The sequence below is a fragment of the Cyprinus carpio genome, chromosome B4 (assembly GCF_018340385.1).
Source record: "Cyprinus carpio isolate SPL01 chromosome B4, ASM1834038v1, whole genome shotgun sequence".
NCBI lineage: Eukaryota > Metazoa > Chordata > Actinopteri > Cypriniformes > Cyprinidae > Cyprinus > Cyprinus carpio.
In genome coordinates this window covers 15,029,349-15,151,244 of record NC_056600.1, presented here as the reverse complement: position 1 = coordinate 15,151,244, position 121,896 = coordinate 15,029,349, and the positions used below count along the sequence as shown (strand labels likewise).

Genomic DNA, 121,896 nt, shown 5'->3' with positions numbered 1-121,896 from the left:
AACGACATTTAAAAATGTTTTAAAATATTGAACTTTTCAATAAATTCTGTTGTTTTGAACTCTCTTTTCATCAAATGGTCCTGGAAAAAAGTCTCCACAAAAATATTAAGCAGCGTAACTTAATATTATTAATAAAAATATTAAGCAGCGTAAACTGTAATAATATCTGACAAAATAGTTTTTACTGTATTTTTGTTTCAATTTATACAAATTAATGCATATGCAAGAGACTTTCAGAAAATTAAAAAAAAAAATCTTACCAACCTCAAACTTTTTAACGGTAGTGTATGCTGACAGATTTTTCTAACCATAAGAGCACAATGGACTTTAGTTAGGTTATTAACTAATAAAATCTATAGCAGTTTCAATAGAGAGGGCAAATCTTTCTAGTTTTGGACAGCATATACATATCAACTAGCCAATGATACTTGCTTATAATATACGGTCTTGTACAATTCTCTTGTTTTTTTCTTTTTTTTTTTTTTTTTTTTTTGCTTTATTGTCAACATTTTGTACACTTATAAGTATAATTGTTTAAATATATTTAATTCCAAGAGTTGTTACCTGACATACAAATGAAAATCATTACCAACAACTGAATAAATCATTGTATTTGACTGGTCAAATGCTGTGGGAACCCTGTTAAGGAGAGATCCTGCAGGCGTACAGTATCTCCAGTTAATAACTGATTGTGTGGATTTATGAGGAAGCGGCTATCATAAGCATTAGCGCTGATGAACTCATAATCAATCTCAAATAAGAGCTTTAATCTAAATGAGCATTGCAGCAGCCGGAGTGTTGCCAGGAGTGCACATGCTACAGTTACAGTGTGTGTGTGTGTGTGTGTGTGTGTGTATGAAAGATGCTATAAGCATACCCTTCATGTTTGACTGTGTGTGCTGGGTTCAGCTGATTTCCATGCTTTATTCCACTCACACACTGTCACATTAGAACCCAATTGTTTGAAGGAAACAAGGGAGGAGCACATGCATGTGTGTTTCCTGTCCAGTTTTTTTGTACTCTGTTTGTCAGTAATTAGAGATCTGGTTTATTGCAGCATTTATGTTGGACATCAGTAGAGTTTAGTTTTGTGACATTTAGATAATGGAGTTCTACGCCATAACTTAATAACACTAATACACAAACATAAAACAATCAAAAATAATGCCTGGTTAAGACACAGTGTTATGTATTTTTAAATAGAAATGCTGAAAATAGCAGGTTTTCTTCTATATGCAGGCTTTTAATAGAAATATGTAAGATTTTTGTCAAGTATTATTACAATTTAAGCGTATTTTAAAATAGTTGCTGCTTATTTATTTTTTATTTTTTTATGAAAACTGATAGATTTTTTTTTTAGGATTCTTTGATCAATTAAAAAGTTCAAAAGAACAGTATTTTATAGAACTCTTTTGTGACACTGCAATTGTCTTTATTGACACTTTTGATCATTTTAAAGCATCCTTGTTGGAAAAAAGTATTAATTTAAATTCATAATTTTATAAATTCCAATTCAATTCTTAAAAAACATTCTCAAAAGAAATATTCTGCAATAAGCTTAAAATCATCCTCTCCTGCAGTATAAAATGTCATCATTCATTGTCACAAGACTGAAATCCTCAGCTCACATTTGCAAGCACACACACACAGTGCATTTGTGTATGTGTCTGGAGGATGGAAGCTGTTATTTACACTAACTGGGCCAGTGGGAAAAATCTAGAGCATGACATCTGGACACTGACACTCACAATCTAGCGTGTATGTGTTTTAGGGAAAAAGAATGTAGACTGTTTTAATAGTGCTTAAAATAAAGCAGGATGATGTAGTTCAGTTATGACAGTTATTAAAATCATACTGCTATTATTACAGTCAAATAAGATTTTACTGGAGTATAGATGATTGTTTTGAAGAAAATTAGTCTATTTTATTTCACAAAAAAAAAAAAAAAGATAGTTTAAAATGGTAAAACAAAAGATAGGGTTTTAAATGGAGACAAAAATATTTGGACACTTTCTACAGTAAATGTCAAACATTAGTGTAATTTCACGATTAATGTGATGAACCACACTTGTGTGAATGCTTGTGCATACACTTAATTTTTTTTTAAACAAAATGCTTTTATTTAGCAAGGATGCATTAGACCGTTCAAAAATGACAGTAAAGATTTATAATATTTCAAAAGATCTTAAGAATCATAAAATTATCAAGCAGCACCACTGTTTTAACATTGATAAATCAGTATAGACTATAGTATTGACTGCTGAAAATCAACTTTGCCATCACTGGAATAAATTAAATTAAAATTTAAAATATATTCAAATATAAAACAGTTATTTTAAATTGTAATAATTTTAAAATATTAGTGTTTTACTAATAAATAAACAAAAAACCTGCCCCCAAACTTTTGGTAGTGTGCATCGCCCAAAAATCAGTCTGGGACCAGTTGTTTAAATGAAATTTAAGATGAGTAAATATTTAGCATCATTTGTGCACAGATTCCATCTTTGCAGTGACATTCATACATTTTAAGTGTGCTTCAGTGTGCAAATAAACTCTGTGTTTGAGAAAGTTGCAAGGTTTAGTTTCCCTCCTCTCGCTCACCCTTTTCTCTTTCACTTTATCTCTCTATTCCAATACATCTGCCCCTCACCCACCCATACATCTTCTATGTCTCTCGCTCTCTGTCTCTCTCCCCCACTGTGGGAGTGAAGTGTAATCCATGTGGATTATCATAGTGGGGAGGGCAAACTATCTGCTTCTGTTTCACTTCCTCCCAGCTGCGTTGAACATAAAATGAGGGTGAGAGAAACAGAAAGACAGGTGGAACTGCAAAAGTTGCCAGCTGACCAGTCAGTCCGCATCAAGACATCATCGGAGGGACTCTTATATATAAACTCTGAGGAGGAAAGAGCATGATGAAGAGAATGAAGAAAAGATGAGAAGCAAGCATCAAGTGGGGATGATCAGGAATGGAGAGAAGAGAGCCAGACGTCATTATTACAGAAGAACATTCTGGGAGGTTTTCTGTGTCACCCAAAAACACTTTTGAAGCTTCCGGAGTGTATTTTGGGATCAATTTGATATCAAGACCAGACTGGGATTACCGCACAAGGTCTGTCTTCAGGATCCGGTGAGCTGGAGATCGTACACGCTGCTGTTTTATGCACGTGGCAGGGGTTGATGGGTAGGATGTGGAGCATCACACTGCTCTGGGTGCTGTTTTCAAGTTGGACCATCCAAACACAAGCTCAGATGAGGATATCACCTGAAACGTGAGTTCAGTTCATCTCTGCATGAGCTCAGCAACCCCATGAATACAAAATCTGTACAATGTAAGAGAGACCTTTATTGCTAAGTTCAACATAAACATTTCAAACTTGCACTCTACCCTCAGACATTTATAGATGAACCACTAATAGCATTCTTTGATTCCTTGCGCAGAACTGCAGTATTTCTCCAAATCTCATCTTAATGCTTGCAGGTCATGACTTGCACACCTCCTGTCACCCCTTGTATAAAGCCAAAAGACTGTAAGCCGAAGCTTAACCTCCACTGGCAACATTCACTCAAAATCCACACACACAGCCTGTTTGAACAGACTTTTTGTTCTCTCTGAGAGCTAATGTAGTTCCTGAAAGTCAAACTACGGAAAACACCAACACAAGCCTTAATAAGCTTAAAATCTTAAGCGGTCAGAAAATTGTGACCCTGTGTTTTGGTTAACAACGGTTTCTCTCCTCATTAATTAATGACGGCAGCCTGAAATCCTCCACTTTGAGAGCCACCACTGATCTTAAAAGAAATTGCATACTGCTGCTGATGTCAAGAATCTCCCTGCCATTACTGACCCTATGGAATTTATTTATTTATTTTTAATTGTGATTTTAGTCCATATTGCTAACATATAGTTACAATATATTGTTTTTGATTATTTTTAAAGAAGTCTGTTTTTCTCATTAAGGCTGTATTTTTTAAATCAAAATCTGGTAAAATTGTAACAGTGAAATATTATTACAATTAAAATAAAATTTCATTTATTCCTGCGATACAAAGATGAATTTTCAGAAGCCATCACTACAGTCTTCAGTGTCACATGATCCTTCAGAAATCACTCTAATATGCTGATTTAGTGCTCAGGAACCATTTATTATTAATGTTGAATACAGCTTTTCAAATGTTTTTTGTGAAAACCATGTTTTCCCAGGATTCTCTGATGAATATTAAGTTCAAAAGAACAGCATCTATTTGAAATAGAAATCTTTTGTAACATTATAAATGTCTTTGCAGTCACAGTTTAATGCATCTCAGCTGAAAAGTATATTAATATCTCATTTCCAATGAATAAATAAATCTTACTAACCCTATATTGATGACTCATGCTGTAGTACAGATTTGTTGTCCAAGAACATTTTCTCTAGAATGAAAATGTCACTCCCCCAGACATTTAATTTCCTAAAATATCAGTTACTTGATTCTTCTTGTTTATAGATCTATCTTAAAAGTAATCTGTTGGCTATGATATTGCTTAAATAAAATGTAAGGAAGATGTAATGCTAATGCTTTTTGTTTGTGTTCTGAACAGGGTTCAACAGTGGGCCGATGCCTTTGGAAAACAGCTTTTGGCCTTGTCAAACAGATACTCAGGCGCTCAACTCTTACAGAAGGTCCGTCTATTGAAAATCTGGCTTTACCCCCTCTTTCAATCCGTACAACAAAGCAATCAGGGATATTTCTGATATTGTCTGATAATCTGCAGCTTTATCCGTAAATCACTATGTTAGCAATGTGTCTAACTGCTGGTAAATGTCAGATGCAGCTGAGTCTAGTTATCTGGCATCTGTTTGAATTTACACAACACTCTAATTAACATTACTTTGTACGGTTAACCAGACCCGGTGCCAGCCTACAAGCAGCCCATCTGCCTACCAGAGAGTCATATAACGACCAGTTTAATTCTGACCTGAATATGTAGGCGTGCTTTCACCTTAAGGGCCTTTATTAGTGCAGCACAACAGCAGGATGTGCCTGAACAGTGAGGCAGGAAGAGGATTAACCTTCCCAGACTGCTGCATCTCATCCTCCCTCTATTCTTTTTCTCTCTTTTTCCCCCCTTTTGTTTTTGTGTCTCTAATCTAAGCTCAGAATAAAGCCTGGTCCTCTTTACAGTGTTGTGTGGAGGTGGATTATCCCTGTCTGACCTCCTGTTTCCTCCTGGCCTATGGGCAAAGAGCAGGACTCATTGCTTTGGACACAGATTGAGGTTCTGCTGTCACTGGCCTTTGATACTGAACAATCATCTAGAGCTCTGCCTTTGCTTTTGCGGCTATCAGAGGGATTTGCTATTATTTTCTGAATTCTGACTTCAACAGTGCATATAAAGCTTTTGTCCTTCATTTAGAATTACACAAATGGAATGCTTTTTTTTCTTTTTTGTTATTGCCTGATGTAAAGTGACCTTAAGTTGATAGAAAGGTGCTTTATATAATAAAATTCATATTATTATTATTATTTAAATCTGCCAAATTTCTGTTTTTTAGGAGTAATTATTATAGACTAACCCTCTAGTATATAATTATTATTAGCTTTATATTAAAAACTAAAAAGACTATGGCATGTTGTCCTTTTATTTAATTAAATGTACGGTATATGTGTCTGTGTGTAGAAATATAAAGATGTGGAGCCCATAGTGAAGATGCAGGAAGTGGATGGTTTAAAGATGGTGAAGGAATTTGCTGAAGAAATGGAGAACATGCTGGGCAGAAAGATGAAATCAGTCAAGGTCAGAGATTTTAGTATTTCGTCACAATGCTCTAGTTATAAAATGATCAAAATCTTACTATCAAAATAGTTATTTGTTATGGAATCACCGCCTGGATTCTTTTTTGTGTGTGTTTTATATAGAGAATGGCAGAGACAGTAGAAGATGCAGATTTTTTTCATGAATATAATGCAACATTAGAGGTGAGCTCTCTATCCATTCTTCCATCCCCTCAATCTTATTTATTTTTCTTTCTATATTTATTTGTGTTTGTTTTTTTTTAGTTCGACTACTACAATTCCATGATGATTAACACATTGGACGAAGATGGGAACAGTGTGGAGCTGGGGGGTGAATTTCCTCTGGAGGAGAATGAACACTTCAATAAACTGCCTGTCAGTACCCAGCAAAGTGTCATACAAGTGCCCACCAATGTCTATAACAAAGGTGAGACGCAGAAATGAAACGTCATTTTCATCCCTTATTAGAAAACGATCAAGCAAATCTCTCTCTGTCTCTCAGATACTGATATTCTGAATGGGGTGTTTATGTCAGAAGCGCTGAATGAAGTATTTACCAGTAACTTTGAGAAAGACCCGACTCTAACCTGGCAGTACTTCGGCAGTTCAACAGGATTTTTCAGACTTTACCCCGGTAATCATCACACAACAGCCTCGCCTCGCTCCTTCAAATGCACCATTGCAGAATACTGCATGAAAGCACAGTGATTATTCTTATTAACATATGAGATAAAAATGACAGTATTTGAACATGCATTTCTGCTCATTCAGACACAGCACAGAGAGTCTGATTGACATTTGAATTACTGGTGTGATTAATAGTGACAGTGACTCGGGCTCTTCTCTCTGCCTCTCTCATTCATCATCATGTCATCACACTATTGACACAGTAACAAAACCAATCAACTCCAGATCTTACACACATACTGTATGAACACAGAAATCCTTCCCTCTCTCATGGAGAGGAGACTGTAATCATATTCATTTACACACTCTTTAGGTATCAAGTGGACACCTGATGAAAATGGAGTTGTCACTTTTGATGCCAGGAATCGCAACTGGTGAGTCTTAGAATCTTTCTATCCAAAAAAATAAGAGCTTAAAAAAGCATCTTAAAAATGTGACGGTCACGGTAGTAGCCTATAAGTTCAGAACAGCGAGAAATGTTGGATTACTGATTGTGATAGAAGTCTTTCACCTCTATTAACTATCGAGAACTCAAGAAGACGTCAAGATTAGTGACTTGGCTGCAGTCCAGGGTCAAGGAGCAGAAGGACTGATCTCAGTGAAAGATTTTAATCTTGATTCCTTTCCGTGACTGACAGTAGCATCTGCCCAGTTTCCTCAAACGCCTTCTGCCAGGACTAACGTTATTACAGCTAATGCACGCAATCTCTTTAGCACTAACGAACGCGGAGTTCAGAGACAAACCTTTTGTCTTGTGTTACGTTCCTATATCTGAACAGCTAGAGTGATCACTGTGGGGTGCTTATGAAATCTGAGTAGTCCTGTTACATCAATAAGTTACATAAACAAAAGTAAGCTAATTAAAAATGTGTATACCAGGCTACTGCTGTTTCAGTCTCTGTGTCACCTTCTTATTGTGATCTCATTACTTCCTTCTCTCAGAACATTACGTAGATGAGATTTCACACGCTGTTATCCGGTTGAGGAATTATTACTGTGAAAGGTCTCGAGTGTTTGTCAGTGGCCATGTGAGCTAGAATTATTTATATACTATTTTAGCATTCATTCAATTTTTGAATTAGCTTTTATTTTTACGTTTAGAGTTTTCATTTTAGTTTTGGTCATTTTGTTATTATTTAAATACCTCTATTTAGCTTTCATTTATTTTTAATTAATTTATTTTTATCTTCTTTATCAGCAGCTTAGGTTTTTCATCTAATATTTATCTTTTAATTCAGTTTATTTCAATAAAATGAAACAATTTTTTAATAGTTGCAGTTAACAAAAGTGATCTGATCTTGTAAGCATTTCAAAAAGCCCTTTAAAAAAGATTTCCATTATTTATTTATTTATTTTTTCTCCTTCTCAGGTACATCCAGGCAGCCACGTCCCCCAAAGATATTATCATTGCTGTGGACATTAGCGGTAGTATGAAGGGTTTGAGGCTCACCATTGCTAAGCACACCATCAACACCATTCTAGACACACTTGGTGAAAACGACTTTGTCAACGTCATTGCGGTAAGAACAGAAATCCTGTACACTGTGTCCTAACCAGACATGTTCAGGTCAAGATCAAGTTTCCTCTATGTAAATCGGGGTTATTATCTTAAATAACACCTAATATTTTCCGTCTTTCTAGTACAGTGATTACGTCCGGTATGTAGAGCCCTGTTTTAAAGGCACACTAGTACAGGCAGACCTGGATAACCGTGAGGTAACATTTTCTTCATGTGCACAGAGCAGTGAATTCAGCTGCCATTTGAGATTTGAATATTTTCTGCATCCTATTTATTTCTAGCACTTCAAACTTTTGGTGGAGGAGTTGCAAGTGAAAGGTGAAGGAAAGGTGAAGAAAGCCATAAAAGAGTCCTTCAAGATTCTCAACGAGGTGTGTTAATGTTTGAGGGAAGGAATGTATATCCATATGAAAATATATATATATATATCAAAAGTTTGTTTGTGTGTGTAGGCAGCAGCAGAAGGCAGGGGGAGTTTATGTAACCAGGCAATCATGCTGATCACTGATGGAGCCATGGAAGATTTCCAGCAGGTGTTTGAAGAGTTCAACTGGCCAGAACGCAAGGTACCAAACGCACTCAAACACACACTATGGATACACACTTTACCTGTGTGCATATAACACAATGATAAGACAATACGCTCTCAAACAGGTGCGCGTGTTCACGTATCTGATTGGACGAGAGTTAACATTTGCTGACAATGTCAAATGGATTGCTTGCAACAATAAAGGTGAGATCTACCTTAATTAAAGCTGAGCATTGTGGGAGACTACCTGAGCTAGTAAGGTCTATTGTTTGTACAGAGAATGTGCACACTTTGTACAGTATTTATAATGCATGACTTTATTTCCAGTGTTTCCTACACAGCTTTTTCTGAGCATCATAGTTTCATTTTCCAGTAATTTTTAGGGATGTTTGTTACAGGATAAGAATTATAAAAAAAAAAATAATAATAATTTTTAAATATTGTCAGTTTTCGTTTTGATTTGACAAGTTTTCTTATTTGCTTGTATTATTTTCTTTTTGGGGGGGGGGGGGGTATAGGTCACTATATTAAAAGTGTAATCGTTTTTATTAAAGTTTAATATATATTTTACTTTATTTCAATTACCTTTCTTTTTTAAATGTATTTTTAGTTAACAATAATCACTAAAGGCGGTTTGACAGACCTGCGCAAAATTATATTGACAATAGAAATATCCATGACTTTTTAGATTTTATTAATTTCCCTGCCTTCTTCAAGCCTGGAAATGACAACGTAACTAAATCCTGATATTTCCATTTCCACAATCTGTTCCAACAGAATTATAATTAAATTTTGTGACAGCTATGCCCTCTGCTGGTAACAGACAGATCAATCAATCACATTTTCTCATTACTGCTGTTTTTGTGTGCTTGTAATTAGGTTACTACACTCATATCTCTACTCTGGCGGATGTACAGGAGAATGTGATGGAATATCTTCATGTGCTGAGCAGGCCAATGGTCATCAACCATGAGCATGACATCATTTGGACAGAGGCTTACATGGACAGCGTGGTGAGCTGCTCACCTTTTCAATCTCGTTCAGTCTTTCCTTTATGAACATGTTAGTACTGTACACAAAAGGTCATGTTTCATACTGTCCCAAAACTGCATATTGATCATTTTCGCCTTCAGTAATTTTGAACCTCTCATGTTGTGATATCTTTCCTGAGAGTGATCTCATTATGTCTGTCATCCCATTCCAGCTACCCAATACAGCTGAGGTAAACTCTTTCGTTCTGCGCAGTAGATCAAAAACAATCCTAAATGCAGTAGTTCACGTTTTCTTGTAATTTAGTTCCTAAAAGTTCCTTGTTAGATACAATTTAGTCATAATTAGACGTTCTGATGCCTGTGAAGTTTTTAATTTAATCGAATGTCTGGTAGATTTTCAGTCAAAAATAAAAGGAATTCTCACCAATTCCATTTACAGGTCTAGACGTAACGTGCTGTTTAGTAAATCCTTTAAGAATGCATTTTTTTTATGAATTTCTTTCTTTATTTTTTGCTAAAGGCAGTGTATTCTAGGTGATTAAAAAGTATTACATTTAATGTGATTATGCAGGTTTTAGACTAAATTATTTTCACAAAAGTGCTACATATATTTTCATTGATTATGGGGATTTAAATGGAAGTTTCTGTGGAAATCTGGAGACGTTTCTTCGGAATTCCTTGGGTGTAAATTTAGAAGATGACTACACTGCCCTACAAAGGCAAGAGGCAGTAACTACACTACTTGAGAATCGGGTCTGTTACACTGTGATCTGTCTTGTGACAGATTGGTTTGGCTCCACACATTCAGAAAATGTATATTAATTCAATAAGAAACTCTGAAGCCGTTTTCTCAGTGACGGTGTAGTTACTGTATTTTGCCATTTGGAAGAACAATAAGAAACTGATTCCACCCACCAGAGAAGCACCTGCTCTTAATGGAAGTGTTCTATGGGCTTGTTCAGCTCGCGGTCCACTTCACAGGCCTGGCTGGGATTTACCATTGATTCAGTCTGTCGTCTCTCTCTCGTCTTTCAGCTTTTTAACACACAGGCTGAGAGTTTGCTGTTGATGACCTCTGTGGCCATGCCTGTGTTCAGCAAGAAAGAAGAAACAGTGAGTTGCCAAAACAAACAAACAAACAAACAAAAAAATACAATTTTGAAATCTTCAGCTCTCTTGACCTGCTTAATATACTATTAGAGCTAAGTGTGGCTCTTCACACACACTGTGAAGGAGACTTTCCATAGACTTCTATTGTTTTATACTGACCAAACATTATTTTTATCCCCTAACCCAACACCTACCCCTTACAGAAAACCTGTCTGCATTGTTACACTTTCAGATAAACATCATTTATGATTTTTAATGACTTTTTCCCTCGTGGGGCATGTCAAAAAATTTTAGGTGTCCCCACAGTGTGCCATAAACAAGAACACACACACACACAATCTCTTTCATACAGTTTATCATGTAATTCAGTCTCATTCAACAAGGAGGGCAGAATAATTAGTAATGTGTAAAAATGAAATACATAATTAAAATTACATAAGGACTGAACGACTCTTTTTTGCAATTAAAATACTCACAACTTAAGTTTTTACATGCGAACGTGGCGTTCTTCCAGTTAAACTGCATTAGGAGCTCGTGTTATTGGGATCTTGGATAATGTGTACACTATACTGGAAGCTCGTCACATCCCTGTTTTAAAATCATCCCTTATAAAATGTTAAATATACAATGCACAGCACTCTTAACATGTTTGTCAAATATATACCGCTACAATATTAAAGTATAAACTGGCTTTTGAACATAAAAAGTGTGATGTAAATACTTGTAAATAACACGCTAACGTTATTTAACGTAACGCGACGTTTCCTCGGTAACCGCTTTCTCGCGACTGACGAAGAGAGCTCGCGAACGCGCTTACATAACCAGCCGGAAATAATCAATAGCTGATATATGTGTCCTTGGACCACAAAACCAGGTATAAGGGTCAAACTAAGATGTATGTTATCATCTGAAAACTCAATAAATAAGTATTCCATTAATGTAGCCTATGGTTTGTGAGGATTGTACAATATTTGGCCGAGATAGGTACAACTAGCTATTTTAAAATCTCAAAATATTGAGAAAATCGCCTTTAAAGTTGTCTAAATGAAGTCCTTAGCAATGCATATTACTAATCAAAAATTAAGGTGTGATATATTTACGGTAGGATATTTACAAAATATCTTAATGGAACGATCTTTGCTTAATATCCTAATGATAAAAAAAAAAATAAAAAAAAATCATAAAATAAAAAAGTTTGGTTTTGTGGTCCAGGGTCACAGGCTATGTCCTTGACAAGTGTTATTAATATTGAAATATTTTCCGTTTTTAACTTTTTACACATTTAGAACTTTAAAAACAGTCCAACTGAATAGTTTATTTTCAAAATATATTTCAAGTTTTTGAGATTGTGGTGGTCAAATGAAATTAAAATGTAGAGATTTTGTATTGTTCATAACTCTAAATTAGCTCTTTCTTGTCTGTAGTTGTCTCATGGGATCCTCCTTGGTGTGGTTGGCACTGACGTCCCTTTGAAAGAGCTCATGAGACTGGCTCCTCGATACAAGGTGCCTTCATAATGTCTTCAGTCCTCTGTTTACACTGACACTAATCACATCTAATATCTTTTCATCCGTAAGGCAGGATGTATCCATGGAGATGCATACAGAGTAACAACTGCTGATTGTTTAGACTGCTGTCTGAAAAATAAATGTGATTTTACTGAATGATTTGCTGTTTTGACTTATCTTTGCCGTTTTAGCTGGGAGTTCATGGCTATGCATTCTTAAACACTAATAATGGCTATATACTCTCTCATCCTGACCTTCGACCTCTGGTGAGCACCACAATATTCCCTTTAGTGATCTTACACCTTAATCTACACATATTGCCCATACAGTATGTGCAAGAGCTGATCACCTTGTTATTAGTCTGTATCACAGTAAAGTTGATATTTTCTATACGCTGTGGTAGTATAAAGATGGTAAGAAGCTGAAGCCAAAGCCAAACTATAACAGTGTGGATCTGTCAGAGGTGGAGTGGGAAGATACAGAAGATGCAGTAAGTGGAACAACACACACACACACACATATAAATAAACTCTCATCATGCCACTTTTAGATCAATTGCTTCAAGGTGTTTGTGTGTTTTGATCCTCTAGTTGAGAACAGCGATGGTAAAAGGGGAAAGTGGGACAATCTCTCTGGACGTCAGAGCAACAGTAGAGAAAGGAGTGAGTTGATTTTGGCCTTTAATACGCTTCTTATATGTTAACCTTAATTGAATTTGTTCTTTTTTCTCTCGCAATAACTTAGCTGTGACTGTCATACTTACATGCTGATGTGTTCCCTTCTCAGAAGAGAGTTGTTTTCCTGAAAAATGAATATTTTTACACTACCATTAATGAAACTCCATTCAGGTGAGCAGTGATAAAAGCATATATAAATCTTCGCCAAGCGTGAGACTTCTGGACTTATATTGTGCGTCTTTGTTATCAGTCTTGGGATTGTACTTACCAAAGGTCACGGGAAGAATGTTTTCATTGGAAATGTTTCCGTTGAAGAAGGTAAAGATTTTCAGATTAGCACCTGCAAAATACAGATCGTTTGCCTGCCTCTGTTTACTGCTTTTCATCATTTCCTCTCAGCTGTGTTGTTTTTTTTTTCTACCTACAGGCCTACATGACCTGACTGCTTCTGATGTCACTATTGCTAATGAATGGTAGATATTATATAAGGCTAAAAACCATATTAGGCTGTTTCTAACATCTGAAATGCCGTAATACACCCTAATCTGATGGTTTTTGATATTTCAGGACATATTGTGAGACTGACATCGATCCACATCACCGCAAACTGACACAGTTTCAGGCTGTGGTTCAGTACCTAACAGGGAAAGAACCAGACCTGGAATGTGAGTTCTGTCTCTGTCTCTTGGACACTAGACTAGAAGTTTTTATTTGGGTTTTTAGTTTTTTCTTTTTTTTTTTTTTTTTTTTTTTTCTTTATGTTATATGAAAAATAAGAAAAGAATTTAATCATTAAAGGCGATAAAATGAATGAAAATTCTAAATTACGATTCTGTCATCATTAATTCACCCTCGAGTTGTTCCAAACATCATGATTCTCTTTCTTCTGTTGAACACAAAAGAAGATATTTGGTATCCAAACAGTTGATAGAAGACATTGACTTTTATAGATTTTTTTTTTTTTTTTTAACCATACTGTGGAAGTCAATGGCTACCAGCAAATGTTCGGTTATCTTTTTTTTTTTGTGCTCAACATAAGGAATTCATACAGGTTTGGAACAACTTATGGGTGGGTAAATAATGATAGAAATTTGCATGAACTGTGTAAGTAACAAAAACAATATAAATACTCTGTATACAGAGGATAAAATACTTTTATCCTCTGTATACTTCATAACCATTTTGCTATGTAATTAAACACAGTTTGATCTGAATGATGATTGAAGATATCCGCAGTTGAGTTCTGTTCTGTCTGTTCGTCAGGTGATGAAAGACTTCTGCAGCACACTCTGTTTGACGCAGTGGTCACAGCTCCTATGGAAGCCTACTGGACCGCACTGCTGCTCAATGCCTCCGGGTAAAACTTCCCACCCACGCACACAGCGTCACAGACAAGTTTCATTAGTCAAATACATGCTCGGCCGTGACCTTTCTCATTCTTCTACTCGCCTCCGTCGTGTGCAGTATTGATGGGGGTGTGGAGACGGCGTTCCTGGGCACACGCTCCGGCCTCATGAGAATTATCAGATATGTTGGTGCAGAGAAACGTGTGGCGAAGTGAGTACCTTTAATCAAGAGCTCCCGCTGTCTGCGTCACGACTCAACCGCATAGACAGCATCTGCATTGTCATAGGTTTTCTTAAGGCCACCCACTCCCACAGCACTTCATATCACTTTCATCAGTATGCACTCTAAAATACATTCATCACTGGAAATATAAAGAGGAACAGGCAGTAAAACAGAACATGGTATTAAGAGAATAAATGTTAGTTAATGTGGCTTTATATAAATCAATGAACAGATGTTAACTATATTAATATACATAATCAATGTATTGTAAATAAAGCATTGACCAAGTAGTTCCATCTAAATATACAATATACTGTATATATATCATCATACATACACACACTCTGATATGAATCTCTTAATCTCTTTTTCCTCAGAAAATTCTTATCTCCAACGGATAAGGAGAATATTTTTACTCTGGACCATTTCCCTGTTTGGTATCGCCGTGCAGCAGAGAATCCATCTGGACGATTTTTGTACTATGTCCCTATAGAGGACAGCACACAAGGTAGCCTGCACCCTGCAATCCACATCATACAGACTATGAGATTTTACACCCTGTTTAGAATATCCTGCTCAGTATTTTTTTTTCTTTCCCTGCAGTGGATGGCAGGTTTGTGATTGCGGTCACGTCTGTTACAGTCTCTGTGAACAAAAAGACAGCAGTTGCTGGAGGTACGATTTTTCCTGGTTATGCTTATCTCTTTTTTTCTTCTATATTAGTCTGTGCTGATGAAAAACTGGCCATTGAGATATTATTATCTTTGTCCATTTTAAGTGTGTTCGCACATGTGCCCATGTATGGATGTGCAACCATTTAAGGAGTTCACCTCCTCATGAACATTTCATTTTCCCAATATGACCATTGCTTGTGCTATTTCTTCTGTACTCAAAAGCCCCTTTCACACATACAGGCTTTAATTTACCATTTAGAGATCATGTGTGGACAGATCTAAATACCAGTAAATTCATTCTGGCAGTTTACCAGTATGAGAAGTTGTAACATTACCAGTAAATGTTACAACTGTGTTACATGTTACATGCTGTGTGTAAACTGCATGAATGTGAACATGTGACACAGAAATGAAAACATCAACAAAAACACTGACCGCGCATACCATTCCATGTTTAAAAACACAACACTGGGAAGCGCAGCCGTTTGGGTCATTTCTGGTTAATGATGTCACAGAATTTACTGGTAATTTGAAACCGATGTTTGAATGGTGCTTTACTGGTAAAAACATGGGACGTCATTGTCTGTGTGAACAGTGCATTTTATTCATTCACCGGTAAAGTTGTTCTGGTTATTTTACAGCAATTTACTGGTATTACTGTGTGAAAGGGGCTATAAAGACACTCAAAACTGATTACTTGTATTAATGCACTAAGGAAACGATCGGGGGAAAAAAATCAGGAAGTCACTGCATTTGGACTATTTCATGCTTTAAAGTCTTAAAAAAAGGCCAATGGAAAAAATGCATTATACCTCGGTAATGGTGTTCTATTATCTACCAGCAGGAGCTAAAAAGACTATGCTAATCAGCCAACGCTTGACCCGTAGGTTTATCCATCCATTTCAGATTTTGAATCGCGATCTTTCTCCATTTTGTGTAAAAACTAAAGCATCAGCATATTTTATTATTTTACTTTGAGCAAACTGTGTGTGTGTGTGTGAGTGCTTGCTGAATCTTACACTTCAACAATTACGGAAATACATTCTTTATTCATTTTTAACACAGAATATCATCACAGCTCACAAATCATATCTCAAACTGATTTTTATCAAGCGAAAATATAAAGAAGGATCTCATATCAGTCTTAGAAAAAAGGTCAAGTGAAGAAAGGGGTCACATCAATAAGCTAGAAGATATTAAACCAGAACTTCATAAAGATCTTGAAGATGCTTTCAGCTCAGTCAAATGGGCAAATCCTTTACTTTCATCCATCAACTGGGATTTACAAAGCCTTTATTTAGCGAGGGTGCGTAATGAAGTTTGTGTGGTGTCCCTGCTCTTATATGTAAGGCCAGGACAGAGTAAACGCATCCCAGCTGAGTCATTGCTCATTTATAAACCGCCCTTCATATTCACGACATTACATCACGACTGCTCTGTCGTCTTATATTCAGATTAAGCGCATTGCTGACATCGTCAATAAACAAGCATGTGCTCACTTTTGAGAATATTCGCAATAAGTGCAATTTGACAGTAAAGTATTAGTCCACCAGTGGCAAAAGTGCGTTTGTATATATATATATATATATTTTTTTTTTTCATAACAGAGGATACAGGGTATGTGTTTTGTCGCCCCGTGCAGAGTACAGGCCTTTGACACATGCTGTATAAAATAAGAGCTAAATGAACAGAAATGGCAGGAGAGACCGCAACCATTAGACGAAACTCCTCTCATTAATAATTCATGAGCTTTCTCTGAATTCTCTGACAAAGAATTTTTAAGAGTTCCTCTACAAAAGGAGTTTGCACAGAAAACACAGGGAAAGGTATACTCAATTTTTGCAATCAAGTTATTGTTAATAAATAATTTGTAAGACACAGATTAAAATATATATACATATATTCAACATACTTTTGAATAAATGTATATCTGTACTTATATATACTCAGCTTATGGCTGCAAATATCACTGAACACAAAGACAAAGTCCTGGACATTTAACTGCTGGTGTGGGTATTAGCACACAAATTAGTTGTACTTTGATTTACAACTTTTTGCCAGCAACCTTACCAGTAATTTGCATTGGTAATGAATAGAGTGTGGGAAAGATTGTTGCTATAGTTACAGCGGAAGAGCATCTCCTAAATCCTGATGAGGTGGTGTGATATTTGCTCCACACCCTTGAGCCTACTGCACATCCTTCCTATAGATGGCAGCATTGTGCAAGACACCCAATGATGACGTTACTCTTGACGTTACTGGCAACATTATATTCTGACTCTATGTTGGTTCATGTTACCAATGTGCAGCTAGTTTTTGACAGCCTTTCTTTCACTTTTTTCGTCAAGTCACTGAGGTTGATTGCTGCAGAAAAGCTTATATTGATAATATCTGTGGGCTTCTGAAAGCCCAAGTCAAATTTATCTGTCTATTAGACTATTATTTAGTCTAAACAACTTCTGCCCTCAAGGAAAAGCGGATTATGCAAATTGGTCCACAAGCAGAAAATTGATCACACAGGCGCAATCGATTCTCCTCCATCGCCAGCCCAAGAAAAAAGATTAGACTAAATCAGATATGACATCCTAGTCCAGAATTAAACAACAGATCAACAAAGACATTGATTTATATTGCACAGAAAAGTCTATCTTAATAAAGGTAAGATTTATTTCCACTTCAGCTATTGTCTTTCTGGATTTGTTTAGAGGGCAGCAATCCTGTAGGGCCACTGTGCTTCTTTAGCCACCAAGGTGTAATTAACATTTCCAATAGCCACAATCTGCCACCCTCCACTAATATCAGAGTCCTCAGTCTGCGCTACATTAGCACTTCACGATACTTCAAGACACTTCACGATGGACACCAGGGCTGGATTCTTCTAGTCTTACAAAAACACGTCTGACCTCTAGAGATGAACATGGAGGAATAGCAAACAGTAAACGAACAAAACAATGTTATCAACACAAATTATCACACGATACAAAGGACAAACCTCACACTTAAAAACATAAACCTGGGGTCACGTCACATTGTATAGAATATATTATAGCTGATAAATAAGGTGGGAATATTTCAAATATGATATGTGGGGGTTATGATGTTAAGTTCACACTGGGGTAGGGTTAAGGGTTACAAATAAGGTTGGAGGTGAGAGTTAGTATTGGGGGTTTAATGTTTGGGTTGGGAGTAGAGCTGAAGGTTTAGAGTAAGAGTTTGGAATGTTTGGGTTGGGAGTAGAGCTGAAGGTTTAGAGTAAGAGTTTGGAATGGTGAGTTTGGAATGGTGATGGGGTTATGTGAGTTATGGGGTTCATATTAGTGATGGAGGTGTATGGTTTGATGTAGAAGGTTCAGGGTTAAGATTAGTGTTGGAGGCTAAGGGGTTAAAATTGTAGGTTATGATTAGTCATGGACGTTTATGGTAACAGTGTTACAGGGTTAGGATTTGGTGGTTTTGAATAGTGTTGAAGGTTAAGGGGTAGAGTTGGGGGTAAGGATTCATAATGGAGGTTCATTGTAAGGGGTAGGGATTCATGTTGGAGGTACAGGTTTGTGGGTTCAGATTTGTTATGGAGGCTTTTGGTAAGGGTAGGGATTCATGTTGGAGGTTTTGGTTTGGGGGTTAAGATTAGTGTTGGAGGCTTAGGGTAAGGATATGGGTTACTGTCTGAGTTTTAGGGTTGGGGGTTTAGATTAGAAATGGAGGAGGTTTGTGGTAAAATCGGGATTTGTGTTATACATTTAGAGTTAAAGTCTGGGAGTAGAGCTGGATATTTAAGGTTAGGCTTGGAAGTGGAGTCGGAAGTTTATGATTACACCATTTCTACACAGAGCACATCGGTTGACACGAGAGTGAGGCTGTCTACATGGGACACTTTAAAGTCAACATTCCAAATCAATTTGTCATTTTGTCAGAAGTTGGATAAGCCCATGTAGTATGTCAGAAATTGGGGCATCAGTTTACGGTGCAATGCATCAGAATGTATCCATTGTAGACAGCACTGATTATAAAGAATTTTATTGGCTTTTAATGTGTTGTGCCACTTGCATGTGCAACCCGGTGTAGACTGTGTTAGAGGTGATGGTTATGGTAAGGGTTGGGGTTAGTATTGAAGGGATAGGATTAGAGTTGAGGGCTTGGATTAGTTTTGAGAGGTTGGGATAAAGGTCTAGGATTGGGGTTGGGATTAGAGTTAAAGGTCTAGAATTGGGGTTGGAATTAGAGTTATGATTTGGAGGTTCGGGTTGATGATTGGGCTGCTACAGAGGCTAATGCTAATGACAGCACACGATCCTCTAGAAACATCAGGGTTCAGAAATGTGAACAGTTGCATCCACACCTCCTCTGCTGAGATCCTCTCAACACTGGAGGAGGGTGGGGGAGTTCTAAAGTGCTGAGTGGTCCCTCTTGTCCTGGGGCAAATAGGTCAAAGGTCATAGGCCAAAGTTTAGAGACTGAGTAAATTGTAAGTCTGAGAGTCAGAGAGGGTCTCAGGAAGGACAGAGAGACAGGAAACAGGGATGATGAATCCTTCGCTGGTCAGCTAAATGATCATCAAATGTGCAGCTCAACCAGTAAAGGGTTCTTTAGATTTGTGGCTGACCTCTGAACTCTGACCCCTCTCCCCCATTCCCCTATGCAACTGATGAGATATGTTTCTCCTCTTGATCACCATCTGCCTCTCCGTCACCCATCAATGGCTGCCTCTTCTTTAGCTCTCGTTGGTATTTTGCCATTAGAGAGGCATAAATGCAGCCATACGCTGCGGCAGCCACCATCATGATACACACGATTCCACAGACCACCCCAGCGATCACTACTGTACCGATCGCCCTGCGAACACTGACCGGCCGATAACGATGCTTCACACAGTCTGGTAGCTCCGCCTCCGTACGCACCACTGCACCTTCAGACGACGGAGCAGTTGTCCCTCGAAAACAAGGTGGAGATCCACTCTTTGTGCTCCCAGCCCCGCCCCCATTCTCATCTTCCAATTGCAGACAGTAGTTGAACATCTCCACCGGAACGCCCCTGATGTCACGACCCCTCAAGTCCTTCGGAAGTGTACACTCAACGGCATCGACATAACCACCTACGACAAAGCAATAGAGAAAGATAAATCAAAATTTTAGCTCTCTGAGGTAAACAATAGTCACCTCTAATGAATTTAAATGGCTGCTTCAAGCCCTCCAAAATAGCACTGCACAGCTAGTAGGGTCAGCAGCCCTCTTCAATTTGCATGCGTGTGTTTGTATGAAAGGAAGAGTGGTTGCTGGTGTATAATTAATAAGCCTGACATGCATACAGAAGCTCTGTTCCCAAACCTAGTGAGCCGCCACGCTGTCTTCTGCCTACATAGGCAGCTGCCTTCAAAGACAGCATGTTAACTGTCATGGAACCTCATGAGACTGATTTGGAATGCTCTGCATAAGCAGCAACTCCACATGCCACAGAATTATTTTATTTCTTATGTATTGCACAGGATAGATGACTCACACTTGATTTTAATGTATCTATCTTGGATTTTCTTATTTGTTTCATTGTGGTATCTCCATGAAAATAAACATGCCTTAGAATTTGGTCAAAACAGAGGGCAGCACAAGTAAGATACCTTCCTTCATGTCAAGAGAGCAACTATGAGGCCTCAAAATGCTGCCTCCATAGGCAGCTAACTAGGTTTAGGAACAGAGCAAGAGAATAGGAGCCCACCATGACTGGAGTCTCTTTCTCACACGCTAAAAGCTTTGTGACTCAGCCTCTCATGTCTGTTTCAAATCCCCCTCCCTCTCAAAGCTGCTCTGAAATAGAATGAAATGAGTTTCTCTGACTCAGAGTAGAAGGATTGAGACAGATAGAAAAATAGAAAGCAAGAGGTATAGAGAATAAGTAGCAGAGGCTTCTAAGCTCTGCTTCACAATGATTTTTGGGGTTTTGCCACATTTCATTGCCAGTGGTAGACAAAAGATAGACAGAAATTATTAGCGAGACAGTGGGTACATATCCTACAATATGTCTGGTATACATGCACTTACCATTAGCTTACAGTGCCATCTGTTAAAAGTAGGGCTGTAGGATAAATTGCATGCCATTATCATGCGCATCTAGTCAGTAAAGCCGGTTCTTTGATTAGTATTAAATCTCCATCACAAGCTTTCAAACGGAGCGGCATTTAAAACACAGAGAAGCAGATCACTGACAGGCTACGCAATATCGTGTTCATAATCGAAGGTGATTCATCTACAATTATGAACGCAATATTGCATTTATCATGCAGCCCCAGTTAAAAGGCTTAATTAAGCTTTTTTAAAACTGATAATTCTCAAAATACTCATTGGTTGAGCCACGTTCAAAGCTCTTGTAAAATGCCAATTAACTATATTACTTGATGGAAGAGTAGTTTATTCAAATTTTAAATATTAATAGTTTAAATTATTTATTGAACACTGTACTGCTGTTGTTGCCATTTTATAAGCACAATGTGTCACTGAAGACAGCGTTTTTAAGGGTGTTTTAGGCAGTCCACTTTGGGCTGTGCTAAAGAACACATCGCACTTAAATGGATAGTTCACCCAAAAATGAAAATTCTGTCATTAATTACTCACATGTCGTTCTAAACCCATAAGACCTTCAGTCATCTTCGGAAAACCAAATGAAGATATATTTTTTGATAAAATCAGAGTTTTGACCCTGCATGGACAGCAATGCAACTGACATGTTCAAGGCCCAGAAAGGTTGTAAGGACATTTTTAAACAGTCCATGGTTGACTGACACGGAAGAAAATAAATAGTTGAATAAAGTTTTTTTTTTTCTTTGCACACAAAAAGTATTCTCGTAGCTTCATAATACTGTGCTTGACCCATTGATGTCACATGGACTATTTTGACGATATTTATCTTACTACCTTTCTGGGCCTTGAACATGTCAGTTGTGTTGCGGTCTACGAAGGGTCAGAAAGCTCTTGGATTTTATCAAAAATATCTTATTTTGTGTTCAGAAGATGAACGAAGGTCTTACAGGTTTGCAACGAAATAAGGGTGAGTAATTAATGACAGAATTTCCATTTTTGGGTGAACTATCCATTTAAGGTAAAATCCCAGGAACACACAGCATCGTGTGGCTTATTGCTTAAAGGACGTGTTTGTACACCTGCAGAGAACCAAAACAGCATGCAGTCCTCACCTCGATATATTAGCCACTCCATCCAGTGTTTGAAGTCTCTCAGGTTGCAGTCACACTCCCAGGGGTTCATGCCCAGCTCCAGGTGCTGAAGGTTGACGAGAGGCTCAAATGTGGCTCTCTCCAGAGCATGAAGTCTGTTCCCAGCCAAGGAGAGCCAGGTCAGCCCTTGCAGCACATCCAGCAGGCCCAGCGGCACAGTGGCCAAGCCGTTCAGAGACAAATCCAGTCTCCGCAGCAGGGTCAGGCCGCGAAATAACTCGCGATCCAAAACCGTCAGGCTGTTGTTACGCAAACTCAAATCACTCAGGTTACTCAGCTCACGGAACAGTCTGGAAGGCAGGTTGTCCAAATAGTTATTGGACAGGTCGAGTGTCTCCAGGGTGCTCAGGTTGGCGAAAGCAGAGACAGGAAGGGATGAGAGGCGGTTATTGGCCAGAAGGAGGGTATGTGTGCCCCCCGGGAGAGAAGTGAGAGCGGGCACAGATACTAGACTCCGCCCACTGCAGTTAGCTTCCAGTGAGTTACACACACACTCTGAAGGACAGCCAGCACATAACTGCAGTAATGTAGCACACACACTCAGCACACCTAGCAGACCTGTGGAAAAAAAGAAAAAACAAAAAGTGTATATCATCGGAAAGAACTGGCGTGAACCATTTCCTCCTGCTTTGATTGATGTGAAAGATGTGACAGGTGTTGATTTAGTGCCACTGTGAATCACATGTAGAGTATTTAATGAAGGGGACCAGTGCTCGACAGAACTGAACCTGTAGCTGCTGCTCCTACCACACTATTTTAAACCGGAGCTTATTTGATACAAATGTACCTCTAGACAAGACAGCAGTATTTTTGTTGCAGTTGCTGTAAGTAGCTGCTATCTGTTGCAGCACCTTCAGGCTGTTTTTTTTTTTAAACTCACTTATGTTGATTTGTGTATAGAGCGCTCTTAATGGGTTATTTTGCCAAAAATGAAAACCGTGTAATTATTTACTCGCCTTCTTGTCTCTTCAAAACTGTATGACTTTCTTTCCTCCCTAGTACACAAAAGAAGATATACTGCAGAAAGTCCAAAATGCTTTTTATCATATTGGAGGCTGGAGCTGTCAAGCTCCAAAAATGACAAAAAAAAAATGCTGTATTCAAAGTCTTCCAAAACCACATGCGTGCTTTGCAAAGAAAAGACCAAAATGTAACTTTTGCTATTTACTGAAAATCAATAAAGAATTGCACAAAACATTCAACATTTCAATTGAATGTGAGTGCAAATGAGAACTGAGTGCAAATGAGATTTAAGAACTACACTGAACGTGCATTTGTGATTAACTGACAACATTTCAGCTATTTCTTTGTCGCTTCCTGAATGAGATCGTTGAGTTGGCTAAATGGTTCCTTGTTGGCTGATGTAACATAAATTCTTGAGATCAGTATTGGTTTCTGGGTTCTTTAATGTATCAGTAAACAGGTTTCTATGAAGCAACTGCATTAGTTCTCAGTTGGTGTGTGGCACATAAAATTCAGTTACAGGCCTGTTCCGGCCCTGCGTTAGACAAGCATTTTAGATGGATTCATGGAGTTCTGTTCTGATAGGATTGCAGGAAAAACGGTGCATAGGCTAGTGAAATAAATAGGGAGTAGAATTTGTATATATACATATATGTGTGTGTGTGTTTTGCATATTTTTGGGCCTATGCCACTTATGGTAATATTAAGAAATTTCACTGTGATTTTAAGGAAATTTTTGTTTACTTTTATACCTTAAAGAATTCTGATACTTTGCTGGCTCACAATTTGTGAAGCAAAACCATTGGAGAACCACTGAATTAGAGAGTCAAAGGTTATTTGTGGAACCTATAAAGTTCTCCTATGGCAGTTGCTTTTCCATGCTAAACGAACATGAACAGTTTTATGGGAATATAATCTGCCTTAGAGTTAAACAGAGAACGTCCTCTGCTCTGCCATGACAAAACAAACATTTGCCAACTGTTCGTCGCCTCTCTCTTTTATGCAACTGTGGAAGAGGGTAGAGAGCAATGTTTCTCTGTGTGTGTGTGAGAGAGACAATCACATGCTATCAATGGATATGACGGTTTTAAATGATTGCCAGTTGTCTCGCTGCTGAATGTCTGTGTGTGTGAGAGAGTGTTTGGCAGTTTGAGTGCAGACAGATGCAGTTACAGAACTCAGATATCTGATCCTGACTAGCCTCAACACCCTGATCCCTCTGTAATCAGAGACACATACAATCATCACAAACACACACACTCTCTCTCATGCACACTCACACAATTCTGTGTAATCTCAATAATTAATCCATCCTTTTTAACTATGTAGTTGTGAATGATTCTAGAATTGCTGTTTTGGCCAATCAACTTTCAATCTTCAGTATATCTCATCTTTCCAGCACAAGTTCCCTTCTTTCTCTCATCCCTTCTGTTTGGCTGAGGGCAAATGTGTGTCAGCACATCAGGACAGGCATATGACTGCTGTTATTGAAACACAATGTTCTTTCACGGTCATGTGCCCTATGTGTTCAGAACAATCCTGTAGAAAATTACAAAGAAGGCTGTATGTCTGTGGCGAGGATGGAAATCTCCCAGCGACTGGACCTAGTTTAAAATAGGATGAACATCTATTCTGTGCCTTCACTACAATTTTATGAAGTGTCCCTCTTTTCTTAGCTTTTAGGATTGGCTCATTTTAACAGGAGGACTCCAGTTCCCAGAATAAATAAAACAAATTACTAAAGAAATTTGGAAATTTGAAGAGAGTGCTGATGGTTTCATTGAAAATGAATGGGGACTGCAGCTTTTAAGCTACAAAAATGCACTTTATTCATACAACTTACTCTATATTCTACAATCGATAGTCTTTTGACTCATTGAATCATTCAGATGCATTTTATGAACTGGATCAACGTATTAATTGAAACTATCAGACTCAAAGGAAAGATTCCTTCACAGATCTAGTGTGGATGTCAAGATTATCAGTGAATAATCAGCAAACAGGCTTTTCCTCAAACAAAGCTAGCTTATGGCTTCAGAAGTCTTTGAAGAGTGTGCAAGTCTTTTAAGATCATTTTATGGTGTTTTGTCATTTTGGAGCTTGACAACACCAGTTTTCATTTACTTTCATTACATTGGAAGGAATGGCTAGGATATTCTTTCAAAAAGATTTGTGCTCCCCAGAAAAACGAAAGCTGTATGGACTAAGTATTGACTTACAATACAGATTTTAAGTCTGACACTAAACCAGCATAAATATTTTCACTATAAAGCAGTAAGTACATGTGACAATGCAGCAGAGATGTGTGTGTGTGTATGTGTTGCCTCTGTGTTGCTTCATGCGGATCTTTAATCAGACACACATTAACTAAAGCCATCCTAATCCATCTGTTGCTAAGGGCAGCTGGTGATGTTTGCTGCGCTCTATACCACTGTATACACACCCATACGAACACATACGCCAACACACCACCTTTCTTCCCACAAACATATTAGTGAAACTGATCATTTCCTGAAACGCATCAGTTTGCATTCTGGTGATATGTAAATAATTGATTTAGTGCATTGATATTCACAAAAAGCAGTTTAAAACTGTATGAATGGAATCGGTACCTAAGCCCAGCCCCTTCAGAAGCATGAATGTGTGTGTGTGTGTGTGTGTGTTGGGCTCACCTTGGCTGTCCGGATTTCCTCTCCTCCTGCGACCCACTGTAGGTGCAGTGCTGAGCTGCATTTCTGCGCTTCTACAACTGCAGCTGCCTCAGATCTGCTGTGACATCAGCTGGCCCTGATGCCAGCCTCCACAGGCAGCGATATGGGGCCAGTGACGAGACTGCAGAGAGAGTTTGAAGGATAGTCAGTTTTTTTCTGTACTTAATATGACTTTTGAAGGTGAGCGCTTGTTTTCTGCCTGTCTCAGCATAGATGACTTACTGAGTGTGTGAGCTGCATGGTTTGTGTTTTTAGTAGCTGCGGTGAATCTCAAATAAACCTTGACATACTGGTAACAACAGTGTCACTTTCTGTCAAGTTTTATCCCTTCTATATGTATTCTTGTCTAGGCTCAATAGAAAACATCTCAGGAAAGAACAAATTAGCAATTAACTTTCATCACAAACTTTGTAACTTTGTTTCTCATTTCTGTTCAAAATTCTATTGTACCATTGATTAGACCGGGGGCATATATCCTAATATATATGAATATATGTGTATTAGGCTATTATATGGTATTATAGTGGTTTAACGCATTATATTGTGTTTTAGAGTCACAGATTGGATTACTTTTTTTCGGATAAGCAAGAAAAAAAAATTTACGCACAGTGACAATGCCATGAAGTGTTTTTGACATAAGCTAAATTTATGTGTAAATATACGCAACTACGTACAGTATTTCCTCGCTGTCTGAAAAACTTATCTATATGCTTGTACGCGCTTTGATCGTGTGCGAGTACAGCACATGAGTATCGAATTGAGCTCTCTTTTGTTTCTTATTCTTGTGGTTTAAAATTGCTTGTAGTGTAAATTTGCAAATTAATCTGCGAATCACGTGCGTGCCGAACAGGATAGCATCTTGTCCGTACGTATCACGGATCAACTGTGATCCGTTTAACCCCTAATATGTGACAGATAAGAGCAATCTTTGATTTACTTATTTAACATGAAATCATCAAATTGATACTCCATATCAATCACATACAACGAAAATACTGAATAATAAGAACAATCATAAACACGCAATAAACAACAGTAACATATCTGTACACATTTTTCCCAGAACGTTCTTGCGACCCAGTAGCTATTCTTCCACGCCCCGGTAGTGGGTCGCGACCCGGTGGTTGGGGACCTCTGGATTAGACGTCAACATATTCCAGTTAATATGTGAGCTTTTGAATATTTAAAACGATTGTTTTTTTTATTTAAATACCTTATTATTTAATAATACTGTTCGTATTTAATATAAAAGTTTTTCCCAAATTAGATTACTACATCCGATTCTCATATTTTTCCACTGCGAAAAAGACTCCTGTAATCTCATAACGGTTTCAAACAAGATTCAGAAGATTTCTCAACAATGTCTTCAACTGTTCTCCAATTTGTTTAAGATAGCATACTCTGAAAAGCCGAGCTCAAATACTTAATCAAATTCTGTCAGCAATGTCCTCAAATTTATGTGCTGATGAAAAACGAATATTTACATCATAAAAAAAGCAATAAAAAAAGATGAAATATTTTATTTGTTTTACTTTTTGTCACGTAAACAATATCAGAGAATAATAAATATGCTGTTAAATTATGGAAATATTAGATTAAAATATCAGGGTGTACTTCAAGTACCTATTTTCGGTCAAAGGGGTATGTAGTATGTCAACAATTGTATCGTTTGTTTCTATTTGTATTTCTCCTATAGAATTTCAAGAGAAATTTCCAAGACAAACTTGATACTTCAATCAAACATAACTGAAATATCCTGTAGGTCCCCTGAGCTATGAAAGAGCAACATCTGAGAAACAGAACTTTCCTCCTGGTTCAAAGCCATCTGCAATACAGCGGTGCTTACTGTAATACAGCTCTCCACGGTACAAAACTATAGTAGAACTGACACTGCAGAGACGATTTAGTTAATTGCAGTACAGTAATACGACACTGAAACACTTACAGCACATGACAGAGACGGGAATATTTTTATTATAACGACGTACCATTATGTAATACCAGTTGTGTAACGCAATGCTGTGAATGTGTGTGTCTCAGATCATTGAGCACAAGGTTACAAGTTGCTTCTGTTTACGCCAGGCCGGGTTTGCTGTAAAATGGCCGCTGCTGTCTTAGACTCCTTTTCTGTGACACTTAGGCCTTGTCACCTGCCACATCCATCACAGCGTGTGTGTCTGAGTGTGCGTATTTGCGCAACGCAACACCAATTCACCAGGCTGTCATCCGAAACGGCACAGTGGAAAAATGTGCAGACATTTAGAGGTTATATTGCATGTGTGAATGTGTGTGCGCGCAAGTGAGTTTCTGCAAACACCTTTTGGAGCTGCTCAACACGTGAACATTTTCCGCGCATTACATTTCCTAGAACATGCAAGTTTGAGAGTGTGATAATATGCAAGTGTGTGTGTGTGTGAAGAGAGGATAATTAGTTGAGCGATGTGTCATTTGACTCCCAAGCATGCAGCCCGCACACACACACACACACGCACGCACAATGTAATAGTCTCTCACTTTAGCAGCATCTCTCTCCACGTCCAGTTCAGCACATATTTCACACATTCTCACCCCACGCCGTACTAACTTCCTGTGAATGCACAAGGTCAACTATGCATGTGTGCGACAGCATGTATGTTGTTACTGTATCTTGCAACACATAAGTAAATAGAAATGCCCTTTTGATATTCACCCCTGAACCAGTCCTTCTGGTCCCTTTTCTCATGCACACACACACACAAAAGAAGGCCATCAAAGTCAACAGCAGAGCGAAGAAACGTTAGAAACAAAGGCGCGGAGGCCATGGGATGAATTATTAAGAGCAGAATCACAAACAAAGACACACGCTCGCAAAAACACACATGCTCACTCAAGCAACACATACAGGGTATGCACAAAAACATACAAACCTATTACACAAATGTTTGAGTCTTACCGTAAATGTGTGTATATATGCAAGTGTTTATAGGATTGCATATTGTAGATGCAATCTCACTCCTACATGCTTATATACATTCAAAAGCAGCATTCCAGCACAACACCTGCGCTCACATACACATCTCTATATTTCCTTTGTGTCTATATAAAAAAAATAAACTGGACATCACATGCTCTATACCCAAAACAACAGGCGTATGAGTCTGTCTCATAAAAACATCCCTCGGCAAACATCATGCACAGACATGGTTATCATAAACAAGGCAAACTGTAATGTGTACGTGTGTATGTGTGTTATAGGTTAACAGTGTTTCACTCACCGTCTTGAGATGCTGTCCTTCTTGACGTCCCCCCCCCCAAGCTCACACACACTCTCTCTCGCTCACACACACACGCACGCACGCACACACACAGCTGTGGGAGAAATGAGCGAATAGCAGCTCTCGTAACGCTCCAATATGGAAATGAAAATATCCTTCCGCTGCCAAGAGCAACGGCTGCCACAGAAGGAGAGATGGATTGGAGGAAGGAAAAAAAACGATTAAAATAAAGAAGAGGGAGATGAAGGAGGGGAGTTAAATCCTGCGCAATGCCTTGCTGTAATGCTCAGAGAGAGGAGGACACAGAGAGAGAGTGTGAGAAAGGGAGAGTGAGAGAGGGGGGAAGAGGAGGGGGAGGTGTCCTCCAGTCTTTCAATTCTCTGTGGTTTCCAGCAGATCGGCTCGCCTCTGTGTTGGTATATTGAGTCCACAGAATGCACTTGAGTGTGTGTGTGTGTGTGTGTGTCAGGAGGTTGTCTCTCAAGCGCGTGCTGTCCTCAGGCTAGCCTTTGGTGCGCATGTGTGTCTGTGTGAGTATGTGTGTGAGTAAGTGTGTGTGTGTGTTGCTTTCTCCATATGTGCATGTGGTGAGGCGTGCAGTGTAAGCGTGTGCCAGCCTTGTCAAAGATAGTAACATTAGTGAGGGATGAGGGGAGAGAGGAGGGGTCGAGAAAACAGCTGATTCTTTCTCCCTCTTTATAGACAGACAGATAGATAGATAGATAGATAGATAGATAGATAGATAGATAGATAGATAGATAGATAGATAGATAAGATAGTAGCAGCGATGCATTTTGCTTTCTGTGATGTCATAGCACTGACATCGTTCAACTGCTACTTGTATTGACCTTTCTAGTTATCCGTCTACTGTATCTCCATCCATCTATCATGTAGATCTGTCTGACCTATAGTGTATCAATTATGTTTATAGATAAACAGATCATCATTGCTGCTTTTAATGGCTGCATGTGAATCTATCTGAAAAAACATGATTCTTTCTCCCTTTTTATATGCGGATGGATGGATGGATGGATGAATGGATGTATGCATGGTTAGATGAATGGATAGACTGATCCAATCACATGTAGCCAACGCCAGTAGCGATGCATTTTACACTCTGTGATGTCCTCAGAGTGCTGACATCATGCAACAGTGCAGGAACGTAATCATACATTGTTCACATGGACTAACTAGACCAAATTTCATCCACGTATACAAACATTCCTGCTATTGCCTTGTGTTCTGAATAATGCATAGAGGCATGCAGGCCAGCACCTCAGAAAAAAAGGAGAAATGCATCCATTGCAGCTATTTATAAGAGGAAAAGCATTCAGAGACATCAGAAGCATTTACCTCCTGTGTGTTGTGGGCTGTTGCAACACACCGTGTACTTCAGAAGGACCTCAGTGCCGCCCACATGCTTTCACATGCCAGACATTGACAAGAAAAAGCACTACAACTCCATTAAATCCTTACCATGCCAATTCTCTTCTTATCAGAAGCCCGGTATGTTATGAAGTGTGCATGTGAGTGCGTACATTGATGATCCCGTGTGTGCTGCTCACGTTGAGGACAGTGTCATATTTTGGTGGTTAGTCTTCAAGGTGTCGGTAGGGGCTGTGCTGACATCATGTTACCTAAGCAACAGAGGGAAAGAAACAGAGAGAGAGAGAGAGAGAGAGAGAGAGAGAGAGAGATGGGGATTGAGAGGGTGTTTTTTGACTCACTGTTAGCGTATGCTACTTGAGCTCTTCGCAATAATTTGCAATTTAAAAAGACCCTGCTGCTCTGTTTGCCATCGCACACAACCTGCAGTTCAGTCCTCGCATTTTAAAATAGATATTAACTACATTAGCATCATTTAGTATACATGAATATAATTTCGAATTTGAAATGCATATTAAGATATGCTTAAAATCATGAAGTATAGCAGAATCCACTGCACAGATCAGTGAACCAGTTAAAACAATATATTTTAGTATATGTTATTTTTATTTTGATTTTGAAATGAATATTGATGTATGCTGGACATTAAGCTTATTACAACCAGACAAATTTTATTCTTAAATAACAAGGTATTGTTTTACATAATTAAAATAGCACACACTCATGAACAAACACACCTCTCTGTCTCTGATTATACTCTGACGTACATTCCACAAATTTGGTACACCATTATTGTTAGATGCAAGGACTGTTTGTTGTGTTTTCTTCCCCCATGTGCTCTGTTTGACCTAGTTTCTGTCTCCGTCTGAGTGTATCATTTGGTTCAGGTGTGTTTCGTTAATTATCCTCATTTGCCAATTTATTTAGTTCTAGTCTGTTCCTGTATTCCCTTGTCCAGAGTTAAAATTAAAGACTGTTTACGTCCATGCGCTCATTATATACCCTGACAATTATATCTAATGTTTTTTTATTATTATTATTTTGAAAGCATTAGAGGCACAAATCCATGTTTTTTATCGTACAAACTATTAAATGTAAATTATCTTGTAACTTGAGTAACTTATCTTAAAGGAATACTCCACCCCCAAAATGAAAATTTTGTCATTAATCACTTAACCCCATGTTGTTCCTAACCCGTAAAAGCTTTGTTCGTCTTCGGAACACAATTTAAGATATTTTGGATGAAAACCGGGAGGCCTGTGACTGTCCCATAGACTGCCAAGTAAGTAATAGTGTCAAGGTCCAGGAAAGTATGAAAAGCATCGTCAGAATAGTCCATCTGTCATCAATGATTCAACCGTAATGTTATGAAGCGACGAGAATACTTTTTGTACACAAAGAAAACAAAAATAACGACTTTATTCAACAATTCCTCTCCTCTGTGTCTCTCCAAATAGCGCTAATTTGGCTATTCTGAGCAGTACACAGATAGCGTATGCTCTTCTGTGTCAGCCGCACTGCGCCGATACTCTGTTTTCTTTCAAACCAAAGTGTAAATATATGTAGAAAACGTATCCTTGTGGCGCGGCTGACACAGAAGAGTGTACACTGCCTGCGTACTGCTCAGATTCTCCAAAATGGCGCTACGCTGATTTGAACCTTATTTTACCACCCCTTTAATATGCATTTGTAGGAGTTTCCCTTTTAGATGCAAAATTTAACAGAAGAGAAAATTAAAATAAATCACACCATGTGAATTACTAATGTTTGCGCTCATCAAATTACTGGTATTTGCGCCATTATTTAACGGCCAAAAAAGCATGTCTTAAAACCTGCGCTTTTAAGGAATTGCGCTCTAACACTAATTTGCCTTTTTTAGTAAATCTGGCCCCAATTTTCTATTTTCTATTCATCACATTAATTTTAAATAATTTACTCTTAATTATAATTTATAATGACCAAAACCAAATATTTAGCAGGGTCATTTTAAGCACATTCATTTCTGTAGTATTGAATGTAGTATTGAACTGTAGTATTGAATGTATTTTTTCATTGGGAAATAAGCATTTATCAGTAACTAAAAACTAGCAGCTTCATTGAGGCTCATTTATTACATTCTGATAATTGAGATTTACTCTTTATTGTTTGTTGAACAAAATTACATGAATGATTATAAACTTCATTTACATATTAGTAACAGGGCTATAAAAATCTTATATAAAAACCTCTTATTAAACGAATGGAATATATAACAGCTTATACAGTATATTGACCTTTAGTTGACGAATCATTTGCTGAAAGAGGAAATATTTTATATTTGAGAATTTTAATCTGTTTTTGTAGCCTATTCATGGAGGTGCCACATATATTTCACACATCTCTCTCCACGTCCCATTGCGCCCTCATTAAAGGTTCTGTATTTAACCATCAAATGGTGAAATCTGTTCAGTTTAAGTAGGATTGATTGCTCGCCGTGCTGTCGCTCTGAGGATTTGGTTGAGGCTTCATGCTGTATCACATCATTGTATTTGTTTTTGTGTGTGGGATGTTTGTGTGGAAAAGAGAATGACAGAAGCTCAGAAAACTGGGTATTTACGAAATTATCTGCTCTGTTGGAGTCACATGTCTTCCGTCATTCACACTTCTAACTGTGCTGGGATGTGTCTGCGAGCTCGCTCATCACTATTTTTGGGTAATCTTCATTACAGGGTTGTCCAAATCTTTAGGATGCTGGAGGAGACATGGTGACTGTAATCTTCCAGTGCTGTTACAGTATTTCTGCCGGGTCTAGGGCTTTATAATACACATCTATTCATTCAAGAGATTGTCTCCCCTCTGCTAGCCATCTTCCCTGCCCCAAGCAGCTATTACCAACACTGCCTTCCACTCTCTGGCTCCTTATTATATAGCTCTATTAATTAGCTTCAGCATGATACATGGTCCTGCTCTGGTCTCTCTCTCTCTCTCTGAATTATTGAAGTTAAAAGATTTTTACTCAAACGAACAATTTACTGCAGTTTAATCAGACCCATCAGCTCATTGCAAATTCTAACTGTCCTACTAATTACACAGAGTCCTTAAACAACAAAACCATGCTCTGTAAAAAGCAGCAGTTTATGAGGGACACGGATGTACAGATTGAGTTATTAGGTATCGGGTTTGATATATGAGGTACTGGGTTTAAGGTAATAAACGGAAGTATATGAGGTATAGGGTTGAGGAATGAGATATCAGGTTTAATATATGAGCTACCAGGACTGAGACATAAGATATCAGCACATTTTTTATGTTTAAGCTTGTTAGAGTGGGCGGCTACTGATGCATGCTGGGATAATATCCCAGTCAAATGGAACGGGTCTTCAGCAAAAAAAACATGTCTCAGTCAACTATTCACATATACTGTACATGTTTGTGTATTTAATTGGATATGTTATAATACTAAATAAATATGAAAATTATTATCTTTTCTAATGTTTGTGTCTGTGTTTCTTTCCTGCCTAGCCATTGGTGTTCAGATGACTCTTGAGATGTTGGAAAAAAGGTTTTGGTCCATAGCCACGCAGGTACTAAAACAAATATATCAAATTGCAATTACAATTTATTGCTTGCTGTCCGTTTATGCATGTTTATTTTTGTGGCTGCGTTCATGTTTTGCTAACCTTAAAAAAAAGTATTAAAGGGGTCATATGACGTTGCTAAAAATAACATTATTTTGTTTATTTGGTGTAATGCAATATTTAAGGTTAAAAAAACAAATTATTTTCCACATAATGTACATTATTGTTGCTCCTCTATGCCCTGCCTTTCTGAAACGCATTGATTTTTACAAAGCTTATCGTTCTGAAAAGCCAGGTGTGCTCTGATTGGCCAGATATCCAGTGTGTTGTGATTGGCCGAATTCCTCAAGCGTGTGATGGAAATGTTACGCCCTTAACATACTGTGATGCATGTCCCAGCACGACGAGACAAAACCAATAAAACCCATTACAAACGAGGCATTTGTTGCATCCAATGGGGACATAATTAATGATTATAATGACTTATACTGTCTTTTTATGCGTTGCGTATCTCGCCGTGTAAACATAAAACCACATCTGCATTTGTGATCAGAGAAAAGACAAACAACAAGCGCTACTCTACACTGTGCAAAACTTGTGTTTGAATCAGTGGCAAATCCTTTAAATATGAAAACGTACTTACAGGCTGTGAGTCAGACACGCCAGACTGTCCTTGCAAAGTTGCCCCACTTTATAGAAACAGCATTGTAGGCTACTCTCCCAGGAAACAATCCATAGATCTTGGATTTGAGACTTTAGTCTTTGCAACTTTACAGATCTTTTTTATGCACCAAGAGCTTGTAACACTCCAAAGAGAAAGGAAAATTGAAATCACATCATATGACCCATTTAATAAACAGATGTAAAATATATTATATTATATTATATTATATTATATTATATTATATTATAAAACAAATGTCAACAGGATGTCTCCACAAGGATATGTACACAAACGTGTGTGATACAGGCCGGATGCGTCCTATCTGTTTAAACATTGTGCATTCTGTGATGGGAGGTGAAGACAAACACAATAATGTTAGTGGTGACACTCCTGGCACAGGCTTTTGTTTGACATTTATGATACTAACAGAAGATGTTGAGTGTTGAGAGAGGGGTGGGAGAGTCCAGACGGCACTCAAAAAGAATGGGGAGTGGACGCGATATCAATCTCTACATCCTCCTCAGGGAGGATACTCTTCATTTTTTCTCGTTCCCCTGGGATTTTCCATGCCTCCCTGAACGCTCTTCCACCTCAGCTGGCACATTACCACTGTGTCTGTGTTCACTCCTGACTGCAGCAATATTAACTAATGCCTTATTCAGCGAAGTCAAAGATAATGACAACACAACAGTGATTATTTTTACAGTTTTAATGTTTGAAGTTTTAAAATCCAAATCCATTATGTAAATATGTAAGGATCATCAACATGCACGAAGTGAGAGAGAGACTGGCATTAATATCTGTGTAAATTGCACAAGGTTATTCTTAGTCCTAGTTGAGAATAATGAGTGTTTTGCCACTAGAGCACACATGCATCATCTTTAAAACAAGACAAATTTACTTGCTTAGCAAAGTTGTGCAAGATTAACTATTATGATAGTATACATATACATCTTTGAAACTTATTTGCCCTACCCCACTGGCATTTTTAAGCATAATGTAACCTAAAACAAAACAAATTGCCAATGAAAGAATGAAAGAACAAATTTTTAATGTTTTTGGAAGAAGTTTGTAATGTTCTCCGATGTTATTAATAATAGATTAATAATTTAATTTTTTTGTGAGAGGTTTGTAGTGTTCTTTTTGTGTAATAATATTATTATTTAAAATATCTGTTTTTAATTTTTACGTGTAATTTATTTCTGTGATGGCAAAGCTGAATTTTCAGCAATCTTTAGTGTCACATGATCCTTCAGAAATCATTCTGATTTAGTGATCAAAAACATTTCAATGTTGAAAGCTGTTTAATATTTATTTGTGCTGTTTATTAATTTTGTGGAAACCTTGACATTTTTTTTTTCAGAATTATATGATAAATAGAAATTTAAAAAGAACAGCATTTATTTGATTTATTATTTTTTTTTTTTTGTAATAACGTAAGTCTTCACGGTTACATTTTACTGTTAAAATTAAGTTAATGCATAACTGATGAACATTTATTAACAATAATATTCATATATATCTTATACTGACCCCAAACTTTTGAGCAGTTAGAGTACTGTATATAAAAAAAGACATAATGCTTATTAATTTGAGCAAATAAATTTATCTTTAGGTTGTTTCAATATTCTTTACAGGGAAACAGTGGTCCCTCTGAAGGACACACAAATGCTTAAATTAAGATATATAATGTAAGGATCTTTGACAGTAGTTATACTAAATATTTATTCCCTATTCTCATCTGATACATGGCTAGAGTATAAGCACACAGGAGCCTACACAGACCATGTGATAGCTTAAAGGCAGAACAGTGAAGTTATAAGCAGGAGTTGAGTTTAAAGCTATTAGTCCTGAGCCTGTGATTTCATATCAATTAACGCTTTTCTTTTTTTTCCCCACCACTTCTCATATTATCTGGATGGATATCAGGCAAATGACACAGACGTATGTATTCATTACAAATACAAGAATAATCTCGATACCGGTTATCATCATCATCATCATTGGCTCTGTTTCCCTGTCTTCTTCAATGTCTGTCTCTCTCTTTCACAGTGTTCAGGTGTAGAAGGGCTTTGTCCTCTAAGCTGTACCAATAATCCGGTGAGTGTCTTACAGTGTAGTATTTATAGTGCATAAGTGCTGGGCATATAGAGCATTTGTAGACATATCTGCAAAAATATGTATAGCCAGTCCTCCATAAAACTAATTCAATGTGACAAATGCTTTTCCTTTTTTGTGTTTGTGTGCAGGATGTTAACTGCTACGTCATTGACAGTAATGGCTTCATCATCATCTCTAAGGACAGGACTGATGTAAGAGCACTTAAAGTGACAGGTTAAGGTCAACATGAAATGGCATTCACAACCCAAAGAGCACTTAAAGTGACAGGTTAAGGTCAACATGAAATGGCATTCACAACCCAAACATCTATATATATATATATATACCCACACAATGTATATAATAAAGAAATATATATATCTATATATCATATATATATATATAAAATATATATATGTGTGTGTGTGTGTGTGTGTGTGTGTGTATATATATATATATATATATATATATATATATATATATATATATATATATGTGTATATATATATTAATATATATATATATATATATATATATATATATATTCTTAAATTATTTACATAAAGTATATATCATGTATTCTGTTTAGTTTATTGTTTAGAAATTATTATTGATTTATTCATTTACTATTTATTAGAAATTCTTAAGACTTGGAAAAATGGAAAATTCCTCTTTAGTGTTTGTTTGCAGTCATTCAAAGCCCTGGAGATTTAGGTTAAAATGGGGAATGACACGCAGTAAAATTTCATCTAGAGTGCCGTTTAAGTGGTTCAGTTGAAAACAGGTCACGGTCAAAAAAAGAGAGAAAAGTTAATGAAGTCATGAAATAAAACGGGTCCTAAATAAGGACTTCTATGCTGTGAGTAACACAGATTAAAAAAAGCTCTATTTGACGTTGACTCAGCATAAGAAGGTGACTGTGGAAACGAATGAATGAATGAATAAAATGCATGAGGTGTTTTCCATCATTAGTAGCGGTCCTATGAGAGAGCCAGACAGAGAGGAGAACAGTGCATCATCGGGGTAAATATAGAGGAGGGGAGGGATAACAGGGGTTATCTGAATAATTCAGCACACAGGGTGCAGTAAACGCTGACTCTGATGTGGGCCTACAGTCTTACAGAGACCAAATGCTGTTTAAAATTTGATTTCAGTGCTGTATTGAACAGTAAAGTCAGCACGCCTATGGAAAAAAGAACTAATACGGACGCATTCATTCTGAGCTGTCATTGTTCCTGATGAAATATATAACGAATAACTACATGTCTCAAAACCACGTGTCTCTGCATTCTCTGTAGGTTGGCAGGTTTCTGGGGAAAATTGATGGGTCGGTGATGTCACAGCTCTTGAAAATGGGCATGTTCAAAAGGTACGAGAACTTTTTAGTGTGTTACGAAACACTGCAAAATGTGACGTAATGCATTAAGGTGTAAATGCTGTCACTGCATGTTTCCCACAGAGTGTTACTCTATGACTATCAGGCCATGTGTAAGGTGAATCCTCACTACGCTAGCGGCGCTCGACCCCTGCTAAGTGTAAGCACTGTCCTGTCTGTTTTAAATAACGTCTACCAGAACACAAGCATCAGATGCTATCAGTGTTACTTGTAAAGCATTGCATTGCTGTTCTTGCAGTCCACTGTGTATGGGTGGAGGTCACAGGTCACAGCTGATCTGGATAAAGGCTTGGCCTTCACACCATGACCCTTTGTGATGGTGTAAAGAAAAAAAGATGAGATATATTGTTTCCGTCATAAGTTCTTGAATGGAAATTCTCAGTGTAATTGAAACGAAAGGATGCCAGCTTCATTCTTTTCTTCCTTTTTTTCCCTCATTCTGCTTATCTTCCTCCCTCAGCCCTTTTTTAATCTTTTGGCAGCACTGAGATGGTTCCTGTCGAACTTCCTGTTGTAAGTGTGGCTGTTTGTTAGAACATTTTCTGCGCTTCAAAGCATCAGTGACTCAGTTCATCCCATGTAAAATCAGACATTTTTTCTCTGCCAGGTTTTTACTGGACTTCAATATCTACAGTCTGTGGCACTCAGATCCCTTTGCAGAGGGTATGTGTAAAGCAAAAAGCTACCATCACTTCATCATTCATTTGTCCCTCACCTGTTCGTGTGAGTGTTCCTGTGTCTTCCTTCTTCATCACCTTCTCTCTTATATCTTTAATTCTGTAACCCTTCTTCATCTTGACGTGTCACAGCCAAGACCTTATTCCATGCATGTAAGTGCTGTCTCCATCACTGTGTGTGATATTGCTAGTGCTGTGTGTGAAAAAGAGAGCAGAGAAAGACTTGGTCATGCTGTTATTCATGATCAAACGTGACATTTTTTATTGCTAGATTCTAGATTATTCAAAACACACTGTTGTTGAAAGTGTATAATAAAAGTATCCTATACCTTATGGCACTTAAAAATAAAAGGACATAGTTGATTTTGAAAGATAACTGTAGATTTGTTTTGTAGCTAATAAGAAGTCAAAAGGGGACATCCTGCAGCCCTGTGACACTGAGTATCCCAGCTTCGTCTATGAGCCGTCAATCAAAGAAACCAACAGCATGATCAAGTGTGGGAGATGTCAAAAGTAAGCACACACATAGATCATTTGACCACAGATGGATTTGGATGGAAGGGATTATATCTCACAATTAAATATATATTTTTTAATAAGCTCTTGACATGTCAGATTTGCAAAATAAGGTTGTAATTATGAGAACCTTAAGCTGTTCTTGGATTTAAATCCTTGGAATGCACTTCTGCGTCATCTTTCCGAACCAATTAAGGTTTAAGAAAATTAAACCTGCACAAAAAAAAAAAACATGGGAGCAAAGGGAAGTTGTACCCTTTGAAATCCTTCATTCCGAAGGGCCCTTTTAGGTGGCTAGTTTTGAGCACTTCGATTTGGAACAACCCTTCAATATGCCTTCAAAGTGCCCCTTGGAGGCGGATTTTGTTTGGAACACAGCATTTATGTATGAGTTTATCAAGCAATAGAGAATCTATGCTCACATTCAGCTCTACTGTCTTCACATACAGTAGTTTCCTGTCTTTTTGACGCCCTCTAGTGGTGAGGACAAATAATATACTGGAAAATAAAGCTACCGTATAACATAACAGAGCATATGCCAGTAATATTTAGGAAAATAGCTGTTTCAAGCATATTGCTTTATTTTTATAAGATAATGATTATGGTATTATGGTCCTCTTGCACCTCATCCCTTAAATCCTTAAAAGCGCTTAAAAAAAGAATATGGTACAAGCAAATATTTATCAAACTTCTGTAAAATGTATGTATATATTTTCACTTTTTAAACTATAATTTTGAATCTATAAGTAGGCTTATTTTCAGGCACAGTTTGTCTGTCCTTTTGCACTAATTGCACGGCTAGCCAAGCATCAAATATCTTAAAGACATTCAATAATGAAATAATAAATTTGACAGTATTTATGTTTGGTCGATGTACAGTTTCTAGCAGAAAGTGCTCAAGTCTTACAGTATATGTTGCTGTTGTTACCTCCTAGGGGTCATCGTGACTTCATTTCGCGAGCATCTACTCGGCACCACACACTATCCTAAATTGTATCTGCATTACTAAAAACGGTCATTTTGTTCTAAATATCCTTGTTCAAAATAACATTTTGTTCTGTTCTTAATCTCTCTCCTTCATGTCTTCCTTTTATTGCCTGCAGGATGTTTGTAATTAATCAGATTCCTGATAGTAACTTGCTGTTGGTGGTGATTCAGGCAGACTGTGACTGTTCTCGGCAGTACGTACCCATCACCATGGAGCCCAAAGAGGTCAAATATATCCTTAAAACCCCAGCTAAATCAGGCTCCACAGACCACACACTGAGGAGATGAATCACAGCTTTGAATGAGATCAGTTCAGTCACTTAAAGGTGCAACCAGTATATATTTAGGTACTTCATTAGAAATGTTTCACAGAAATTACCGGACACACCTTTTACACATTTTTAAACAAGCGACCAAAATGTAACTTAAATGTGTGTTATGTTTCAAAATCTATATTTGTGAACTGGATCGAGCTATAAAGCTATGGTTTGTTGCTTTATCTTCATTTTTCTTAACCACGGAGCACACAATGCCTCAGTGAAATGTGACCGCATGAGATCTCAGAAGATACGAAGAAGGCCTGAGTCTTGTCATGCTTACCACCCTCAAGTAAACACATGCATACTAGACGGCTTTCAGACATGCATTGCAGCAATGCTTTTTGATTACTATCTGTCTCCATGCAAAATAATATAGTCGCTGGTGCATATTTTGTGTCTCTGGTCTGTTTTAGGAAAATGCTAAGGACTGCGGTGGGGCCGCAGCAATCAGCTTGTCCATCATGCTGTTCCTAGCCTGTTTATCAGTCTCTGCACTCATCCGTCGATGACAGAGGACCTGTTTAACTCCAAGAGAATCACCTATAGTGCACACGCTCAACTCAGCATGTTTTTATTAGCAATAACATGAGTTGACTAGACTAGAACACATTATTTTTCTACAGTGCAAAGTCTTCAACATTAATTATATGTAGCATTACTCATCACATTTTAAAGTTTGTGGATTTTTTTGTCTCTTTGGTCTCTGAACCATCTGCAAAAACATCTTTGAAAAATCAGTGAGGATGGATCGAAAGGATGAACAGCTGAGCTTGACTGAACGGTGACATCACCGAGGAGAATTTATGGCCGGTAGCTGTATGTGACTGTATCTCTAATATAAAGCAGAAGAAAAGTGCACAGTCTATTGGTGTGTGTGTTTGTAAACGAGAGAGTGAAAAACAGAAACAGTTAGCATGGCTTTTTCACACCGGAGGTGATCTATGAACTAAAAAAATGGCCATTATGACATGAAGACAAGGTTGTTAAGACAATTTGAAGATGTCTTGTATTTAAACCTTTGATTTTAGTTGTCTGTCCTGCAACTTGCACAAAAACGATTTTTAAACAATTATTATAACTATGCATTATTAATACAACACATGATTATAAATCTTAAGTCAGAATAAATTACAAACATGTGTCATGTTTACTTTCTTACATTAAATATCTTGTAATTTGTGTTTTCGCTCAGGTAATATTCTGTGGTTATTTTTTCAAATGCTAATGATAATGACACTGTGAATATTGCATTACAGGAATCCCATGTGTCTTACTGTACACCGAAAACTTAATTTTAAAATGCTTTTGAGTTAAAAGGTGAACATCAGTGATCTATGCTGAAATAAAGAAAGAGCCAAGTATTTTCTGGTGGAGTATTTTCTTATGTTAAATCTTGAGGTACTAATTCTCATTGGAATATATATTCTAAATATTAGATATATTAATGGTAATTATATGAATATATAATATAAAACATATGTTTTTGAAATAAGTCTGCATTTATTTGATCAAAAATACAGAAAAGGGAAATATTTTGTTTTTTTATGAATATAGAAATATTTATTATGACTTTTTCTGAATTAAAAATATTTATATATATTTGAATTAAAAATATTTATATATATTTTAATGTAATTTGTTCTTGTGATGGGAAAGCTGAATTTTCAGTAGTATTTTTATATTCTTATTTGTTGGTTTATTGTTATTTTTTATATTTTGTTTTGTATTTTAATTGTTGGTTCTTATTATTATCAGTGTTGAAAACAGTTTTTTTGCTGTAATTGTGATTCCTAAAGGATATTTAAAGAAAATATTAAATACTTTTTACCGTATAATAATGACATTATTTCCTTTTTGAAATATTTTTCATTTTTTCCCTTATTTTAATATATTTTAAAATTGAATTAGACTTTTCAGCAGTCACTACTCCAGTCTTCCGTGTCACATGATCCTTCAGAAATCATTCTAATATTTTGATTTGGTGGTCAATTATTGTATTGGTAGCTCAATTATTATTCTTATTATTAATTTTTGCTGCTTAATATTTTGTGGAAATCATGACTTTTTAGGAATTTTTATGAAAATGTTAAAAAAAAGTTTTTTTAAAGCATGATAATTACATTATCATTATATTATTTATATCTGGGGTAACGATATTTACAAAATGTATAAAACATTTAAATATATAAATAGAAATACACTAAATAGGGGTTAAAATACAAGTTTTGCTTGGTCTGATGGGGTTAATACATGGGCTATTTTGTCCATGTATATTATTCTCATTTATTCTATTGTAGTATTATTCTTTCTGGCCAACTTTTATTTTGGAAAAATGTGACGGGCGGTCAGGGACTCTTGATTTGTAAGAGTGAGCGCGTGCGGGGAGGTGGATCAGATTCAGCGTAGCGCTCAACAAACATCAGCCTCAATAGAGAATAAACATGAGCGCGCACTGAGCCACTCTGATCCGCCTGCTCAACTCACGGCCATTCACTTGGCTTCATTTCATCCGTATTCTGGTCCTCGGCTATCCGGCAAACTGTCTAATCTGGAGGAGGACGGGGAGGTGAGAATTTTTGGATTTGTTTGTTGAGTTTTATGATAGCGGCGCTATTGTAAATCATCAGCTTTATGCAGGCTCACGCTCACAATATACGGTACAGAAGCAGATGTCTGACGACTAAACAAACAATCGCAATATCGGTTTGTTATATATCACCTATCCATCACGATGTTGTGCGTTTCTGATAAGCGTGGCTGATTTCAGTCTTCAGTGAATATGACCGTGTCGCTGTGATCCGTGTGGGGTGTCCAGGTTAATGCATCTGTTTTTATGAACCTGTCAAACTGCATGTCACGTCCTCGGGGTCACGCACGCAGACGCGAGGCCGAGCGCGTTCAAGTCAAGTTTGCGGTTGCCCCATAGACTGTGGGTTTCCCACATCAGTGACCGCAGCACGAGCAGGTGCAGGAGCGGGTAGCCTACATTGTACAACCAAACAATGCTCAGATATTAACGATGCTAATTAAGGAATATGACGTGGACATGGCCGCTATACAGAAAACTGCGCCGCTGCGTTTCGGATTTAAGGCACAAAACTGCAAGTATTTGATATTCAGCACAACAACACTCATGCTTCCGTGATATTGCCTTTAACACACTTTCAAAAACAAGAAATTAATCTCGAGTAACTTACTTTTCTGGCAAAAATCGGTCAATTAGTTGGTATAAATCTTCTCTGCCAACGAAATTGAAATAAAAAAGCCAAACCGTCAAGTTTTGCGTGAAAACAATCAGCAACGATTCTAACAATAAACACTAAACACCGGCCTGGAATAACATATATGAATGGAACGGAGCGACAGATTAGAATTCTTCATCCGACTTAAAGCATTCTGAAATCCCCACTTTCGAACTCTACTCCGGGTTTTTAAATTTTCTTACCAATTAGAGAAACTCACTCCTACCAGTAGTTGATTAACCATTAGGCCTCTTTACGACAGTGTTAAGTATCATTGCATTATATTTTTTTTTTTAGTTTTTTTTTTCTGATCTGTCTATATAGTTTTTTTATTTTTATTATTATTATTATTTTTTATTTTTTTTTATTTTTTTTGTTTTATTTAAAGTGGTGGAAAAATGTTCCCTTGGAAACTATTTGAAATAAAATAAATAATTTTTATTTTATTTTCAGTTAAAGTTTATTTTCACTAACAGTATTTATATGGATTTAGTTCATTTCAACTAATGGTATTTTTATGGTTTTAGTTACCTATAATAACCAACCTTGGTTTAGTAAAAGTTAAATTGATTAAATAAAAAAATAATCTTATTTTTGTGATTTATTTTTTTGATATATTTTTATTGTTGTTGGTTATTTTTGTTTTTTTGTTGTTGATTGTTATTAATAATTATGTTGATGTTATCTAAAAATGATAGAATTTGCAATAAACACTGATCAATCAATTTATTATTGCTGTATTTTTAAAAATGTTCCTATACACATGTAGGTCTACTGCACATATATGGTTTGTTTGGTAGTAAGGCTTTTTGATGGAGTTGCATTCATTTGTATTCGCTTTGCAAATGATTTTCCTGTTCCAGACTAGCATGGCCATGCCGGGAGGCATGGCAGCGCCACTCCCGATGAGCAACCATACACGTGAGAGAGTCACGGTGGCCAAACTCACGCTGGAGCACTTCTACAGCACCCTGCTCACCCAGCACGAGGAGCGGGAGATGAGGTAACCCACGACACCTGTTTTCCCTAACTACATCACTCAACGTATCATTTCAGTCAAATATTATTCGATTAGAATAAAGCTGATTTGTTGTGGCTGGTCATGATGCAGCAGTTCCCTCTGTTTTAGGCAGAAGAAGCTGGAGAAGGTGATGGATGAGGAGGGTTTAATCGATGAAGAGGTGAGAAGATATACTGACCCTAGAGCTTTTTGGAGTTATATTCTAAATGACTGCCTGAGTTAATAATCACAGATGTGTCAACACAAAACCTGTTTTGCTTATCTGCGTAGTGGTTTGAATAGGACTCAGACTGTGTGCTTTGTGCTCAGTACTCTGCTTTGAGTAAGCCAATAATGTACGACCAAAAGAGTGTTGTTGCATTTCATTCAAAATATTTTCCTGAGTAGTTTGCATTTTTGTCGTAGAAGAGTATGAGGCGCTCTCTGCATGCTCGTAAGGAGACCGAGTTTCTGCGGCTCAAGAGGACCCGCCTTGGTCTCGATGACTTTGAGTCCCTTAAAGTGATCGGGAGAGGAGCATTTGGAGAGGTGTGTCTATAGACGTCTGCTGTTTTACCAGATGAAATGAAAGCTCATAAATGAATGATCGTTATGAAATTACACTTCCTCACGGAGACTTGACTCACAACTGATTGCAATAGAGTATGACATTAACAAAACAATACTCTAATAATAAACATAGACCTGTTTTATAGGGATTTGTCAGTATTCTGTAAGCTATAAGTATGTTTATAATCTTTCTCTTAACCTTTCCACCATCTTGGATGCATGTGCAGTGCATTCTAGTATTGTCTTTTCCATTAAATTGTCTAGTTATAAAAAAGCCATTGTGTGTTTGTAACAGTGATATTTTTGTATTATGTACTATATAAAAATAATTATATATATGTTTTAATCATTTTATTTTTTTATTTCTAAATATTTTTCATTTAAATTTTTATACTGATTTTAGTCATTTTAGTACTTCAATATATTTCAGTTAGTTTTCAAGGCAACATTTCAATATTGTTTTAATTTTCCAAGTAATATTTATATTTTATTTCAGCTTTTTCAATTAACTTTTTTTTGTTTAGTTTTAGTCAGCAATAAATACACAGGTTTGTTCTCATCCTCATTGACTTTTCTTTTTTGGAGGAACTGGAAGAATTTTGATGTCACTGTGAAGCAAAATTAACTTACATTTCATTGAAAATCTTAGTCAGTTCTCCAAAAAATCCTAATTTTGTGCTGCATTTAGGTCCGCCTGGTTCAGAAAAAGGACACGGGTCACATTTATGCCATGAAGATCCTCAGAAAATCAGACATGTTAGAGAAAGAACAGGTATGGATTTTATTAAATACAGCCATCTCAGATAATCACCTGTCTGTCATACCGATCCACTGATAATATCTCTCCTCACCTGTATTCCTCCCTGGGGCAGGTGGCTCATATCCGGGCCGAGAGAGATATCCTGGTTGAGGCTGATGGTGCCTGGGTAGTGAAGATGTTCTACAGCTTTCAAGATAAACGCAATCTGTATCTCATCATGGAGTTTCTGCCTGGAGGTGAAGACAGATGTATAAAATGTCACATGTTCTTTACTGATGTAGCAGTTAGGGATCTAGAACTGGGAAAGGCAGCACTATGGAAAGTAATATTTTTAGAGCAGCTGCCCAGATGCCGTAACTCGTGTGTGTGTGTGTGTTCAGGAGATATGATGACTCTGCTGATGAAGAAAGACACGCTGTCGGAAGAAGCTACACAGTTCTATATTGCAGAGACGGTCCTGGCCATTGACTCCATTCACCAGCTGGGCTTCATTCACAGAGACATCAAACCTGACAACCTGCTGCTCGACTCACGGGTGGGAATTCACCTTTATCTCTTATTTACTCGCACACGAACAGTATAACATGCTCACTGTGTTCAACAGAGATGAATAGGTTTGTGGAAGGCTACTCTATGAAACTGAACACATAACATACTGTCTTTGTTTTGTAGGGCCATGTCAAACTGTCTGACTTTGGCCTCTGCACAGGCTTGAAGAAGGCCCATCGGACTGAATTTTACAGGAACCTCACACACAACCCTCCCAGTGACTTTTGTGAGTAACACACACACAAATTACACAGAGATACAATACACATCCAAATTGTTGTAAAATACAAATATTTACAATGAGACAAAAAAATCAAGATAGCTCTCATTTTAATTCTATTTTTGAAGAACCAGGATTTGAGGAAACCTTGTATTAAAGTGAGATTTGTAGTCCTGGGAAACTCATGGAAATGTACAAAATCGTATAACTCCATGTGTATTTTTATAATGAATAGAGATTTTTATAGTTACGTCAATTTTAAAATATTCTATTAGGTAGAAATTGTGTGTAAATATTATTTTTAAAATTAATTTTCCTTAATCTGTATTCAGTAAATCACAAACAACTGGAAAAGTCATACAGAAGTGGTTAAGAACCACTACTGTAACATCCTAGTACAAGTTCAAAAACATCTTGTTCAAAACTTCTGCAGCTGTCTCACATTTATTCAGAACATTTTTCTTCCCAGTCATATTGACGAAAAAGGATAAAAGAATTACCAAAAAGGAAAAAATGTTGCAACGTTCAACAAGTCCTGTGCTGTGTGTAGCACCTACTGCTCTGCATTTCCATATGAAGAATCACGAAAATAGAAGTGATTGGCTGAAGATTAATTTCAGCAGGGTCCCTGATCATTTAAGTCTGACTATAGTGCAAACTACTTCACTGATGCTTAAAGTGGACCAAAATTAAATATATATAACAAAAAAATTACCCTAATTAACCATATTTGCTGTGTTTCAACCTCCTTTAGCCTTCCAAAACATGAATTCAAAACGGAAAGCAGAAACATGGAAGAAGAACCGAAGACAGTTGGTAGGAGAGTGTTTCTTTATGTTACAGGACAGAAATTTCCTGGTAGTAATAGTGATTCCATTCTTTTCATATACAGGCATATTCAACCGTCGGGACGCCAGACTATATCGCCCCTGAGGTATTCATGCAGACGGGCTACAACAAGCTGTGTGACTGGTGGTCTCTTGGAGTGATAATGTACGAGATGCTGATAGGTTCGTAATTTCAGATACTAAACACTAAGTGAATGGGTCATATCAGGCCAGTCCTTTCTTTTCTGAAAAGCCTTTTACTGTAGCCTTTTCCTGTGCTAAAACAGGTGTTTGTTTTGTTTTCCTGTTGCAGGCTACCCACCCTTCTGTTCAGAGACGCCACAGGAAACCTACAGGAAGGTCATGAACTGGCGAGAAACGTTAACTTTCCCCCCTGAAGTCCCCATTTCAGAGAGATCAAAGGACTTGATCCTTAGGTCAGAAATATTTTCATATATGTAACACAAACTGTATAGAAGAACAAAGTCGATTTCCAATTCAAAAACAAAACACCACTTGGCTTTTTATGTTAAAGTGATAGTTTCCCTCAAGTAAAGAGTGCCACCGCTTTCAAAAACTAGCTTTTTATTACTTGAGATCATTTGCAATTTGATCTGACCGAACTGTTTGAATGTGTTCTCAGGTATTGCACAGATGCAGAAAACAGGATTGGATCAGGAAGTGTGGATGAAATCAAATCTCACCAGTTCTTTGAGTCTGTGGACTGGGAGCATATCAGGTACTTCTGCACACACACTTTTCTGTGTTCCTTGCATCATCAGAACTGCAAAATCACTGTCGATAAACAGTACAAATAAAATGTTTATTTTGGCAACGTAAATGTAATCGAGCCTTTTGTGAGCATGATCACAGATTGATAACTGAAACTGCACCGTTTACCTTCTCCCAGAGAGAGACCTGCTGCTATTTCCATTGACATCAAGAGCATCGATGATACGTCCAACTTTGATGACTTTCCAGAATCAGACATTCTACAGCCAGGTAGGTTTTTCATAGTCTATTATGTACGTACTGTACATGAACAAAAACATTCACATAGAAATTATTTCGGATTAGCATCGAATTTGTACATCTCCATGTCTTTTCACACCAATTATGATAAAAATAACAATAACAAAAAACAAAATAACTTTAATATTAGCGTCCACACCGTGGTTATTTAGTTGCATTAAAGTCAGATACATTCTGATTTTATCGTTCATGTGATTATTCCTCTGTGTTGTTATCATTAAAGTTGTGTACTTTGATATTTTCCTAGAAATTAGAAAGATTTTTAAAACCATTATATTACACTATATTTCTGTTAGAGTTTTCATTCTTTGTGTGAATGGGCCTTTAGATTGATTCAGCGTCCCATATGGCCAAGTTTAGTTAATATTAAGTTATTATAATTAAGTTTGCTTTATCCTTTTAAGTTAAGGTTTCTTTCAGAAATTTCCTGTTTTCCAGTTTTTAGAAAAATGGTTTAGGATAGACAAGTAAAATAAGATACAAATAAAGTAATATTTAAATATCTAAATATTATATATTACATGCTTAGTCTTGTTAAATGTACTGATTTATTAGTGTATGATAAGTAGTGAATGACTTATAAAACATTTTATAGACTAAAATGTGTCCATACCTTTAGTGCTCAGGGATCAAGCATCTTTAATCTGTTCTCTTGATGTATGAAGTCTACCTGAGAAGAGACCCATTATCTGTTGTCTATGACCTTTAGTCTCAGTACAGACCATGCTCAGTGGATAGAACACTTCTTTTACATACTCGTATATGAACAGATGCAACCCATAAATAACTATATATATTTCATGTCATTATTTGTTGTACTGACTCCCCTCCTCACCTCTCATTTCAGTGACAAATGTAACAGAACCAGACTTCAAGTCCAAGGACTGGGTTTTCCTTAACTACACCTACAAACGCTTTGAGGGATTGACACAGCGTGGCACCATCCCCACTTACATGAAGGCGGGCAAGGCGTGAAACTGGCACTGATGGTCTGGAAGAGAAGGATTAGAATGTAAATGACAATTCAAATGCAGATGGAAAGCTTATGCACTGCCGCTTTGAGCTACACGGTAGACCTGTTCTCAGAGGAGTTCCTGGTGACGATAAAAAAGGAAAATGGGGAAAAAAAAGCATAATAATTACATGGCCAAACATATGGAAAGACTCTCTTGTCCTGCTGCTTAGCTAAAAGGAGACACAATGTTGTCCAAATGCTCTTCAACACTGGATCAAACAGGGTCACAGAGAAAAAAGGGAAGCAGATACATCACTGAAGCCTTACGTTCAGAAAACAGAGGATGTTTTAACCTCTTAGGTGACTAAACTGCAATAAAGTTCATTTCTCTGTCATTTTTAAGCTTGTTTCTCCCAGGAAAAGATGAGAATCTGTATAAACCCAAATGAAACCTGTACACTGTTAGACACACTGTATGATATAGTTAACTACCTGATGCTGAATATTTCCCACAAGTGTATTTTGTGTTTTTGTGTAGTTGTTTTAATGTATGATTGCAACCTACCTAGAAAAAAAAACTTGAAGAGGAGCAGTTTTGTTTTTTTCTTTATGTTTTTGTTTATGTCAGCAGCCAGCCCTCCTCTACCTGTTCCTGTGCATTTCATCCACACAGTGATATAACTGAATAATTTTTGTTTGGTTGTGAGCGTCGTTGACCTATGCAACCATTTTTATAGTTGTTGTAACACATGCAAGATGTAGCTTCAGTCCGTGGTTTCAAAGGAAAGATAAATCATGCTAAAAACTCGCCCTCCTTTATGTAATAGAGTTTTGGAAATCTACAGGGTTTAAAAGGATGAAAATAATCAGCTGAATTACAAGAACATTGTAACATATTATCTGCAAAATTAACTTAAGATGATCAAAGCTTTAACCACATAACAAATACATGATGGAGAACACAAATTGGTAAGTGAACTTCCAGTGTATGGCTGTTAAAGTTTTGGCATTATTGTATATGGAGTATGAGACATCACAGCCAGTAATGTTAATTATTTCTTGGTTGTTAGTTGAAGATATTAAGTGACTGGACACCTGCTGTTGTGCATGACTACAAGTACTGGCCAGATAGAAAGGCTGGAAAGAGAGCAAATGCTGTAGCTTATGTGTAAAAGATTGGTGCTGGGTTTTTCTTTAACTTAATATGTTCACTTTTGTTGCTTTGTTAAATGTTTACTGGGTGTAAAAAAATGCAAAAGCAAGCAATAAATGTTAAAAATATGGAAAGTTTTCACAGCTGCAATTGGCTGAGGATGGACCCAGTTTATTGAAATCAATTTGAAGTCAAGCACCCTCTCTAGGGGTGGGTTTTATAACTACAATTTAACAAGTACTGATCAGCACATTCAGTTTAGGAGTTTGAGAAAATTGACTTCCTCAGTAGTTTACTCAATGCCACTTTTAAAACAAAAACGTCATGCTCTTTGAAAACGTTTAACTAAGTGATTTATTTTAATATATGTTATACTTAATCATGTAAATATGTATATATAGATCGATTTATTTTTCAAAATGATGAATATACAATTATAATATATAATAAATGCAATTTAAAAATTATATAAACAATTCCGCATACATTTACACTTCATTCAGTAGACCAAAAGAGTGTGATTCTGATTGGCTCAGCTGTGTTTTGGATCCGCCTTCGTGCTCATGTGGCAGATCTTTTGTAAACACCGCAAGTGATGTCGGGATCGGCAGATTGACGGACTTTCGTTTCATTTCGAGTCGATTGTCCTCGATCGTGATGTTTTTTAGGGCACAGGATCAGTCACCGAGATCATTTCTTGCTCGTGGTGTTCGATGCAGATCGACCGATTCTTTTTAAAGAACCGGTTCAGACGAACGATTCGTTCTAGTAGTAACTTACTAGATTTCTGAAGATGTTCAGCGAACTAGGTTCAGCACGTCGATAAACTGGAGCGACTTGTAAGATTTAATGTGCAATATCTCCAAATCTAGTGTGTTTAGCTAGAAAGTGCGTGCCATTAAATGATTCTGCTGAGACGTGAAATCAGGTCATTTCCTCAATCTCAGGTCTAGTGGACTTGGTTTCTGCTAAATCTGTGCAGGACAAATAACACACATGTTGAGATTAAACCCCATTTTCGATACTCAGAAAGATGTTGTGTCAAGCATTTTGGCAAAGGAGGAAAGAGCGAATATAGGTAAGCAGACTTAATGCACTTGCTAAATATATTATAATTACATTATTATTATTAGTAGTAGTAGTTTTGCTTTTATTATTTATATAAATGTATACACATTCACACAAGTTAATGTACTTGTTTAAAATGTGTGCAGGTGTTCTCGAGCCTCGCATTCTGAGTGTGGAGAGAGATGGAGGGGTCGTGTACTCTTGGAGAGTGAGTTTGGCTTTGGTTTCATGTGTCACTTTATTTGAAAAGTCATGCGCGCGACGTTCCATTCATAGCAGTGCAAATGACGCGCGCGGGGACAATCTGTCGCCTGTCAAACGAGCGCTACGTGCCATACTCTACATACAATAGACACTATAGTAAATGACTTACATGCAAACTGAATGGATGTCACTGTGTTCACTTCCTGTTATCCTTTTTTGCTCTTTATAATTATTATTATTATTATTTTTACTTACTGATTTCCTTATCCATATGTTTAGGGAGCAACAGGAACTACAAGAATTGGGAAGTACGATCCTCACAGCACAGAAAATAAGGTACAAAATGGGATGAACATTGTGCCTGTGGATATGTAATTCCAGTCGTATATGCATTATTATAAAATGAATATAAATATACAGTAAAACATGACAACTTGGATTGTTTTTTATAAAATAAATGAGAATTATGCATCACTTCCAGTCTTAATGGAAGTTAAGTCACATGCCTCTTGTGTTCACAGCTGCTCTACACTTTTGAAAAGCAAGAGTGTGTCAGCAGCTGCTCTTTAAATAAAGAAGAAACACTCCTAGGTGAGACTGCTGGCCGGTATAGTAGTTTATTTTAAGCATGAAGGCATTATTGTATTGCTAGTGCTTAATTCAGTTCATTATTATCACCTTTTGGGTTTGAGAAGGTGATTACTAATGTGAGCTTTTTCTGTGCTAGCGGTCAGTCTATCTCAGTCCACACAGGGAGAAGGCCGCTTTAAACCAGGTACAGGACATAATTCATAACAATATATTACTTAGTGCTTTAATTGTTATTCACTGCAAAGCTCAACAATGCAAGCGTTTCGCTAGCATTGACTAAAAATAGATGTGTGCGAACTAGAATGTATTTAGACGTTGAGAAATGTTGGAGAAATGGACAGTTGAATAAATTTGACTTAACTCCACTATATCAGTTGTTATCATTTTCAGTTTTAAGTTACAGTTTAACAGTTTTATTTGCCTTTATGGCATGATTGTCACAAGTTCCTGTTTCTGAAATATTTTTATGGTTAGACCATTTGAGGAGGAAGAAGCTTTTTTGCAGTTTTATACCAATATGCTTTCACTTCTCTTATGGGGTGCTGTGGTAACATCAAAATAGAGTTGATCAAATAAATAATAAAATAAAAATGTAATGCACATTTCTCCTTTGTGTCTTAATTCTTTCACCAAATACATGTACAAAAAGTTTAACTGTAAGCCTAACGATTGTTTGATTAGTTTCTGTTTTAAATTCAAGAGGCGTGAAATGTATACTAGTTTGCTCGCATCATAATAAAACTGGAAATAAAAGTGCATTCACAAAACAGAGAATCTAAATGTATATAAAAGAGCTTAGCAGAGGTTTGCAGTCACGCTGTTCAGGTTATTTTTTAACTCCTGACATAATTCTGTTTTCTTTCTGCTTTAGTGTCAAAATGTTTAACTCTTCTCATTGAGATACACCCAATCAACAACACAAAGGTCCTGAAGGCGGTGGACTGCAAAGTCAAAGTGCAGGTAGTAAACAGCAGTTACTGTATGTGAAGCTGGTGATGAAAAACACATTGAAATCACGTTGAAATGGTCTTTTATTTCCCATGACCCCCTTTCTAGTTTCTTTATCCTAAGACATGTCGGCCCACCGTACTGGAGAGTCATTTGCTGTTGGCGGCAGAGGATGGCTGTATGTTTTGTGGAAATGTTTCAGAAACTATCAAATATGTTTTTTTTGCATTGCACTTTACCATATTTTGTAAAAGCTACTACTATTTTGAATATATTTATTGTAATTTATCATGAATGGTTATTTTGTTGCTACAGATGTTGACCAGTACCACATTACTCTGACGAGGCAGGAGGGCTACAGAGTGGTAAGGGCTGCTCTTGATATTTTTTATGATTTATACAAATCTAATGATGCTCATACGAATGGTAAAAACACACGTTCTTGTTCAAACAGGTGATGCAGAATCCTGAGCGTCTGAGCAGAGAGAGAGTTGCAGAGGACTTCAGCTGGGTCCAGTGGGACTCGGATACTCAGAGACTCTTCTACATCACTGCACGGGTCAGAATCTCTTTCAATTGACTTTCACTGTTCAAACAAAGTCCAATAGTAGAGAGTGTGTCTTGGGGGCCTGGTGCTGTAAGGTCAAGGTGCTCTTTGGTCTAGGGTTTATCACAATCCATCAAAAACTACTTCAGAATGAGCATGGCACTCTTGTGAATTAAAAAGCCTTTATTATCAAATGGCTACATCCAAGAAATAAAAAAAAAAGGTAGATTTCTTAGATGGAGCCATTTGATAATACAGGCTTTTTAATCATTCTAAAGTATTTTTTGATTGCCTTTCACTGTTTGTTTTTTTCTTCTATGAGTTTTGAAGATGCATGTACATATTTCCAGTATGGTTATTTTTTCTGTCCTATAGGAGAAACATGCACTGAAGTGTGTGCAGTTTTACCCCGATCGCAACTTTGAGACTGTGGTAAACATCTTTGTGTCGCATCTAAACCGCCTTATTATAATAATATTTAGAGGAACTGATGAATTCAAAACGAATGCTTTTATGTGCAACAGTTTGAGCTTCCACTGGAGATGCCCATTGTTTCTTCTGTCACTTCTTCTGTGAGGTCAGTGACTTAATTCATTCGACGTTTTGCAGTTAAAGACATGCAAAGCAGTTCATATAATCATGATTGTAAAAAGCCTGTGTAAAAAGAATAAAGCGGTGTCTGGGGTTTTACAGGTTTGTTAATTTTGGATACGATCACTATCAGAACATGAAGGACGAGGGTCTCAGGTTAGAGGTGTTCACCAGCCCAACAGGTAAGTTATTTAGCATGTGGTCTTCAGCATGAAATCATACTGTGAAATACTGAAACATCTGCTCACATTTACCTGTGTTTTTTCACTTTTCTAACTTATCATGGGATAGAGAGTAAGTTTTTATTTTCTCATGCTTTTTCGTATGTTTTGACTTAATCAGAATCAACATGCTTCACATGTTGATCGTTTAAAAGCTGGCTTATAATCGCAAAAAAAATATATATTGCCAAATTGCCAAAAGGTACTATATGCTGTAAATCGCCTATATGATTTCTGCTGATCTGCATTTCAGCTAATTTGGCTTTGATTTTGTGTTTGTATGTAATTCATTTGAGTTGAACTGATGTAAGCTGCTGTTCTGAATCTCTGGGTGTCATGAACAGGAACCATGTGTGTGTGCTACAGCCATCCAGTTCACTGGCATAAGGACGCCACCTACACTATTGCATTTGTGCACAGAGGTACAAAACATTATGCAGCAGTGATATAAACATTTTCACAAAGATCATTACATAGAGGATTAAATAGACTCTCTCTGATAGGTTGCAGTAAGACGTTCACTGTGTCTCTAGAGAAAGGCTCTGCACCTGCTAATTTGCCAACCGTCCATCCTGTCTTCATTCATATGGGTTAGTACAGCCAACATCTCTCACTCAGCCCACAGAAATTCATCTAACCCTGTCTTTAATCCTCTCTCATACAGTACATGGAAAGCCATTCATCTGAAATAGTGTCATAGGTTATCTTGTTATATGTTTTATTCATTTCAGATTATTATATAGTGGTGTACCTGGCTGATCATTTCCTGCACCTCATCAACTGCAGACAACAAGACCTGCTCTGCTACAGTCTTTTCCTGTCAGGTACAGCCTAATATTTTATTTATATATTATTATTATTATTTTATATTTTTTTGTCTCTCTCTTCAGAAGCTTGGGTGAGTTTTTCCTGTTTTTTTTTATTTTATTTCATTTTGTGTGTTTGTATGTTTCATTTATTTGATATTTATTATTGTCTGATATTTTTATTATTTTGTGTTATGAATGTTAGACTTTGCATATATTTTAACTAGCACTGTCAAAGATTAATCGAGATTAATCGCATCTAAAATAAAAGTTTTGTTTACATAATATATGTGTGTGTACTGTGTATATTTATTGTGTATATATAAATACACGCACATTTTTTAAATATTTACATGTATATTTATATTATTTATATTACAGATAAATATATTTAATATATAAACATAACATATTTTTCTTAAATATATACATGTATGCATGTATTATGTAAATATATACATTCATGCATATATTATGTAAACAAAAACTTTTATTTTGGATGCGATTAATCGCGATTAATCATTGACAGCATTTATTTTAACATATATTTAGGATGATTTGAACTGTAATTTGAAATGTTCTTTAAACAATTACTTAAACCAATTCTGCAGTGCCGATCCATTGTGTGTTTATGAGTTTTCTGTGTGTATTACCTTCTCACAGGGGCAGATGGTCACATTGAAGACCTGGGTTCAGGCAGAGAAGTTGTGAGTGTGTCTGGAAGCAGGCTGCTTGATGTCCATGCCGGCAGGATGTACACCATGGAGCTCAATCCGGACTTCCTGCTTGAGCTTCTCAGTTCAGACAGGCCAGAGGCCCAGCGGCTTGCTGCTCTGCACTGCATGCTGGTCTACCTTCAGCCAAATCCTGTGATAGAGCTCAAGGTGAGCGAGAGAGAGAGAGATTTGTTTTGTGTGCTGAATATCCACTCTAATGTGTAGCTAATTCTTATTTCTCTCTTGTTCCAGATTATAAACTGGATCAGTGAGAATGTCATGAGCTTTGATGCTTTTGATCAGATTCAGGAATTTATTCTAGGTGTGTGCTTCTATTCATGTGACCTATGTCAGTTTTGCATGCAAGATGAGTATTAAAAACAAGTGCATAACTCTCATTTCAGCGACCCTGTACAGAATAAGCTACCAGCAGTCTGTGAGCCTAGATAAGTTGTTGCCGTACTCCTGTGTTTTCGAGAAAAAGGTACACTGAGTACTATTTCTCTACATGACTTATGTTTCTTTTTTATATGAGCTTGAATGAAAGTCTTGTGTCTTTTTTTTAGGAGCTTCCTGTGGCTCTGACAGCAATCCCTGGGGTGAAATGCACTCCTGAACTGCTCTGTCAGCCAATAATTAAAGGGAAGGTAAGACAGATCCAAATTCTATATGCATTATTGTATTATATGAAATAATCTTTCCATGATAAACAGCAGGACATTTTTTTAGAGAGTTTAAGAGTATTTCAAACAGATGTTTATGCATTTAATTAAGCTGTTAAGATTATGATCACTATTTCAAGTCGACTTTGAAACAAAAATTGATCCGATTTACTTTCTTAATACATGTTACTGAGCATATTGTACACAATTCATGTTCTGTACGTCACGTCACAGACATTAAATGGGCTGACAAATGAGCAAAAAGCAGTGCACTTTCTAAACACTAGGAGGCAGAAGAAACAGTGGCAGATCAGAGTACATAGACTGATTCATTAAAAATGCTTGGGAGAGGTGTTAGGTGTTGTTTATAATTGTTTTTTTTTTATTTTGTGATTGATTGTATTACTTTGGTTTTTTTGTTTAAAAGCCTGAAGGGTTGTAGGGTTATTGGGAGGAGCTCCAGCATGTCTTGGACAGGATGAGGTATTTTGAGGCAGTACCGAGTCCACGCTTCAGGTCCAGTCTGCTTAAAGAGGACTGGGACAGATTTCAGGCTGCTATGGTGAGCGCTAGGACCACACATTACTCACCAGGACTGAAGTGACCCAGAATCTGTATTAAAAGTTAATCAAATTTGTTAAAATGTTTATTTAATTTGGTCAAAAAGTTGTGGGATTTGTAGAAACTGATTGGAGCCTAAGCTCAAGTGTCCATTTCACACACACATTCACAAAAGTCCCTAGAGGAGCACACATTTCTCAGTAAAGAGACAAAGACATTCTTTACGGACAATTTATTTCTTAAGCAAACCCAGATGTGATGTTTAACAAAAGTCATTTGCATTCTTTTTTTTATGGTGAAATTAAATCATCGGGTAAGCTCAAAAAATATAGTAATTCATAGAAAATGTGAACACCAGCTGAAGACTGCAGGCTTGCGGGAATAACATCTTTATGGCCATATTGGGAAAGATGTTTTTTATTGAATAACAGCACATTTGTATGATTTTTTAAGAAATATAAAATTCAAACATATTGCAGAACTCAATAATTACACATTATTTAGACTTTTTTTTTTCTTAAAAAGGAACTGGCTTCACATGTAACAACAAAATTTTTGTATTATTTTTTTAAAATAATTTAAAAATATATATTTTATGTTGTAATAAAAAATTATATTTTATTTTATTGACAGCCTTAGTTATAAGGGTTATAAATATATATTTATACATTTTATAAATGTATACTATATGCGGTATATGTTATATATTTATATTGTTATAAATATAAATTATTGATAATTACACCTACAGTAGGATCATGCTACAACTTTCTGTTTAAAAAGATCAATTTTTGCTGTTATTGCTGCAGAACTCAGAGAAGAAGAAATCTCCCCGCTATCATCGCCAAATTGAGGAGAACACAAAAAAGTGGGTGGAGTTTGGCATGTGCCAAGCATGGAGACTTGAGTGTGCAAGAAAGAGTTGTTACAAAACAAAACAGAGTGCTGTTTCATGCAAAAGCAAACTAACTCTTATATAAATAAGTTGAACCTCTTTCAAACAAGAACATATTTACTTTTGCTGTTTTGCAATGCAGCTTGATGTAATTCAAATGTCTCTTTTCCTGTTTGTTTCTTACATGCAGAGTTCTGTCCATGGTGGATACTTGGCGTTTGGGTAAGAGAAACTGTTTAAATGGCCAGTCCTGTCAACGAAAGCACACTTGTGAGATTATTTATCCCTGATCAAATCCTGGAAATATTTCAAACTTTCATGGAAAGTCCCTGCGACTGGAGTTTAAGTTTCAGGGTCACATTCTCTGGCTTGGATGTAATCAGTCTCTAGGTTTATGTGTAGTTAATCAAGCACCCCTTTAGATAAGAGGGAAATGGGCGGAGGAATTCCATACTGTTATATAAGAGTGATTACAGTACATCCTTCCCACTCACAAAGCACGCGCACACACACACACACACACACACACACACACACACACACACACATATATAAGACAAAACGTGTTATCCTGTGTTAGTCAGAATAACATTCAGTGCTGGACACATTTTTTTTTTTTTTCATTTGTAGCTTGTCGTTCACCAAAAAGTTGTTGTTTTTTTCAGTTCCTACAAAGGATATAGAAATTTGTAAAATTATTAAGGTTATTACGTTTTTTTACTGACAGGACTGGATTGGTATAGTTAAGCCAAAATGAAAACTCTGCCATCATTTACTCATGTTGCTCATGTTGTATGGCTTTCTTCTGTAAAGCACAAAAGAAGCTATTTTGCAGAATGCTAATGCTGCTCTTTTCCATGCAACAGATTCACATAGTGACCAAACAAAAGTCAGAATGTACTCTAGTCAGAATAAAATTCGAGAGCTATGGATGAGGGCAGGGCTTTTGGGTTCCATGGGTTTGTAACATCATTGGGTGTGTAATTGATGACAGGTTTGTGTAAACAACCTTAAACACTCACTTTCTTTCTTACGTTCTCTCTGTCCTTCCAGATAAGCGTGTAGTTCCACTGTTTCAAGAGGAAGACCAACAGCAGAGGGTGCTGGTGGGCCTGGTGAGTAGTGGACCGTTCAGTTGTCCATCATCCAGCAGTGGTCAGCAGTAACTCTCCAAACAAAATAAAGCAGACATGCCATCAAAGCAGCTGATATCCGAGTGAATAGGGGACAAGTGGAGACAATTCTAGACCATTATACAAACCTTGACAATGACAGCAAGGATAAAGGTCTTAATAACAAACAGAAGACTTGCCTTAAAATGTTCTTGTGACTGCAGTAGTCCTTAAGATTTATTATTCTTATACGGACCACCCACTATAAATCTAAAAAGGATCAAATGTGAGACCAAATAAAAAGTGAGTCATTGTTGAAATCATCCATTTGGATGAATCCATTAAGGATTTAATGTCATTTAATTATAAAATTATATATTTATAATTTATTGTACAGCTCTCTGGAATTGTTCCGCAGGCAAATTTCCTTGTATGACTGCTAAACTGAGCATAATCCAAGCAACCAGTTTCCTTGATAGTTGTATTTATATTCATGTCTTTTGGATCGCTTGGTGGTTTTTTGTATTTCAAATATATATGTGACCCTGGACCACAAAACCAGTCTTAAGTCGCTGGGGTATATTTGTAGCAATAGCCAAAATTTTTCTTTTATGCCAAAAATCATTAGGATATTAAGTAAAGATCATGTTCCATGAAGATATTTTGTAAATTTCCTACCATAAATATATCAAAACTTAATTTTTGATTAGTAATATGCATTGTTAAGAATTCATTTGGACAACTTCAAAGGCGATTTTCTCAGTATTTTGATTTTTTTTGCACCATCAGATTACAGATTTTCAAATAGTTGTATCTCGGTCAAATATTGTCCAATCCAAATAAACCATACATCAATGGAAAGCTTATTTATTCAGCTTTCAGATGATGTATAAAACTGGGTCCAGGGTCATAGAGGTACATAGCATACTGTATATGTATACACTTTTAGCATATATATATACTACCATTTGTTTTATATATTTATGTATATATATATATATATATATATATATATATATATATTATTTACATATAGAATTAAAACAGTAGTGTACAGTCTACCAATTTTTTTATTTTTTTTTAAAATGACCTACAGACTGTACATTACCATTTTAAAAGCATCCTTATGTGTGAAGTGCATATATACATACATATGTTTTTCTTTTTCAGATGGTGGACAAACTCAGAGAGCACTTAAACAGACATTTATCGCGACTTGGGAAGAAAAAGATTGATTTGTTGGTGGTGAATTATGCTGCGAAGCTGGTATGTGTTTGTGCTTTTGCATCATTATGAAATCAGTTGCAGCACACGTGTTAGCAATTGGCAGCTGTGGGACAAATCTCCTCTGTCGACACAAAACAAAGCTGCACCTTAATCAGAGCTGCACCCTTTTTTGATAATTTTACGTGTTTTAAGTCTGCCACTAGATCAGCTGATAAAACTATTTAGTGATTAGGTTATAAATCATGGACCAAAATGAGTCTTTAAATATCCACAGGGCGACGACCTTCTATCTTGTGGTGTGCGCTTGGTCCAAGAGTGATATACTCTTGACTTTATGCCAAAACACAGTTATCTCCCTCCTGCTTGGAAGATTGGAACAAACCTCATAATGTTCTACTCTCCTATTGCGTAAAGGAAAAAAGTTCAAGATATGCACTAAATATGTTTTCACCGAATCAAATCCCATTTGGGAGACCAAAGGGGAAGCAGACGTTTACTGGTTTGTCCTGTTTTCAGGGTGAGCATGAGGATGTGAGAACCCATGCATTATCTGCCAGGTGTTGCTTGCTGAAGTGAAACTAAAGTGAGCAGGGGTGGTGCGCGTGCATTTGTGCACTCATTAAAAACAGGAAGGGAGAGTGAGTCAGACAGTCCAGTACACTCTCTGATAGTTTTCAGTTGAGGACAGTGAGTTTATTTCCACTGAACATCTTGACAGATTCATAGTAGTTTCTAGTAGTTGAATCTGCTATATGTATTTTTGTAACATACGACTGTGTTCTCTGTTCAGCTGGAACTGGTCTGGCACGTGTTGGAGTTGATGTGGCAGAAGCTGAAGTTGGGCCCCTGGGTGCTTTGCATGTATGTGCACCTGTCCATATTTTAGTTCCTCTTTGGGGGTGCTTGATTTCTTGAATTGAAAGTCTTTAATTTTCTGTTTTAGTACGCAGCAGGGTAGTTCAGAAGAGTGGGCGATGTTTCATGTGATGTTTCGCATTCTGGAAGCAACTAAAGGGCTCTGTCTCCCCCTCCCTCCAGGTAAGAAGACGCCTGACTGAGACAATCTGAGAACACTTAGAAAACAGTTCCAAATCCTAGTGAGCTGCCTGTTTGTCAACTACATGCCTATTAAGTGACTGTTTGGAATGCCCCACATGGACAGCAACTTGCACTGATATTTCTCCTTGCATGAAAAGACTCAACTCAACATACTATACTTTAGTAAAACAGTTCTTGTTGGGAGCATGTTTCTACTATCTAGGGAGGCAGTTCGCTAGAGCTTAGAGTTAATGTTCTTGATATAATAAAAAAAAGGGAGCTGCTGTATTTTTAGAGTTTGATTAATGTTGCCAAAGGGAAAAACTGAATCTTTATTTCTCCCATGGCTGACCAAATACATTTGAACCCTCAAAAGATTAATCAAATGAGCATCTCTCCAAACTCCGAATGAATCCCATGTTATTTAGTGATTGGGTGTGTCCGATTTTCTATAACTCAGTGAGAGAAAAAAGCTGTTTCTGAAATCTGAAGTGTGCCAGATCTATCTGGGTGGATCCACCCTTTGACACAAATGCTTTGGCCTGGGCTCAGGTCTGCCTGGAAGACGATTAGCGGTGGAGTCATTTGAACCAGTGCTTCAGTTCTGTCCACTCTATCCATCACAAAACAGGTTAAATCGCTTAAGTGGTTTATTATGTGTACACTTGTAGGTTATTCCACACTGTTAAGTGTGCTTGGAGTCCGATGTCTCCCACAGCACACTTTTCTCCAGTATGTGGACCATGGCCTTCTTCAGCTCACAGAACCATTTGTTTCACGACTTATGACAGGTACTAATTTAAACACATTTTAATATACCCTGTTCTGAAAACTGTCCATTTACATACATAAAGTACTTAGACTTTACCGGTCAACTTTGAACTCCTGTGCTGTCCTACAGCATATTCTTGGTCACTGCATTAAGGTCTCCAATAGACAAAAAAGGTATCCCTGACCTGCATAAAATGAATTAGATTTTAATCAAACAGTGTCTTTGTATAAATACCAGACCACATTAATTATCCACATTATTAAAGAAACATGGCCATTTAGGAGTTAGTGTTTCATTTAAGAACAATGTTTTGTCCTCTCAATCTTTCTATGTATCTCATGACAGATTTAGATAACAGTGATGCCAATGAGCAGTTGAAGTTCAGTATTCTGAAAAGGCTTCCTGAGGTAAGTTTCCTACTTATCTCTTCTCTTGAAAATCTGTCTTATGAGGTCCGACCCCTGCCCCACTTCTTGCTCAAGCTTGAAGCTGCTTTTGTAGATGTCAGAATTAATCCTGTGTAAAAGAAAAGGAATGTGAGCATGTTTGTGGTCGTGGGTTGGCTCACGGCATGTGCTTGGGCTTCAGTCTTTATTTTCTAGTCTCAAGGCAGCCAACTGAGGAAGTGCGGCAGGTGTAATAGAAAAATGCAAGCCAATTACTCCCTTGCTCATTAGTCCCGCTGTTTCCCATGGTAGTGCACTCATCCATTATTGATTACTCACCTCTTCCTCGTTTTGGAAACATTTTGGATCCTAGTGTTATTGTAAATTTGAAAGTTATTCCAAAAAATCTAAATTTGTCTTCCGAATCTATCATTAAAGTAGATGTTATTCAATTAACCAGTAGCCAAACAGTTGTAGTTTATTATAGTAATGCAGCTTTCCTAAAACTGACAATATTTAACTCAGTATTTTAATGGTGGATAATATTAATATTAATCCAATCAGTGTTAATCCAATCAACTCCCTGTGTCCCACCCAACATTTTTGCTTAAAGAATATTGTATTTGAATCATAAATGTCACATTGCGAACCGATAAATGTCACATTACGGATTGTGAATTCCATTTCATGTTGACATGATGTTTTTGTAATTAGCATATGGAGCAGAAAGTTAGCCAGCAGTGGGATCACCCCATAACTTCTGCATGCATCTCCAGAGAATACGTCAGGACTCTGCTGGAAATAAACTTAGAAAACACGGTGAGTACGGCAGGGGGCAGACCCGGTTCCAGAACCAGAACCAAATTGTGAAAGGATTATAGCTTATTATAGCCTACAGACTAGAAAGCTTGCCAGGAGATGATGCACAAGAGTGCAGAACTCAGTCAGCACTGAACAAAAACGTTTTGAGCAGAGAGTGGATTCTGACTAACTTAAACACCTCTGATTAGTCGTTGCATTTAAGAAATCAACTGATTTGCCTATGATTGGCTACTTTGTTCAACACCTACAAAACACGTTGTAAATAGAAACCTTTGATGCTCTTCAGAACACAAACACAAATACATTGGAGCATTTGTCAGTGTCACCAATTCAACTGAGGGTGCTTATGCTTTCATTTGAGGATTTTTTTTCTTTCTTTTTTTTTTTTTTTTTTTTTGAAAAACACTGCAGCATTAAACTGGTTTGAAAATCTGCCAAACAACTGCAACTAATACTTGGTTGAAAAAGCTTATTAGACTAGATGCTGAATGAAAAAGCTGGCAAGCTTTTTTAAACAAAGAATCAAGCGTTTTGATTCTTAGGAACTGAATCATGGTCTTTGCTCTTACTGTAGTTCAGAACAAATGCTCCCATGTTTACCAGCTAAACTCATGATATTTTTAGGACTCTGCACTCTTGGACTATGGCAGGTCATGTTTCTATCCTGATTTCCTGCCCCTAAACTACCTCGCCAAGATTCTCTCAAACAGGGAGGAACAAGGTACATGGTTTCAGAGATAAAGTCATACATAAAATATATTGTAGGATAGTAAATAGTCATTTACTGTTAGGTAATAATTGTGTGGGTGTTGTATTTCAGCTCAGAACCCTTCTGAAGAGCAGGAGAATGTGGATGTCAGGTTTGTGGAGGAGATGGCCTTAAAGCAGACACAGATCAAGCTGGGCTTTGAAGTCAAGTAAAAAAAAGCCTGGTACAAACGTTAAAGTGGTAAAAAGGGAAACATGGAAAACATTCCGAGAAATTAGGCGGAAAAAGTCCTCCTGACCAAAGAACAAAGCTTGATATATTCAGGTTACTGTAGTAATGTACAGAAGTTTCAATGTCTTAGTAAAAACTGAAGCCCAAAATCATACGTTTGACCAAAGATTATTTGCCAGTTGTCAGTCTGCTCTTTAAATATCACATTTTAGTAGATGGACACATACTGACTGTACTGATGCCAATACGTATGGGGAATATTATGCACTTTTCTATACACACAGATTCGATGGAAGAGCACCAACAAAAAAGACACATAAAGGGATTTTCTTTCCCCCAGATGTTATTTGAGGTCAAATGGGTACATTTGTAAATATTTCAGAAAAAAGAAATAAAAAAATCATATATTCTTTGTACTCTTCAAGCTTAGTTTTTTATATTCTACAGAATAAGATGGTTCTTGTCGATAGCAATTTCCTGAAAGATTATGTTATATTGCTGCCTTTGTATGTTTGCAATTATACTGTTTAGCCTGTAAGGCATACTATTCACTTTGCAGCTGTGTTTAGATGGTTATTGGTTACTTTTATGTACAGCACTTTGAGCTACTACGTGTATGAAAACCACACTATTAATGAAGTTGATTAATAAGCTATAGCTGTGCCAAGATTAGGAGTTGGTGATATGCAAAAATATAAAACCATCCAAATGATTTGGCTAAAGATTATCCATGCAATTAATAGGCGAATCATTTTACTTGCCTCCAGATATATTTGCAAATGTAATTATAAAGTGCTGAAAATTGTTTACCTTTAACATTCTAAATATTACACATTTAAAATAATAGGACATGAGCATTAGTATTTAAAAAAAAAAAAAAAACATTTTTTTGATTATGTTAATTTTGATTGTTATTTTAAATTTAAATTGTGTCTAGTCCATATTACCATATATTTTCAAATGGGGCCTGTGCAAATGTATGTATATGTATTTACATGTATATGCTGTAGAATGCACAATAATGAATGTGATTTTTCATATGAATCTTTCATAATCTTTGTGATTTCAGAGTAGAAAACAATTCCATAACATATCCCATTTGGTTCTGTAAATAATTTCCCTGTATGACTCGGCTGTGCATGGCTCCAGAGGGCATAGCATCATCTCTAGCCCCTCCCCCACCCCTCAGCTCTGGCAAATCTTTAAAGAATCTCTCTGAATTCCAAGCATGCCACCAGAAGGAGCTTTACAGAACTGCTAAGCATTGAAATTGGACCCATATGATAAACAAGTCTTATGTTAGCATCACTAGTTCTGAGGAAATGGACCAGATTCCTCAGGAATGGGAGTACATCTGGACTTTTATTTTTGTGTCTGTAAGCATCATGAGTTTGCAGACTCACTCTAGATCTCAATAGGTTTGTATTTTGGTTTGCGGATGTGGCGAATGTTGGCACCAGGTTCGGTGGGTTTAAAGGGGGCCAGGGCTCCGTAGTGTTTGGGCACTGGCAAAGGATCGACAGTGGGGATGTAAGCATTGGGTCGCAGCTCAGCCGTGGTGTAAACCCCATTGGGAAGCTGGTTCCACTCGTCTTCCTCAGCTAGCTAACAAACATAAACATAGAAATACTTCAGTATCACACAAACATGATGTTAATAGGTGGTTTAAATATTTACCTAAATATTTCAATTAAAGTACGATTCCAAACGGAGCATTAGCACAGACCTGATCAAACATGACAGTCATTATAATGGTAGAATGAATTTAAATACATCAATCACAATCAAGGAGTTTATAAAATGTCTATATCTGTAAGGACAAATCTCATGAAAATGTGTACTTTGTGACCCATAATTTCATATTTAATGATGTTTACTGTAAGATTTGAGTGCATTTGGAAGCTTACCCTGGATTTTTTCTCTGCGTCTGCCTGGCGTCTGTGCTGATCTCGAAGGCAACGCAGCCACTCGTTCTCTATGTTGTCTGAGGGGGGCAGGCCTTGCTCCACACGCCTCTGACACAAGTCCAGCTGTAGTTCCTTGTCTTTCATCTCCTGCTGTAGGGTCATACACTCCGCCTGTCTCATGGACAGCTCTGCTACCACTGCCATCATTTTACGAGTGCGCTCCCTGATCTGAGCCTGCAGCTCGTTCACCTAAAACACAAACATATTCTAAATGAATTTGCTAAAGCTCCTAGTTACATGACCTTATGTGTTTACAGTAACACATAAGGTCATGTAACTAGGAGCTTGTTAAGGATATGGTTCATTAATGTGGGCAGCTGATGTTTTTTGGAGACCATTTTCCAAGTATTTTGTATTGTGGTTTACCACTTGAGGTCCAGTGTAAATTCTGAGTCCTGAAGCAAAACCAACCATGGTGCTATGCAGTGTGTTAGAGTAAATCTGTCTGTAAACTTACTTTCTTAGCCAGATGCAGCGTGTCTTCTTTACCATTCTCAGCTTTGATTTGGATGCGCTGGGAAAGGCGTGTAACCTGCTCATACACAAGCTCCATTTCCAAGAGCTGAGCCTCCTTATCTGTCAAATGCACCTCTAACTAAACACACACAGTGAGTGACATTAACTTTTCCTTTTGATTTTTAATCTATAGGAGTGCATATTTTTCCAACTTTTCTAACAATGAAATGTATTAAACAAATATATATGCTGTACAAATATATGGATAACAAACTAGGTCTAGAATAGAAATAATTATAAATAATGGTAATGTTTATATAATATTCAATTTAAATATATATATAAAATTAAATAATGCAAAAACTATTTTTAAATTAAATTAAGAAATTATTACTCTTAAAAAATCAGTTATAACTAAGTCAGCATCATCTCATATTTTATGCAATAAAATGTGTAAACAATTATTTTGTACAATATAACAAACTAGGTCTAGAATATAAAGAATTCTTAAAAATAATATTTTGAAAATTATTTATAATTATTGTTATTATTATTATTAAGAAATAGCATGAGAAATCAAGTTTTACAAAAAATATAAATTCTGCAAATACACTTGTTTTGGGTGATTGTGCTTAGTGAAACTGACCAACAGGACAGTCCCTGCCAAAAGAGGCATCAACTCCCAAATATTTCCCTTCATGTGGACTGCAACTATACCTGTTCAATCTTCTTGATGAGCTCCTCAGGAGACGGATCTTCTCCACTCAGTTTTCTGGCTCTGGCATGGTTCACACAAGCCTTTTCTAGTTCAGTCAGTCTGTCTTTCGTCTCAGACAGCTATGGCACAGAAAAAAACAGCCGCACCATCAGGACACAATTAAAACAGTGGACTCATTAAAGCCCCTTTGCTCTTATTACACAGATGCACAGACTGTGAGTATTGTATGTGTGTGTGCGCGTGTGTGTGCTTGTATCCCTCTGTAAGTTATTTGGTTAAACGGCGTCAGGCTGGCGGCAGATGTGTCATTGTGCTTTTCAGTCACTAAAGACAACATTGCAGGGCCTTCTGGCTGTCACAACAGAGAAATCATCTGGTGTCAACATGAGGTGATGTACTTGTTTTGTTGTGCTCAATCGAAGGCCAAATGATTGGAAATATCTTCACAAAACATAATAAAGCCAACTGCAATGGATTAATAATTTGCCTATGCTTTAAATTATAATCTAAAAATGTCTCAGGCCCCACCAGATTAAAACCCAGTGTTAAGCATCTCAACAAAGATGAAAAGCTGAAATACAAGTTAGATGTCCAAGTGGACTTGATCTGGAAGAGACCTGAAAGATATCAACGTTATGTAAGACTACAGCCAGGGAGAGTGACACGTGCAACACCAGCTGGAGCCCACAATAGACAGACCAAGGGCTGGTGATAAAGGTCATCTTTTAGTTCTCCGCAAGCTGATGAATAAAGCCTTCTTGAGGAATCTAATGAATTACAACAATAGAAGGTGGGCCGGTGAAGACAATGTTTGGGGTCTCAGTCTTAATCCTTTGTTTCTGTTTGGTGGTTTTCCTGACATTCCATAAAGAGTAGGCTGATTCTCTTGGTTTGTTCAGGGTCTTGCGTTAGTACAGGAAGCCTTGTGATACACAGTAAGAATTGAGACGTTATCACATCACAAAAATATTTCTTACCTTTTATTTCTTCTTACAACAACTTTATTGTCGTACACTAAGTATACATATATGCTGTTCAAGGTTTGGGTCGGTAAGATTTTTTTCATGTTCCTGAGAGAAGTCTTATGTCATTTATTCTTGTGATGACAAAGCTGAATTTTCAGCAGTCATTTCCCCACTCTTCAGTGTCATATGATGCTTCAGAAATCAGTCTAATATGTTGATTTGGTGCAAGAAACATTTCTTTTTCTTCTTATTAATGCTGATTATACTTAACATTTTTGTGGAAATGATACATGTATTATTTGATGAATAGAAAGTTCAAAAGAACTGCATTTATTTTAAATATATATATTTGGTAACATTATTCAAGTCATTACTGTTACTATTGATCAATTTAATGAGTAATATTACTGACCGCAAATTTTGGAACGGCGGTGTAATTGACATTTTCAGTGTAGCAATAATGTGTTGGACATCAGGAAGTGTTTTCAAAGTCAGTATCAGTGAAAAAAAATTGGACTTGAACTATAGTTTGGCATTGCACACAGTGTCTGGGGACATAATATGTTTTCACCCTTACTTTAAGCCCTACAGCAAGGATGAGAACAAGTAACATGATCTAATTTTTAAGTCTTTATTTTATCTGCTCTGATGCAGTAGATGTTTATATGAAGAGATTGTGTTGATTAAACAGGGGTATAAAACTATCAAGGAGATTCTTGCTAAGATGGTTCATTTCAGTTTTATCTCTCAGAAGGAACTATAAATGGTCAAAACAGCACATCTTTGAGTATGTGTATCACTTTAGAGGGCAATAAATGTTTGGAATAGTATATACAATCTAACCTTTACTTACATTCCACTGCATTATAGTGTGTTGGAACTTGTTTTTTGATTTATGCATCTTTGGATGCTTCACCCAAAGCTGGAAGATGCCCAGAGAAGCCACTCACTGTTTTCATTGTTGTTTTAGACAAAGGTTGCACAGTGGTTTCAGAACTGAGATGCAGGTACCTGTATCTGTAATAGGATGCTTTCTTCCTCCAGTGCCCGTTTGCTGGACAACTGTGTCCTGAGAAGGTTATTCTGTCTTTCTTGCTCCTTCTGTTCGATTTTCAGGTTGCTGATTTCATCCTCCATGTTCTGTATCTTCAGGTTGCTGTCTTCGATCATTTTCACCAGCACATTTAGCTTCTCATAGAAAATACACAGTTCCTGCTCTTTTTCTACAAGCTGGATGGCCCTGACAACACAAACACAGATACAAAGTTATGGTTTAAATGCCACCCCAGACTGCGAGAATTCACCTGACAGATCTTGTAATGTTCTCTCACCGCTGGTTGCGCTCTTGCATAGCAGCCTCGTAGCTCTTGCACATATACAACTTTTTTTGCTCCAGCATGTTGATTGTGTCTGTGAGCTTGCCGAGGTTCAATTTCTGCTCCTCTCGTCTCTGGTGCATTTCTTCCAGAACCTGTAACACCCGTGAGAGCTCGTTCTTCATACAGTCTCTGAGCTTGTAGCTGTGAGAATGTTGTAGACGGGACTTTTGCAGCAACCTACAGTGAAACCAAGCATGTTAACCAAACCTTATCTTATGGTGTGATGTAGACAGATTGTAATTGAAAAAAAAAAAAAAAAAAATACTAGGTATAACATATAATGTGAAAGCTACGGTACTTGTCTTTGTTGATAGCAATCAATTGCAGTGTCTTAAGATTATCTTCCAGTTTGGCCAGCTTCTCTTGCACCTCTGCCAGGTTCTGGTTTGAGATGTGGATCAGGCTCAGGTATTTGTTCCGCTCGCCCTTGGTGACTTCATACAGTTTAGCAAACACACCCAGCCTGGTGAGGGTACGGCGACACACAAGTACACATTTACTAAACAGACAACAAGCTAACAAACTTGATTCTTTCTTTATTAGGTAAAAGTTTTAGCTCAGTTTTTAGCCTGTCTCTAGAGTACATGTCAATCACCAGTAAATACCTTGACTGGGTCTCTTGAGTCTGTTTCAAGTGTTCTTGAATAACCAGTCCTTTCCCCTGCAGATCTTGCTTGGCACGCTTATATTTTAGCTGCAACAGCATTCATATCAATAATCAAGCATAACAGAATAGCTTACCCAAAAATGAAAATTCTATCGTGATTTTTTCACCCTCGTGTTGTTCCAAACCCGCATGAGAAATAGGCAACATTTGAAATCAATATTAACTTAAAAAACACATATGGACTTAGAATATAGCAATTATTATTTTGTATGGTGCTTTTTGGGCCCTTCTCATTGTATACTTACTTTTCTCTTCCATAGAAGAAAGAAAACTAGATAGGTTTGAAACGATATGAGGATGAGTAAATGCTGAAAGGATTTTAATTTCTACCTAGAATAATTAATACGTTGGTTTGCTCTTATAGAGCTCAGAAATAAAATCACAGGGCAACAGTGATGCTGATATAACTGTTTTGGATTGAGTAGTATGTAACCTGTGCTTTGAGCAGCTCACGGCTCTTCTGCTCTCTTTCATCTGCTTTGATAAGTATGAGATGATGAAGGTGATGAAGCTCGTCTCTACGGCGATAGGACTCTCTAATCAAAGCCTGTTCCTGCTCCACATACTCTTGAACCAGCTGGACCTTCAGATCTGCCACAGACTGCTACTCTCTCACACATACACACATGAAACATACAGATTGACACAAACCAAAGACAATAGAACATCCGAGATGTGTCACTCCTATAGTTATGAATGGGGAAAAATGCAATGCTCAGTATTGCTGCTCTATCGAAGGAAGCCCCGCCTTCAGAATAAAAGAACCAATGAAAATCTAATAGTCAGCGTGTCGCTGCAGTTAGAAACAGTCAGCATTCTGAGATGTATCTTTAGGACTGGCTGGTCCAGCCTAAAAAATAATTAACACTATTTAAGCAAAAGAAACATCATTTATGAGATTTAACTGGTGATTTCAAATATGAAATTTAAATCATAAGCTTGGTGAACAGTTGAGCAGAATTTGATGTTTCCCATTCAAAGAGATAGGAGTTTCATTTGCATGCCCGAGAGGTGTTTCAAAGATGGCCACCGAGTGACATGAATTGCCTTAAAAGGACTCTGACATAAATTCATTTTGAAATGCATCTTGCCTCACCATTTAGACATTGTGTAAACTGAAAGCCACTTGTCATTATGTACGTACCTTGCTAATCCAACTACGTTTTAGGTTTTCCACTTCCTTTTCCAGATCTCTTCTTCTCTGCAACAAGCAGTCACCCTCTGGGACTGTCTCTCTCTGCACAAAAAAAACAACAACATATACTGTATATATAAAACAGGCAAATTAAATGTGACTATAATTTAAAAGAGAATGTGTATCTTGGGTCAAAATTAGTTTTTTTTTTTTTGTTTTTTTTGAGTAAATTTTTTTTTAAAGATCACCTTTGAACCTTCACTAGATTTAAACAGTGTGATAAAATATTCATCGTAGGCTCTCAGTTAAAGTCAGCTTATAAAGCTTCATGCATACTAACTATAAACTATAATGTTACCATATATTACCATAATGCTGTTTAAAATAGTTTTATATAAGTAAAGCATGTCAAACCACAGGGCATCAACTTCCAAAATGTATTCCATGACAGCTAACATACACTTCATACCAGCATAAAAGATAATATCTACAATTTCGATGTCTCCTTTTTTTTCTTGTTTTTTTTTTTCTGTTGTATTGAAAAGATTATGGTGAAAATATGGCGTAACTGGATGTTTGCGCACAAGTGCTACAACGGCATTTCTCTTACAAAACAAAAATCTCTGAAATCCAATGGAACTAATAGTTCCTGTTATTATAAAATAACTATGATCAGCTGTTCCAAACATAACGTGAGAAAGAAATGATTATACAGCAATTCTGAAATGTAGGATGTCCCAAAATATTTGTGTCTGCAAAAAATCATTCTAAGTAAATGTTACTAAATCCTGGAAAATATGAAAAACACTGTATTAGGATTTTTTTATTAGGATTGTGTGTAAGCAGCAATATTGCATCTAAAGGTGAGAGTCTAGATGTAGTTATTAGATATTAGATGTGTTTTGAGTCACCTGAGCCTGCGTCCTCTCATGTTGCTGTTGAGTGTTAGCAAGAGAGTCTCTGGCCTGTTTCAGCTGCAGTTCATTCCTCTTCAGGGCTCGCATAAGCTTGTCTTTCAGCCGCGTATCTCGAGCCAGTTTATCACGCAGAGACTTGCACTCAGCAACAATCTGCTCCATGTTGATATCCAGCAGACCACTGCAGTCCAAAACAATCAATACAGTAGATTTACTCAAAAAATTGTTTATTTGACTTGTAACACAGCTACATGATTAATTTGCAAACAGATGTCTTCCTCCAACCTTTGATCCATGAACATGGCCTCTTTTTCTTTGGTCATTTGCAGTTCTTTGAGGAGTCTGTCTTGTTTGTTCTCTGCAACCACCAGCTGAGACTTGTGGCCTTCTAGTTCTCGTAGTACCTCTTTTTTTTTGTCTTTTTTCTCCTCGTATTTTTTTTTTATATTCTGTTGTTGTTCTATATGCTCCATATGGTGTTGCCCCATTACTGCAACCTGCTTCTCCAGCTCCCTATGACACGCAAACAGATACAGTGCAAATTAGTCACTCAAACATTTCCAGTGTTTTGTGTAACTTTGCTGGAACAAGCCACATACGATTTCTTGTGGGCAATCCTGTCGATCTCCTTTCCCAGTTGAACAGGTATGAGAAGCACCTGAGCCAGCTCAGCCTGGTGAAAGACATTGCCAACATGTGAAATCCACATCCCAAAGTTCACAGGACGGATACTCCATCCTAATGAATAACAGGTCTTGCTTACCTCATTACTTTCAACAAGATCTTTTAATTTCTCCAGCTCATGTTGTTCTTTCTTTATATGTTTGTGTTGAGTCTCCATGCTCTCACTTAAAGTCTTCACTTCCTGTCTAAGCTGAACCACCTCTTTCCTCACCTCCTCACAACTGTTCTTCATGGCAATGTACCTATTTTCTAGCTCCTGACAACATACAGGACAACATAAATATATACAGTGAGATCCAAACATTTGTCACCATATTGAACAACCTTGGATTATAAACATGGAAATAAACAGGGTTTTGAAACATACTAAAGGAGCTGATACAATTTCTGCTTATTTTTTACAATATTCAGCTGTGATAAAGATGATCATGATGACACACACACATATATACATATATATACATTCATAACTTATTTATAAATATTGGAATTAATAACATACATTTAAAAAATATACTTAAAAAATAATTGAATAAGTTTATGTGTAATGTTCTACACGCACCTTTTTTAATTTTGTGCCGCGTTTCCACCGAAATTACCCAGAACAATTGTACCAGGAACTTTTTTCCCCAGGAACTATTTCCCCCAGACCTGTTGCTTTCTGTGTTTCCACCACGGTCTAAAGTACCGTGAAGATTAGGCAAATAGTCTGGTGACGTAGGTCTGTGCGCGTTTCTCAATACAAAGTACGCAAATCTTGGACTTGCATCCTCGGTAGTTCGGTCTTTGCGCATTCGACTCGGGAGTGTGATGTCCACGACGACGCAAATCCGGTGTTTTGACTAATTTTGGTCCACTGTTAGATTAGTTCCCGGCCTAGTATTGTTAGTTTAGGAGTAGGTTTGGGGGAGGGGTTAGGATTAGGGGTGGTGTTAGGATTAGGCAATCAGGTAGCGATTTGAACGAGGGGGGTAATAATTTGGCAGGGGGTCAAAATTGGGCACAACACCGGTAATTCTGCAAACAGCAGCGTACTTGATAACATCACTTAGCTCGCCTTGGCTACTGCAATTTTCCTCACTGTATATTTACAATAAAACGAAATAGGATATAAAATACCACTGCCTCCTTTCGTTTTTCATTTAAAAATAATAATAGCAGCAGAAATGTACTTATATTTTATGTTTAACCACTAAGGAGACATCAGAGCCACCGGCAAATGTCAGAAGGACTAGCCGAGTTGAGACTTCTCTAGGTCGGATACATGAGCACTGAGCTCCCGCTGATCGCGTGGAGCTGACCATCTCCGAAATCGGCGAAACACATTTTTAAATAGGCGCTGTCTTTATAAATAAACCGCAGATTTGAGTTTTAAACAACTACATTCTCGCCGGAAATACTTTTAAAATTACATTTCATGACACAGTAACAGTAATATTTTGAAAATGATCCGAATAAATGGTGGTTGAAATCACAATGCTGCATGAACTCAACCAATCAGCATGTTTAGCGCCCTAGTCCCACCCCCAAAAGTTCCGGGACTTTGAAAAAGTACAAACTCGCCAGCAGGGACTTTCTGAGGGGCATTTTTTTTTTTACCCGGAACTTTATTTAGTTCCTGGTTTCTGCGGTGGAAACACACCAAGTACCAGCCCAAAGTCCCTAGTTCCTGGGTAAAGTTCCAGCGGTGGAAACACGGCTTTAGATGAAGTAGAAAGATTTGATGTTTTATTATTGAAGAATTTCAGTTTTTTTTTGTGTGTCTGTTTTGAAGCATTTCAGTCTCCCTAGTAAACAGTATGATTTGTCTGGAATACCCAGTGATGAATTCATCCTAAATCATCATGGTACCAGCAATACTTACAGATGGTTTAGGTTGTTCCTGGTATTCTTTCTCAAGACAGAGCTTCTCCTCTTTTAGACTAAAAAGGAGAAACAAAATTCTGTGAAACAAATTTCATACATTTTACAGAAATCAGGACATGAACAGAATCGAGATATGAAGCAATTCATACAAAAAGGAACTCAAATATGCATGATATAAACTTTGAGAAGCAAAACAATCATTTTTAACCACACAGGATATTTCACAATTATAAATGTGACTAAGGTTATTGAACATTTTAATACGTACAAATATTCTAGCTGAATGCAGGTACTGCTGTTAAAATGAACCGAACTGCCCCAACAAAGGAGACTACAGTGAGCAAAAGCATGCTGTGCAAAGTGAATCCATGTCAGTTTGGCTAAGGATGAAGGATCCACTCAGGACATGCTGTAATAGCCACATGTGTAGAAACTACATCTGGCTGTAATATGCCTGCAGTATGAATTCCTGTCTAACCAACTTACAAACAAAAAATACATCTCTAGTACAGTGGTTCTCTTCTCAGAAATGTTAGAAGTTCAAACTTAGAAGTTCTTATATTATAAAATTAATGTTAACATGTTAACACAATCACTAAATTCACTGTTAAGACTTGGTGCTTCTTGTCAATTAAAAATGCAATTGCGTTCTATGCATGCATGCGTGTTCTATGTCAACAGCATCACAGGCATGCGTTGTTTGCATGCGGAGGAACACACACACATGCATCACGGTACTCTCCATAATGGCAGATGATTTGGAAGAGAAGAATTGTTGAATGTAGTCGTTATTTTTGTTTTCTTTGTGTACAAAAAGTATTCTTGTAGCTTCGTAAAATTACGGTTGAACCACTGATGTCACATGGACTATTTTAATGATGTCCTTACTATGACTATGTTTATGAGCCTTGAACGTGTCAGTTGCGTTGCTCTCTATGGAGGGCATAGAGAATTTCAGATAAAGTACCTTTCAGTCTACAAGTCACAGCGAGTCTTCACTAAACCATGTCAAACACCTCTTCTTTCTGCATATTCTAAATGCACACATCTTAGCATAGTCCTGCAGAGCATCTTACCACTCAAACTGGAACTGCATCTGATATTCTCTTTCTTCCTCCTCCTTCAGCTGGTTGTAGTACTGCAGAAGCGTTTGTTTTAGTCTGCTGACCTCTGTGTCTGGTCCCTCGGGAAACAGCTCGGCCTTCTCCAGCTCCTGCTTCTTCTGATCCAGCGTGGTGCGTAAGGCCTTTGCTTCCTGCAGCAGATGCATTTCTGTTTCCTGAGACCTTTTTAGAGTTTCATGTAAGAGGTTGAAGCTAGCCCTAAGACGAGCCATTTTCTCCCCACTGATCTTTCCCATGGAGAACAGCTGAGGACAAAGATGAAAAAGAACTATCAATGATCCAACAGCCAAATAAACATTAACTTAATTGCATTTCAAAGCCGAACAGGTTGATGGAGATTTACTGAGACTCATTTCAGGTGCATCTTAGAGCAAATCCACATGTGTGCCACTTGCATTTAAACTCCAGAATGGAAAGGATGGATCTAAGCTTTGAGTGTTGTTTATCTGACCACTGAAGTTGACATTTTCTATATAAGCATCTCTGATTATCAACAGAAAATATGAACATGTGTGGTTTTCTCCTTTATAGTGGAGACAAACAAACAAGGTTTGAGAGCTCGTACCCAAGATATGCAGTAAATCTCTTCCAGATTTGAAGATATTATACTTGCTGTGCAGGGCTGGGATCCATATAATGTTGCAGATCTTTCACATTAATATTAACTGCTTTGATGTAAGATTAATTTAACTTACAGGCAATACGCAAATGAAAACCAGCATCTGTGAGATAGAGGCTCTTGTTAAATATGCTTGTAATTTCTTAAAATTCAATCACAAAAAAGGTCTGTTTTCCATTTTCAATTGTGTAGCGATACAGGTTACTTTCAAACCCTGAAAATTTCTGTTGGTCAGCATGGCAAATTCGTGTGACCAACTTGAACCGATGCAAAATGTGCATGGAAAAATCTTTCGCCCTCATGTGAAATTCACATAAATATCTATTAAAATGATTGGCTTTCACCTCACAAGTTTGTATAACAACAGTATGATCACACCTTTATGATTATTTCTAAATTTCATAGCCAATGTTTTTAGAGCTTGTGATAATGTTGCACCAATTTAATTCACTCAAAGTTGTTTTTGACATTTGCTGGACATTTTTCTTGAGAAGCAGCTTGTGTGTTATCACTTCCTATTTTATAGCACATTTATTTTGAGACTTCCTGCAGTGAGCCAAGGCAGGAGACTTAAAGCTGGTAACAGTCAAGTTTATGGGAAATCATGAGGCACACATGTGGAGGACCAGCTTTGAAGTAAGATACTGGAGCACATCTTACAATAGGCAGTTTGGGATAACATTTCTCTTTGCTGATCTATTAGAAAGAAAAGGGAGTATAAAATGGAGTATACTGATGATAACAGACTTCTGCAGAAAATTGCAGCACCAATTCAATTGGGAAAAAACTAAACAAAACTGTGACGCTATTTCTGGCAGACGTCTCGACCCATCTGCTAAAGATTAAATAAATACTAAAGTTTATGACACCAAAGTCCCAAACAATGCTTACTTACAAACAAAGTATTACAGCCAATACTACAGTAAAACACTGCTTTGTTATAACAAATGATCCTATGCCAAAACAAACACATTAGCAATGCGTAATGCAAACACATAACAGTATGAATAAATAATGACAGACAATATTTTGCAGAGCACTTCAGTATTTACAGGAATACAGGGAAAGCAATATGACTGTTTTATTAAGTTCACCCAAAAGTTAATATTCTGTTATTATTTATTCACCCTCATGTTGTTTCAAACCTCTATGACAACTTGCGGATAAGTATATGAAGACAGAATGTTCATTTTTGGATGAACTTTCACTTTAAATCTAATTCTGTTTTAACAAAAAACTCCAACTAGTGCCTTCGCGATACTTGAATTGCTTATCTGGCTCATTCTTTCATATACTGTAGATTAAACTCAAGGTAAATAATAAAGACAAACATCATTCCTAAATACTGAGTCATAGTGCTGTGTTTCAGGAGAAAGTGTGAGTGGTCCTATTCCACCAAATTCTTCCTGCGTTGATGTCGACTGTGCAATTATGCAATGCACAGCTGCCCCACCCACATTTTCTTTCTTTCTCGCTCTCTCTCCTCTGATATTAATGACAAAGCTGTTGCACTTTGAGGCAGTTCTCTTCAGTTCTCTGTCTCAGTTTGGTTCACTTTTTTGAGAACATGAAACTGGTGTACGTGTGCTGTTCTCTGCTGATAGTCGTCTGGCAGGAGGTAGAAGCTTCTAGTAGTGGCCCCTCTGGGGTTCTGGACAGGGTGTCAGGAGGTTCCAGCTGCTCCCAGGTGAGACTCAAGCCAGCTGGGCAATGTGAAGATGAGGAAGAGTGCCCGTACCAGATCACACTGCCACCTCTGACTATCCAGCTTCCCAAACAATTCCGACTACTGGAGAAGACCATGAAGGAACTGCAAAGCTTGAAAGAGACAGTAAACAGGTTGAAGAGCTCCTGTCTGGAGTGCAGCTCACAGCAAGTGGACCGCAACTTGCAGAAGGACAGTGGAGACCCTCCGACAAACAGCGCAGAACTGAGTCAAGGGGATACCAGTACAAGAGTCTACCGGAATGGGAACAGCAGTGATAATGAGATTGTACAACACATGCAGGTGAAGATGAATCGCATGTCTGCCAGCCTGAAGAATGCACGTTCACAGATTAACTCCCTTCAGGGCCGTCTAGAGGAACTTAACCTCCTCAATCTGCAAAATGTGGAGGATATAGTGGACAGAAAAGTTGAGAACATTACCGGGATTGTCAACAAAATCAGCAGCACTTGCACAAATTGTCCAGGACAACAACATCAACCACAACCATTACAGCGTAAGTTAAATTAAGTTAATAATTTTACTTAAAAAGGCTCAATGCGAGTACATTTTCATGAATACCATATTGAAATATTGTAATATATATATATATATATATATATATATATATATATATATATATATATATATATATATATATATATATATATATATATATATATATATATATTAAATTAAATTTATGCATTTAGCAGGCTCTTTTATCCAAAGCGGCTTACAGTGCATTCAGGCTATCAATTTTTACCTATCGTGTTCCCAGGGAATCGAACCCCCAACCTTGTGCTTGTTAACGCAATGCTCTACCACTTGAGCTACAGGAGCACTATATATATATACACTGTATGTATATATACACAGTATACACACACTTGAGTTGTATAAGAGCACAAAGTCTCTACTCTAATGCTCACCAAGGCTGCACTTATTTGATCAAAAATACAGTAAAAAATGTAATTTTGTGAGATGATATTACAATTTAAAATATGTTTAATATGTTCTGTGTTAGAACACACAGAACTGGGGTAAATAAGAATATAATTTAGATCATTTACATATAAGAACCTCATAGAATGCTTTTCAAGCTGCCTCCTCAAACAGGGGCTATCGCATTGAAGTTTCTTCAGTTTATTATTAGGCAATTTAACTGCCAGGAGACAGGCTTCTGGAATAGTTTTGTGAATCCTCATTGAAATCTTCTGACTTGGATTCACAAAATCAGATGTGGAATGAAAACGAATTATACCAGTGCTTGCATTTCAAAAAATTAAAACCTGCTGCAGGGATGAAATCTAGTCACAGAATCACATGGTGATGAAATAAATGTAATAAGCACCACTGAACCAAATTATATTTTGGGTCATCTACACAATTTTATCAAGCATATTATTAAACATATACAAACACATATGTTTCATACATTCTAACATTTTAAAATCTGTATGACCTTAAAGGGGTAGTTCACCCAAAAATGAAAATTAGCCCATAAATTACTCACCCTCAAGTTAGTCGTATATGACTTTCTTCTTTCAGACGAATCCAGTCGGAGTTTTATTAAAAATAGTTTTTGAACTTTCAAGCTCTTTAATGGCATTCAGCAGGTGTTGCATGCATCAATCCAAAAGAAGTTAAATAAAAAGTGTCCATCCATAAAAAAATTTGTTTTTGTATGTGTTTTGTGGAATTTAGATGTTGTTGAATTAGTAATCACTTTAATGTAGCTTGCGCCAACAGTTGTACACAGAAGCAACTCCAGGCGGATGACGTATAGGGTCGGCATTGTCCATGAGCTGTTGAGTCTCATGAAAACCAACGTTTGTTAACAGGAGCAAAGGAAGCAAAGTTTCCTTACTTTAGCTAAGGAAAACCAGTCTCCTCTTGGCTTATATTGAAATCCTCTGACATTCTTCTTTACAAATCCTTGTTTTGTACTTGTAATTAGTGACCGTTGTTTTGTTTTGATCTCTCCCCTGCGCTTCCGCGTTCGTCACTTCTGAGCGGCGCATGCGCAAAGCCGACCTCCATACGTCATCTGCCAGGAACTGCTTCCGTGTACAACAATATTTTTCTTACAAAAATGCATTGATTATCTACAGGAGGCCTTTGTTCACCCCCCGAAGCCATATGAGACACTTTTTTCGATGGGCGCTTTTTATTTAACTTCTTTTGGACTGATGTATGCAACACCCACTAAGTGGCATTAAACAGCTTGAAAGATCAAAGACAATTTTTAATATAACTCCGACCTGATTTGTCTGAAAGAAGAAAGTCATATACACCTAGGATAACTTGAGGGTGAGTAATTAATGGGCTAATTTTCATTTTTGAGTGAACTAACCCTTTAAAGTGATAGTTCACCCAAACATTACAGTTCTGTTGACATTTGCGCACTCTCATGTTGTTCCAAACCTGTTCCAAACACAAAATTATATATTTTGAAGAATGTTGGTAACCAGACAGTTGCTGGTAGACATTGAATTATATAGTATGGGGAAAAATACTATGGAAGTCAATGGGAACCAGAAACTGTTTGGCCACCCACAGTCTCCAAAATATATTATATTGTGTTCAGCAGAAGAAACAAACTCATATAGGTTTGAAACAAAATTGAGTAAATTATTGATTTGAATAAATGGTGACAGATTTTTATTTTGGGGTGAAACATTTCTTTCAGTCCCTGATGCATGTGTAAATTACACAGCATGCTTAAAAGTCTCTCTCTTCACAGATCTCATCACTCTCAGAGACTGCTCTGACATCAGCACACTGACGCAGAGAAAAAATGGGATATACCAGGTGACCCCTGATCCCAGAAATCGCAGCTTTGCGGTGTACTGTGACATGGAGGAATTTGGTGGCGGGTGGACTGTCTTGCAGCGTCGCATCAATGGCAGTGTGAACTTCAACCGCACCTGGGCTGACTACAAGAAGGGCTTTGGTGACCCTAAAGGTGAGTTCTGGCTTGGCAATGATAAAATCCACCTGCTCACCAAAACCAAGGACATGATCCTGCGCATTGAGCTCGAAGATTTTGAGGGCACACGTGGGTATGCCAAGTACGAACAGTTCTACGTATCCAATGAGTTCCTCAATTATCGGCTGTCTTTGAGCGGGTACTCGGGGACTGCTGGAAATGCTCTGCAGTTTAGCAAACACTTCAACCATGATCAGAAGTTTTTCACTACACCGGACAAGGACAACGACATGTACCCCTCAGGGAACTGTGGAGCATACTACGGATCGGGCTGGTGGTTTGATGCCTGCATGTCAGCAAACCTCAATGGCAAATACTACAAAACAAAGTACAAAGGGAAGAGGGATGGGATCTTCTGGAGCACGTGGCACAACCTGACTTCTGAGTACTATCCAACAAACTACAGACAAACATTTAAAAATGTCAAAATGATGATAAGGCCAAAGAATTATGCACCCTAAGCCAAATGAAGTATAAATGAACAATAATTTTTGGGGCAGTTACGCACTTTTCCTTAAGAACAACTTATAAAGATATAGCTTGTGATTCATTACAAATCGTCAAACTTTAACAGAACTGCAGTTAAAAAAATAAAATGTATAAATGTGTATTTGCAAAGCACATCAAAATGCTATCCAGCTATGGTTTCATATTTTTGTGTATGTGCTACTGCCATCTTGTGTTTAACTGGTGTACTACACCATCCTCTTTATGTACTCCTGATGAGTGCATTTTTTCCCTGTGTTGATGTATTTAGTGGGACACACTGAACAGCTTTTTAAAATAGCTTATTTTAAAATTATTTGATTTATACTGTCCATAATCTTCTGGTGGACTTTTTTAATTTTAAATATATATTTTTACTGAAAATTATTATTTTTTTTACTGTGGGTAGATGTTTATACATATGATTGAAAGCTAACAGACATGGACTAAAGGCCCATAAGGTTGATAAAAAGATACTATAGCATATCTGTGACATCCAAGAAGGAAATGTACAGTATTCATTTTGAAAGCACGGGATGGTTTTTTAAAGGTTTTTTTTTTTTTTTTTTACCAGTCTGAAATTAATAAGTTTAGTTTTTTTCTAATCATTATTAGCCAACTTTTTCAGAAACTGTTTGTATATTGGAGAAATTATATCAAACACCTCAATTGATGCTTTTAAATCAACAAATAAAACTGCATCTAAACGTTGAGAGTTGGTTTTGGACCTTCTCACACACAGTCCTTCGGTGGAGCACATTTTTGTACTCAACTCAATTCTGATACCACACTGTATGATGAATACACACACACAAAAAATACCCACATTAGCGTCATAGTATTTTACCAGTTTTGCCAATTTAACAAGATAAATTATTATTATTTTAAAGACCGTCTACCTGTTCCAGGTACTGCAGGGCTGGGTTTGATGATATGACAGCAGACTGTTCATGTTGTGAATCAGCTTCTGGAGCTATTGCAGAAATGGGCGTGGCCCTCCCACTGGAGCCTTCCTCCTCCTCAGAGCTCCGCCCCTCCGCTTGACTCATGAGCTACAAATAATACATTTACTTTTAAAGACAATCACATGAAAATTACATTTTAATCTGCTAAATCAATGCATGAACTATTTCCCACTGCTTTACATAATCTTGACCCTGAAATCTGAAACTACACCTCTGCATGATTCAGAGCAGGTTTGTGGCAGCTGTAGACAATTAACCTCAGTAATGTTAATTGGGGACACGTATTTAGTGGAGGCTGCTCATTCTTCCAGTGACAATAACAAACGATAGTTATCATGGCGCAACATAACAATGCACAAACTGAGACTGCACAGAGTTATTCAGGTAGACTGTTAACAATTTAAAGGGTATTAATATACAGTATTAGACTGTAAAATACTGTTGTAGTATAGTATTAGGCAGTTTTTCTGTATTTTAGCACAAATCTTGGCCAAATGTGTTCAATTCCAAGCTGTTAAGATAGTCTCGGGCTTTTCTGACCCACTTAATTATAATACAAGCATTAAATGTAAATTTTCTACATTTTAGTCCGTTTAGTATTATTGTATATATCAAGCAAGTTATGTCTTTCGACGCTGTATTTATAACTTACCGTAATGTTTAAGTTCTTTAGCCGGGAAGTCTTTCAATCTCTGTCGTTTCAGTCACTGTTTTCCTGCGCGCGACGCGGTCTCCATAGCAACTCCTCCAGAGGGGATCACGCGCGCGCGCAGCCGCAGCGCCACGTTGAGAGCTTTAGGGAGTTAAACTTTTCTTTTTCTTCAGCGTTTCTGACAGTTTCTTAACCCTTTTTTCGCAGATACTGAAACGGATAAGAGCTACGTAAGTGTATTTAAACGCAGGCAGCCATTAACGTTCTCGCCTAACCGCCAGTACGTTTTGGCAATCGTCTCCCCTCTGCAAAAACAGGACAGCTGTGAAACTGGTAAGAAACCACGAGAGATGCTTTTCCGTACTGTATGAAATAAGGAAAGGTTTAAAAACACAAAGTATCGTGGTTTATTGTGCAGAGAAAACGTGTCTCTGCGCTTGAAAAGGTGTACTTTTATTTATTTATTTATTTTTTTGGCTCAGAATGGTGTAGGCCTTCTACATGCAACTATTGTTTTTTTTTTGTTTTTTTTTTTTTTTTTTTTTTTTTTTTTTAGTGTATGCATGCATTTTCTTTTTTTATTTTTCATAAAATGCTCGAATAACTTCCTATAGATTTCGAAATGTCCAGTTTTGAGCATCTTACAGAATACCATATTCCACAAAGCAATATACTTTTATTTAGCTATTGCTAAATTGTAGTAGGTGGTATGCGGTACAGTGTCTGTAGTAAGGTAGTGTTCACGTCAGTTTTGAGCATCTTGACCGCCCTGGCCTCAAGAATGCAAATACGCATCAAGTGCATATTTGTAACAGACTGAACTGATGGAATTGTGTGACTTTACCAGTCTTGGCAGATGACGGATCATTTAGAGCATCTTCACCTGCTCATGAAAATAACAGAAGAGAAATCCGATATGATTACAGGTAAAGGTGAAGTTGCAAAGAAGTGTATATTTTCCTTCCCCCTCACATGTTCAAGTGTTTTCTACACACCCACCCCCCCCTAAAATGTTGCCTGTAGCCCAGTACATTGGACTTCGTCAACAGTGACCACTTTTGAGCCTTTCTCTTTTGACGAGCGTGATGCTGCACGGAAAGTTGCGCGTGAGAGGAGACTGCAGGAGTTTCGCCAGATGCAGGAACAGCAATGGGTGAGAATGCTGTCCTATGAAGACGATCAATCTGAAGATGCTGTAAACCATCAGATGTCTGTTTGTATCTGTAAAATGCCTATTTTGACTTTTTCAGCGTTCAACATTTAAAGCACATCCAATAAGAAGATACAAACCACATGTTCAACTATGTGGACAGTCCCAGACCCATTCACAACAGTCAAAATAACGTCGAAAAAAAAAATTAAGAATTGACTTTTAAAGTTTGTTAAACTAAATAGTCAGTTTTTGATAAATTAAAAAATAGATTTTTGTAATAACAAGATGCGAGAAATGGTTGTGTAATAACAAGCGTTAGAATGAGTCTTGTTTTGAACATCCTGCATTCAGGCAGCGAATTTCCTTTATTTATTTTTTTTCTCCCGTGATATATACATTTTATATTGTAATAAATTCAGCCACCACTAGGGGCCACTGGTAAGCTTCCTTATTGCGGATTAACACCTATTCTGCCTCTACCTTTAAAGTCTGGTCCGAGAGGAGCACTCAATACACACACAGGAGCAGGAATTACAAAATAATACACTTTATTAACAACAATAGCAGCCATTTGGCGTTGTCTCCCTTGAATATCCTGATTACATACACTGGTCATTATTTCATTAAACTGTGACACACATTTAAAAGAGAACCCAAGTACTCATTACAAATTCACAGCAAACAATAAATGGTGTGAAATCTCATGCAAAGCACAATTAGAAACTCCAACCTTAAATCACATGCCCTGTGTGTAATAACCAGCACAGGCAATCAACATATAATTCGGGAGGACCGTAATCACCAATGGCTGAGCACAACAACACACAACTCTGTGATAAAATAATTTTGGACTTCCCTGTCCACGTCCGATGACACCCTGCCATCGCTGTGAGGACTCAACCTTCCCCTCCGCGGCAGTGCTGAGAAGGTTTCTTTCAAACAGCCTGCCAAGTCCACAGTCGAGGCCAAAAATATTGGCCCCCTAAGTAAATATGATCAAAAAAGGCTGTGAAAATTCATCTGCATTGTTAATCCTTTTGGGTTTTTTATTTAAAAAATTCACAAAAATGTATCCTTTCATTGGATAATAAGAATTTAAAACGGAGGGGAAATATCGTTATGTAATAAATGTTTTTCTCAAATACTCGTTGGTCGCAATTATCGGCCCCCCTATAAATTCTTATGAGTAAAATATCTCTGAAGTATATTCCCATTCATATTCACAATGTTGAGCACTCCAGCATGATTATAAACATGAAATCATCCAGCTCTGGCTTTCTGTTTCACAGAAATATAAAGAGGAGGGAAAACAAAGCCCAAATTCCCTTAATCATCCATCACAATGAGAAAAACCAAAGAATATATTTCTGATGTGCAGCAAAAGATAATTGAGCTTCACAAATTGGTGAAGTGGCTTTAAGAAAAGAGCTAGAGCAGTGAAAATTCCCATTTCCACCATCAGGGCAATAATTAAGAATTTCCAACCAACAGAAAATGTTACAAAACTGTGTCTATATCGTCCTAATGTGCGGTGAGAAGGAGAGTTTGAGTAGCTAAAGACTCTCCAAGGGTCACAGCTGGAGAATTGCAGAAAATAGTTGAGTCTCTGGTTCAGAAAACCTTTAAAAAAAATTGTGAAACAGAACCTACATCAACACGTTGTTTGGGAGGGTTACAAGAAAAATTCTCCTATCTCATTGAAAAACAAACTAAAGCATCTTCAGTTATCAGCCATGACTGGAACTTTTAATGGGAATGGCTTCTATGATCAGATGAAACTAAAAATTAGTTTTTTTAGCAGCAAACACTCAAGATGGGTTTGGTGAACACGGAGAAAAAAGTACCCCATGTGTACAATGATATATACTGCTGTATTTTTTATGTTGTGGGCCTTTATTTCTGCTGGAAGTCCTGGACATCTTGTTTAGATACATGGCATCATGGATTCTATCAAATACCAACAGATAAAAAATCAGTAAGTGACTGACTCTGTTAGAAATCTTATAATGGGCCATGTTTGGATCTTCCAACCGTACAATAATCAAAAAACAAACCTCAAAAACAACACAAAGATGGGTCTCTGAGCACAAAACCAAGCTTCTGCTATGGCCATTCCAGTTCCCTGACCTGAACCCTATAGAAATGATTGTGGTGAACTGAAGAGAAGAAGCACCAACATGGAGCTGAGAGTCTGAAGGGTCTGGAGAGATTCTGGATGAAGGAATGGTCTCTGATCTCTTGTCAGGTGTTCTCTAACCTCATCAGGCATTATAGGATAAAATTTAGACCTGTTAAACTGGCAAATGGAGGTTTAAAAAAGTATTGAATAAAAGGGGGCTATTAATTGTGGCCAATGTGTATTAGAGAAAAACATTTACTTCATAATGATATTTCCCCCCATTTTAAATTCTTATTATCCAATGAAACGATACATTTGTGTGAATTTTTTAAATAAAAGACCAAAAGGATTAACAATGCAGATGAATTTTCACAGCCTTTTTTGATCATATTTACCAAGGAGGCCAATATTTTTGGCCTTGACTGTACACTCTCTTCCCTATCTATCTAAGTTTCCCCCCACTGTCTACCTCTGTGCCTATGGGTGGGTAAGTGGGTTTTCATTTTTGTTGGTGTTGGTGGTTATAGATGAATGCGAAGGATACAGTGCTTTTGTGAACCCGGCAGGCCTAACAAACACAGCGTCTCAGTCTCTTTCACAGTTAATTATCAGGCAACAGAGTGTCCCCACCTTTCCCCTCCCCCGCATTTAAAAAGCATCCCAAAATTGTTCATTGTCCACAGGTGTGCTCGAAGACATCATTCCTTCCGTGTTTGTCCGTAGCAGTCACGTCACGCACCATCAGTAGAATCATTACACTACTTCCCCTCTTGAAAAAATAGGACTCGTCCTCGAGTCCTTAAACAGGTCCATCGTAATCCTTGAACCACACAGGGGGTTTTCGTGTTCGTAGGGGACGGCCCCGCTCTGTAGCAGATATAGGTGGCTTAAGCAATTTCCCCCCAGCCACAGACAAATCGCTCCTGCCAGCCCCCTCAGCAACAGTAGATCCAGCAGTTAAGGGAGGCTCTCTCACTATGACCGGAGACACCGGGGGGCAACAACTGTCCACAACTGGAACTTCCACCAAAGCCGAAGACACCTCAGCCTCAATAGAAAGCTGCGATGTTTGAGAGTCCCTGATAGCAGCCGACAGCCCAGGTGAAGCAGGTATTCCAGCAGCAGCAGGTGACCTAACCGACTGAAACCCCTCGGTGACACTGGCAGAAGCTGATGAATGGACGCCCCCACCAGAAACAGGAAAATCAGGTGGCCGTGATCGTCGAAACACCCAGCTAGACCCAAATGCTGGACCCCTTTCTTTTGTCCCCCTAATTGGGGCAGATGTAGTCTTATGGTCAGCTTTGGCTGTTATATGGCCACCGGTAGACTCTGCAACCATAGAAGGGACATAAGGTTTCAGTTGATTAAAATGCACCCCAAAATTGTTCATTGTCCACAGGTATGCTCGAAGACATCATTCCTTCCGTGTTTGTCTGTAGCAGTGACGTCATGCACCATCAGTAGAATCATAATCATTACAGTATCTACACGTACATGCTTGCATGGTTATTTTGTTAAAAGTAAAGCAAATTACAAACCATAAGACAAATACGGTAGATACAAATTAAATACTCTCTTTAATACAGTAGGTTTATTTAACATGTATACATTTAACATCTTTTGTTGTTTGATTAACATTGAGACCGACAGGTATTTCATTAGGCTGCTGTCCCTTTAAGACCAAATGAATGTAATACACTGTCACAGGCCCTGTCCCAAATGGAACACTTCATGTGCACTTGCGGTCTTACGGAGTAACTTGCAGAGTAACTTAATCGCTTACAGTGGCTGCTGTGTGTCAGTTAAGTCCTCGAGACCGTAGGGTGTCCCATTTGTCATTTTAGTGTTCAGAAGTGTGCTCGCAAGTGCCCCCTTTGCGGCTGTTATGCACCCTCGATCCACACTTCTGCGGACTTCTACCCGACAGTCAAAGCGGCATTTTGTCACGAAAGTGTGGACTCAGAGGAAGACTGCGAGAGTTTAGGGTGCCATATGGAACACAGGGCCACATTAGGTTTATACCGTGTGTGCCTCACACGTCCTGAAAAGTGAAGCTATGGGCTCTTTGATCGCCCCCTGGTGGCTGGCTGCAGTACAGGTCATAAACCCCACTCTTTCTATCTAAACGAATGGGTCTTGAGTCAAAATAAAAAAATTAATTACAGTTTTCCAAAAGATGGTTTTGATCATTTAAGGTAGTTATCACGCTGATATATGTTCAAATGTTTGTTTTTGTGATAAGTTTGATTTTAGCTAGTAATTTGATGCTTTAAAAATGGGTTGTGTTATTATGGTTGATTGGGTCTGTGGGAGTTTGATACCACGGCTTCACCTCATGACACTACTGCGCAGACTCTGGCTCCAAACGAATCTCTACTGCGCAGACTCGGGCTCCAAATGACGTCATTTACTCAAGATGGCAGCGGCCATACTGAGATGCTTTTGCTTCACTTTTCTATAGTGGAAGGAAGTGGAGATGCATCATCCATCTTTTTTTCTTTTTTTTTTATACAGTCTATGGTTTTCACCCACCTGTTTACATTCACTTAAGCCATAACTGACTATATTTTTGTGAGATATTCCACACATTGGACATCTTGACAACTGTGTGTATTTGACAATTCAGGTGCAAGGAGAACTGATCGTAGAACTGGGATTGCACTTCTGGTGTATGTCATTCAGCGTGACTCCACCTGTCTATCCCACCTTCACTTACTGCAAGTAAATCGATAACAAATTTAGATTGGATGGTATTTTTGTTCTACGACAAGGCAAGCTTAGTTACCTTTTGATTAGGCTGTTCTTGTGTGACAGAACACTACTAGGCCTACTACTCGCTCTGATCACCCAGTCGTAGAGAAATTTTGAAATACGGACCAAAACCAAGCAGCAACATCCCTCTCTCTCTCTGAGGCCAACAAGGAAGTAACTTTAACTGTAATTCGTCAGCTGGCCACTAGAGGCTGGCTGCAAAAGGGAGTCAATCCCATAGACTCCCCATGTTAAAATGCCCATCTTTACAGCAGAAAAAGTCATGTTTACAGCCTGGTTCAAAAAATATTTTGGTCTATTTAGCTAATTTTACCCTTCATGACAACTGTGAGGGGTTGAATTTTTTTTATAACTCATACGTTTAAATTATATTAAGCCTTACAAGCTACATAATTAAGGGTGTGGCCACTTGGCCAGTTGGATTGAGTGCTGACTGCCGTCAGTAGGTGGGATTGCCGCTCTTTTGCGCATTTTCGGTTATCCAGCAGTGACGTGCTGCCAAGATGGCGATGGCTGGCTCCGCCTACTTTAGGCTTCAAAAACACACTTCGGAAATCTACGGGTGACATCACTACGTCCATGTTTTTATACATTCTATAGACAAAACATGATATTTTTTTTTTTTTCAAAATGAGTTGGGACACTAAAAATAGAGCTGAAATAATGCACTGTCCCGGGAAAACCAGGACGTCTGGTCACTCTAGACCAGTGGTTTCAAACCCTGGTCCTGGAGACATCCCAACACTGCACATTTTGCATGTCTCCTTTCTCTGACACACCAGTTTCAGGTCTGGAGGCTCTACTAATGAGCTGATGACCTGAATCAGGTGTGTCTGATTAAGGAGACATGCAAATGTGAAGTGTTGGGGTGCCTCCAGGACCAGGGTTGGGAACCACTGTCCTAGACCAGGGTCCCTCAGATCTTGCCCTGAAGGGCGAGTACACTGCAGAGTTTAGCTCCAACCCTGATAAAACTCACCTACCTGTGATTTTCTAATGATTCTGAACTTTAAGACAATAGCCGGGTTTCCATCCAAAGTTTTATATTTATTCTAAATACAAAATTGGAATATCGCACAAAACATTTGCGAACAAGCACCGTTTCCATCCAATGAGTCAAAGAGAACAAAATCGTCACTTCCTGATAAACTGGCACTATACATAACTAAGAAAAGTAGAAGTTATGGAATATAATAATTTTCCTATATAATTAATTACTTGCACCTCGAGCAGACAAAACACAATGAATGCAGTTATTGCTTTCGGAGGTGGATGCTGCTGTTTGGAAACGCAGTAGTTTAACAGTTCTGGAAGGCAATTATACAGAAATACTTTGATGACAGACTTTGCTCGGCTGTTTCCCAATGACCATATATCAACATTTAAGATGCTATCGAACAAGATCAGTCCGCTGGTTAGTCAAGATTAACCATCCCATAGCGCAAAGTCACATGACTTTTTTGATGCGCTTGGAGGAATTTATTCGCAAAATGCATTTCCATCTCCCATTATTCGAATTAACCCTTTTTCGCAGTCAAAAACCACCTCAAGCGAGCGTAAAAACATTTTTGCGAATTAAGGCTTTTTTTTATTAGAAATTCAGCATTTCCAGCGTTGATGGAAACCAAGCTAATGATTAGCATGCTCAGGTGTATTTGATTAGGGTTAGAGCTAAACTCAGCGGGAAAGTGGATCTCGTGGGCCAGATTTGAGGATCCCTGCTCTAGACATTGCCCAAAGTTACCCCATGTATCATCAGCCTAAAAGTGCCTAAGCTTGCCCTGTTTTGACCTTATGTAGCCCCGCCCTTTTTAGCACTGTGTTTGTTGTCTTCAGTCTTCCGGTTGTATTTCCACAGTGATCTCACAGATTTATGAATGAACAGCTCGTTTTAAAATCTTACTGGTCAACTGACATTTGTTAAGACATTTGCTTTAAACATTACAGTGCTCACAATAACTTTTGTTAACTCAACAACACATAAATCCACTTTACCAGCTAAATTACTCTTAGACAGGGATGTCAGAAATATACAGAGCTACTGCACAAATGGAAGTTCAAAGACAATATTCTAAATATGGTGACACGCTTGTTTCTCTGGAGAATAAGGTCAATACCCTTATACAAAAATAAGCTTGTTACAGACAGTACAGCATAATAGTAATCCACAAAACAAGGTCTACTGAAAACCTTAGACAAGGTTTAACTTTCATACTGCAAAAAGAAAGTTACATATTCCAGCTTGGACGACTGATTCTAGTGTTCATGCCAATCCCTGTATTACTTTCTGGTTCTTGCTGAACCCATCCAGAAGGGGGCAATGGATCCCCATTTGTTGCCTTTTGTTCATTGCTGTGCTTCAGAAGAGGCCATTCATGCTTTAAAACCTGAGACATTATGTAATCACAAGCCTGTCAAAAGAGCTTCTTAGTGATGTCGTGCAGCAGGTAGATCGGTCAAGATTAATTTAACTGTAGACTTTGATTGTATTTCTCATGCTCATGGGCTAATATATCACATGTATGAAATGCTTTAGGAATTTGTGGACCAAAATGAGTTTATAAGGTCTCTCTGTCTGCAAAAAGCCACCAGGGAGACTAGACAAAAGGTTGGATGAGAATTTAGAATCATAAAGATGAATGTGAAGAACAAACTCTCCATAGAGGAAGAAAAGCTTAGTGTGCGTGGGTGGATGTATAGGGTATTTGCTTCATGCTGGACATTGCTTCTGTGGCGGAAGATGGAAGTAATTACCAGTGTCTGTCTGCCAGAGACCATAGACTGGAGCCTTTTGGAGAGAAAGAAAAAAAGCAGCAACCTAAAACTGACATAGATATACAGAGAGAAAGGCCTCAAACCACAGTGCTTCTTTTACACAGAACAGAAGTTCCCATCCCATCCACAGTCAGCCAAAGCTGTCACTTCCTGTTGGATTTGTCCTTCTAGCTTAAGAATTTGAGAATATTGCATCAAACAGGCATCTGTAAAATATATAGAGAATCCAGAGACAAACATATTGCTCTGGGAGTCATCTCAGATGTGGTGGCAGCTCTTGTTTATAAATTAGTTAGCTCACAAGTGCAACTGTGCAAACGTTTACAAATGCCACCCATCTAAATATTCTGATATTCCACACCACTGCCATAAGATTTTGTCTTCAATTATGCATGTGAATCTCTCAAGGCTTCAAATTTTAATACCACAATTAATTTCTTGAAATGCACAATTCTTCTTTTAAGGTTTTGAGCAGTTCTGGTGAGGAACCGAATGGAAAGATTTTCATGAAAGCTTTGTGCAACTTGAAGAATACTCTGTGATTTATCCTTAAACCAAAATTATAACTTTGGAGAGACATGGAGCCCGGAGGGACATTCTTTCCAATCTGAAAGCTGACACCCAGTAAACACAGAAGATGTCAATCAACTGCGGGCGGCAGATCCTTTTCCTATTTAGTGCCAACACTCTGGAATAACCTACCTAACATTGTTCGGGAGGCAGACACACTCTGTCAGTTTAAAGACCCATCTAAAGGATTTTTAGGCTGCATTAATTAGGAAAACTGGAACCGGGAACACTTCCCATAACACCCAATGTGCCTGCTGCATTGTTAGAAGAATGGCATCTACGCTAATATTAGTCTGTTTCTTTCTTATTCCGAGGTCACCGTAGCCACCAGATCCCGTTTGTATCCAGATCAGATGGTCACTGCAGTCACCTGGATCCAGTACATATCCAGCCTAGATGGTGGATCAGCACCTAGAGATGACCTCTACAGCCCTGAATGTCAGCCAGAGACAGATCCCCAGTGAAGACCTTGTCCTCTAGACAGCCACCGGAACAAGGCCAGAGGATCCAGCTGAGTCCTCTGCACAATGAGACTTTGCTGCAGCCTGGAATTGAACTGCTGGTTTCGTCTGGCCAGAGGAGAACTTGCCCCCTGACTGAGCCTGGTTTCTCCCAAGGGTTTTTCTCCATTCTGTCACCGATGGAGTTTTGGCTCCTTGCCATTGTCGCCTCTGGCTTGCTTTGTAGGGGACACTTAATATCCACAATATCATCGACTTGATTGCACAGATACCATTTAAACTGAACTGAGCTGGATGATGACATCACTAAATTCAGTGATGAACTGCCTTTAACTGAAAATTGAGTGTTTACTATTGTCATTTTGCATTATGGACACACCATTTTCCTATTTAATAGTGTAAAGTGCTTTGACACAATCTGTATTGTTAAAAGTGCTATATAAATAAAGGTGACTTCACTTGACTAGAGGCAATGTCAGCTAATATGTAACTCAAAAATCTTGTAGAAAAACAGCCAGAAGGGTAAAGTGTGTGGGGGGGTGATGTCGAAAGCGTAACAAAAGGACAGAACAGGACAGAGTTAATCAACACAGCCATATTAAAACTGCCTGTTTTCACCCCAAATAAGGACACAACCTCAAGATGCTGTTTTTAAAGCCCAGTTAAGACTGAAAATAAAACCCATTCCTAGTAAAAATAAGTCATTAATGTCACTGTGTCTCAATGTTGAGCAGGCTAGTTCTAGAGGACTGTGATGTAGAACTTCTCCTGATGTCTTTTCCAGGTCAACCAGCCAGCCTGTTTTAGCTGTGTTGGGTCACTGCATTGAGATTTGTAAATGCTTTGTCAGGTGAAATCATTTGTGTAGACGTTTGCACAAGTCTTTATGTCCACTCACAATCTCCAATTCTGACCCAAAGGTCACACATCTGTGGGAAAGGAGCTGTGGGAAGAGGTTCAGAGAGTGTAGTATTATCCCAGGACTGCAGAACAGTCATTCAAGAAAAGCAGAAAAGGCAGAGGGTGCACCATCTGGTTGGCTGGCTGAAGTCCTGTAGGTGCACAAGCCCTATCAAAAAGGAAAAGCCAATCCTTGCGTGGAGGTGCAGAGGAGGCTCTAGAGGATGCAGTGTTATGAGATTAACAGCTGCAATTCTGTATAAATCATATTCAGTTCAGATTTTTTAGAGATGATAGATTAGTTCTGCCAAACAGACATCTGAGATAGACGTTTGTCTGTCATATCAATTAATGTAAAAGTTGCATCTTTCCATATTATATGACACACACACTCAAACACAGATGTTAGTCAGCCCTCTTGACTTTTTATAACTGCTCCTGGCTCATTTCCTCCTCTCTGTCTCCTGTAGAGCCACCTGAAGACACATAACACAAGAAAACATTGTGAACAAGCCAAACCGTACTGCCGTGTTTCACATTATTCCCACGTTTTCTCAGATATAGTCAGTGCTACACAGAGGTGGAAAGAGTACAAAAATATTCTACTCAAGTAAAAGTACCATTACATTAATGAAATTTTACTTAAGTACAAGTAAAAGTACCAGTCTAAAAATCTACTCAAGTAAAAGTAAAAATTAGCTCATTTAAAATTTACTCAGAGTAAAAATTACTTAGTTACATTTTAACAGTGGGAGGGAGGCAAAAATGATATAACCCTAATTAAACACACCTGATCCAGCTAATCTAATCATTTAGGCTTATTTGAAAACTACATGATATGTGTGCTGGAGCAGGGTTAGAACTAAACTCTGCAGGGCTACGGCCCTCCAGGAACTGAGTTTGACACCCCTGGGATAGGCCTATTAATATCAAACTAGTTGTTTTTAATTAAAGGAATCAGTTATTTAGAATAATAAGACATTTGGGCTGTTACCAGGCAAATCAGTATCAACAAACTCATCTTTTCAATGCAGAGGAAATGCAGAAGCTTCATCGGAAGTGGCATTTATATTTATTTACACACTGTTTAATGCAGGATAAGAATGCATTTAACCTGCAGTTACACATGAATAATGTTTTGATATACAAGACATAAAATGTTGTACTCATTTGAAATTATAAAAAATTAATTATTAAAAAAAAAAATCAAAAGAAACTTTAAATGTGAAATTAAAATGGGCAGTATGTGTCAGCAAGTCACTGTTAATAAGTGAGTCATTGTGATTGAACCGAATCATTTAAACAGTTGATTCATTCAGGAACGAAACACTGTCGTGTTGCTCAGAGACGCAAAACTGTGCTTTGGTGGCTGTGTTTGGAATTATTTTTTGTTGTAGAAATAAAGCAAAAACAGGAAATATGGTGTCTAAAACGCAAGTCATTTAATTAACTTGTTTACTGACCTGTTGTAAATATATATATATATATATATATATATATATATATATATATATATTATATATATATATATATAAATCACGATGATTTTTGGAGGAAAAGACGGCATTTTTTGTGTGATTTTGATTTACTATATGAAATGATATATGTACGTTTTCTGCCCCTATATCTTCAATTTTGTGATCATTCTAAATGCATTTTGACTGAATCACACAGTGAAAGTACGCACTATAAATGCACGCGCACATAATTAAAACAACAATTATGATATTATCGCAGATGATATATATCGCACACTCAGCACCACTGTCTTTTTGGCTAATTTGTGCAAAATCTCTTGCTAAAATGTCAAAGCTTAATTTTAACCACCAATGCAATGATTCAATTATTTAGCTTACCTCTATATGCTTGTGAAGGGTTGATGTCTTGTCGAGATTTATAAGCTACTATTGGTCTCCCTAGGTAAGCACAGCTTACATTGCATAACAGAGCCTAAATATGGCCAGGGGTTCACTTCATTTCCTTCGAGTTCAACTTCAGAATATTACGGGCTTTCGTTTTCAGCGGTGTCTGCACCACTAACGCCTGTCTGTCCGTCTGCATCTTTCTTGTGATTTTAGCGCCAGTTTGCCCTCCTGGGCATTATCTACTGCCGTCGTTTCCAGGGAGCGATTTTTTTTTTTTACTCAGTAATTAATGTGTTTTAAAATGTAGCGAAGTACAATACTTCAAACAAAATATACTTAAGTAAAAGTAAAATTACAGATTTTTAAAAATTACTTTAAAAAGTAGAAGTACACAAAAAAGCTACTCAATTACAGTAACGCGAGTAAATGTAATTCGTTACTTTCCACCTCTGGTGCTTTATAGTGTAGATGTACAAAATAAAGCTGGTTTTTTTTTTTTTTTGGTATATGGTTGTACTTCATTGTTTGACTGATATTTCACAGCTTTACTGACCTGAAAAGTCTTTACTGTGTGGATAACATGTGGATAAACCTTGGCCCTCTCTTCCAAGAAACAAGTTGAAAAAATTTTATGCTTGACACTGCATAATAAGTACACTTATATTGGCAGAAATCTCTAAATAAACAGCCGATAAACTGCTATGCATATGTCTTCTGATGAGAATAACATAGAGGATGACATTGCATTGGAAAACAAGCCAGAGATGAGACAAGAGACGCAAGGGAAAGAAATACATGAGGCTCAGATGAGAAACCGTCCTGCAGGAATTGGCACTAATATGAGAGAAGGGGGAGCAAAGGAGGAAGTCACAGTGGGAGGAGATGGATATAACGACAACAAGGCCGTTTATCTCTGGTTTGACTATGATAACTGTTTCGAGCCCAAGCAAGGACACTTCTTGGCTCTTTTGGCATGTTTTGACTGAGTTTTGCAAGTGTGCTGTTTTTTAGGGGGAAAGGGAGTTATACTATGACTGCCTTTTTCACGTTGCTGTTTTCGTAACCATTGTTGGGATACATACACTGACACATAGGCGTAAATCCCGAGGGGGACAGGACCCCCACATCTGGGGGTTGTCCCCCCTAAAGTTATGATTAAAAACCTTGCTGTGTATTGTAAATAACAATGTTTTGTACTTTAAAAAATTGTGTAAGTAGTAAAACAACACACACAGGGCAAAAATGCGTTTTAAGTTTACAGTGCTTTGGTCCAAATGCCTACTTTGCTCTTTTACATCACCTACACATACACACACACACACACACAACTCCGGTGGGAGAGACGTCAATAGTTGTGGAACTCCAGTAAGTAAGGCTGTCAATGGCTATTTTATTTACTTAAACGTCGGATGAAGTGATTATTTTCTCTTTAATACATGATGCCAATGTATTTTCCGATGAGTCCGCTATGTTAGTAATAATAACGCTACCTGCTTGACGGAAAGGGTTGCCAGGTGTTGACAACAAAACCCGCCCACTTGCTACTCAAAACTAGCCCAAACTAACTGCGTTTAGAGGGGGGTCCCCCGGTAAAAATGGCGTTTCGGGGGCTAAAATACACGTTATTGGGGTCGCTTCAACCCACGGCGCGGACATGAAAAACAGCCTGCGGCAACAGTGATAAAGTAGCCCAATTCCACAGGAAAACCGCGGACTTGGCAACACTGTGCCAGATAGTAATGTCTACTAACGGTCACGAGCTCTGTCACGGCTCAACCACAACAACTTGACGTTGTCTCCCTGCTGCACAAATAGTAGTACGGCTTTCCTCTGTGTATACATATCCTTACAAGTACAATTTTAGCTGGATTATTTGTGTCCCCTTCAAAAATTGCTCTTGAGAAATTTTATGTTTATTGTCCCCCAACTGTTAGATGATATTAACGCCCCTGCACTGACATACAGTGGGTTGATATTATTTTCTACACTGGCAGGACTGTTTTAGGCTACATCCACACAAAGCCAGAGCTTTCCCTATCCGATCTTTTTATTTTCCTCGTCTCAAGAAATATTTGCGTCCACACGAAACCACAAAACAATGTAGTATACATGCCAGACCAGCATGTAATTCTGCCACTGAGATACACTAAAAACGGAGAAGAAGACTTGGACTATGTGCATAAACCTTGCGAGAGTTCAGTCTATGGTTTTTGAGCATTGTATTTTTTCGCGTGTTTTTTAATGTTAATTGGTAAAATGAATATCGTTCAGTGTTTGTTCATGTTTTTGTTGCTGTTACATGACGTAGTGGTGTCTGACTAGGGGCGAGACGTGGGCTGATGACGTCATCGTTTCAGAAAATATATGGATTCGCTGTCCACACAAAAACACAAGGGTGGCGTTTTCAGATTTATCCATTCTGGGACCGGTTTAAAAAAATATCGGTTTCACTCTCCCAAAATGTCAGATCCGTGTGGACGAAACGCCTATACGATACAAAATGTATGTATATACAGCAAAACGCATCTCCATGTGGACGGGGCTTTAGTGTTGACTTATTCATGTTACGTATGCAAAAAAATAAAAATAAATGTGACAACGTGGGTGCATCTTTTAATGCATTTTATGTGGCCTAGAGAAGCTGACCTCTTCACGCTCTGGTAGGGTTCACAGTGTAGGTTATGCAACTGTTTTGTTTGACAAGCTTTGATAAGGTTTCAGCAGCTGGGCTTTCAAAGGATATGAGGATCTCATTGGTTTTGATCTCACAAATGCTTCTCATTTTTCAAATAATCTTGTATCACTTGTTGCCTCTCTCCCCAAGTTTCTAACCGTTTACAAATTCTGGAATCATTCATTAATTTTTGAATACCAATGTTATGTTTATAAACCTTACAGTTGTAAATTGTCAATATTTCTATTAAAATAATTGCTTGCATAGATAACTGGTTTGGAGAACTGTTTACTATCAAGTTCAAGTTCAGGCAGCTGTTATACAGAAAATTACAGTATACAGCAATGGGTCATCTATTTAAAGGGGTGGTTTGTTGCGATTTCACTTTTTTTAAAGTTAGTTAGTGTGTAATGTTGCTGTTTGAGCATAAACAATATCTGCAAAGTTACAAAGCTGAAAGTTCAATGCAAACAGTGATATCGTCTTTTAAAATTCTGGCAGTTTAATGCCTACAAAAACAGCTTGTAGGGACTACAAGAAGTTACTTTCCAGGGGTCTCATTTATAAAACTCTACGTAGATTTCATCCTAAAAGTGTACGTAGGCACAAAAGCTAGATTTTACGTACACACAAAAGTTTTCAGATTTATAAATCCATTTGTACGCCGGAAATTGCGCAAAAATCCTTTTATAAATCCCAATCAGGGGAAGATGTGCGTACATGCATCTCCATCTCGTCTCCTCCCCGAATAACCATATATGGAGTTTACAACGCCTTGTTTTACTATGGATAACCTCATGTGCATATCATTTCCATGCATATTCCCATGCACGTGACACATGTTTATCACCAAGACATTAAGAAAATATGAGATGGGGACTATAATGCCATTTGTGCCATACAAATTAATTTTTATTGCTAAAAATTATCCAGCATCCTTGTTATGTTTTATAATAAATATATGAAAATATCCATAAAAACAAAATGGTTTAAAGTTGTTCTCAGATATATTTTAGAATAGAGTTTATCTCATTCTTTTACACTGGCCAAATAGTATTGCAATTAAATGTATGCAGTTTTGCTGATGAACATCTTTTAGCTATTTTTAGTGGAAACAGATAGGCCCATATTTATTGCAGTGTAAATATTATTAATAAAATTATGTAATTATGTTTTTTTTGTAAAATTATGTAATTTCAGTGTTTATCTCCATTAATGCGAGTGGAGTATTTAATGTAAATGTGTATATCGACATGAAAACAGTTTAAAAGTTCAAAATCGCTGTTTACTTAATTACTTTTCTCACTCCAGGAAAAAGAGTTCGTACGCATGGTCTAGAATGTTCGTACAGTGCGTTCATATTTACAGCAAGTTTATTTTTTATAAATCACAATATGTGCGTGAAAAATTGCGTACACATGTTTCTTTGCCCATTTTGTGCGTACGCAATGTTTATAAATGAGACCCCAGGTTTGTGACATCACAAACCCAGATAAACCCTGCCCTCGGGAAAAGGCAGCAAAGGGGATGAGGCCATGCTGTGCTGCTTTAGAGAAGAGGAAGAGAAAACTAGAGGTTCAAGTAAAAGTCTGTTCATATATGAATCGCGATTCTATTTTCTAATGATTCTAATGGATTCCCAAGTTTCAAAATCAATGTTCTAGAGCAGCAGTTCTTAATACTGTTCCACACGTCCCCCTGCTCTGCACATGCTCTGCATCTATCTGTCTCTCTCTAAATTCAGCTCAGCTTCTGCAATGAACTGTTACAATTTTACACTTATTAACACATAGCTATGAGAAGCTTAAACATGGACGCGCGTGCAGTTGCCATGCTGTATTAAAGCTTTAATCAGGATAAAACCTTATATTAAAAAAACAGCATTTAAGTAGCATTTAAAAAAACTGCATATCTAGGGGTATGAGACAACAACAAACAAAAAACATAGGCATACCATTAAATGCTATGCTTACACAGGTTCTGCACGATCCTCTTCAAAAATATCCTCTGCTTCTCAGTCGGGCTCAAACTGATAAGCAATATTAATGACGCTATTGTTTACAATACAACTGGAGCACATACTGCTGAAGAGAGGGGCGGGACGTTTAGATGCGCACTAGAGGCGGTTAAGCCAATCACAACACACTGGGCTAGCTGACCAATCAGAGCCCATTGCCTATTTCTGAGGGATGGGCTTCATAAAAGAAGGAAATGATCAGCGTGCTAACAGGAGAAGGGACAAAGCGGTGTGGAATAAAGGTAAATTATGTGATTTTTTTTTTTTTTTTTTTTTTTTAAGCATTAACACGTTAGACTGCACCTGATAAACACAATCAAGCCTAGAAAAGAAAAAAAAAACACTGAACCACCCCTTTAAGGTCAAATAGTATAGATCAAGTGAATCCAGATGAAAGCATGTATGTTGTTAATGGTTGTTCTTTGTCATATAAATTTGCCTTTTTGATTGAAATTTGTGCAAAAAAAAGGCCTGAATGCTTGGGAATTTGGATTCATATTCCATGTACAGACAAACACTTTTTTTAATAAAAAAATAAGTGCATTCAGTTTGTAAAACTCTACCAGCTTTTTGTCAAGTAGAAAGGGTTATTTTTAAAGTGTTGTTCACAGCCATGTTACAATTGTGCATGGTTAAATTCAGTCAACATATTCGTGCCAATATCTCGCTTTTAAATGGAAAAACCACAGAGCCTTCAAAAGATAGGGCAAAAGAAACTATAAAACCAATTTTATAGATTTGCTATGGAGAGAAGTGTGGTTTATTTATTTGTTTGATTGTTTGTGGGAAGGGGAAGGAATGTATATAAAAAATAGTGGTGGTGTTTTTTTTGATGATTATTTTTTTTTAATATTTGCTTTTAAATATTCAGAACTGTGATAAAGAGCTACAAAGAAGTTTGTTGAGTTGCATATTCAGCAATCAATATTTCTGTCCACATGAACAGTCACACTATTACATTAGCTAGGAAAGCCAAGTGTTTCTGCAAACAAATTAAGCTAAACAATTTGTCAGCACTAACTACATAGACATTTTTGCCATGACGTTTAACCAGTTGGTCTGAAGCTGATTTTTGTGGATACACAGATGTAGCAGTTTAACCAAAGATGCTGTTCATCCCCTTTTTATTAATGAAATGCCATGTCATTGATATTATGTTATCTAATGCAATGACATTCATAAATGCTTAAATGTTCAGCAATACAATACTATAACCTTTAACTCTCTATTGGAACTGTGAATATATCACTACAGGAGTTCCATAATAGAAACTTGCTTGACTGCTACTACACAACCCTGTGAGTTAAGAACTTAAGAACTTCCACAGAAGAGTCATAAGAAAAGTCATGTCATAAGAGTTTCAAAAAACATAAATCAATCCATCTCTCAATTAATCAGTATTTCACTTGTATGAGAACAAAACACTGCACATTATTGCATGACACTTTAGTAAAAAAAGAATTTCCCTAATCAAGGTCTACTTTAATGTTTTGAATGACAATGAGAACTCTGTATGTATATTCTAAGACATCCTCAAACACATCCAGACTGTCACTGTTCCTTGTGTGGACGTACAAATTTTGTCCAATAACAGTGTATCAGTTAGTGTCTATAAAGTTTAGCATGGTACTTTACTGTCTTGCTATGGGTGAGTCATTCAATTATATTTTAATACAGACAGGGAAACCACAACACTGGCGCCACATAACAGCTATAACAGTCTCACTGGCTAAAACATACACACAGACATGCTCTACCACCATAACGCTGCTCTACAGATGTTTGTGAGTCTCTTCCACTGAATACATACATCACACAACAAGTATGTATCCTATCAGGAGGGAAAGCACTGAAAAGGGAGCATAAACAAAATCAGCATGTTAAGTCTATCAATAAACAAGTCAGGTCTCATGTGAACCCCAGCTTTAGTTCCCAAACACAGAGAAGGGTTCCAACTATGACATGACACCAGAGATGAAAACTACCTTGAGCAGGATTGCAGCCTTCGTATTCTCCAGCATGTTCATGCATGTATTTGCAAGCATGTAGCTTCTTTGTAGACAGCAGATGTCTTCACAGGATGTCTCTCTCCACTATCAGATGTTTGTTTGAACTTACAAGAGTGTGCCAGGGCTGTTGGGCTCTTGTTAGAGGCGTGCATCTTATTCCATGCCCCCTCATCTTTACCCCAGAAACTAGACAAATTGATGGAGAAGGGGAGGCCCTGCCAGATGTGAGCCATTTGAAATGAGTAAAGGTATTTTCTCCCTGTTGAAAAAAAAAAAACAGCATATGCTGGTTAGGTATGTTTTGAAGCATGGCAGCTGGTTTGAGCTGGTTTAAGATGGTCCTTAGTTGGTCATGAGCTGGTTTAAGCTGGTCCTGAGCTGGTTATGAGGTAGTCCTGAGTCCTTAGGACCATTTTAGGACTAGAAAATGACCAGTTTAAACCAGCTCATAACCAACTTTTAACCATCTCAGCACCAGCTAAGGACCATCTTAAAGCTCAAACTAGCTGCCTTGCTTCAAAACATACCAAACCAGCATGTGCTGTTTTTTTCAACAGGGTTCTTATCCCAACATGCAAAGATATCTACAAATAGGCTAAGCAAGTATTCCTGAAAAAGTGCAAACACTGAGGCTCTGTGATGTTTGTTTGAATAGTCCACATGAACTCATTTAATTATTGGTGTGATTTTAGAATGGGACTACTTGTAAATCATATTTAAGGTTTGGCTGGTTAGCATGGTTCGGTTAGCTTCCAGGTTCATCTAAACCTAAATCTACCGCTAAAAGCATCTTCATTACAGACCTTGATTGAACAGAAGTTAAGCAAGTCATATGCTACATGAATATCTTGCAAAAGAATGCAATAAAATACTTGTCAGATTTAACAACTCTTATTTGAATTCTAATTTTAAGGTGAGGTGCTTGACATCTCAGGGGACGAGTAGCCTGTTTGGAAAAATTCAATTCCATTTAGTGACATTTTATAGAGTAGATATAATACTGTTAAATACAAAATCCTAATTGAGGTCATCTTAAATTACAGATAATGCAGAAATAATATTCCATAATACAAAGATCTTCTTAGATCTGTGGTACATATGAAGTTTTTGTCTGCCTGGATTTGAGAAAGAAAAGTGACGCCATTAAACCGCTGTCATGCACAAGTTTAAGGGTAGCCGGGAGAGAGTGGAGACCACACATCTGTGAAAACAATGTGTGTATACTGAAGCTTTGCAGTTACATAAATCACCCTCTAAAAATAAATCAAACATTGGTTCCTGAGACATTATGCTGTTTATCTTCAGTAGGGTTGACGTCATGCATGCGGAAGGAATCAGATGGAGGTTTTACTTTTCAGAAGTGAATCCATTTTTTCTGGCAGATTGAATGACTTGGTTGATTGTGATTTCTTGTTGATTTATTGTATAGATTAGTGTATATGTTAAGAGGGGTGTGGTTTGTTTGTTTGTTTGTTTTTTTGCTAGCTCTCACAATATCCTTACGTTCACACACTTCCTTATCCTCACTGGCTGTCCTCCCATCCAAAACTAAAGTGCATACAAGGTTTATCTTATTTACGCTGACAACATAAAGGGAAGATGAATTTGAGAGAAAGGCTATTTGAGTTTATCTCAGATGCATAAGGCTTTCTGGTACTGCTCATTAACCTCATCTGCTTGTATTTCCTTGCAGAACAGATCATCTTAAGGGGTGTTCACACAGAACTTTTATGTTTCAAAATGCAAAAAGCATTGCAGTAAATTGGTAAAAAAAAAAGAAAAAAAGTTGAACATCTTTTAACCTGACATGCCGTTCTAAAAACTCGCTGCTCATGTGCAAGACATTGCAAAATATACGAGACATAAGTGCAAAGGTCAAAGACATCATTTTACAGCATGTTTCCATTTAGCTTCTGAGATGAACTTCTAAGATGCTCCAGGCTGGATAATGCTCCTGGTTTCGGTGCTTGTCTAGCTGATGGACCAGCAGACCAAAGCCGGTCAGCTAGAATGGACTTTTTGCCAAACATCCATTTGCAAGTGGAAATCCTCAAGAGATAATCAATATTATTTTTTGGAAGCATTTGTTCCTGTTAAGCCCCATGCTGTGATGGGTTCAGAAAGAAGCTGACCTGGTTTGGTTTTAAATGGAATGGTCTACTTGAGGTCTTTCATCACAGCTCTGTTCAGAATCTATGACAAATAAAACCTCCATGCTAGCTGTTACAGCTGTCTGGCTGTGTCTGCTGGGCCTTGTTTTAAAAGACTATAACGAGGAACAGATTTGTCCAACAATTAGCACATGTTGCCAGGACACAGGTCCCAATTAATTTGCTTCCTACAGTCACAAAATTATGTAGCATGTTGGGACAAGAAAGTGAGAACATCTTTAGGATCTGGGTAATGGAAATCACAACTCAATTCCTGAATGCACAGAACATTCAGGTGTAGGTTCAAGTGTGCTCAGACACAAATATCAGGAAGAGGTTGTTTTAAAGGGCTCATATGATTCGATTTTAAGTTTTCCTTTCTCTTTGGAGTGTTACAAGCTCTTGGCACATAAAGAAGATCTGTAAAGTTGCAAAGACTCAAGTCTCAAATTCAAATATATTCTTTATAAAAGTTAAGATTCGTCCACACCCTCTTAAAACGCCATGTTTAAACACACCCCCATGTCTCTACGTCACGATGTAGGAAGATTTGCATAACACTCCCCAAATGTTCACGCAAAGAAATAAAGTTTAACTTTTATTCTCATTGTAGTATTGTTGCTGCCGCTGCCGCCATTATGTGGAGATGTTGTGTATTTCGTTGTGAAAGCGAAACTACTTTATTTGGCCATCCAAAAGAGGATGATTTTCGCTTCATCATGCCTAGAGCTGATCCGTGCTGATTGCTGAGGAAATACGTCAACTCTGGCTGTGGATCGCTGGATCAGCATTCACCATGGATGAAGCAGAGTCTAGCTCGGGGTTGTCACATGTGTCCTACTTCGAATCCGCCAGCCGTGCCATTCTCTAACCTCTAACCTCACTCAAGCCTGCAGTGTGTTACGCTGTGTGATGCATTTTTTTTCAGTGTGTGACGCTGTGTGACTGTTTCCTGAACCTGCAGACTAGCCTAAAATGGGTCTATACTCAAAGGTTGTTTTTTAAATGTAAAGAATTTGCCAAACGCAAATTTTAAGCAGTGTAGTGTAGAGCATTTTTTGATTGTCATTTCTCCGATCACAAATGCAGTCATGGTTTTATGTTTATGCCGCACAATACGTAAGTCATTATAATCAGTAATTATGTCCCCACTGGATGCAACAAATGCCTTGTTTGTAATGGGTTTTGTTGGTTTTGTCTCGTCGTGCTGGGACATGCATCACAGTATGTTAAGGGGCGTAACATTTCCGTCACGCACTTGAGGTATTCGGCCAATCACAACGTACTGGATAGCTGGCCAATCAGCATACACCTTGCTTTTCAGAACGATGTAAAAATTGACACGTTTCAGAAAGGCGGGGCATAGAGGAGAAACAATAATGTACATTATGTGGAAAATACTGTGTTTTTTTGAGCCTTAAACTGCATAAACACATTGCATTACACCAAATACACAACATAATGTTCTATTTAGCAACGTCATATGACCCCTTTAAACTTCCTTGTGGATGCTGTTGTCCTTGGATATTTTCCATCTCTAAAAAAACTGACTAGCAGACACAAGTTTCACTGGAGTCTGAGCCATGCAGCATTTATCCATCCAGACTTGTAGACACATGCTCTGGAGTGAGAAATGAAAGACAAAAAGATCTGGTCCCTTTATCCTGTGATTTATTAAAGGGGTCCTATTATGCTCTTTTACAAGGTCTTGATTATGTTTTGGGGGTGTACTAGAACAGGCTCTCATACTAGGTTGTTCAAAAAAACATATTTTTCACATATTTTCCATAATTACAACACCTCTCTCCCATGAACGGCTCGAATAGCTCCTGCATCAAATGAAGGGCCGCCTTCTGATATACGGAATGCGCTGTGATTGGTAAGCTACGCCAGTCTGTGTTGTGATTGGTTAGTTGGGCCAGTCTGTGTTGTGATTGGCTCCACTCGGCACCTGGTCAGGAAATGTCATGCCCCTTACCATAGCCGCCTGTCAGCTTCAGTGTAAATATTGCGTCAAAATCAAATCAATTTGAGCGCAATTTAAACCCGGATGATTGTAACCACTCTAAACTCGTCTCTATTGGGAACACTAGCGCATCTCCGACATAGTGATAACACTCATTGCCTTTTCTAGTGCAGCTCAACCAGGTCTCGTCCTATTTGTCGATCTTTGTGATATCACAAATCCCAGAAAATATGCGTTGTAGTCCAAACAAGTCGTTCGTTGTAGTTTTTGAAAAGTGATTTCTGTTAAATAATATATCTCCTTTTGAACTGGACTTTGAGCTTTGTAACTTTGCAGATCTTTTTTATGCTCAAACAGCAACATTACAGACTAACTAAAGTTGAAAAAGTGAAAAAACATAATAGCACCACTTTAAGAATGTTTCTGGATGATTAAACATTTTGTGAAGCTCAAACAATAGGTCAGTCATGACAACTCTAGCAATAAAGTTCAAGTAGCATAATGGATAATAGTCTCAAATTAGATAAACAAATGAACACAATAGTTAGTACCAGTTTTTATCATATTTGTCGGTTAGCTAATGTCAAACCTTTAAGCAGGAAAAGTTTTGAAAGCGTTATTCACACTTTTATCTCTACACGACTCAACTATTGTAATTCTTTGTATGCTGGGTTACCTCTCTCTTCCATGCCTCATGGGTAGTCACAAACGAGACCATATCACACCAATTTTATGCTCCTTGCACTGGACGATAGTTTAGTCTTGGTGAACTGGACCTGCTTACAGTGCTCCTGCTGATCAAATATGAAAGCCTGCTATTTCTAAGAAAATACATCTGTCATCATTTACTCATCTCCTAGTCATTCCAAATCCGTATTATATTATTTTCTCCATGGAGCACAAAGGATATTTTACACACAATTACAATTAACAGAAATCTCCAGTCCCTTTTATTTGTAAATACTTGAAAATCTTTTTTGTTTTACAGAAGTAAGAAAGCATCTTGGAATGACATGCTAGTGAGTAAATGATTGCAGAAATTTCTTTTTTGGGGTATTTCTTAAAACCAACGCAATGATTAAAAATTTCACCTTGAAATCATCTCCTAAACAGAACAGATCTGCTAACTATGAATTCTAATACCAACAAAATCTTTGTTTTAAATTTCAGCAAGGCTAAGATGTCCACATGATGTATGACCTTTACTTTAGGAAAGAAAAACACATTTACTCCATTCACTCTTAGGAAGAAGAAAAAAAAGAAATAGGTGACAAGTGAAGCTTGGTGATACATATACACAGCTGAACTGGGAGCCTTTTTAGTTGCTGAGATATGATCCCCAACAGCTGCATAAATACAGTAATGTTCAGTAAGAATTGATGGAAAACTCAAATTAAGCTTTGATCTAATAAATTATGTCTTCCTGATTTGCCATTACGTATGAATGACATCTGCGTCTACATAAAGGTGTGATTATTGAAGAACCATCTTATGTCTCAACCTCTCAACAGAAATGCTTTGTAACAGGAACCTTGAATTTGGAAGTTGAAAGCATGTTGGCACAAATATTGCTGAGGAACGGCTCTAGAAACAGGTACAGTAGATCTGTTGCCAGTTGGCTATAGTTGCCAACCAAATTCGAACAAAGGTTGTTCACTGAAAAACATTCACACACACAAAAAGAGCTTTGACAATACTTTTGGATATGGACTCTTTGTTCATGGTAGATAGAGTGTATGGAGACACACTGAAATCTATGCCAAAGTCCACTCTGTCTGCGTAATGCCCTTCACAGCAGCTGCATCATTTCAATCACTGGAAGAACCAGTACTTGCTGTCTTTTTACATAAACTTTATGTTTTTAGTTCTGGTTAAACTGTTTTGTCTGGACTTGAAGATAAATAGTCATGAAGGATTTCTCTCCAAACGAATTCAAAGAATGTGTTATTGTTTGCAGTACCTCACATGATCCAACCATAAATTAAGCCATTGAAAGAACATAACTTATTTTTAAACATAGTTGTTTTTTTAATCAAATACTTGAAGAAATGAGAAGCTTGAAAGAGAAGCAAGCATTCATTTTTCTGTGCCTAATTGATCAATTTAAAACAAATGCTGACCTGATTATTTTTCTTTTTTATTAAGTTTTTAAGTTTAGCATAATGCAATGCAAACTCGCCTGGTTGGAATTATGGTTCCTGTTCATCCAGAAAGCTGTAGCCAAAAGTTAAGCTCTTATGTTAGTGAATCTGACTGACATTTTTCTAACTGCGGGCAGACAAAACGATCTGTCATCGCCTTTCAAGGCCAGACACTTCTGCTAATATAGAGGAAATGCAACATGTGAATATGCAAACATGAGAAATGCACAACAATACATCTTTTGGTCAAAAATTCAAGTGATGCATGTATAATTACATTATCTAAGTCTAAGTCTTTACATCCATTTTTTAACATGCTGTACTGGCAATGTCTAGGCCTGTTCAGGAACACGATTTGAGGAAAATGTCCGAATTTATCTTCATGCCAAAATGTTCCTATTCCTGGGAGTGCATGTTTGATTACATCATGTCTTGTGTAACGAAACGCGGTGAAATCAGGAATCAGCTTTTCATTCCATGTGGGAAGCAGCCATAGTTTAAACCCACAGGGCATTTTTACACATTAGTAATTATAACAGTACATTAAATTATCCATTACTATAAATATGCTCTTGCACTGTCTACTTGTGGAATTTTCCAGAATTCAGTATATTTTAATAATCGCATATGACTATTAATACAGACTATACAAATTAATCATATCCCTATGGAAGCACTGTATCCATGCCAACAGCAACAACACAATGCAGATCCATTCGGCTCATGAATAAGCGCCAGAAAAGTATGTGAGTTTTTCCTCTCTCTCTCACTGAGAAACATAAAGGCTAACTGCAAAAATACAACTTGGTTTTGATAAAACATTTTGATCTTATCTTTTCAAATTTTTGCATGAACAATTGTCTTTGTCCTCCATTGAACTACACAATGCAAATGATACACAGCTGCTCCCTCAATAAGTCAAAATCTGAATGATCAAACATCTATTTATGTCAAAAACACATCTGGAGACAAAAATCATAAACATAAGTCAGATTGAAAATGTAATGGTAACTTTAAGGTTTTAGTAGGCCTATTATTGTACTGTTAATGGTAACAAGGTTCGTTTTGGACACAAAACGCAACTTTTTTTCCAGTACCTGGAGGCTGGATAACCCTACATTGCAATGCTACTGTGAAAATAAAGATTCATAATCTATATTGGCATTTTACATTTTTATAAGTTCATGCACTCCCTGGGAATCAAACCTTCAGCCTTTGCTTTGTTAGTGCCATGCTCTACTATTTAAGATATAAGAATTTTATTTTAATGAATACTCCACAATTAAAACTGCTGGCAGACTGAGAGTAAAAGATTTGGCAGTCATTTTTACGTAGATAAATTTTATCTACCCCCCAAAGGTCAATGCGTTCTAGCTATAAAACCTATTCCAGGACAGATTTTTTGGAATGGACCAGACTGTGAAAATGAGCCTGCCTGAAAAAAAAAACAACAGTAGAGAAAACTGACGATTGAACAAAGATATGTTTAGAGATTGAACTCACATAGTAATTTTAAAAAAATAAGTACTCTAGAAAAAAATCAGACTGACTAAAAATTTCCATAAGCTTTTTAAGATTGCATTGATTGCCATAACTTTTTTATCTGATATTTTCAGGTAAACCAGTTGTTCTAGGGTTGTTCTTTTTAAACATTTTAACTACAAAACAACACAAAAATACAGGAACTGTCCGTATTTAGTTCAGTGAAAGACAGATACAAATGTCTTCTGGGAACAGACACATCAAAGTCCTCACTGCAGGGCAGGTCGTGTTTCTATAGGCAGGGGCCCAGTAATACAGGTAAGTGCTGTTCATTTATGAGTTGATATTAATGGGATAGTTCACCCAAAAATGAAAATCCAAGATGTAGGTGACTTTGTTTCGTCAGTAGAACCCAAACGAAGATTTTTAACACAAACCATTGCAGTCTGTCAGTCTTAAGCCCCTTTCACACTGCACGTTGGACCCGGAAAATTGTTGGAACATTGCCGGGTCACCTTCTGTGTGAACGCAAACACATCACGGAATTGATCCCGGGTTGGGGACCTAGTAACATTGCCGGGTTCAGTCCCGGAACGAGCACTGTGTGAACAAAAGCTAGAACTAATGCCATAAAGGGTGTGTCGTAGTGATGACGCACGTTATTGCGCGACTCTTTTAGTGGGTGTTTTGAAGGCAGATCAACGTTCGCGATGAAACAAATATGTGCAAACTGTAATGAAGCAGAGATCAGTTAGTTCCTTACTTTCCGCGTTGAAGCTGAGATCGGTCGCCAGCTTAAGTGAAAGTTAACATGCCTAGCGTTTTCGACTCGTACATTACACGTCACACCCTGATGTCACGTGTCTTCACGGGACCTTTACGGGTTGTGTGTGAATGCACGCACATATTCCGGGTAATCACTGGCAGTGTGAAAGGGGCAAAATCTAGCGACCGGGGAACAATTGCCAGGACACATTACCCGTGTATTTTCCGGAATCGCAGTGTGAAAGGGGATGTATAATAGAAGTGGATAGGAATCATGGCTAAAACATACAATAAAACAACAACAAAAAAAAACATACCCAAACAAAACCAAATTAAACCCTGCGGTTTGTGACGATACATTGATGTGTAAAGACACAAAACAATCGGTCTGTGCAAGAAACTGAACAGTATTTATATAGTTTTTTTTTTTTTTTTTAACCTTTGATTCACGCAAAGTCCGAACTGTTAGAACTCTCCTGAGTGCGTCCTCCTGAGCACGTTCTCAGCAGCAGGCGTGTGAGGCATCTTCTTCTTCTTGCTTTATGGTTGATCGCAGACTTATAAGTGCATTACCACCACCTATCTCTCAAGTGGACCACTGACACTATCTACAAACTCAATTAGGAGTGTCATTGGTCCATTTGAGAGATAGGTGGTGGTAATGCATTTATAAGTCTGCGATCCGCCATAAAGCAAGAAGAAGAAGATGCCTCACGTGCCTTTGCCTGCTGCTGAAAACTCGCTCAGGAGAGTTCTAACAGTTCGGACACTGCGTGAATCAGAGGAAAAAAAAAAAAAAAAAACGATATAAATACTGTTCAGTTTCTTGCACAGACCGATTGTTTTGTGTCTTTACACATCAATGTATCGTCATGAGCCGCAAGGTGTAATTAGGTTTTTTTTTTTTTTTTTTTTTTTGTATGTTTTAGCCGTGATTCCCATTCACTTCCATTATAAGACTGACAGACTGCAATGGTTTGTGTTAAAAATCTTCGTTTGTGTTCTACTGAAGAAACAGTCACCTACATCTTGGATGCCCTGGGGGTAAGCAGATAAACATCAAATTTTCATTTTTGGGTAAACTATCCCTTCAACAAACACATAGAAAAAAAATAGTCCCAAGGCCATGCCCGAGATAAAAGCAAGCAAGTCTCCTAGTGCTTCAATCATCATTTCATTTACAAAGCAAGATGCCATTCAGTTTTATTTGTTTCATGTTTATGCAACTATGAGCACTAATGTAAAATGCATAATAAATGCAAGAGAGTTCTCAAAGACAAGTTGCTCAAGATGATAGACAGATGTGCCAACATTTCTGCTTCACAAGTTATATTTCACTCAAACACTGAAATCCTGTTATCATTTATGCACTCTTACGTTGTTCCAAACCTGTATGATGTACTTTCTTTCTTTAAGGGGAGAAATTTTTAATAATGTATTGCTTGAGTTCGAACTCTAGTGAGCTCAAGAACCATATAAATTTGATTTGTGAACATTTTTATGAACTGGATGAACTGATTCATTGAAAATTAGTTCCCTCATGAATGGAGTTATGCCAGATGTCATGTCACATGTTTCATTTTTGGGTGAACTACCCCTTTAAAACAAGTCCAGAAAGATACTTTCCACATCGTTTGAATGGGGTTGCCTCATCCAGAGTCTCTTGACATCAGACTGATGCAGAGCCTCATGTGCTGGAAGCCTGGAGGCGGTACAGTTGTAACAGGGACATGTGGGTCTGCTCGCCTGCACAGAGACGCAACGTGTAATTTAAAACCAGGCACAAGCATGGGGGCTGCACTGAGCCTCACACACACATATGCTCATGCACATACACATACACACACACAGATACAGTCAGACTGCTGAGTTCAGGCATCCAGTGCCGCACAAAGCTCATGACAGGACCTAAAGATCAGCTAACAGGACATATCCAGATTGGATGAGATTTGGATGCATTTCCCTGTGCACAGGTATCTGAGGATTTATATTATGGGTGTGCATGTTTGCATGTGTGTGGGGAAATCTTTCTTGCAATGCCAGTGCACATGGATGTACAGTAAGTCATGCACTCTTAAATCGACTGCAGTTTTGTAACAGAGGAATTGCATGCTTCCTGCCTTCTTAATTTTGGCAGGGATTTGGGCATAGACTGGAGTCAGTTTGTGTGAAAAGTTTGTTTAGCAATTGTGTCTCTGCTCAAGACACACTGTTCAACTCTGCATGCTGGTTCAAGAAAGTAGCAAAAACGTGAGGAGAAAGACTGAGTGATTATTCTGAAATGCATGCTTGTGGTCTTCTTAAAAAAAAAAAAAAAAAAAAGCCTGGACAGGAAAGTATTGATTGATGTCTATGTGAGTCATAAAGCTCCTCTGCTTAAATATGTGTGCTAAAAAAGGAATTTCACTTAAAAGGAGAGGTTTAATAATTATACCACTTGATTTTTAAGGGTTGAGTAAAAAAGAAAACACTTTGATGGAAGTAAAAAAACAAAACAAAAAAAAACTGTCTTTTCCTCCTCAAGCAGGAAGTTCAAATGGTTTTAATTAAGCGCTGCTGGCCATGTAAGCATGTTCTCTCACACACACATTGTGTTGATAACTGGGGTCTATACGGTGTGGGAGGGGGGTAAATTCTTCTCAAGGTCTCTAAACCAAAATTATTTCAGGTCTTTATCTCTGGACCTGAAATAATCAGGAGCATTCTTTTGGACATGCTGGGTGTCCTCGACTTTGGGTGGCATGGAATATAAAAAACAAAGGAGTTGAAAAGAAAACACACACTCCCTCTCTCATGTTGGACAGTGAACAGTGCCTGCGTTCTGCTCCGTTCCCCATTGAAGCTTTCCATCCCTTGGTTCTTCTTTCCTTCTATTATTGTAGTAAACCAAGGCTGTGACTCGCACAAGGATTGCATTATGCCAGTTCATTCACCTGAAGTGCTGACTGTTTCCTGTTAATGTCAACTCCATTAGCAGAGCTTATCCCAGGCATATCTATTCACAGACTCCCTTTATACCTCAGATTATCATAGTTTGTGTGTGTGTGTGATTTCAATATAACATTTCTATCCAGAAATCGACAAAAAGCTTTCAACTTAATTGTTTCTATATCTTAACAGTACAAAAATCTGCTTGTGAACTCAACTCAATTTTTTATAACTGTCAAAATTACATTATAGATTTCAACTAGCAAAAGCTTTTATATTTAGAAACGTTTATATGAAATTCTGAAAATTCTAAAGAAAATTATTTGGTTAACAACGCAAGTGGCATTTAATGTTTTGCTTGAGTAAGTACTATATGAATGAATGTCTATCAGATCACAAGGTTTTTTAAAAAAATCTTGATATAAAGGCTTGTTACTTCACTGATCTGTACAGGAATGCATTGCATCTATATAGAACCTTTTCCATTGGCATAACATAAGTGCACACGTCTGTGAAGAAAAAGCAGGAAAGTTCAATGATTATCACACAGCATGTTCACATGAAGTCATAGCTGTTTTATCACTGGAAAGAGAGAACATGCAACTGTTCCTGCTTATACAATTTTAACAATTTAATTGCATGAAACATCTGTGAAAATAGCTGCACAGCAACGTAACGTGACTATAGAGTGGAAGAATGTTGCCTGTCAGAGGTACAAGTTTTGCCAAGACCTGTTTTACAGTTGTTTTACAGTGTCTTGAAAAGCAGGAAAAGCCCTGAAGCTCAAAATGCATTGCTGAATTTCAATGCTATCTGCTAGTGAGGAGGACCAATGAGTGAGAGTGCTGTAAATGGTTCAACGGCAAGTCACACAACAGTTTTTTATAGATTTTTCACAAACAGAATGAGTAAAGTACAGCATCCCTGTTAAAGTTAGAGCTTTTTTACTAACACTGCCCTTCCAGTTCACTCTTGTTTCTCCTGTTAGCCAATTAAAAGCGTGCTTTAAATAGCAAACTGCTGATTCATAAAAGAAGGCTATAGTTTATGAAACTATCTGTCAGCATACCTATTCATCTCCATTCACATTACTCAACGGACTACGCCGGACTACTCAAACAAACAGCACAATGTTTTGAGAGTGCTAGAGAAACACAGTCTTCATATTTTTGAAGAAGTCAATCAACAAATAGCTTATATATGTCTTTGCAAAAGCACACAGCACGGTGACTCATGCAAAGTCTATGGGAGGTAATTATAACATTAATGCATTAGCAAACTGAGAGAAAACATGTAGGAAATTAGGATTTATTTGTAATTGTTATTAAATAGTAAAAATTCAGCATGTCTCCCCACAAGGCAAACATTGACATAGCAGGGTGTGGGCTTATAAAAGGGATTATGCCAGAAATCGAGTTGTAATTCATTCTGTTTTTATGCAATCACTAGGCAAAGCGGCCATCCAAATATGTTGCATCATTTTTAATTATAGTTAGAACATTATGCTGCATTGATCCTCGACATATGGTAATGAAAGGAACCAAGTAAGGAACAATTTATGATGGACTATTAAATTGTTGAACATTAATGCACAACAAAGGTGGAAATGCAGCCATGACACAAAGTGGATTTCAAGAATTCAGTGCTTATTCTATACTAAACTGTATCACAGTTACTAAACGTACTTGTCTATATAGTGTGTTTATTTCAGGCTGTGTAAATCTACTTTTTATGGTCTACGGTTACTAACTTGGAAAGAATGTGGCAAAGTGATCAAAATCTGGAACTACTTCAGTGCTGTTATAGAAAAACCAACCCGTCAACCAATCAAAATCAATTCAACATATCTAAAGTTAATGAATTTCTTGGTTAATATTTGTCACAGGTGAGGATTTGTAAGCAGTGCAACAGATTTAAGGGATGATGTAATAGGACTGGCACACATATGTGTGTACAAATGCTCCAAACTTCCTTTCTGTCAATGTGTGTGCAACATTGATGTAAGTGCTTTAGCAAAAATATAAGCCTCACATTTTGGCATTTAAACCCTTTGGATGACTAAACTATACATTTTCACAGAAGGGAACACTAAATGATATGTTGTGGATTGAATTTAACTTGCATTAAACCTTCAACATTGCTTTAAAATAAGTACAGTCCTATGAGGTTTTACTTGTTTTGAATTAACAGCTATTCATTTGCGTGTATGTCCTCTCTCTCTGTTTGGGGATGCAGTTATTTACATTTTGTTTGCCTTTTCTCAGGGACTGCAGCTGTGCCCCCTCGTTCTGACTAAAGCAAGCTCTTGGTTTATTGAAGTTACACTAAGAATCTACTTGACTGGTTAACCCAGCTGCTGCTGTTTGCCATGCGGCTGCTCTGCGGTCTGCTGCTGCTGCTGAGCCTGGTGGTCTGGGCAACTGAGGCACGAAAGGGTGGAAAAGGACGCCGAATGCGGAGTCGAAACCGGTCAAGTACCACCAAGCGGTTTGCTGCAGACTGCAAGGAAAGTACTGTCAATGGGGAAAAGTTCTTTGACTGCCAAGAGCGCCATCTGACAGCCGTGTTGTTGGGCTGGCCGGAGGACATTCACCACCTGCTGCTGGCACGGAACCGGATCCAGGTGCTGCGAGACAACACCTTCAGTCACTTCCGAAACCTAAAGAGTCTGGATCTCCAGCAGAACGAAATCTCCCGCATAGAGGAAGGAGCTTTCAACGGCCTGAGCAGACTCACCACTTTACTGCTGCAGCACAACCGTCTGCAGGTGGTGAGCGAAGGCATGCTGATTCCAATCCCACAACTCAAGTACTTGCGACTACATGACAATCCCTGGAGGTGTGACTGCCAGCTGGACAGCCTGGTCAGGTTCATACAAGTGCCCAGTAACCGTAACATCGGCAATTACGCACGCTGTGCTGAGCCCAGGGGATTCCTGGGAAGGCAACTGAAGAAGCTGGATGCAGAGCTTCTGTGTACCCCTCAGCAGGAGAACGTATTGATCCTGCATCCGGACAATCAACTCCTACCGGCTTCCCAAAAAATGTCTGATGCAACCTCTCTATGCCACACCTACGTTCACCCTGTGCCCCGTCTGGACTGCAGGAACAGAGGTGAGAAAGCTATTGCTCACTTTTTGAGGGACATATGGGGAGAAGTGGGAGTGAAATCAAGTTGTGGTTGTGAAGAAACAAACACATTACCCTGTTTGGGAAAATCCAATGATTCCCAATTGACTTGGCAAACCATGGTGACTATAATGGTCATGGTAAATGTGCACACAGTATTTTCTGTTTTATGTTGTGTCCAGTAACAAGGGGTTACCAAGAAAGCTTGAGCAATATCTGGCTGACTGTGTGACCTCAACAGTGGTATCATGAAAAATTTGGTCCATTAAACTGATTCGGTTGGCTGAAAGAGATTTTACTAAGTACTCTAATCTATGATTAGTATTCATTCCCACTAAACAAATAAAAACTTAAAGAAAGAAAGAAAGAAAGAACTGCTTGACATTACTAATATACTAATCAGTTTATTGAATTATGCACAATTATTTTTCAATCATTTACATAGTTGTTGTATGAAACATGAATGTGAAAAGATTTGTGAAGGAGGCTGCCAAATGAAATGCAATTAAGTAATTAAATCTGACAGAAAGATGAACAGGGTTAGTTTGAAAATGTGTGGTTTCTTTGAGCAAATTGAAATGATGAAGTGGTTTCACTGCAGTACCAGTTAGGGCAAAGTGTTGTTTATTCCACAATAAACACTGACACAATGAATAATGCTTTCCTCAAATCCCTAGACACTCCCCTTTAATTGTGTAAAGCAGCTTTTCATCTATAGTGTTTAAGAAACAATTCCTGCATACATATGCTGAGACATGGTGTCAGTTTGAGGAAAAATTGGAATAAAAAAAGACAACTTAAAGTTCATAGATAGATAGATAGATAGATAGATAGATAGCTGAGTCAGCATGTGGTAAGTTACTCTAATTCACAGCAGAGTGGAACAAATGTCTGGGAACATGAAATATAAGATGCAGAGAACTAGCGGAAAGGCAGTGAGTATCTTTCCAGCTTCAACATCTGGAGACTTTTCTCTAGAGACACATTTATGCCATATTCTGACTGTTATCAAGCACCATAACTTTTCTGAAGCTTGAATCTCAGTGTAATATTTCAAAAGGCTGTCTGCAAAACAACGGTAAAATCCATATACAAATCAATCCCTTTGTGAATCGGTCGCCAAAAAAAAACTCTCTTCCAAAAGCATAGGAAATACCACATTACTATGGCTATACATGCAGATCTCCATGGGGATATGAAGACAGTGCTGGTCTGTGTCTTATGCATGTCTTATAGTGTTTCAAAGAAAGGACTTAGGACAAGAGGGGTATTTTTCTGATGAAGTGATGGCTGTGAGATATGACAAAGAAAGTGTCATTTAAATTTCACTCAAGGAAGACGGATATAATTCTGCATTTATCTATGAAAGAGCTCTTTGTCGGTGCAAGATTTTTTTTCTCTTCTCTGGAGCCCTCTGTTTCTGCACATGAATTTTGAGTTCTTCATCTTGTAAAGCGAGGTTCATTATTTTGAAAAACTAGCTTAATGTGCTCCGACATCCAGAACAAGATGAGATACACTGCCAGGCCAAAGACGAAATCTTCAGGGTTAGATGAGGCAAGCAAAACGTGTGTGATAGAAAACAGTCAAATGAAGTGAAATAAATGAAGTCAGATGAATTTTGAAGTCTGTGGGATTTGGACTTCTCTGCTTGTCAGAAATAGTGAGTCAGCAGTCTGGAGCTGAGGGAGGCATCCTGAATCACTCCCTCGAAAAAGAAAATCACAATTTTGTAGCTTTACATCATCCATTCTGGGGACCTAAGGGATAAATGGCTATTTCTTTTGTCAGCATTAATCACAGAAAGCACATGCAGGAATCTTATGGCAAGAGCACAGAACTAAGAGCCAAGAATCAGTGATCTCAACTTCTGGGAAGGCTTTTCCCTGAATTAGTTACAAAAATTACAGCACGTTAATTTCTTTGGGTACAATTCAGAAATCTCCAGATCCCAGAGACACTGTAAAACAGTGTCATATCTAGTCTAGTAGTAACTGTGGATCAAATCTGTGTTTATATAGGTGGCAGAACAAAAGCAGAATGTAAAATCTGAGCAAGATCTCTCATTGAAGGCACTCTAGGGTTTAAAACAGGTGCTCTGGCAGGTCAAAGCAGGAAGTGCAGCTGTATCAGTTCTGCATGCCACATAGCTTTCGCACATGTCAAGCAGACGAGTCCCACAATAACATTTCCGAATATCACAGAGACTGTTATGTCTCGCAGAGTTTCAAGAGTTACCACCAAACGTGTGCCATGTGTACGATTTTAATAGCTCTCTCTGTGATAATATAAATAAATATACCCAGACACGGTTTGCTGGAGCCATCCAAAGTGTTGCGTTGAACTTTCGAGTGCCCAGAGATTTCCAAAATAAACAGAAAGCTTCTTCACAACGATCATTGCTTGTGTATAATTTAAGATCCATATTCAGATACTAGTTAGTATGAATGCCATTATCAGTGTCATAAGTGTCTGAGAAAATGACTTTAGCAGACCACCAACGAGGAACCAACTGTACAGAACTTCTAACAATTGTCATAGCAGATGTTTCCATGTATGGTTAGCCTGCTGGGAATCATTTGGAAATACAGCAAGCCCTTCAAAGTGCTTTGTAAGCACACTGTCAATTACACAATATTCCCTTGGGAATCAAAATAACTCAAAACGAAGTAACATTTGTTGCCGAATGCACATGTCAATCAAACGTGTAATTGTGCTAATTATGAAGTTACCTTTTCCAACAGGCCTACATAATTATAGTAATTCAACTCTCTCTTCCGTAGGCCTTAAAACAGTGCCGGCTGACATCCCATTGGATATTGTGAGACTGGATTTATCCAGAAACAACATCAAGCAGCTGAGACCAAAGGAGTATGTAAACGTTAAAGACCTAAAGCTCTTGAACCTGAGTGGAAACAGTCTGGAAAGCATCGACGTCGGTAAGCCAATGGTACACAACCAAATCATGTCCTCAAGTCATATACATATTTGATTGTTGTACAAAGTGCAGGAAACAGATGTTTGGCACAGCAATACAATAAGTGACAAGGAATGAGTCTCAATTGAAAAGAAGTCTGACATTAAAGTTTTAAAGCATCTTGTCAGGCACTGAATGAAAAGAGACCATTTGGGGAACTCATGAAAGGTTAACTAGAAACCATTCATTTTCCTTTCCATTGCATTTGGAAAACAGGCAACATTTTGTTTGTGCATGAATAGTGGTGAAGGAATCGACTCTGGCCTCTACATTAAACTGAAGGGCTTATATGATACAATAATTTGTCAAAAGACTGAGTTGGTGAAAGAACTTAAGTAAATGATGAGTTTTTTGGGAATAAAGATTGAGAGAAATCAAAGTGTGCCTCAACTACCCTTACCAAAAAGTAGTATACTTCAAGTTTATTTTATTAAGTATACTTAAGTAAAGTTCAAGTATATTTTGACTTTTTGTAAGTATAAGTCAAGTATACATAAATGTCATTTTAAGTATATTTCTGAGAAGTACATAAATCC

The 121,896-nt window shown here is 37.6% G+C and overlaps 8 protein-coding genes across 18 annotated transcripts in view; 6 read left to right on the top strand and 2 right to left on the bottom strand.

The window, feature by feature from the left end:
* Positions 1-2,430: 2,430 nt before the first annotated feature.
* Positions 2,431-42,154, top strand: cacna2d4a (calcium channel, voltage-dependent, alpha 2/delta subunit 4a). Of its 4 annotated transcripts, XM_042722159.1 has the most exons (40): positions 2,434-3,272; positions 4,583-4,664; positions 5,663-5,779; positions 5,902-5,961; positions 6,043-6,205; positions 6,281-6,412; positions 6,779-6,839; positions 7,835-7,985; positions 8,107-8,181; positions 8,266-8,355; positions 8,437-8,550; positions 8,639-8,717; positions 9,393-9,526; positions 9,718-9,735; positions 10,541-10,618; positions 12,040-12,120; positions 12,315-12,389; positions 12,527-12,613; positions 12,714-12,785; positions 12,910-12,971; positions 13,051-13,118; positions 13,228-13,273; positions 13,368-13,465; positions 14,064-14,157; positions 14,265-14,357; positions 14,747-14,877; positions 14,973-15,044; positions 34,078-34,139; positions 36,727-36,741; positions 36,850-36,897; positions 37,047-37,109; positions 38,196-38,266; positions 38,357-38,432; positions 38,754-38,806; positions 38,901-38,956; positions 39,103-39,123; positions 39,366-39,483; positions 40,590-40,705; positions 41,000-41,082; positions 41,207-42,154. In XM_042722159.1, exons 1-40 carry the CDS (start codon positions 3,181-3,183, stop codon positions 41,300-41,302), a joined length of 3,303 nt encoding a protein of 1,100 aa, XP_042578093.1. In that variant the 5' UTR covers positions 2,434-3,180; the 3' UTR covers positions 41,303-42,154. The 4 variants fall into 4 exon arrangements, with proteins under 4 accessions (XP_042578096.1, XP_042578093.1, XP_042578094.1 ...); XM_042722160.1 differs by lacking the exon at positions 9,718-9,735; XM_042722161.1 differs by lacking the exon at positions 39,103-39,123.
* Positions 18,949-44,108, bottom strand: LOC109074667 (leucine-rich repeat and transmembrane domain-containing protein 2-like). 4 transcript variants are annotated; one of them, XM_042722166.1, is made up of 7 exons: positions 43,991-44,108; positions 39,009-39,163; positions 30,667-30,827; positions 29,191-30,498; positions 25,898-26,057; positions 22,224-22,820; positions 18,949-20,135 (listed from the first exon to the last, which is right to left on the bottom strand). In XM_042722166.1, the coding sequence occupies exons 5-7, from the start codon at positions 25,956-25,958 to the stop codon at positions 19,678-19,680; spliced, it is 1,116 nt and encodes a 371-aa protein (XP_042578100.1). In that variant the 5' UTR covers positions 25,959-26,057; positions 29,191-30,498; positions 30,667-30,827; positions 39,009-39,163; positions 43,991-44,108; the 3' UTR covers positions 18,949-19,677. The 4 variants fall into 4 exon arrangements, with proteins under 4 accessions (XP_042578100.1, XP_042578101.1, XP_042578102.1 ...); XM_042722167.1 differs by lacking the exon at positions 29,191-30,498; XM_042722168.1 differs by lacking the exon at positions 29,191-30,498 and having other exon boundaries at positions 30,729-30,827.
* LOC109074658 (serine/threonine-protein kinase 38-like) lies at positions 43,135-50,756 on the top strand. Of its 4 annotated transcripts, none has more exons than XM_019090680.2 (14): positions 43,135-43,359; positions 44,899-45,038; positions 45,165-45,216; positions 45,462-45,584; positions 46,294-46,377; positions 46,478-46,601; positions 46,746-46,900; positions 47,038-47,140; positions 47,889-47,950; positions 48,027-48,144; positions 48,275-48,398; positions 48,605-48,700; positions 48,872-48,963; positions 49,841-50,756. In XM_019090680.2, the coding sequence occupies exons 2-14, from the start codon at positions 44,905-44,907 to the stop codon at positions 49,966-49,968; spliced, it is 1,395 nt and encodes a 464-aa protein (XP_018946225.2). In that variant the 5' UTR covers positions 43,135-43,359; positions 44,899-44,904; the 3' UTR covers positions 49,969-50,756. The 4 variants fall into 4 exon arrangements, with proteins under 4 accessions (XP_018946225.2, XP_042578099.1, XP_042578097.1 ...); XM_042722165.1 differs by lacking the exon at positions 43,135-43,359 and adding an exon at positions 43,607-43,758; XM_042722163.1 differs by lacking the exon at positions 43,135-43,359 and adding an exon at positions 43,766-43,894.
* Positions 50,757-51,655: 899 nt separating this feature from the next.
* On the top strand, positions 51,656-65,624 carry LOC109074624 (gamma-secretase activating protein). Its single transcript, XM_042722158.1, is given in 32 exon segments — positions 51,656-52,179; positions 52,316-52,377; positions 52,653-52,709; positions 52,895-52,964; positions 53,101-53,148; positions 53,836-53,924; positions 54,021-54,090; positions 54,228-54,277; positions 54,367-54,471; positions 54,835-54,891; positions 54,984-55,036; positions 55,153-55,232; positions 55,342-55,344; positions 55,616-55,693; positions 55,775-55,861; positions 56,003-56,095; positions 56,741-56,961; positions 57,046-57,115; positions 57,198-57,277; positions 57,360-57,440; positions 57,883-58,017; positions 58,826-58,884; positions 59,102-59,133; positions 59,965-60,026; positions 61,194-61,289; positions 62,041-62,111; positions 62,194-62,288; positions 62,960-63,079; positions 63,406-63,467; positions 64,161-64,265; positions 64,893-64,989; positions 65,089-65,624. Coding segments are annotated over 32 exon segments (2,571 nt in total). The 5' UTR covers positions 51,656-52,097; the 3' UTR covers positions 65,190-65,624.
* Positions 63,074-84,715, bottom strand: ccdc146 (coiled-coil domain containing 146). Of its 2 annotated transcripts, XM_019076741.2 has the most exons (19): positions 84,506-84,715; positions 83,788-83,940; positions 77,039-77,331; positions 75,961-76,018; positions 74,176-74,352; positions 74,012-74,085; positions 73,698-73,925; positions 73,407-73,593; positions 72,505-72,597; positions 71,794-71,964; positions 71,299-71,387; positions 70,992-71,156; positions 70,646-70,870; positions 70,326-70,554; positions 68,349-68,468; positions 67,633-67,770; positions 67,116-67,364; positions 66,612-66,813; positions 63,074-63,576 (listed from the first exon to the last, which is right to left on the bottom strand). In XM_019076741.2, exons 2-18 carry the CDS (start codon positions 83,935-83,937, stop codon positions 66,613-66,615), a joined length of 2,847 nt encoding a protein of 948 aa, XP_018932286.2. In that variant the 5' UTR covers positions 83,938-83,940; positions 84,506-84,715; the 3' UTR covers positions 63,074-63,576; position 66,612. The 2 variants fall into 2 exon arrangements, with proteins under 2 accessions (XP_018932286.2, XP_042578089.1); XM_042722155.1 differs by lacking the exon at positions 63,074-63,576 and having other exon boundaries at positions 66,521-66,813.
* Positions 79,197-83,601, top strand: LOC109059540 (fibroleukin-like). The gene is made up of 2 exons (XM_042722156.1): positions 79,197-79,927; positions 82,157-83,601. The coding sequence occupies exons 1-2, from the start codon at positions 79,273-79,275 to the stop codon at positions 82,861-82,863; spliced, it is 1,362 nt and encodes a 453-aa protein (XP_042578090.1). The 5' UTR covers positions 79,197-79,272; the 3' UTR covers positions 82,864-83,601.
* Positions 84,092-85,886, top strand: LOC122137033 (siaz-interacting nuclear protein). The gene is made up of 5 exons (XM_042722157.1): positions 84,092-84,237; positions 84,713-84,838; positions 85,353-85,431; positions 85,529-85,658; positions 85,756-85,886. Exons 1-5 carry the CDS (start codon positions 84,189-84,191, stop codon positions 85,846-85,848), a joined length of 477 nt encoding a protein of 158 aa, XP_042578091.1. The 5' UTR covers positions 84,092-84,188; the 3' UTR covers positions 85,849-85,886.
* Positions 85,887-114,111: 28,225 nt separating this feature from the next.
* The window catches only part of LOC109059541 (leucine-rich repeat-containing protein 17-like), a 9,568-nt gene continuing 1,783 nt past the window's right edge, over positions 114,112-121,896 (top strand). The window contains exons 1-3 of the mRNA XM_042722154.1: positions 114,112-114,300; positions 117,520-118,368; positions 121,167-121,322. Coding sequence (XP_042578088.1) covers positions 117,624-118,368; positions 121,167-121,322 — 901 coding nt within the window. The 5' untranslated portion in view covers positions 114,112-114,300; positions 117,520-117,623. The remainder of the gene's footprint in view (positions 114,301-117,519; positions 118,369-121,166; positions 121,323-121,896) is intronic.

What these genes read in the sequence shown, in the direction of transcription:
- cacna2d4a (XM_042722159.1), top strand. Translation starts at nt 3,181, where the DNA reads ATGGGTAGGATGTGGAGCATCACACTGCTCTGGGTGCTGTTTTCAAGT. An exon ending in ATGAGGATATCACCTGAAAC is followed by an intron (nt 3,273 to 4,582) that starts GTGAGTTCAGTT and finishes TGTTCTGAACAG; the next exon opens with GGTTCAACAGTGGGCCGATG. An exon ending in GGAGCCCAAAGAGGTCAAAT is followed by an intron (nt 40,706 to 40,999) that starts ATATCCTTAAAA and finishes ACCACGGAGCAC; the next exon opens with ACAATGCCTCAGTGAAATGT.
- LOC109059540 (XM_042722156.1), top strand. Translation starts at nt 79,273, where the DNA reads ATGAAACTGGTGTACGTGTGCTGTTCTCTGCTGATAGTCGTCTGGCAG. An exon ending in TCAACCACAACCATTACAGC is followed by an intron (nt 79,928 to 82,156) that starts GTAAGTTAAATT and finishes CTCTCTTCACAG; the next exon opens with ATCTCATCACTCTCAGAGAC.
- LOC109074667 (XM_042722166.1), bottom strand. Translation starts at nt 25,958, where the DNA reads ATGCAGCTCAGCACTGCACCTACAGTGGGTCGCAGGAGGAGAGGAAAT. An exon ending in AGGAAATCCGGACAGCCAAG is followed by an intron (nt 22,821 to 25,897) that starts GTGAGCCCAACA and finishes TTTTTTCCACAG; the next exon opens with GTCTGCTAGGTGTGCTGAGT. An exon ending in GGAGTGGCTAATATATCGAG is followed by an intron (nt 20,136 to 22,223) that starts GTGAGGACTGCA and finishes GCTTTGTCGTAG; the next exon opens with GTGGTTATGTCGATGCCGTT.
- LOC109074658 (XM_042722163.1), top strand. Translation starts at nt 43,829, where the DNA reads ATGACGTGGACATGGCCGCTATACAGAAAACTGCGCCGCTGCGTTTCG. An exon ending in CGGATTTAAGGCACAAAACT is followed by an intron (nt 43,895 to 44,898) that starts GCAAGTATTTGA and finishes TTCCTGTTCCAG; the next exon opens with ACTAGCATGGCCATGCCGGG. An exon ending in TCAAAGGACTTGATCCTTAG is followed by an intron (nt 48,399 to 48,604) that starts GTCAGAAATATT and finishes ATGTGTTCTCAG; the next exon opens with GTATTGCACAGATGCAGAAA.
- LOC122137033 (XM_042722157.1), top strand. Translation starts at nt 84,189, where the DNA reads ATGGCGCAACATAACAATGCACAAACTGAGACTGCACAGAGTTATTCA. An exon ending in GACTGCACAGAGTTATTCAG is followed by an intron (nt 84,238 to 84,712) that starts GTAGACTGTTAA and finishes CTTTTTTCGCAG; the next exon opens with ATACTGAAACGGATAAGAGC. An exon ending in ACAGGACAGCTGTGAAACTG is followed by an intron (nt 84,839 to 85,352) that starts GTAAGAAACCAC and finishes TGACTTTACCAG; the next exon opens with TCTTGGCAGATGACGGATCA.
- ccdc146 (XM_019076741.2), bottom strand. Translation starts at nt 83,937, where the DNA reads ATGAGTCAAGCGGAGGGGCGGAGCTCTGAGGAGGAGGAAGGCTCCAGT. An exon ending in GCATCCTATTACAGATACAG is followed by an intron (nt 68,469 to 70,325) that starts GTACCTGCATCT and finishes TCTGTGCCATAG; the next exon opens with CTGTCTGAGACGAAAGACAG. An exon ending in TCATCAAGAAGATTGAACAG is followed by an intron (nt 67,771 to 68,348) that starts GTATAGTTGCAG and finishes GTGTGTGTTTAG; the next exon opens with TTAGAGGTGCATTTGACAGA.